Source organism: Pleurodeles waltl, chromosome 2_2 (genome assembly GCF_031143425.1).
Source record: "Pleurodeles waltl isolate 20211129_DDA chromosome 2_2, aPleWal1.hap1.20221129, whole genome shotgun sequence".
NCBI lineage: Eukaryota > Metazoa > Chordata > Amphibia > Caudata > Salamandridae > Pleurodeles > Pleurodeles waltl.
Genome location: NC_090439.1, coordinates 189,135,719 through 189,279,897, shown reverse-complemented (window position 1 = coordinate 189,279,897; position 144,179 = coordinate 189,135,719).

Sequence of the window (144,179 nt, the reverse complement as noted above, 5' to 3'; positions counted from 1 at the left end):
TCCTCTTCAAATCAAAACAAAGAAAAGAAACCATGGTGCTATTTATGTAAAATAAAAGGCCATTGGATAACAGATCTCAGTTGTCCAAAGAAAAGCACCAAGCCTCCTACCACTACAACCCCTACTGCTACACCTAGTGTCCCTACTAATAGCAGTGGTGGTGGGAGCAAACCTACTAATAGCCAATCCAAGGGAGTAGCTGGGCTCACTTTTGGTAACTTAGTTGGGGTTGGTCTTGTTAGGGAGACCACAGAGGCTGTGTTAGTCTCTGAGGGGGCTATTGATTTAGCCACCTTAGTTGCTTGTCCCCTTAACATGGATAAGTACAAGCAACTACCCCTAATAAATGGTGTTGAGGTTCAGGCCTACAGGGACACTGGTGCCAGTGTTACAATGGTAATAGAGAAACTGGTCCACCCTGAACAACACCTACTTGGTCACCAGTACCAAGTAACCGATGCTCACAACAACACACTTAGCCACCACATGGCTGTTGTAAATCTCAACTGGTGGGGGGTTACTGGTCCAAAGCAAGTTGTGGTTGCCTCAGATTTACCTGTAGACTGTCTACTTGGAAATGATTTAGAGACATCAGCTTGGTCAGATGTGGAGTTGGAGGCCCATGCAGCAATGCTGGGCATCCCAGGGCATATTTTTGCTTTAACCAGGGCTTAGGCCAAAAAGCAAAAAGGACAGGGTGACTTGGATCCTGGAACAATGGACCAAGTGCTCCCTAAAGCTAGGGCTAGTAGAAGTAAAGCACTACCTACTATCCCTCCCTCTACAGTGGATTCTACTTCTGAGGAAGAAGAATTTCCACCCTGTGCAGAACCTACACCAGAGGAGCTGGAAGCAGACACTGCTGAGCTTTTTGGTGAAGGGGGGCCTGCCAGGGAGGAGCTGAGTGTGGCACAGCAAACCTGTCCCACACTAGAGGGTCTAAGACAGCAAGCTGTCAAACAAGCTAATGGGGATGTCAGTGACTCTCACAGAGTTTACTGGGAGGACAACCTCTTGTACACTGAAGCAAGGGATCCTAAACCTGGAACTGCCAGGAGATTAGTGATTCCTCAGGAGTACAGAAAGTTCCTCCTAACTCTAGCCCACGACATTCCCTTAGCTGGACATTTAGGGCAAATGAAAACTTGGGACAGGCTTGTTCCCTTGTTTCATTGGCCTAGAATGTCAGAGGACACAAAAGAATTTTGCAAGTCCTGTGAAACCTGTCAAGCCAGTGGCAAAACAGGTGGCACCCCAAAGGCACCCCTTATCCCACTGCCTGTGGTTGGGGTTCCCTTTGAAAGGGTAGGGGTTGACATAGTTGGCCCCCTTGACCCTCCTACTGCTTCAGGCAATAGGTTTATCTTGGTGGTAGTGGACCATGCCACCAGATATCCTGAAGCAATTCCTCTAAGGACCACTACAGCACCTGCAGTGGCAAAGGCCCTCCTGGGAATATTTTCCAGGGTGGGCTTCCCAAAAGAGGTGGTATCAGACAGGGGAAGCAATTTCATGTCTGCTTACTTAAAGGCCATGTGGAAGGAGTGTGGTGTGACATACAAGTTCACTACACCCTATCATCCACAAACAAATGGACTGGTGGAGAGATTTAATTAAACTCTCAAAGGCATGATTATGGGACTCCCTGAAAAACTCCGCAGGAGATGGGATATCCTTTTTCCATGCCTCCTTTTTGCTTACAGGGAGGTACCCCAGAAAGGAGTGGGCTTCAGCCCCTTTGAACTCCTCTTTGGACACCCTGTGAGAGGTCCTCTAACACTTGTTAAGGAGGGTTGGGAACAACCTTTAAAAGCTCCAAAGCAAGACATAGTGGACTTTGTACTTGGCCTCAGATCAAGGATGGCCGAGTGCATGAAAAAGGCCAGTAAAAACCTTCAGGTCAGCCAAGAGCACCAAAAGCAATGGCATGACCAGAAGGCTGTTTTGGTTCAGTACCAACCAGGGCAGAAAGTGTGGGTCTTGGAGCCTGTGGCCCCAAGAGCACTCCAAGATAAATGGAGTGGACCCCACACAATTGTTGAGAAAAAGGGTGAAGTCACCTACTTAGTTGACTTAGGCACTGCCAGGAGTCCCCTTAGGGTGCTCCATGTCAATCGCCTGAAACCCTGCTATGACAGGGCTGATCTCACCCTTCTCATGGCAACAGATGAGGGACAGGAAGAAGAGAGTGACCCTCTCCCTGTTCTCTTCTCTTCCACAGAACAAGATGCTCTGGTGGAAGGGGTTGTACTGGCAGATTGTCTTACTGCTGAGCAGAAAGACCACTTCATAAATCTCCTGGGTCAGTTTTCTGAACTCTTCTCTACTGTGCCAGGCACCACTTCTTGGTGTGAGCACACTATAGATACTGGAGACAGCTTGCCTGTCAAAAGTAAGATCTATAGGCAGCCTGACCATGTCAGAGACTGCATAAAACAAGAAGTGCAGAAAATGTTAGAACTGGGAGGGGTTGAGCACTCTGAAAGTCCATGGGCCTCTCCTGTGGTACTTGTACCAAAACCTCATTCCAAAGATGGAAAGAAGGAAATGCGGTTTTGTGTTGACTACAGAGGTCTCAACCAGGTAACCAAAACTGATGCTCACCCTATACCCAGGGCAGATGAGCTCATAGATACACTGGCATCTGCCAAGTATCTAAGCACTTTTGACTTGACTGCAGGGTATTGGCAGATCAAATTATCAGAAGATGCAAAAGCAAAAACTGCATTTTCAACCATTGGAGGCCATTACCAATTCACAGTAATGCCTTTTGGATTGAAAAATGCACCTGCCACTTTTCAGAGGTTGGTGAACACAGTCCTGCAAGGGCTGGAAGCTTTTAGTGCAGCATATCTGGATGATATAGCAGTCTTTAGCTCCAGTTGGGATGATCACCTGGTCCACCTATGGAAAGTTTTGGAGGCCCTGCAAAAGGCAGGCCTCACTATCAAGGCTTCAAAGTGCCAGATAGGGCAGGGGAAGGTGGTTTATCTGGGACACCATGTTGGTGGGGAACAGATTGCACCACTTCAGGGGAAAATCCAAACTATTATAGATTGGGTTCCCCCTACTACTCAGACTCAGGTGAGAGCCTTCCTAGGCTTCACTGGGTATTACAGGAGGTTCATTAAGAACTATGGCTCCATTACAGCCCCTCTTAATGACCTCACATCCAAGAAAATGCCTAAAAAGGTATTATGGACAGCAAACTGTCAGAAAGCTTTTGAGGAGCTGAAGCAGGCCATGTGCTCTGCACCTGTCCTGAAAAGCCCTTGTTACTCTAAAAAATTCTATGTCCAAACTGATGCATCTGAATTAGGAGTAGGGGCAGTCCTATCACAACTTAATTCTGAGGGCCAGGATCAACCTGTTGCTTTTATTAGTAGGAGGTTGACCCCTAGAGAAAAGCGTTGGTCTGCCATAGAGAGGGAGGCCTTTGCTGTGGTCTGGGCACTGAAGAAGTTGAGGCCATACCTGTTTGGCACTCACTTCATTGTTCAGACAGACCACAAACCTCTACTTTGGCTAAAACAAATGAAAGGTGAAAATCCTAAATTGTTGAGGTGGTCCATATCCCTACAGGGAATGGACTATACAGTGGAACATATACCTGGGAGTAGCCAGTCCAATGCAGATGGACTCTCCAGATATTTCCACTTAGACAATGAAGACCCATCAGGTAATGACTAGTCTTATTGTCCTTCGTTTGGGGGGGGTTGTGTAGGAAAGTACCATCTGGCCTGGCATGTTACCCCCATTTGTCACTGTATATATGTTGTTTTAGTTGTATGTGTCACTGGGACCCTGCCAGCCAGGGCCCCAGTGCTCATAAGTGTGCCTGAATGTGTTACCTGTGTTATGACTTACTGTCTCACTGAGGCTCTGCTATCCAGAACCTCAGTGGTTATGCTCTCTCATTTCTTTCAAATTGTCACTAACAGGCTAGTGACCAATTTTACCAATTTACATTGGCATACTGGAACACCCTTATAATTCCCTAGTATATGGTACTGAGGTACCCAGGGTATTGGGGTTCCAGGAGATCCCTATGGGCGGTAGCATTTCTTTTGCCACCCATAGGGAGCTCTGACAATTCTTACACAGGCCTGCCACTGCAGCCTAAGTGAAATAACGTCCACGTTATTTCACAGCCATTTTACACTGCACTTAAGTAACTTATAAGTCACCTATATGTCTAACCTTTACCTGGTAAAGGTTGGGTGCTAAGTTACTTAGTGTGTGGGCACCCTGGCACTAGCCAAGGTGCCCCCACATTGTTCAGGGCCAATTCCCCGGACTTTGTGAGTGCGGGGACACCATTACACGCGTGCACTACATATAGGTCACTACCTATATGTAGCTTCACAATGGTAACTCCGAATATGGCCATGTAACATGTCTATGATCATAGAATTGCCCCCTCTATGCCATCCTGGCATAGTTGGCACAATCCCATGATCCCACAGGTCTGTAGCTCAGACCTGGGTACTGCCAAACTGCCTTTCCCCTCAGACAGGTTTCTGCCCTCCTGGGGTCCAGCCAGGCTTGGCCCAGGAAGGCAGAACAAAGGACTTCCTCAGAGAGAGGGTGTTACACCCTCTCCCTTTGGAAAATGGTGTGAGGGCTGGGGAGGAGTAGCCTCCCCCAGCCTCTGGAAATGCTTTCATGGGCACAGATGGTGCCCATTTCTGCATAAGCCAGTCTACACCGGTTCAGGGACCCCTCAGCCCTGCTCTGGCGCGAAACTGGACAAAGGAAAGGGGAGTGACCACTCCCCTGACCTGCACCTCCCCTGGGAGGTGCCCAGAGCTCCTCCAGTGTGCTCCAGACCTCTGCCATCTTGGAAAAAGAGGTGCTGCTGGCACACTGGACTGCTCTGAGTGGCCAGGGCCAGCAGGTGACATCAGAGACTCCTTCTGATAGGCTCCTTCAGGTGTTGCTAGCCTATCTTCTCTCCTAAGTAGCCAAACCCTCTTTTCTGGTTATTGAGGGTCTCTGCTTTGGGGATTTCCTTAGATAATGAATGCAAGAGCTCATCCGAGTTCCTCTGCATCTCTCTCTTCACCTTCTGCCAAGGAATCAACTGCTGACCGGGCTGGAAGCCTGTAAAACTGCAACAAAGTAGCGAAGACGACTACTGCAACTCTGTAACGCTGATCCTGCCGCCTTCTCGACTGTTTTCCTGGTGGTGCATGCTGTGGGGGTAGTCTGCCTCCTCTCTGCACTAGAAGCTCAGAAGAAATCTCCCGTGGGTCGACGGAATCGTCCCCCTGCAACCGCAGGCACCAAAGAACTGCATCACCGGTATCCTGGGTCTCCTCTCAGCACGATGAGCGAGGTCCCTTGAATCCAGCAACTTTGTCCAAGTGACTCCCACAGTCCAGTGACTCTTCAGTCCAAGTTTGGTGGAGGTAAGTCCTTGCCTCCCTACGCCAGACTGCATTGCTGGGAACCGTGACTTTTGCAGCTACTCCGGCCTCCGTGCACTTCCGACGGAAATCCTTTGTGCACAGTCCAGCCTCAGTCCACGGCACTCTAACCTGCATTGCACGACCTCCTAAGTTGTCCTCCGGCGGCGTGGGACTCCTTTGTGCAACTTCAGGTGAGCACCATTTCACTCCACTTTGTAGTGCCTGTTCTGGCACTTCTGCGGGTGCTGCCTGCTTCTGAGAGGGCTCTTTGTCTTGATCGACGCCCCCTCTGTCTCCAGATGCAATTGGCGACATCCTGGTCCCTCCTGGGCCACAGCAGCATCCAAAAACCCTAACTGCATGATTTCCAGCTAGCAAGGCTTGTTGGTGGTCTTTCTTCAGGAAAACACTTCTGCACGACTCTCCACAGCGTCATGGATCCGTCCTCTAAAGGGAAAGTTCCTAGCCCTTGTCGTTCCTGCAGAACCTTCAGCTTCTACTGTCCAGTAGCAGCTTCTTTGCATCCACAGCTGGCATTTCCTGGGCATCTGCCCATCTCCGACTTGCTTGTGACTTTTGGACTTGGTCCCCTTGTTCCACAGGTACCCTAGACTGGAAATCCATTGTTGTTGCATTGCTGGTTTGTGTCTTTCCTGCAGAATTCCCCTATCACGACTTCTATGTCCTTTGGGGAACTTTAGTGCACTTTGCACTCACTTTTCAGGGTCTTGGGGTGGGCTAATTTTCTAACCCTCACTGTTTTCTTTCAGTCCCAGCGACACTCTACAAGGTCACATAGGTTTGGGGTCCATTCGTGGTTCGCATTCCACTTTTGGAGTATATGGTTTGTGTTGCCCCTATCCCTATATGTCCCCATTGCATCCTATTGTAACTATACATTGTTTGCACTGTTTTCTAATACTATTACTGCCTATTTTGGTATTGTGTACATATATCTTGTGTATATTTGCTATCCTCATACTGAGGGTACTCACTGAGATACTTTTGGCATATTGTCATAAAAATAAAGTACCTTTATTTTTAGTATATCTGTGTATTGTGTTTTCTTATGATATTGTGCATATGACACTAGTGGTACTGTAGGAGCTTCACTCGTCTCCTAGTTCAGCCTAAGCTGCTCTGCTAAGCTACCATTATCTATCAGCCTAAGCTGCTAGACACCCTATACACTAATAAGGGATACCTGGGCCTGGTGCAAGGTGTAAGTACCCCTTGGTACTCACTACAAGCCAGTCCAGCCTCCTACATTGGTTGTGCAGTGGTGGGATAAGTGCTCTGTAACTACTTACCACTTTTGTCATTGTACTTTTGATAAGAGAAAAATATACAAAACAAGTTCAGTGTATGTACACCTAACCAAAAAGTTTTGCATTTCTTTTCTCACCTCTGTTCTAAAGTGCTGAAAAGTACCTCTAACTTTCTAAAAAGTTCTTTTAAAAGTTTTAAAAGTTTTTTTTCTGTCTTTCTAAAAGTTCTGAAAAACTTTTTCTTCCTTTTTCTATCACTTAAACACTTTCTAAAAATGTCTGGCACAGGCCAAACTGTTGATCTGTCCAAACTTGCTTATGATCACCTTAGCTGGAAAGGAGCAAGGAGTCTCTGCATAGAAAGAGGTTTAAGTGTAGGGAAGAATCCCCCTAGAGAACTGTTGGTGAATATGCTTGTTGAACAGGATAAGGCCAGAGCTGGCACAACTGTTGAAAAGTTAGCTGATGGTTCCCACTCTGATTCTGGGGCACCCCTAGCAAAAGAGGTGGGAGGGAAACTTCCAAGCCTGCCCCCTAGCAAACCACCTAGCATAGCTGGTACAGATGTAGAGTCACACCATACTGATAGTGTTGTCTCACATCACAGTAAGAGTATCCCTTCTCATCATAGTAGAAGTGCTGTTTCTGTTAGCCAAGTTGTTAAGGTGCCATCTGTTAGGGCCAGGTCTCCTTCTGTTTTATCTCAGCATACTTCTGTCTCTAGACATGCCTCGCCCACCCACCCTGATGACAGAATGTTAGAAAGGGAGCTCAATAGATTGAGAGTGGAACAAACCAGACTGAAGCTCAAGAAGCAACAGCAGGATTTGGATAGGCAGTCCCTAGAGGTGGAAAGGGAAAGACAGAAATTGGGTTTAGAAACCCATGGTGGCAGCAGCCGTATTCCCCTAGTCATCCTGCAAAAGAGCATGATTCCAGGAATCTGCATAAGATAGTTCCCCCTTATAAGGAGGGGAATGACATTAACAAGTGGTTTGCTGCACTTGAGAGGGCCTGTGTTGTACAGGATGTCCCTCAAAGGCAGTGGGCTGCTATCCTATGGCTATCATTTAGTGGAAAGGGTAGGGATAGGCTCCTTACTGTAAAAGAAAGTGATGCCAATAATTTTGCAGTTCTTAAGAATGCACTCCTGGATGGTTATGGCTTAACCACTGAACAGTACAGGATGAAGTTCAGAGAGACCAAAAAGGAGTCTTCACAAGACTGGGTTGATTTTGTTGACCATTCAGTGAAGGCCTTGGAGGGGTGGTTACATGGCAGTAAAGTTACTGATTATGAAAGCCTGTATAACTTGATCCTGAGAGAGCATATACTTAATAACTGTGTGTCTGATTTGTTGCACCTGGTACCTGGTGGACTCTGATCTGACCTCTCCCCAAGAATTGGGAAAGAAGGCAGACAAATGGGTCAGAACACGGGTGAACAGAAAAGTTCATACAGGGGGTGACAAAGATGGCAATAAGAAGAAGGATGGTAAGTCTTCTGACAAGGGTGGGGACAAATCTAAAAATTAGTCTTCATCAGGCCCACAAAAACACTCTGGTGGGGGTGGTGGGTCCAAATCCTCTTCAAATCAAAACAAAGAAAAGAAACCATGGTGCTATTTATGTAAAATAAAAGGCCATTGGATAACAGATCTCAGTTGTCCAAAGAAAAGCACCAAGCCTCCTACCACTACAACCCCTACTGCTACACCTAGTGTCCCTACTAATAGCAGTGGTGGTGGGAGCAAACCTACTAATAGCCAATCCAAGGGAGTAGCTGGGCTCACTTTTGGTAACTTAGTTGGGGTTGGTCTTGTTAGGGAGACCACAGAGGCTGTGTTAGTCTCTGAGGGGGCTATTGATTTAGCCACCTTAGTTGCTTGTCCCCTTAACATGGATAAGTACAAGCAACTACCCCTAATAAATGGTGTTGAGGTTCAGGCCTACAGGGACACTGGTGCCAGTGTTACAATGGTAATAGAGAAACTGGTCCACCCTGAACAACACCTACTTGGTCACCAGTACCAAGTAACCGATGCTCACAACAACACACTTAGCCACCACATGGCTGTTGTAAATCTCAACTGGTGGGGGGTTACTGGTCCAAAGCAAGTTGTGGTTGCCTCAGATTTACCTGTAGACTGTCTACTTGGAAATGATTTAGAGACATCAGCTTGGTCAGATGTGGAGTTGGAGGCCCATGCAGCAATGCTGGGCATCCCAGGGCATATTTTTGCTTTAACCAGGGCTTAGGCCAAAAAGCAAAAAGGACAGGGTGACTTGGATCCTGGAACAATGGACCAAGTGCTCCCTAAAGCTAGGGCTAGTAGAAGTAAAGCACTACCTACTATCCCTCCCTCTACAGTGGATTCTACTTCTGAGGAAGAAGAATTTCCACCCTGTGCAGAACCTACACCAGAGGAGCTGGAAGCAGACACTGCTGAGCTTTTTGGTGAAGGGGGGCCTGCCAGGGAGGAGCTGAGTGTGGCACAGCAAACCTGTCCCACACTAGAGGGTCTAAGACAGCAAGCTGTCAAACAAGCTAATGGGGATGTCAGTGACTCTCACAGAGTTTACTGGGAGGACAACCTCTTGTACACTGAAGCAAGGGATCCTAAACCTGGAACTGCCAGGAGATTAGTGATTCCTCAGGAGTACAGAAAGTTCCTCCTAACTCTAGCCCACGACATTCCCTTAGCTGGACATTTAGGGCAAATGAAAACTTGGGACAGGCTTGTTCCCTTGTTTCATTGGCCTAGAATGTCAGAGGACACAAAAGAATTTTGCAAGTCCTGTGAAACCTGTCAAGCCAGTGGCAAAACAGGTGGCACCCCAAAGGCACCCCTTATCCCACTGCCTGTGGTTGGGGTTCCCTTTGAAAGGGTAGGGGTTGACATAGTTGGCCCCCTTGACCCTCCTACTGCTTCAGGCAATAGGTTTATCTTGGTGGTAGTGGACCATGCCACCAGATATCCTGAAGCAATTCCTCTAAGGACCACTACAGCACCTGCAGTGGCAAAGGCCCTCCTGGGAATATTTTCCAGGGTGGGCTTCCCAAAAGAGGTGGTATCAGACAGGGGAAGCAATTTCATGTCTGCTTACTTAAAGGCCATGTGGAAGGAGTGTGGTGTGACATACAAGTTCACTACACCCTATCATCCACAAACAAATGGACTGGTGGAGAGATTTAATTAAACTCTCAAAGGCATGATTATGGGACTCCCTGAAAAACTCCGCAGGAGATGGGATATCCTTTTTCCATGCCTCCTTTTTGCTTACAGGGAGGTACCCCAGAAAGGAGTGGGCTTCAGCCCCTTTGAACTCCTCTTTGGACACCCTGTGAGAGGTCCTCTAACACTTGTTAAGGAGGGTTGGGAACAACCTTTAAAAGCTCCAAAGCAAGACATAGTGGACTTTGTACTTGGCCTCAGATCAAGGATGGCCGAGTGCATGAAAAAGGCCAGTAAAAACCTTCAGGTCAGCCAAGAGCACCAAAAGCAATGGCATGACCAGAAGGCTGTTTTGGTTCAGTACCAACCAGGGCAGAAAGTGTGGGTCTTGGAGCCTGTGGCCCCAAGAGCACTCCAAGATAAATGGAGTGGACCCCACACAATTGTTGAGAAAAAGGGTGAAGTCACCTACTTAGTTGACTTAGGCACTGCCAGGAGTCCCCTTAGGGTGCTCCATGTCAATCGCCTGAAACCCTGCTATGACAGGGCTGATCTCACCCTTCTCATGGCAACAGATGAGGGACAGGAAGAAGAGAGTGACCCTCTCCCTGTTCTCTTCTCTTCCACAGAACAAGATGCTCTGGTGGAAGGGGTTGTACTGGCAGATTGTCTTACTGCTGAGCAGAAAGACCACTTCATAAATCTCCTGGGTCAGTTTTCTGAACTCTTCTCTACTGTGCCAGGCACCACTTCTTGGTGTGAGCACACTATAGATACTGGAGACAGCTTGCCTGTCAAAAGTAAGATCTATAGGCAGCCTGACCATGTCAGAGACTGCATAAAACAAGAAGTGCAGAAAATGTTAGAACTGGGAGGGGTTGAGCACTCTGAAAGTCCATGGGCCTCTCCTGTGGTACTTGTACCAAAACCTCATTCCAAAGATGGAAAGAAGGAAATGCGGTTTTGTGTTGACTACAGAGGTCTCAACCAGGTAACCAAAACTGATGCTCACCCTATACCCAGGGCAGATGAGCTCATAGATACACTGGCATCTGCCAAGTATCTAAGCACTTTTGACTTGACTGCAGGGTATTGGCAGATCAAATTATCAGAAGATGCAAAAGCAAAAACTGCATTTTCAACCATTGGAGGCCATTACCAATTCACAGTAATGCCTTTTGGATTGAAAAATGCACCTGCCACTTTTCAGAGGTTGGTGAACACAGTCCTGCAAGGGCTGGAAGCTTTTAGTGCAGCATATCTGGATGATATAGCAGTCTTTAGCTCCAGTTGGGATGATCACCTGGTCCACCTATGGAAAGTTTTGGAGGCCCTGCAAAAGGCAGGCCTCACTATCAAGGCTTCAAAGTGCCAGATAGGGCAGGGGAAGGTGGTTTATCTGGGACACCTTGTTGGTGGGGAACAGATTGCACCACTTCAGGGGAAAATCCAAACTATTATAGATTGGGTTCCCCCTACTACTCAGACTCAGGTGAGAGCCTTCCTAGGCCTCACTGGGTATTACAGGAGGTTCATTAAGAACTATGGCTCCATTACAGCCCCTCTTAATGACCTCACATCCAAGAAAATGCCTAAAAAGGTATTATGGACAGCAAACTGTCAGAAAGCTTTTGAGGAGCTGAAGCAGGCCATGTGCTCTGCACCTGTCCTGAAAAGCCCTTGTTACTCTAAAAAATTCTATGTCCAAACTGATGCATCTGAATTAGGAGTAGGGGCAGTCCTATCACAACTTAATTCTGAGGGCCAGGATCAACCTGTTGCTTTTATTAGTAGGAGGTTGACCCCTAGAGAAAAGCGTTGGTCTGCCATAGAGAGGGAGGCCTTTGCTGTGGTCTGGGCACTGAAGAAGTTGAGGCCATACCTGTTTGGCACTCACTTCATTGTTCAGACAGACCACAAACCTCTACTTTGGCTAAAACAAATGAAAGGTGAAAATCCTAAATTGTTGAGGTGGTCCATATCCCTACAGGGAATGGACTATACAGTGGAACATATACCTGGGAGTAGCCACTCCAATGCAGATGGACTCTCCAGATATTTCCACTTAGACAATGAAGACCCATCAGGTAATGACTAGTCTTATTGTCCTTCGTTTGGGGGGGGTTGTGTAGGAAAGTACCATCTGGCCTGGCATGTTACCCCCATTTGTCACTGTATATATGTTGTTTTAGTTGTATGTGTCACTGGGACCCTGCCAGCCAGGGCCCCAGTGCTCATAAGTGTGCCTGAATGTGTTACCTGTGTTATGACTTACTGTCTCACTGAGGCTCTGCTATCCAGAACCTCAGTGGTTATGCTCTCTCATTTCTTTCAAATTGTCACTAACAGGCTAGTGACCAATTTTACCAATTTACATTGGCATACTGGAACACCCTTATAATTCCCTAGTATATGGTACTGAGGTACCCAGGGTATTGGGGTTCCAGGAGATCCCTATGGGCGGTAGCATTTCTTTTGCCACCCAAAGGGAGCTCTGACAATTCTTACACAGGCCTGCCACTGCAGCCTAAGTGAAATAACGTCCACGTTATTTCACAGCCATTTTACACTGCACTTAAGTAACTTATAAGTCACCTATATGTCTAACCTTTACCTGGTAAAGGTTGGATGCTAAGTTACTTAGTGTGTGGGCACCCTGGCACTAGCCAAGGTGCCCCCACATTGTTCAGGGCCAATTCCCCGGACTTTGTGAGTGCGGGGACACCATTACACGCGTGCACTACATATAGGTCACTACCTATATGTAGCTTCACAATGGTAACTCCGAATATGGCCATGTAACATGTCTATGATCATAGAATTGCCCCCTCTATGCCATCCTGGCATAGTTGGACAATCCCATGATCCCACAGGTCTGTAGCTCAGACCTGGGTACTGCCAAACTGCCTTTCCCCTCAGACAGGTTTCTGCCCTCCTGGGGTCCAGCCAGGCTTGGCCCAGGAAGGCAGAACAAAGGACTTCCTCAGAGAGAGGGTGTTACACCCTCTCCCTTTGGAAAATGGTGTGAGGGCTGGGGAGGAGTAGCCTCCCCCAGCCTCTGGAAATGCTTTCATGGGCACAGATGGTGCCCATTTCTGCATAAGCCAGTCTACACCGGTTCAGGGACCCCTCAGCCCTGCTCTGGCGCGAAACTGGACAAAGGAAAGGGGAGTGACTACTCCCCTGACCTGCACCTCCCCTGGGAGGTGCCCAGAGCTCCTCCAGTGTGCTCCAGACCTCTGCCATCTTGGAAAAAGAGGTGCTGCTGGCACACTGGACTGCTCTGAGTGGCCAGGGCCAGCAGGTGACATCAGAGACTCCTTCTGATAGGCTCCTTCAGGTGTTGCTAGCCTATCTTCTCTCCTAAGTAGCCAAACCCTCTTTTCTGGTTATTGAGGGTCTCTGCTTTGGGGATTTCCTTAGATAATGAATGCAAGAGCTCATCCGAGTTCCTCTGCATCTCTCTCTTCACCTTCTGCCAAAGAATCAACTGCTGACCGGGCTGGAAGCCTGTAAAACTGCAACAAAGTAGCGAAGACGACTACTGCAACTCTGTAACGCTGATCCTGCCGCCTTCTCGACTGTTTTCCTGGTGGTGCATGCTGTGGGGGTAGTCTGCCTCCTCTCTGCACTAGAAGCTCAGAAGAAATCTCCAGTGGGTCGACGGAATCGTCCCCCTGCAACCGCAGGCACCAAAGAACTGCATCACCGGTATCCTGGGTCTCCTCTCAGCACGATGAGCGAGGTCCCTTGAATCCAGCAACTTTGTCCAAGTGACTCCCACAGTCCAGTGACTCTTCAGTCCAAGTTTGGTGGAGGTAAGTCCTTGCCTCCCTACGCCAGACTGCATTGCTGGGAACCATGACTTTTGCAGCTACTCCGGCCTCCGTGCACTTCCGACGGAAATCCTTTGTGCACAGTCCAGCCTGGGTCCACGGCACTCTAACCTGCATTGCACGACCTCCTAAGTTGTCCTCCGGCGGCGTGGGACTCCTTTGTGCAACTTCAGGTGAGCACCATTTCACTCCACTTTGTAGTGCCTGTTCTGGCACTTCTGCGGGTGCTGCCTGCTTCTGAGAGGGCTCTTTGTCTTGATCCACGCCCCCTCTGTCTCCAGACGCAATTGGCGACATCCTGGTCCCTCCTGGGCCACAGCAGCATCCAAAAACCCTAACTGCATGATTTGCAGCTAGCAAGGCTTGTTGGTGGTCTTTCTTCAGGAAAACACTTCTGCACGACTCTCCACGGCGTCATGGATCCGTCCTCTAAAGGGAAAGTTCCTAGCCCTTGTCGTTCCTGCAGAACCTTCAGCTTCTACTGTCCAGTAGCAGCTTCTTTGCATCCACAGCTGGCATTTCCTGGGCATCTGCCCATCTCCGACTTGCTTGTGACTTTTGGACTTGGTCCCCTTGTTCCACAGGTACCCTCGACTGGAAATCCATTGTTGTTGCATTGCTGGTTTGTGTTTTTCCTGCAGAATTCCCCTATCACGACTTCTATGTCCTTTGGGGAACTTTAGTGCACTTTGCACTCACTTTTCAGGGTCTTGGGGTGGGCTAATTTTCTAACCCTCACTGTTTTCTTTCAGTCCCAGCGACCCTCTACAAGGTCACATAGGTTTGGGGTCCATTCGTGGTTCGCATTCCACTTTTGGAGTATATGGTTTGTGTTGCCCCTATCCCTATATGTCCCCATTGCATCCTATTGTAACTATACATTGTTTGCACTGTTTTCTAATACTATTACTGCATATTTTGGTATTGTGTACATATATCTTGTGTATATTTGCTATCCTCATACTGAGGGTACTCACTGAGATACTTTTGGCATATTGTCATAAAAATAAAGTACCTTTATTTTTAGTATATCTGTGTATTGTGTTTTCTTATGATATTGTGCATATGACACTAGTGGTACTGTAGGTGCTTCACTCGTCTCCTAGTTCAGCCTAAGCTGCTCTGCTAAGCTATCATTATCTATCAGCCTAAGCTGCTAGACACCCTATACACTAATAAGGGATACCTGGGCCTGGTGCAAGGTGTAAGTACCCCTTGGTACTCACTACAAGCCAGTCCAGCCTCCTACATTGGTTGTGCAGTGGTGGGATAAGTGCTCTGTAACTACTTACCACTTTTGTCATTGTACTTTTCATAAGAGAAAAATATACAAAACAAGTTCAGTGTATGTACACCTAACCAAAAAGTTTTGCATTTCTTTTCTCACCTCTGTTCTAAAGTGCTGAAAAGTACCTCTAACTTTCTAAAAAGTTCTTTTAAAAGTTTTAAAAGTTTTTTTTCTGTCTTTCTAAAAGTTCTGAAAAACTTTTTCTTCCTTTTTCTATCACTTAAACACTTTCTAAAAATGTCTGGCACAGGCCAAACTGTTGATCTGTCCAAACTTGCTTATGATCACCTTAGCTGGAAAGGAGCAAGGAGTCTCTGCATAGAAAGAGCTTTAAGTGTAGGGAAGAATCCCCCTAGAGAACTGTTGGTGAATATGCTTGTTGAACAGGATAAGGCCAGAGCTGGCACAACTGTTGAAAAGTTAGCTGATGGTTCCCACTCTGATTCTGGGGCACCCCTAGCAAAAGAGGTGGGAGGGAAACTTCCAAGCCTGCCCCCTAGCAAACCACCTAGCATAGCTGGTACAGATGTAGAGTCACACCATACTGATAGTGTTGTCTCACATCACAGTAAGAGTATCCCTTCTCATCATAGTAGAAGTGCTGTTTCTGTTAGCCAAGTTGTTAAGGTGCCATCTGTTAGGGCCAGGTCTCCTTCTGTTTTATCTCAGCATACTTCTGTCTCTAGACATGCCTTGCCCACCCACCCTGATGACAGAATGTTAGAAAGGGAGCTCAATAGATTGAGAGTGGAACAAACCAGACTGAAACTCAAGAAGCAACAGCAGGATTTGGATAGGCAGTCCCTAGAGGTGGAAAGGGAAAGACAGAAATTGGGTTTAGAAACTCATGGTGGCAGCAGCAGTATTCCCCATAGTCATCCTGCAAAAGAGCATGATTCCAGGAATCTGCATAAGATAGTTCCCCCTTATAAGGAGGGGGATGACATTAACAAGTGGTTTGCTGCACTTGAGAGGGCCTGTGTTGTACAGGATGTCCCTCAAAGGCAGTGGGCTGCTATCCTATGGCTATCATTTAGTGGAAAGGGTAGGGATAGGCTCCTTACTGTAAAAGAAAGTGATGCCAATAATTTTGCAGTTCTTAAGAATGCACTCCTGGATGGTTATGGCTTAACCACTGAACAGTACAGGATGAAGTTCAGAGAGACCAAAAAGGAGTCTTCACAAGACTGGGTTGATTTTGTTGACCATTCAGTTAAGGCCTTGGAGGGGTGGTTACATGGCAGTAAAGTTACTGATTATGAAAGCCTGTATAACTTGATCCTGAGAGAGCATATACTTAATAACTGTGTGTCTGATTTGTTGCACCTGGTACCTGGTGGACTCTGATCTGACCTCTCCCCAAGAATTGGGAAAGAAGGCAGACAAATGGGTCAGAACAAGGGTGAACAGAAAAGTTCATACAGGGGGTGACAAAGATGGCAATAAGAAGAAGGATGGTAAGTCTTCTGACAAGGGTGGGGACAAATCTAAAAATTAGTCTTCATCAGGCCCACAAAAACACTCTGGTGGGGGTGGTGGGTCCAAATCCTCTTCAAATCAAAACAAAGAAAAGAAACCATGGTGCTATTTATGTAAAATAAAAGGCCATTGGATAACAGATCTCAGTTGTCCAAAGAAAAGCACCAAGCCTCCTACCACTACAACCCCTACTGCTACACCTAGTGTCCCTACTAATAGCAGTGGTGGTGGGAGCAAACCTACTAATAGCCAATCCAAGGGAGTAGCTGGGCTCACTTTTGGTAACTTAGTTGGGGTTGGTCCTGTTAGGGAGACCACAGAGGCTGTGTTAGTCTCTGAGGGGGCTATTGATTTAGCCACCTTAGTTGCTTGTCCCCTTAACATGGATAAGTACAAGCAACTACCCCTAATAAATGGTATTGAGGTTCAGGCCTACAGGGACACTGGTGCCAGTGTTACAATGGTAATAGAGAAACTGGTCCACCCTGAACAACACCTACTTGGTCACCAGTACCAAGTAACCGATGCTCACAACAACACACTTAGCCACCACATGGCTGTTGTAAATCTCAACTGGTGGGGGGTTACTGGTCCAAAGAAAGTTGTGGTTGCCTCAGATTTACCTGTAGACTGTCTACTTGGAAATTATTTAGAGACATCAGCTTGGTCAGATGTGGAGCAATGCTGGGCATCCCAGGGCATATTTTTGCTTTAACCAGGGCTCAGGCCAAAAAGCAAAAAGGACAGGGTGACTTGGATCCTGGAACAATGGACCAAGTGCTCCCTAAAGCTAGGGCTAGTAGAAGTAAAGCACTACCTACTATCCCTCCCTCTACAGTGGATTCTACTTCTGAGGAAGAAGAATTTCCACCCTGTGCAGAACCTACACCAGAGGAGCTGGAAGCAGACACTGCTGAGCTTTTTGGTGAAGGGGGGCCTGCCAGGGAGGAGCTGAGTGTGGCACAGCAAACCTGTCCCACACTAGAGGGTCTAAGACAGCAAGCTGTCAAACAAGCTAATGGGGATGTCAGTGACTCTCACAGAGTTTACTGGGAGGACAACCTCTTGTACACTGAAGCAAGGGATCCTAAACCTGGAACTGCCAGGAGATTAGTGATTCCTCAGGAGTACAGAAAGTTCCTCCTAACTCTAGCCCACGACATTCCCTTAGCTGGACATTTAGGGCAAATGAAAACTTGGGACAGGCTTGTTCCCTTGTTTCATTGGCCTAGAATGTCAGAGGACACAAAAGAATTTTGCAAGTCCTGTGAAACCTGTCAAGCCAGTGGCAAAACAGGTGGCACCCCAAAGGCACCCCTTATCCCACTGCCTGTGGTTGGGGTTCCCTTTGAAAGGGTAGGGGTTGACATAGTTGGCCCCCTTGACCCTCCTACTGCTTCAGGCAATAGGTTTATCTTGGTGGTAGTGGACCATGCCACCAGATATCCTGAAGCAATTCCTCTAAGGACCACTACAGCACCTGCAGTGGCAAAGGCCCTCCTGGGAATATTTTCCAGGGTGGGCTTCCCAAAAGAGGTGGTATCAGACAGGGGAAGCAATTTCATGTCTGCTTACTTAAAGGCCATGTGGAAGGAGTGTGGTGTGACATACAAGTTCACTACACCCTATCATCCACAAACAAATGGACTGGTGGAGAGATTTAATTAAACTCTCAAAGGCATGATTATGGGACTCCCTGAAAAACTCCGCAGGAGATGGGATATCCTTTTACCATGCCTCCTTTTTGCTTACAGGGAGGTACCCCAGAAAGGAGTGGGCTTCAGCCCCTTTGAACTCCTCTTTGGACACCCTGTGAGAGGTCCTCTAACACTTGTTAAGGAGGGTTGGGAACAACCTTTAAAAGCACCAAAGCAAGACATAGTGGACTTTGTACTTGGCCTCAGATCAAGGATGGCTGAGTGCATGAAAAAGGCCAGTAAAAACCTTCAGGTCAGCCAAGAGCACCAAAAGCAATGGCATGACCAGAAGGCTGTTTTGGTTGCAGTACCAACCAGGGCAGAAAGTGTGGGTCTTGGAGCCTGTGGCCCCAAGAGCACTCCAAGATAAATGGAGTGGACCCCACACAATTGTTGAGAAAAAGGGTGAAGTCACCTACTTAGTTGACTTAGGCACTGCCAGGAGTCCCCTTAGGGTGCTCCATGTCAATCGCCTGAAACCCTGCTATGACAGGGCTGATCTCACCCTTCTCATGGCAACAGATGAGGGACAGGAAGAAGAGAGTGACCCTCTCCCTGTTCTCTTCTCTTCCACAGAACAAGATGCTCTGGTGGAAGGGGTTGTACTGGCAGATTGTCTTACTGCTGAGCAGAAAGACCACTTCATAAATCTCCTGGGTCAGTTTTCTGAACTCTTCTCTACTGTGCCAGGCACCACTTCTTGGTGTGAGCACACTATAGATACTGGAGACAGCTTGCCTGTCAAAAGTAAGATCTATAGGCAGCCTGACCATGTCAGAGACTGCATAAAACAAGAAGTGCAGAAAATGTTAGAACTGGGAGGGGTTGAGCACTCTGAAAGTCCATGGGCCTCTCCTGTGGTACTTGTACCAAAACCTCATTCCAAAGATGGAAAGAAGGAAATGCGGTTTTGTGTTGACTACAGAGGTCTCAACCAGGTAACCAAAACTGATGCTCACCCTATACCCAGGGCAGATGAGCTCATAGATACACTGGCATCTGCCAAGTATCTAAGCACTTTTGACTTGACTGCAGGGTATTGGCAGATCAAATTATCAGAAGATGCAAAAGCAAAAACTGCATTTTCAACCATTGGAGGCCATTACCAATTCACAGTAATGCCTTTTGGATTGAAAAATGCACCTGCCACTTTTCAGAGGTTGGTGAACACAGTCCTGCAAGGGCTGGAAGCTGTTAGTGCAGCATATCTGGACGATATAGCTGTCTTTAGCTCCAGTTGGGATGATCACCTGGTCCACCTATGGAAAGTTTTGGAGGCCCTGCAAAAGGCAGGCCTCACTATCAAGGCTTCAAAGTGCCAGATAGGGCAGGGGAAGGTGGTTTATCTGGGACACCTTGTTGGTGGGGAACAGATTGCACCACTTCAGGGGAAAATCCAAACTATTATAGATTGGGTTCCCCCTACTACTCAGACTCAGGTGAGAGCCTTCCTATGCCTCACTGGGTATTACAGGAGGTTCATTAAGAACTATGGGCCAGATGTAGCAAACGTTTGCGACTCGCAAACGGGCCGATTCGCAATTTGCGACAGTGCAAAATCGGAAATGGGATGCAAAAAGCCCATTTCCGACTCGCAAAAAGCGATGGGACCCGTTTGCGAGTCGCATCTGTTGCGACCCCATTTTGCGACCCGCAAATTGCAAGTCGCAATTTGCGAGTCGCAAACCTTATGCAATTGCAACTCCCAAATTGCGACTAGTCGCAAAAAGCCCAGTTTGCATGTCCCATTTACCACTAACTCAGAGCAGGTGGTAACCATTACCAAAGTATAAAAGGGGACCCAGAAGGCATCTGGGTTACTCAAGATGGCGGAGATATACCTGATAGCAGTGAGGAGGAGAGTCTACGCAGCCCAGCAGAGGAGGAGGAGGGGCCACAGACAGGAGAAGATATATAGAACCAGGCAGACTCTTTTTCAGCAAACTGAAGAGGAGATCTATGACAAATACCGCCTTAGCAGCGCAGCCATTCTAGAATTAATAGATTTACTGAAACCACAGCTAGAACACAAGACTCTGCGTGGCTGCGCCATCCCTACGCATGTGCAAGTGCTATGCGCACTGCACCTCTTGGCCTCAGGGAGCTATCAGGGGGTCATTGCCGTGGCAGGTGGGGTATCCCAAATTGCAGTGTCAAGGTTCCTCAGGGCATTCCTAGATGCCTTAGTCAGGCACATGTCTCACTTCATATACTTACCAAGGAATGAGGCAGAAATTAACAGCACCAAGCTGGACTTTTACCGCATTGTCCACTTTCCTCATGTCATAGGGTGTGTAGATGGGACACACATTCAAATATGCCCCCCTGCTAATCTGGAACACATTTTCCGCAACAGGAAGTGTACCCACTCACTCAACATACAGGTTGTTTGTGATGCCCATTATGTCATCACGGACATCGTAGCTAAGTTTCCTGGCAGTACCCATGACTCATACATTTTTAGGCATAGTGGGATACATCAACGCCTGGAACGTGGGGAATTTGGAGACGGTTAACTCCTAGGTAGAGCCACAGACACTTGCAGACATACACACAGGTCACTGTGCACGACAATCTGGACTTCCTAACCGAGTACTTTTGTGCCCAACAGGTGACAGTGCATATGCTCTCAGGCCTTGGATCATGACTCCGTTTTTAACACCCAAAACTGAATCAGAGAGGCAATACAACAGTGCGCATAAGAGGACCAGGAACCTGATCGAGCGCACCTTCGGACTGCTGAAGGCAAGATTCAGATGCCTCCACCGCAGTGGAGGCGCCCTCCAATACACCCCCATTACCGCTTTCAAAATTGTGGTCGCATGCGCCATCCTCCACAACATAGCCACCCGACGTGGGCTACCTCTCACCCCTGCAGACCCAGATCCTGATGATGAAGAGCAAGAACAACCACATCGCCATCATGGGGATAGGAGTCTAGCTAATCAAGGCAGACTGAGACGGGACCACATTGCAACGCAATATTTTGGACGGTACGTGTCAACTCCAACCATACTCACCTATTAACCATTTGTTAAGTAGAACAAAAATAACTGTTTTATTAATGTCATGAAGAAACTATATACAAGTTGAAATTGTCCATGGGCAGGAAAATGCCAACCAGTCATGTGGCACATTAACGCCATGTGCCACATGAATCTGTCCTGGCTGTTATCTATGATCTCCTGCCCCTCCTGCCAGCCTGGCTGGTCCCTGCTGCGTCCATGGTGCTGTGCCTACCACTCCTCAGCACCCTACTGTGAGTGGCAGAGACACTGCTCACTGTTGAGCCCTCCTCCCAGGTGTATTTGTTAACTTCCTGGCTGTGATGTCATCATCATGTGCCAGGAAGTGTTTCCAGGGTGTTCTGGTATGCTTTCTGGAGTGTTCTGCTGCATCTGCAAGCAATTTTGAAGGTATTCGCAATTTGCGACACCCACTCGCTAATTGCGAGTTCGTTTTTGCACACTCGCAAACAGCGACCTCGCAAACTGCGGACTCGCACACAGCGTTGCGAGTCCGGCTGCGAGTCGCAAAATCGGATCGCTTTTTTTTCTGGCATTCCAATTTGCGACTCGCATTTTGCGAGTCGCATCAACTCGCAAAATGCGAGTCGCAATTTTTATTTTTGCTACATCTGGCCCCAAGGCTCCATTGCAGCCCCTCTTAATGACCTCACATCCAAGAAAATGCCTAAAAAGGTATTATGGACAGCAAACTGTCAGAAAGCTTTTGAGGAGCTGAAGCAGGCCATATGCTCTGCACCTGTCCTGAAAAGCCCTTGTTACTCTAAAAAATTATATGTCCAAACTGATGCATCTGAATTAGGAGTAGGGGCAGTCCTATCACAACTTAATACTGAGGGCCAGGATCAACCTGTTGCTTTTATTAGTAGTAGGTTGACCCCTAGAGAAAAGCGTTGGTCTGCCATAGAGAGGGAGGCCTTTGCTGTGGTCTGGGCACTGAAGAAGTTGAGGCCATACCTGTTTGGCACTCACTTCATTGTTCAGACAGACCACAAACCTCTACTTTGGCTAAAACAAATGAAAGGTGAAAATCCTAAATTGTTGAGGTGGTCCATATCCCTACAGGGAATGGACTATACCGTGGAACATAGACCTGGGAGTAGCCACTCCAATGCAGATGGACTCTCCAGATATTTCCACTTAGACAATGGAGACCCATGAGGTAATGACTAGTCTTATTGTCCTTCGTTTGGGGGGGGTTGTGTAGGAAAGTACCATCTGGCCTGGCATGTTATCCCCATTTTTCACTGTATATATGTTGTTTTAGTTGTATGTGTCACTGGGACCCTGCCAGCCAGGGCCCCAGTGCTCATAAGTGTGCCTGAATGTGTTACCTGTGTTATGACTTACTGTCTCACTGAGGCTCTGCTATCCAGAACCTCAGTGGTTATGCTCTCTCATTTCTTTCAAATTGTCACTAACAGGCTAGTGAAAATTTTACCAATTTACATTGGCATACTGGAACACCCTTATAATTCCCTAGTATATGGTACTGAGGTACCCAGGGTATTGGGGTTCCAGGAGATCCCTATGGGCGGTAGCATTTCTTTTGCCACCCATAGCGAGCTCTGACAATTCTTACACAGGCCTGCCACTGCAGCCTGAGTGAAATAACGTCCACGTTATTTCACAGCCATTTTACACTGCACTTAAGTAACTTATAAGTCACCTATATGTCTAACCTTTACCTGGTAAAGGTTGGGTGCTAAGTTACTTAGTGTGTGGGCACCCTGGCACTAGCCAAGGTGCCCCCACATTGTTCAGGGCCAATTCCCCGGACTTTGTGAGTGCGGGGACACCATTACACGCGTGCACTACATATAGGTCACTACCTATATGTAGCTTCACAATGGTAACTCCGAATATGGCCATGTAACATGTCTATGATCATGGAATTGCCCCCTCTATGCCATCTTGGCATAGTTGGCACAATCCCATGATCCCACAGGTCTGTAGCTCAGACCTGGGTACTGCCAAACTGCCTTTCCCGGGGTTTCACTGCAGCTGCTGCTGCTGCCAACCCCTCAGACAGGTTTCTGCCCTCCTGGGGTCCAGCCAGGCTTGGCCCAGGAAGGCAGAACAAAGGACTTCCTCTGAGAGAGGGTGTTACACCCTCTCCCTTTGGAAAATGGTGTTAGGGCTGGGGAGGAGTAGCCTCCCCCAGCCTCTGGAAATGCTTTCATGGGCACAGATGGTGCCCATTTCTGCATAAGCCAGTCTACACCGGTTCAGGGACCCCTCAGCCCTGTTCTGGCACGAAACTGGACAAAGGAAAGGGGAGTGACCACTCCCCTGACCTGCACCTCCCCTGGGAGGTGCCCAGAGCTCCTCCAGTGTGCTCCAGACCTCTGCCATCTTGGAAACAGAGGTGCTGCTGGCACACTGGACTGCTCTGAGTGGCCAGGGCCAGCAGGTGACGTCAGAGACTCTTTCTGATAGGCTCCTTCAGGTGTTGCTAGCCTATCTTCTCTCCTAAGTAGCCAAACCCTCTTTTCTGGCTATTTAGGGTCTCTGCTTTGGGGATTTCCTTAGATAACGAATGCAAGAGCTCATCCGAGTTCCTCTGCATCTCTCTCTTCACCTTTTGCCAAGGAATCGACTGCTGACCGCGCTGGAAGCCTGCAAAACTGCAACAAAGTAGTGAAGACGACTACTGCGACTCTGTAACGCTGATCCTGCCGCCTTCTCGACTGTTTTCCTGGTGGTGCATGATGTGGGGGTAGTCTGCCTCCTCTCTGCACTAGAAGCTCCGAAGAAATCTCCAGTGGGTCGACGGAATCGTCCCCCTGCAACCGCAGGCACCAAAGAACTGCATCACCGGTACCCTGGGTCTCCTCTCAGCACAACGAGCGAGGTCCCTTGAATCCAGCAACTCTGTCCAAGTGACTCCCATAGTCCAGTGACTCTTCAGTCCAAGTTTGGTGGAGGTAAGTCCTTGCCTCCCCACGCCAGACTGCATTGCTGGGAACCGCGACTTTTGCAGCTACTCCGGCCTCCGTGCACTTCCGGCAGAAATCCTTTGTGCACAGTCCAGCCTGGGTCCACGACACCCTAACCTGCATTGCACGACCTCCTAAGTTGTCCTCCAGCGGCGTGGGACTCCTTTGTGCAACTTCAGGTGAGCACCATTTCACTCCACTTCGTAGTGCCTGTTCTGGCACTTCTGCGGGTGCTGCCTGCTTCTAAGAGGGCTCCTTGTCTTGCTGGACGCCCCCTCTGTCCCCAGATGCAATTGGCGACATCCTGGTCCCTCCTGGGCCACAGCAGCATCCAAAAACCCTAACTGCATGATTTGCAGCTAGCAAGGCTTGTTGGCGGTCTTTCTTCAGGAAAACACTTCTGCACGACTCTCCTCTGCATCAGGAATCCGTCCTCCAAAGGGGAAGTTCCTAGCCCTTGTCGTTCCTGCAGAACCTTCAGCTTCTACTGTCCAGTAGCAGCTTCTTTGCATCCACAGCTGGCATTTCCTGGGCATCTGTCTATCTCCGACTTGCTTGTGACTTTTGGACTTGGTCCCCTTGTTCCACAGGTACCCTCGACTGGAAATCCATTGTTGTTGCATTGCTGGTTTGTGTCTTTCCTGCAGAATTCCCCTATCACGACTTCTATGTCCTTTGGGGAACTTTAGTGCACTTTGCACTCACTTTTCAGGGTCTTGGGGTGGGCTAATTTTCTAACCCTCACTGTTTTCTTACAGTCCCAGCGACCCTCTACAAGGTCACATAGGTTTGGGGTCCATTGGTGGTTCGCATTCCACTTTTGGAGTACATGGTTTGTGTTGCCCCTACCCTGTGTGTCCCCATTGCATCCTATTGTAACTATACATTGTTTGCACTGTTTTCTAATACTATTACTGCATATTTTGGTATTGTGTACATATATCTTGTGTATATTTGCTATCCTCATACTGAGGGTACTCACTGAGATACTTTTGGCATATTGTCATAAAAATAAAGTACCTTTATTTTTAGTATATCTGTGTATTGTGTTTTCTTATGATATTGTGCATATGACACTAGTGGTACTGTAGGCGCTTCACTCGTCTCCTAGTTCAGCCTAAGCTGCTCTGCTAAGCTACCATTATCTATCAGCCTAAGCTGGTAGACACCCTATACACTAATAAGGGATATCTGGGCCTGGTGCAAGGTGTAAGTACCCCTTGGTACTCACTACAAGCCAGTCCAGCCTCCTACACCCAGTGTTTGTCCCTCAGCCCGACCCTCTTCAACTTCTACATGGCCCACTTGCTAACATCACCGATCCCACAACCTTAACATCTCATACGCCGACGACACACAGTTGATCCTCTTCCTAACCAAGGACTCCGTCAAGACCAACCTCCATGAAGGAATGATGTCCATCACCGAATGCATGAAGAGCAGCTGCCTCAAACTCAATTCTGACAAGACGGAAGTCCTCATCTTCGGTTCCACCCCCTCTGCATGGGATGACTCCTGGTGGCCAGCCGCACCGACTCCCACCGACCACGCACGCAACCTAGGATTCATCTTGGATTCCTCATTAGCCACGACCCAGCCAGTCAATGCCATCTCCTCCTCCTGCTTTAACACCCTCCGCAAGCTTCGAAAGATCTATAAATGGATACCCACCGAAACCAGAAGAATAGTCACCCAAGCCTTCGCAAGCAGCAAGCTGGACTACGGCAAAGTCCTCTACGCAGGAACCATGGCAAAACTGCAGAACAGGCTGCAACACATCCAGAACACCTCTGAATGTCTCATCATGGACATCCCCCGTCACTGCCACATCACAGACCACCTGTGAAACCCGCACTGGCTCCCAGTCAACAAGAGAATCACCTTCAAACTTCTCACCCACGCTCACAAAGCACTGCACAACACCAGACCAGAATACCTCAACAGACGACACTCCTTCTACACCCCGACCCTCATCATTATTATGAACATTATTCCAAACATAATTGGCACTCCACCACTCAAGTACCTACAATGTCTAATATTTATAACACGATTATTTAATTCAGCCATGATCAGCTGTAATGTTACACTGCACTTTGAGCCTGCACACCAGGCTAGCCCTAAATCCATGGAGGGCAAGCACACTTTCCCCTCTCTCCCCGTGGATGCCCATGTACGTGATACATGATGGCCTGAGCACAACTCTTCATACAGCCCCACCATCCTGCCAGGTATAACCTGAGACTTCTCTGGTATAGAATAGCTCTATTGATGCGTCTCCACCATGACCTCAGCACTCAAGGTACTTCAGCAATGGAACTGACCCAGCGCTCGTGCTGCCTCCCGGGCCCAAGCGCTCCTCACCTCCAAAGTCTCAGCAAAGTCTTCACAGCCCGCAATAACGGCGCTCTAAGATAATTGACAATAGCCCCGGGACACTTGCGGGGGCTATTTCTTCCCCCCCACCCTCCTGGGGCCCTGTATCGTTCTGCAGCCGCTGCGCACCCCTATCCTGTGGCGTACAGGTCTCCCTCTCGGGTACAACTCAGAGTTGGGTGCTGGAAGAAGGCTCATAGTGATCTGCCCCTGGGACTACGATGGGTAGATCTGACGCGAAGCAACTGAAATTGAAATTCGGGGCAAAGAGACAGACAGGGACGCCTCCGGAGCATATGGAGGGTGCTTTGCCGCCCCCCCCCCACCCCCCTCGCGGTGAACAATCCGACCTTGGCGAAATGAAGGCGCTCCTGCTCGCCATACAGTCCAGTCTGTCTTCAATAGATGGTGAAATGGACACCATGACCACGAGACTCGATCTGCTTACTGCTGGATTGGAGAAACAGTCAGGGCGGATAACAGAAGCTGAACAGTGAATCTCCACTGTAGAGGACGCTATGCAGAAAAGACATGAACAATGCACACAGATGGATTAAAGTCATAGCGCTTAAAAAAGAAGATTTGGAAGCTAGGTCTAGGCGGAATAACATACGCATGGTGGGCATACCAGAATCAACAAATACTGGCCGAATTGAGCAATTTGTGAAGCGGCTGCTCATCGCATTGTTTGGGGAGGATGCTTTTTCACAACTTCTGGTAGTAGAAAGAACGCACAAGTCTCTGATGGCTAGGCCTCCGCCCGGTGCTCTACCTAGGCCGATTATTGCTCGCCGCCTAAACTATAGGGACAGATATAATGCACTGCGACTGAGCAGAGAAAAACACCCCCTGTAGTTTGAGGGTAATGCACTGTCGATATACCCTGATTTCACTGCAGCGGTCCAGGAGGCTAGAAAACAATATGCAGCAGTAAAGCAGAAACCACAATAGGCTGACATACCGTATGCTATGCTATACCCGGCAAGGCTGAAGATCACTCATGGGGCAAGGTTGTGATTTTCACTGTTTCCCAACAGGTACATAACTATTGAAAGCGGGCCCGTGAGAGACAGACATTGAGAGATCCAGAGGAGGGCCCTCCGGACTCTCCCTCCACTCTATCCGATCAAGACTGAGGCTGCTTCTCATATCGGTGTAAATCTCCCCTGGAGATGGGGCACAAATGCGCTCCTAGTGGCGTACATATATGACTGTGTTTCTATGGCTGGCTCCGGTGTGTGCCCCCCTCGGCGGGCTGGCGGCCGCTAGCACCACTGGCCAAACATATCTATCCGGGCACCCCCCTTGATACCTGGGGGTTTTCGGGACAGCCCTCTAGATGACCTACCACCGGGAAATTGCCATCTAATATTGTGTGAAATGTTGAATTGTTTTTGTTTTGTTGTATGTGTGAGTGGTGTAGGGAGGGACATTCTGGGTGGGATTGGGCAGCTGAGGTCGGTGGGGGGGAGAATGAGGAAGTTTATTGTTTGTTTTGAGCTGCACTGTTATATATCCATTGGATGCCTTGCGTTCTATTGGTCCCCTTTCAGCAGACCGCGCACTCGTCAGATCATGGCAAATTATTGTGGTGATTCCACATGACAGCACCTAGGGTCACGGCTCGGGGATTACCGGGTGGGGACACACTGCGCTGCTGAATGTGGAATGTCAGGGGACTAGGAGATCCTCGCAAACGACGTCACATCCTGGCATATTTGGAATGGCACAGGATACACATTGCACTCCTGCAGGAGACACACTTTACGTCTGGTAGGCGAGTCGTATTTGCGGATCGATGGTCTGCATATAGTCAGCACTCCGCTTACTCTTCATACTCCAGGGGCACAACCATCCTTATTCGCAGGGGTGCCCCATATGTCCCAATAGGACACAGAAATGATACGTTGGGTAGATATACCGTTATCTGGGCCAGGGTGCTATAATATTCTGTAACCATAGTCAATTGCTACGCGCCTAACGCTGACGACCCTTCGTTTTTTTATGCCATATGGAGTTATATTGTGGAAGTGGGCTCAAGATATTTGATAGGAGTTGGAGACTTTAATCTAACACTGGACTATCGCAGGGACAGAGGGACGGAGGCAACGACCCATCGTCATAGAGCAGCAGAGAGACTTGGGGCGGACATGGCGGCGCAGGATGTAGTGGATGGGTGGCGATGTTTACACCCTTGTGATAGAGAGGGCACTTTCTATTCCGCAGTGCATGCAAGTTGGTCTAGACTAGGCTATTGGCTCATATCGAGCCCCATGGTGCCTTGGATTGTGGAGGTCACACATATGGCACGCACGTACTCTGACCACTCCCCAGTTGTACTAGAACTGAAAATCCCCATTGCAATGGCACCTCTCCTGTCGTGGCGCCTATTCCCTAGCACTCTACAATGTCTTCCGTGGCGAGCTACGAACTGAAATAGTATACTTCTTTGACAGAAATAAGGATACTGTGGATAGCGTTGCAACGGTCTGGGAGGCATTTAAGGTCACCTTAAGGCAGAGGTCTTCAAACTTTTTGATGCCGGGACCCCCTCACAAAAGTTTTTTAGGCGTAAGGACCCCCTCCTGACAAAAAATTCTAAAACCTGGTAATCCTAATCGTTGACAATGATAAGCATCCCCAATTCCCACTGCAAATCATTTTTACGATGAGGAAATAATATGAAACAGTGTTTAGCAAACCAAAGATCAGTGAGTGTGGGGGCGTGGTCAAGGGTCTGAGTAAAAACAAAAGTCCTCATTTATGAGGAATTGGCGTGGGGCAGCACCGCAAGTCTTCTTGCTACACTGCCCTATCTCAATATAAAAGGGCAGGAATGCACCATATTTATGAAATACAGTGCATTCCTGTCCTTTTCCCCTGCGCTGGCACACAAATTGCTTCCTAGCGCCAACATAGGCAGGATTGCTTTTGTGCAGTAAGGGGCACCTTCCGGAACAAATACAATCCTGAGAGGTATTTTCCTTTTTCCATGTGTGCAGCAGAATGCAACACACATGGAAAGAGGAAAAAATTAGGAGAAATGAAAATATTTCTCCTCATTATGCCTGCGTAAGGTTTTGGCACTGCTCCAGTTTACGTGATTTTGTAAATCTGGGGCAGCGTCAAAATCCAAGAGTGTTGTGTGGGAGCACCCACTGCAACGCCCATGGAACGCCTCCTTGATGCAAAGTAAGGCAACACAGCGGCTTGCGCTGCTTTGCCTTACTCCATATCTATATGGCCATGCAAAGCTGCGTAGGGTGGCTGTGCGTCGCCTCATAGGTATGACTGAGAGGCTTGTGCGGCCGAGCGTCAATAAAAGTGATGCTCTGGTGTCGCCAGCCTCTCATAAATATGCCCCAAAATATTCTGTACGTTTTTTTTTAGGTCTTTCTTCGTCAGGCAGCTACATATAAAATAACAGGCAGCTTAAAAGAAAAATCTATTTAAAAAGTGGTTACTCATTGGGAAATGCACTGTAGTGCATTATGAAACCTCTATTAGTTAATGCACTGCAGAGGTCTGTGTGTATCCAGACAGCCACAGAATTAAATCTTGGTTGGTGCAGTGGAGAATAGTGACTTGTGTATTTTTAGTGCCACGAGGTAACAGCCTGTGACAGAAAGCACTGTGAAAATGTAAGTCATTATTTTATATTTGCATTACACACAGTATAAGATAGGCCACTGCAAAATGCAGAGAAAGGTTTAAGATAACATAGTGATTCCAAAATGTAGATTTAAGTAATACCACACAATATATAATACATTTTTTAATAGCTGTCCCTTCAACATCTCCTCAGGGGTAGTAAGCACTATGTAAATACAATTGCACTTAAAAGCACACACTTCACAGCCAGTTGTTAACTCTTTGCACTGCCACTCAAAAAGAACAAATCTTTGTCATCACAAAGCTGTGAGTGATTCCATCAATTGAAGCCAGAACCAGCTCCAAAACATCCTTTACGTTTGTATATTTTACCATTTGCATTTGCAGATCAACTAGTAGCTCACATTTTCATTTCATTCAGGAAGCAGGCCCCTGTCACAATGGCTTCTTTAGCTGTATGTGCAGCTGCCTTTCACAGCACAGGAGACTCATCAATTAAAGTTCAACTGAAGCATTTTAATGACCAGCTGGGGAAATGCGTGACCCCCTTTCTAGGACTCCACGGCCCCCCTGGGGGTCGTGACCCACAGATGGAAGACCTCTGCCTTAAGGGGATATTGTCTAGCTAAGAGCATAGGTATTTTGCGGGACCTCCGGCCCCACCCTTTCAGGGTTGGAGGCACAACTCAAGCGACTGGAGGCAGTGCAGGTAGGGGTGCCGTCGGTTGCTGTCACACGATGCCTGTGGGAAACTCTCACTGAGTATCAGAGTACCGCAGCGCGTGAGGTACTGTTTAAAGGCAGGCATGCTAGGGCTCGCTCTTATGGAGAGGGAGAGAGGCCAGGCCGATCCCTTGCTCACACTCTCCGGACAGCTCGTCCAGAGAATACCATACTTGAATTATCTGATGCATCTGGCTGCATGCTTAGGGATACCCCTGAGATGCTTAAAACCATTGCTGATTATTACCAGCAATTATACACCTCTACTAGAGCAGACTCTCTGGACTATGATAGATACTTGGCAGAGGTGGCACTGACCTGGCTTAGTGATGCATGATGAAATCCGAGAGGCTGTGATGCAGATCTAATCGGCTACGGCCCCAGGACCCGATGGCATCCCTGCCGAGTTTTATAAAGCCTATGCTGATGTACTGGTCCCATGGATGGGAAGGGTCTATCAGGAGGCGAGGCAGCAGGGAGCTCTCCCAGCCACTATGAGGGAGGACCTCTTAACTACCATACTGAAACCCAATAAACCTGCGACACACTGTGACTCATAACGTCCATTGTCCCTTATAAACTGCGATGCCAAGATTTTGGCGAAGGTGTCTCCTGATGTCTTTTTTGGTCAAGCCGGATCAATCCGGATTCATACCGGGCAGATCTACCTCACATAATTTGTGTACTTTTTTTGCTATACAGCAGAGTACAAACCCCAAGATCTCAGCTGTAGCGTTTCTTTTAGATGCCGCCAAGCCCTTCGATACCCTTGAATGGGATTACTTGATGGTGATTCTGAGGCGTATGGGCTTCCCCCACATGTTTTTGTCGTGGATCGCCCTTTTATACTCTGGCCTGGTGGCCATTGTGCAGATCAACGGCCACCGATCTATCCCGATTCGTATTGAGAGGGGCTCGAGGCAGGGGTGCCCGGTCTCGCTGCTGCTCTTCGCCCTGGCGATGGAGCCTCTGGCTGCTTTGCTCTGTCAGCATTATGCCCATTATGCAATCCATGCCCCCACCAGGCATATCCTAATCTTGCTATATGCAGATGACGTTACATTATATTTAAGGAACCCAGAAGACAGTTTAAATCCTGTACTACGAGAATTCATCAAATTTGGCCACATGTCTGGGATACGAGTCAAGTGGGAGAAGTCGCAGATTTTTCCCTTGAGGGATGGCACAGCGTGGTGTTGCCCTGACTTCCCCCTTCAGTGGACTGATGTCTCTCTCTGATACCTAGGCATTGAGGTTACTCGCGATAGACGTGAACTGATGCGCTTGAACTACGGAGTATTATTGGATAACATACAGGCGATGGTTCCACGTTGGATCGCTTTGCCCCTCTCCCTCGAGGGACGCATATCACTGATGAAAATGATTGTACTCCCTAAGCTGCTCTCTCTATTTCTCAACATATCGTACCCTCCGGCCCAACCCTTCTTCAAAGAATTAAGAACACAGATGATTCGACTGGCATGGGCTGGCAAACAACCTTGCCTTAGGTGGGAGATTATGACACAGCCTTATGACCGCGGGGACTTTGAAGCCCAGATTTTGAATTATATTACCACTGTGCGCAGGCACAGTTTGCTCATTACTGGTATCATCCCCTCCTCCATATGGCACATCTAGCGATGGAACAGGGATATATGGCGCCAGTGCCCAGCACTGCCTACCTTAGGCCCGACTTGGCGATTACCAGCGCCCGAGACTTGACGGTGGGGTGTACCCAACTAGCCTGGAAAAACCTAGCCAATAGAATAGGTAGCGACCTACTATATTCGCCAAAGATGCCACTCGTGGAACACAAAATGGTCTAGATGATGTGTGAGGTGGCGGGGGTGCGGCTGCTTACTAGGTTAAACGTCCATACATGGGGAGACCTGTATGCGACCTCCCGTTTTCGTGAACGGGGGGCAGACTGCACAGGTGATGTTTTCTCCCCACTGAAGGCTTTTCTGTACCTCCACCTTTGCCGCTCCATTAGGGCCCTATCGCCCTCGTTCCCTGAGGAGCCGCATTGCCTACAACCATTTCATGATCTTCTGCAATCCAGCACACCGAGACACATAGGGGGTCATTACAACCCTGGCGGTCGGTGTTAAAGCGGTGGTAAAACCGCCAACAGGCCGGCGGAAAAATTGGAATCACGACAGTGGCGGAAACCGCCAACAAAGACAGCCATTTTAACACTCCGACCACCAAGGCGGTACAAACAAACACCGCAGCGGTAACCGCCAACAGACAGGCGGAGGACAATGTACCGCCCACAGAATTACAACAGTTCAATCCGCAACCTTTTCCGCGGCGGATTCACCGCGAACAAAAACATGGCGGAAACAGGACTTGGAAGGGAAAACGCTTACCTCTACACACCCCACGAGGAACCAGGACGTCATGGAACCCGAGCTCCAGATTCTTCCAGCCTTTATCTTCCTGCTCCTCTACCAGGAGCATGAACGCCGGCAGCGAAGACCACGGTGAGTACTGCATCTACGACACAGGGGAGGGGGGAGGGAAAAGAGAGTGACACACACATGCAACACGCAACACCCCACCCTCACCCACGACAACACACACACTAATACATCATGATACATTACAGTTACACCCCCAAACCCACCTTGGAAGAATGCAAGGACAAAAGGAAATGAGTCGAGTGATTGTAATATATTCAAATAAATGAATCAAAAATATATACATATATAAAGATATTCACACTATATACAAATATATCCACCAAGAACACAAGTCCAAGGGATTCCACCATCATAGTCCGTGGACCACTGGGCCCAAAAACCATGGGCGAGGCCCGCACTCAATACCCGAACAAGACGGAGAGAACACTGCTGGGCATCAGATTGAAATAAAACAGGCATCTCAGGGGGAGGGCAAGGGGGGGCACCGCAGCCGGATGAGTGCACGACGCCAGATCCACGAGGGGGCTCCATGCCCACTGCTTTATCCTGGGGAGTGCAAAGCCACAGTCTCTCAAGTCTCTCCAGTGGGTGGTTTGCCCACTGCTGCATCCTGGGGAGTGCAAAGCCACAGTCTCTAAAGTGGATAACAGTCTCCACCGGTTCTGGAGGGGGCTTTGTGCCCAGAGTGCTTCATCCTGCCAAGGACTGAGGTAGTGGATGCCTTTCTCCACTGGTTCTGGAGGGGACTTTGTGTCCAGAGTGCTTCATCCTGCCAAGGACTAAGGTAGTGGATGGATCTCTCCACTGGTTCTGGAGGGGGCTTTGTGCCCAGAGTGCTTCATCCTGCCAAGGACTGAGGTAGTTGATGCCTTTCTCCACTGGTTCTGGAGGGGGCTTTGTGCCCAGAGTGCTTCATCCTGCCAAGGACTAAGGTAGTGGATGCCTTTCTCCACTGGTTCTGGAGGGGGCTTGGTGCCCTGAGTGCTTCATCCTGCCAAGGACTGAGGTAGTGGATGGATCTCTCCACTGATTCTGGAGGGGGCTTTGTGCCCAGAGTGCTTCATCCTGCTCGTGGCGGCCTCAGTAGCGTTGGAATCTTTGGCGCTCACTGGCCTGTGGTGCTTGTTGAGGCGGTGTCCTGTTCAGCGGTGCTGGTGGCGGCGGTGTCCTGTTCAGCGGTGCTAGAGGCGGCGGTGTCCTTGGCAGCGGTGCTGGTAGTGGCGGTGTCCTTGGCAGCGGTGCTTGTTGCGGTCTTGTCCGCCGTGCAGGTTTTCACAGATTTGCCGGTTTTACTGTGCCCCTTCCCCACCTTGGATGGTGGCGCAGCTGTCTCCACACTCCCAACTGTACCCCTGGGAGCGGCTTTGGTGGTAGATTTTTTTCCTCTCTCCCGCCGGGCACTGGCCAACTTTTTATGCTTTTGAGGTGGGGGACTGTCCGTGCTGTGGCTCCTTGCCACACTGGCTGACCTGCTGCCTGGCGCACTCCAGAAGCCGGTTACTACTGGCACCACAGTTCCCGCAGATGTGGCTGAGGCGCTGCGTTGGGACCTGGAGAGGCGGGCCCTAGGAGACTGAAGGGGTGGGGGAGGTGAGGGAAAGAGGTCAAGGTTGGACAGGCAAAGTTTTTTGGGCACACTGGGACGGGTAGATGGAGGGCGTTTGGGAGTGGAGGAAGAGGTAGTGGTTGTAGGAGGTGTACATTTGCTGACTTTGGGTGAAGGTGCATGGGCTGGAGGCTGTCGTGAGGTGGATGGCTGTTGGGTGGGTCTGTGGCTGCATTTGTGTACCTTGGGAGGTGGGCTCACAGACACACTGGGAGAGGACACAAGGGATGTGTGAATGGTAGTAGGGGTGGTGAGTGCACATGAGCGGGGTGTGGTGGTGGGTGTGCTGGTGATGGAGGTAGTGGCTGATGATGTAGTGCATACAGGTGTGAGTGGAGATGAGACAGGGAGGGAGGAGGGAGACGAGGAGGAGAGGGACACAGTGGAAGTAGTGCCTGTTGGTATGTCTGCATGTGTATGATGCTTGCGTGAGAGCGTGGTGCTTATGTTTGCCTGAGCTTCCCTTGTGTGTTGATGTGTGTGCATGCTGGTCTGATGGTGTGCTTGGGATAGGCTAAGGTACAGGGGTTTGGGTCTGGGTAAAGGAAGTTGGAGGGGGAGGCTAGAGACAGGGACAATGGCTGCCATCAGTGTTGAGGCCAGAGTCTGAAAAGCTCACTGTTGGGCTGCCTGACCAGAATGAATTCCCTCCAGGTATGCATTGGTTTGTTGCAACTGCCTCTCTACACCCTGGATGGCATTCAAAATGGTAGACTGCCCAACAGTGAGGGACCTGAGGAGGTCAATGGCCTCCTCACTGAGGGCAGCAGGGGTGACAGGGGCAGGGCCTGAGGTGCCTGGGGCGAAGGAGATGCCCACCCTTCTGGGTGAGCGGCCACGGGGCAAAGGCTGAGGGGCTGCTGGGAGGGCGGTGCTGGTAGGGGAGGTGGCGGCTGTACCTGTAGATGCGGGGGGCACAGATGGGCCCGCCACCACAAGGGAGCTCCCATCAGAGGAGGAGTCCGTATCGCTGGTCTCAGCTCCTGTCCCTGCCGTGACGCTCCCCTCACCCTCCGTCCCACTGGTGAATTCAGACTCTGTTGTGTCGCCCTCCAGGGCCATGTGGGATTCAGCTCCCTCCCGCTCCGGTGCCACTGCTCCTCCGCCTGATGATGCTAATGCACACAAGAACAGGGAGACCACAAAAAGGGGGTGGAAGACAGAAGAAAGACATGTTGAGTGCATGGAATACCGCTACCGTTGGCGGACACTACAGACACAGAAGCCCCCTGCACTGCGCCGTGCACTTGGAGTTCCCTAATCAATCACAGGGACATGGGTTACAAGGCTATGCCCGATTGCTGCACACATGGATGTCAAAGGAGCCTGACTAGGTGTAGTTGGCTCTGTACACAGGTGGGGTGGGGTGCCACAGGGCCTACCTTAAGAAGGGACCTTGCCTACTAAACTCGCCCTGGCCTAGGGGAACCCACAGCCCACCTCCCCCACCCAGACACCTACAATGAGCACTGAATCAGCTGAATGAGAGTGTACTCACCCCCTTGTGGCTGCTGTGGTGCCCTCAAGCGCCCATCCAACTCTGGGTACGACACCGCCAGGATCCGGAACATCAGGGGGGTCGTGGTGCGACGGGCACCCCTCCCACATTGGGAGGCCATCCCCAGCTGGGCCTCTGCCGTCTTTTTGCTCCAGCGGCGAATGTCCTCCCATCTTTTCCGGCAGTGGGTGCTCCGTCTGTGGTAGACCCCCAGGGTCCGAACTTCCTTGGCGATGGCACGCCAATTATCCTTCTTCTGTTGGGCGCTGACCTACAGGAAAAGTACAGGGGAAAAGGAGAATATATAACTGTCTGCACCGTCACAGTCATTGGCCCGCATCCCTACCCTTGCCATGACACACATGCACTCACCGTCGTTTCATGCACGCCTCATTCCCCCCCTATCTTTCATCCACACCACTCCAATCAGCCATTGCCCGTACAGCATGCTCACAGTGTACTCACCTGTTTGTCTGGAGGACCGTAAAGTAGCGTGTACTGGGGGAGGAGCCCATCCACTAGTTACTCCAACTCCTCCGTGCTGAAGGCAGGGGCCCTTTCCCCAGACACATGAGCCATTGTCTCTTCCAGATTGAGGTCACAGCAGCACTTGCAGTGTAGGTACTCTCCTGTCGAAGATCAGGTATCAAGTGAGTGAACAGAGAGGAAATGGCGGTCACGTCCGCGGCGGTGCGTGCCGTCACCACTGGCGTACATCGTCATTGGCTCCTGGGACCCATAGGGTCCAATGTTAACCAATGCAGGATTGCGTTGCGGTCTTCGACCACCTACCGCGACGGTGTACAACGCCAGTGCAGTTACCTCATATCCCCTTGTCCCACTTTACAGGTCAGGCAGCTTCCATTTCAGGGGCCCACATGGCATTATTTTGGACTGCGTCACACATATCTATGCCTTGCTTAAACACTAATACAGCCATATGTCAATTTGCAAACATTTTCCCATTAAGTTGTGTTTACGTACCTCAGAGTTGATTGACTCTGCTCGTTGTTCTCCTCCATAGAGCACGTCCGCTGGGGCAGGTGAGGAGATGGCGGCATCCTCCGGTGTACAGACCGCTGGTGGACCTGTCGACAATGGTGGAGCGACATGTGATCATCACCTACAGACTTGATCGTACCACAATCCTGGAACTGTGTGCCCAGTTGGAGCCAGATCTGATGTCAGCTATCCACCATCCCACAGGAATCCCCCCTCAAGTGCAGGTGCTGTCAGTACTCCATTTCCTAGCAATGGGTCTTTTCAAACAACAGTGGCCATAGCATCAGGGATGTCCCAGCCTATGTTTTCCAGAGTGTTTTCCACGTTGTCCAGAGTGTTGTCTGCCCTGCTGAAACACATGTGGAGCTACATCGTTTTCCCTCAGGTGGTGGATTTGCCTACAGTGAAAGGTGACGTCTATGCCCTGGGACAAATCCCCAACATCATAGGTGCCATTGATGGGACACATGTGGCCTTGCTCCCCCCACGCAGGAGTGAACAGGTGTACAGAAACCGGAAGAGTTACCATTCGATGAATGTGCAGATGGTGTGTTTGGCCGACCAGTACATCTCACATGTGAATGCCACATCTCCTGGCTCAGTGCATGATAATTACATTCTGAGGAATAGCAGCATCCCTTATGTGATGGGGCAACTCCAGAGGCAGCGTGTGTGGCTATTAGGTGAGGACATGGACCCTATACAGTGTGAATTGGTGTCTGCGGATGTCCCTAAGAGTTAGTGTGTGTCTAACAGTTGTCCCTCGCCATTTGCAGGTGACTCTGGTTACTCCAACCTGTCATGGCTACTGACCCAAAGTGAGGAATCCCATGACAAGGGCAGAGGAATGCTACAATGAGGCCCATGGGCGAACTAGGAGGATTATAGAGAGGACCTTCGGCCTCCTGAAGGCCAGGTTCCGGTGCCTCCATATGACAGGTGGTTCTCTATTCTACTCACCAAAGAAGGTATGCCAGATCATCGTAGCCTGCTGTACGCTTCACAACTTGGCTTTGCGACAACAGGTGCCTTTTCAGCAGGAGGATGGTGTAGATGGAGGTGTTGTGGCAGCTGTGGAGCCTGTGGACAGTGAAGACGAGGAAGCAGAAGAAGAGGACATAGACAACAGGAACACAGTGATCAACCAATACTTCCAATGAGACATAGGTAAGAAGAGAACACTGCCTGCTACATCTGATTTAATTCTACTACTTCTCATCTGTCTGTCATTTTCACCCAGTGTATGGTAACTGAGTTGTCACTTTCCCTTACGATTTCACAGATGTGGGTTCCACTGTGTGACATCTGCTTTGTTTCTGCATGGACTAGAGCTGTGTGACATAGGTATGTTGACATTACATTGGATATAGCATTTTGCCACTGTTATTGCTAATACACATTTTCGAAAGCACAGACTGACTCCAGATTGTTTTGTGATTTAAGGGTGTTTATTTAAGTGCTAAATAGTGGAAGGGGTTGCAAAATGGTCAGGGGTGATGGTGGAGGAATGTCCATGGCAGAGTCCAGTCTATTAGTTTCACAGGTGCATTGTCCATAGGGGCATAGGAAGTGGAGCTGGGGCAGTTTAAAGATGGACAGGGTGACAAAGTGGGACAGAAGGATGACAATCAGGGTGGTCTTGCTTCTTGGCGGGGGTCTTGGCATTGTTCTCTGTCTTTTTCCTGGATCTCAGGGACCGCTTGCGGGGTGGTTCTCCATCTGCAGGGGGTTGAGTGCTGGTGTCGTGGTCCTGTGGCGGTGCCTCCTGTCCTCTAGCACCGGCAGAGGTGGTGGGCAGTTCATTATCCAGGCTAGTGCCAGGGGCCCCTTGTTGTGCCACAGTGTCCCTCCTGGTGTTGACGTGTTCCTTCAGCACCCCTACAATGGTGCCCAGTGTGGAATTGATGGATTTGAGTTCCTCCCTAAACCCCAAATACTGTTCCTCCTGCAGCCGCTGGGTCTCCTGAAACATGGCCAGTACCGTTGCCATCGTCTCCTGGGAATGGTGGTAGGCTCCCATGATGTTGGAGAGGGCCTCGTGGAGAGTGGGTTCCCTGGGCCTGTCCTCCCCCTGTCGCAAAGCAGCCCTCCCAGTTCCCCTGTGTTCCTGGGCCTCTGTCCCCTGAATCGTGTGCCCACTGCCACTGCCCCCAGGTCCCTGGTGTTGTTGGGGTGGTGGGTTAGCCTGAGTTCCCTGTAGTGGTAGACACACTGCTGATTGACGTGTCCTGGGGACAGAGGGATGGGCCCGCTGGGTGGCTGCTGTGCTGGTGTTTCCAGAGGGGGGGGAAGCTCTGTAGTGGCCTGTGCCAGTGTGAGGGGAACCGACTGTCCTGAGGTCCCAGATGGGCCGGGCTGGTCATCTAGATCCAGTTGGACAGAGCTGCTGTCATCACTGTGGGCCTCTACTGTGGGTGGAGTGGACATGTCTGGACCCTCCTGTCCGGTGACTTTTGGTAGGGGTCCTGCAGGGGTGTAAAGGCATGATTATTGCATCTGTGTGTGCAATGGGTGGGTGACCCTGTACCCCAGTGCTTGCATTCCTGTGTAGGACCTTGTGTGGTAATGGTTTAGGGGGTGTAGGTGTATGGGTATGTGCAGTGGCCATGCTTTGGTGATGGGTGTCCATGCTTTGGTGTTACAAGCAGGGCTTGGGTTTGGGATGTGTGGTTTGTGATATTGTGACATACGTGAGGAGTTGGAGTGATGGGGTTGAGGGTGGGGGTATGTGATAGCATGCAGGTGGGTGAGGGATGAAGTAGTGAAAGATTTGCCTTACCAGAGTCCATTCCTCCAGCTACTCCTGCGAGGCCCTCAGGATACAGTATAGCCAAGACCTGGAGTTCTGGGGGAGGAGGTGGAGGTCTGCCGCCAGTCCTCTGAACCACAAGGTGGTGTCTTGAGACCACGGAACGCACCTTCCCCCGTAGGTCGTTCCACCTCTTCCTGATGTCATCCCGTGTCCTTAGGTGCTGTCCCACTGCGCTGACCCTGTCCACGATTCTTCACCATAGCTCCATCTTCCTAGCTATGGTGGTGTGCTGCACCTGTGATCCGAATAGCTGTGGCTCTACCCGGATGATTTCCTCCACCATGACCCTGAGCTCCTCCTCAGAGAACCTGGGGTGTCTTTGCAGGGCCATGGGGTGGTGTGGGTGATTTCTGGGGTGGTGTGTGTTGTGATGTGTGGGGTGATATTTAGGGGTGTGTTGTGTGAGGTGCGTGGATGTTATGTGAGTGATGGTGTAGGGTGCCTGTGGATGCTATTGTTCTTTCTGGTGGTGTCTCCCGATGGCCTTCTGTCGCAATTGTTGACGTAAGGGTTTGTGAGTGATGTGGGTGTGTGTTTTATATTGTATTCGATGTGTGGGCAGGTCGCTCCCCGCTCCGCCTTCTGCGCTCCATCCCATTTTTTCACCGCTCCTTCAGCCAGTTTCCCGCCGCTGAGTCCTCTGCGGCCCCTCCCCCTCCTTCTCACCGCTCCTTCAGCCAGTTTCCCACCGCTGCATCCCCTGCGGCCCCTCTCCCCTCCTTCTCACCGCTCCTTCAGCCAGTTTCCTGCCGCTGCATCCCCGGCGGCCCCTCCCCCTCCTTCTCACCGCTCCTTCAGCCAGTTTCCCGCCGCTGCATCCCCTGCGGCCACTCTCCCTCCCCCCTCCTTCTCACCGCACCTTCAGCCAGTTTCCCGCCGCTGCGTCCCCTGCGGCCCCGCCCCCCAGCCCTCCCATTGGACAGGCCTTCCCGCCTCCCAGCTGCCACACCCACCCTCCCCTCCTCCTATGCCAGCCGCAGCGCTGGTGCACCGCTGGCGCACCGCTGGCACACCAAAGGCAAGCCCATCTGCGCCCGTCCGCGCCTGGACCACGCCCAGCGCCACCCGTCCGGTCCGCGAGACCCCTGCACCTCCAGATGCCGCTACACGGCCGACCAACTCAACGCCCTCAACCCCAGCGGCATCACAGCATGCTCCCAGCCCTCACTAAGGAACACCCACGGATCCTTTGCATGCCGCACCTGCAGGTTCACTTGCGACAGAACAACGAAACCAACAAAGACCGAAAAGAACCACCTCCACTGCATAATCCTCAACACCTGCTCCGCACTCAAGCACGCCATCTAGCTCTGGGTCCTGCTCGACTCCACCGCCCCAGACGTAGCCTTCCTTACCGAAACCTGGTGGAATGACTCCTCGGCGCCCGACATCGCAATAGCCATCCCGGACGGCTACAAGATCATCCGTAGGGACCGCAAAAACGGAATCGGAGGAGGCATAGCCATCGCCCACAAATCCTCCCTCAAGGTCGACACCCACACTCACGACTCCCTCAAGACCGCCGAACACCTACACTTCCGCATCCACACCGACCCCAACACCACTCTCAGAGGAACGCTCATCTACAGAACCCCCGGACAACAAGCACCATTCAGCGAATCCCTCGCCGACCTCACCAACACCCACGCACTCACCTCAACGGATTACATCCTCCTCGGGGACCTAAATTTCCACCTGGAGAACAACAATGACACCAACTCCACTACCCTGATCGACAACCTTACCAACCACGGCCTCAGACAACTCGTCAACACACCAACCCACATCGCCGGCCACACGATTGATCCCATCTTCTCCTCAAGCGCCCACGTCACCTTCAACCATACCACCGTACTCCACTGGACCGACCACCACTGCATCCACTTCACCTACAAGAAACCTACTGAGCACCACCGCACCCAACAACCACCCCGCCGATGCTGGAGCAAAGTTACGGAAGTCCAGCTTACCAACGCCCTCGCCCAGACCCCACACCCCGACTCCACCGACCCAGACACCGCCGCCAACAACCTCACCCTGTAGATCAACGGCTGCGCCAACACTCTCGCACCACTCAAAAAACCCACCAACAACCAAGCCAGAAGATAAGCCGCCTGGTTCACCGACGAGCTCCTAAATTCCAAACGCGACTGTCAGAAGCTAAAAAAGGAATGGATCCTCAAACGCACACCTGACAGCCTCACATCCCACAAGGACGCCACCCGCAAGCACCACCAACTCATCAGACAAGCCAAACGATCCCACTTCAAGGACCGCCTGGACAACAACGCACACGACAGCAAAGAGCTCTTCAGCATCGTGAAAGAACTCTCCAACCCTAGCGCCCACATCAACGACATCCCTCCATCCCAAGAACTCTGCAACGCACTGTCCACCTTCTTCCACCGGAAGATCACGACATCCACAACAGCTTTGACGCCACTTCCATGCCAGACCCCAACCCGAACACTCCACCTGTGCAAACCACCTGACCTCCTGGACCAACGTGAACGACACAGAGACACGCAAGATCATGAACTCCATGCACTCAGGATCTCCGTCAGACCCCTGCCCTCACCACGTATACAACAAAGCCGTCTCCACCATTGCCCCCCAACTACGGAAGGTCATCAACCTCTCCTTCGAAACAGCGACATTCCCTGAAAAATGGAAACACGACAAAATCCGCGCCATCCTCAAGAAGCCCAAAGCAGACCCCAACGACCTCAAGAACTTCCGACCCATCTCCCTGCTCCCTTTCCCAGCAAAGGTGATTGAAAAAATCGTCAACAACCGCATCCTAGACCCCTCCCAGTCCGGCTTCAGACGAAACCACAGCACAGAAACCGCCCTTCTCGCCGCCACAGACGACATCAGACGCCAAATGGACAATGGCGAAACATCAGCCCTCATCCTCCTGGACCTATCTGCCACCTTCGACACAGTCTGCCACCGCACCCTGAAATCACGCCTCCACAAAACCAGAATTCAAGGTAAAGCCCTCGACTAGATCGTCTCATTCCTCTCCGGCAGAACCCAGAGAGTCCGCCTCCCCCCCTTCCGCTCCAAAACCACCTACATCATCTGCGGCGTCCCCAAAGGCTCAGCCCGACGCTGTTCAACATCTACATAGCCCCCCTCGCTCAAGTGGCCCGACAACACAACCTCAACATCCTCACCTATGCCGACGACACCCAGCTCATCCTCTCACTCACCAAGAACCCCCACACCGCCAAAACCAACCTCCACAAGGGAATTAAACCCATTGCCGATTGGATGAGAAACAACCGTCTGAAACTGAACTTGGACAAAACAGAGGTCTTCATCCTCGGACCCACCCCCTCCGTCTGGGACGACTCCTGGTGGCCCACCACACTAGGAACCCCGCCAACACCTTCCGACCACACTCGCAACCTGGGCTTCATCCTCGACTCCTCCCTCACCTTGTCTAAACAGGTCAACGCAGTTCCCTCCTCCTGCTACAACACACTCCACATGCTCCGCAGAATCTACAAGTGGATCCCGACAGAAACAAGAAGAACAGTGACACAGGCCCTCGTCAGCAGCAGGCTGGACAACGGCAATGCACTCTATACAGGCATCCCAGCAAAAGACCTACTACACCTCCAACGTATCCAAAACGCCTCCGCCCGGCTGATCCTCAACATACCCCGCCACAGCCACATCTCCCACCACCTGAGAAACCTTCACTGGCTCCCCGTGGACAAAAGGATCACTTTCAAGCTTCTTACCCACGCTCACAAAGCGCTCCACGACACCGGAGCAGCCTACCTAAACAACAGACTCAGCTTCTACACCCCCACCCGTCAGCTCCATTCCACTAACCTCGCCCTCACTGTCGTCCCCCGCATCCAAAGAAAGACCTCCGGTGGCAGATCCATCTCATACCTCGCCGCCAAAACCTGGAACACCCTCCCTACCAACCTGCGACAGACTCAAGACCTACTCACCTTCAGAAGACTCCTCAAGACCTGGCTCTTCGACCAGTAACACCAGCTCTCCCCCCCCCCAGCGCCTTGAAACCCTCACGAGTACGTAGCGCGCTTTATAAATTCAATGATTGATTGATTGATTGGGAGTGGTGTGTGAATGTGTATCAGGTGTGTGTATTTCGAATTGTCCAATGTGGTAGTGTTTTGTAAATGTGTGTGTATTTTGAGCGCGGCTGTGTGTGTGTGTGAAAGACCGCCGCGTGGATTTGTGGGTCGTGATAGTGTGGGCATATTCCTGGGCATATTCCTGTTGGCGTGACGGTGGAGGTTTTGTTACCGCCAGTTTATCACTGACCTTTGGTGTGGCGGACTTGTGTGGGTGTCTGGATTTTGGCAGATTCCGAGCTGTGGGTCATAATGACCGTGGCGGACTTCTCTCAAGTCTCTACAGTGGGTGGTTTGCCCACTGATCAATCCTGGGGAATGCAAAGCTACAGTCTCTCAAGTGGATAACATTCTACACTGGTTTCTGGAGGGGGCTTTGTGCCCAGAGTGCTTCATCCTGCCAAGGACTGAGGTAGTGGATGTGTTTCTCCACTGGTTCTGGAGGGGGACTGGTGCCCAGAGTGCTTCATCCTGCCAAGGACTGAGGTAGTGGATGTCTTTCTCCACTGGTTCTGGAGGGGGACTGGTGCCCAGAGTGCTTCATCCTGCCAAGGACTGAGGTAGTGGATGTCTTTCTCCACTGGTTCTGGAGGGGGACTGGTGCCCAGAGTGCTTCATCTTGCCAAAGACTGAGATAGTGGATGTCTTTCTCCACTGGTTCTGGAGGGGGACTGGTGCCCAGAGTGCATCACCACCTTGTGACGGTCCCTGTTGCGTCAGTGCCCCTGCCGCTCATGGGCTAGCAGTGCTTGAGTTGGCGGTCTTTGCCCTGTTCAGCGGTGCTTGCCCTGTTCAGCGGTTCTTGCCCTGTTCAGCTGTGCTTGAGTTGGCGGTTATTGCCCTGTTCAGCGGTGCTTGAGTTGGCGGTTTTTGCCCTGTTCAGCGGTGCTTGCCCTGTTCAGCGGTTCTTGCCCTGTTCAGCGGTGCTTGAGTTGGCGGTCCTTGCCCTGTTCAGCGGTGCTTGAGTTGGCGGTTCTTGCCCTGTTCAGCGGTGCTTGAGTTGGCGGTTCTTGCCCTGTTCAGCGGTCCTTGCCCTGTTCAGCGGTGCTTGAGTTGACGGTCCTTGCCCTGTTCAGCGGTGCTTGAGTTGGCGGTCCTTGCCCTGTTCAGCGGTGCTTGAGTTGGCGGTTCTTGCCCTGTTCAGCGGTGCTTGAGTTGGTGGTCCTTGCCCTGTTCAGCGGTGCTTGAGTTGGCGGTTCTTGCCCTGTTCAGCGGTGCTTGAGTTGGCGGTTCTTGCCCTGTTCAGCGGTCCTTGCCCTGTTCAGCAGTGCTTGAGTTGGCGGTCCTTGCCCTGTTCAGCGGTGCTTGAGTTGGCGGTTCTTGCCCTGTTCAGCGGTCCTTGCCCTGTTCAGCAGTGCTTGAGTTGGCGGTTCTTGCCATGTTCAGCGGTGCTTGCCCTGTTCAGCAGTTCTTGCCCTGTTCAGCGGTGCTTGAGTCCTTCATTGGTCAGCTGGTGCTTGGTCCTTCATTGGTCAGCTGGGCTGTGGCTGGCGGGGCCCTCCTGGGCAGCTGGGTTGTGGCTGGCGGGGCCCTCCTGGGCAGCTGGGCTGTGGCTGGCGGGGTCCTCCTGGGCAGGGGGGATGATGGCGGTCTTCTCTGCCGTGCTGCTCCTCCCAGACTTGCCGGGTTTCTTCTGGCCCTTCCCCACCTTGGGAGGAGTCACAGCTGAGTCCACACTCCCACCGGGACCCCTGGGAGCGGCTTGGGTGGCTGGAGTCTTCCCCCTCTCCCGCCGGGCACTGGCCAACTTCTGGTGCTTCACAGGGGGGGGACTGGCTGTGCTGTGGCTCCGTGCCACACTGGGTGTCCTGGTGGCCAGTGCACTCCACATACCTGTGACAACAGGCACCACTGGTCCTGGAGTTGTTGTGACTGAGGTGCTAGTTTGGGACCTTTGAGTTTGACGGGGGTGGGAAATAGGTTAAGGGTGGACAGGAAAAGTTGTTTGGGACCCTAGGACGGGTAGCTGGAGGGGGTTTGGGAGTGGAGGAAGAGGTGGTGGTTGTAGGAGGTGTACGTTTTGTGGCTTTGGGTGCAGGTGCATGCGCTGGAGGCTGTTGTGAGGTGGATGTATGTTGGGTGGGTGTGTGCCTGTTTATGTGTATCTTCGGAGGGGGCGTCACAGACACACTGGGAGAGGACACAGGGGACGTGTGAATGGTAGTGGGGTGGTGACTGCACGTGAGCGGGGTGTGCTGGTGGGTGTGCTGGTGTGGGACGTAGTGGCTGTAGAGGTAGTGCATGCAGGTGTGAGTGTAGACGAGACTGGGAGGGAGGAGGGAGACGAAGAGGAGGGGGACACAGTGGAGGCAGTGGATGTTGGTGTGTCTGAATGTGTGTGATGCTTGCATGAATGCCTGTGGGATGTGTGGTGCATATGTTTGCCTGAGCTTCCCTTGTGTGGTGAGGTGTGTGCAGGCTGATCTGATGGTGTGCTTGGGATAGGCAGAGGTACAGGGGATTGGGGGTGGGTGGAGGAAGTTGGAGGGGGGAGGCTAGACTCAGGGACAATGGCTGCCATCAGTGCTGAGGCCAGAGTTTGAAAGGATCGGTGAAGGGCCGCCTGACCAGAATGAATGCCCTCCAGGAATGCATTGGTTTGTTGCAACTGCCTTACTACACCCTGGATGGCATTCAAAATGGTAGACTGCCCAACAGTGAGGGACCTGAGGAGGTCAATGGCCTCCTCACTGAGAGCAGCAGGGGTGACTGGGGCAGGGGCTGAGGTGCCTGGGGTGGAGGTGATGCCCACCCTCCTGGGTGAGTGGGCACGGGGCGAAGGTTGAGAGGCTGCTGGGAGGGCGGTGCTGGTTGGGGGGTGGCGGCTGTACCTGTAGAAGTGGGGGGCACAGATGTTGCCGCCACCACAAGGGAGCTCCCATCGGAGGACGAGTCCGTGTCGCTGGTTTCAGCTCCTGTCCCTGCCTTGGTGCTCCCCTCGCCCTCCGTCCCACTGGTGTATTCTGAGTCCGTAGTGTGGCCCTCCATGGCCATGTGGGATGCAGCTCCCTCGTGCTCCGGTGCCACTGCTCCTCCGCCTGATGATGCTATTGCACACAAGAACAGGAAGACCGCAAAAAAGGGGGGGGACAGAAGAAAGACATGTTGAGTGCATGGATTACCGCAACCGTTGGCGGACAAGACAGACACAGAAGCCCCCTGCACTACGTCGCGCTGTTGGGCTCCACAGTGCAATTCCTGGGAAATGGCCTACAAGGCTATGGACGACATCTGCACACAAAGATGACACAGGTGCATGAATAGCTGTACTTGGCACTCTACAGAGGTGGGGTGGGGGGCCACAGGGCCATGCCTTATGGAGGGGCCTAGCCTACGGAACTCGCCCTGGCCTAGGGAAACCCACAGCCCTCCTCCCCCACCCAGACCCCTCCAGAAGTCATTACCAACTGCACCGTCAAAGTGAGTGGCCCCCATCCCTACCCTTGCCATGTGGCACATGCACCCACCGTCTTTCATGCACGCAGAACTCTGCCCCCTTCCTTCTTACAACCAGCCCTCTCCACACAGGCACAGCCCATACAACATGCTCCCTGTGTACTTACCTGTTGGTCTGGAGGACCGTAGAGTAGCGTGTACTGGGGGAGGACCCCATCGACGAGCTTCTCCAACTCCTCCGATGTGAAGGGAGGGGGCCCTTTCCCCAGACGCACGAGCCATTGTCTCTTCCAGACCGAGGTCACAGCAGCACTTGCAGTGTAAGTCCTCTCCTGTCGAAGATCAGGTATCGAGTGATTCAACAGATAGAAAATGGCGGTCACGTCCGTGGCGGTCACGTCCGCGGCGGTGCGTACCATCACCACCGGCGCACATCTTCATTGGCTCCTGGGACCCAGAGGGTCCAATGTTAACCAATGCAGCATTGCGCCGCGGTCTTCGACCGCCTACCGCGACGGTGTACAATGCCAGCGCAGTTACCTCACATCCCATTGTCCCACTTTACAGGTCAGGCAGCCGGCATTTCAGGGGCCCACATGACCTAATTACCAACTGCATCACACATACCTAGGCCTAGTCTCAACACACATACAGGCCATATTTTGTGTATGAATGGTGTTCTGTGTAGACTGTGGGTACACACCTCTGAGTTGTTTGACTCTGTGCTCGCTGTTGTCCTTCATAGGCACCATCCGCTGGGACATGTGAGGAGATGGCGGAATCCTCCGGTGTACCGACTGCTGGTGGACCTGTCGACAATGGAGGAAAGAAATTTGATTATCACCTACAGGTTTGACCGTGCCACAATCCAGGAACTGTGTACACAGTTGGAGCCTGACCTGATGTCAGTAATCCGCCATCCCACAGGAATCACCCCTCAAGTGCAGGTGCCATCAGTGCTCCATTTCCTTGCTAGTGGGTCTTTTCAAACAACTGTGGCCATGGCATCATGGATGTCCCAGCCTATGTTTTCCAACGTATTGTCCAGAGTGTTGTCTGCCCTGCTGAAACACATGCGGAGCTACATCGTTTTCCCTCAGGTGGACGATTTGACTACAGTGAAAGGTGACTTCTATGCCCTTGGACATATCCCCAACATCATAGGTGCAATTGATGGAACCCATGTGGCTTTGGTCCCCCCCCACAGAAGTGAACAGGTGTACAGGAACTGGAAGAGTTATCATTCCATGAATGTACAGATGGTATGTTTGGCAGACCAGTACATCTCCTATGTGAATGCCATGTTCCCTGGCTCAGTGCATGACGCCTACATCATGCGGAATAGCAGCATCCCTTATGTGATGGGTCAACTCCAGAGGCACCCTGTGTGGCTATTAGGTGACTCTGGTTACCCCAACTTGTCATGGCTACTGACCCCAGTGAGGAATCCCAGGACAAGGGCAGAGGAACGCTACAATGAGGCCCATGGTCGAACTAGGAGGGTGATCGAGCGGACCTTCGGCCTCCTGAAGGCCAGGTTCCGGTGCCTCCATATGACAGGTGGATCCCTATTCTACTCACCAAAGAAGGTGTGACAGATCATCGTGGCCTGCTGTATGCTTCATAACTTGGCATTGCGACTACAGGTGCCTTTTCTGCAGGAGGATGGTCCAGATGGCGGTGTTGTGGCAGCTGTGGAGCCTGGGGACAGTGATGAGGAGGAAGCAGAGGAAGAAGACATGCAGAACAGGGACTCAGTCATCCAGCAATATTTCCAGTGAAACACAGGTGAGAATACATTCCTGCCTACTACATGTACTTTTACTCTTCTACCTCTATCCTGTCTGTCGATTTCACCCAGTGTATGGTCACTGAGTTGTCACTCTCCCTTACGGTTTCACAGGTGTGGGTCCCAACGTGTGTCATCTGCTTAGATTCCTCATGGACTAGAGCTGTGTGACATAGGTATGTTGACATTGCTATTTCATGAACATTTTGTCACTGTAATTGCAAATACACAATTTCGAAATCACAGACAGACTCCAGATCTTTTGGTGCTTTTGGTGTGTTTATTTAACTACAAAATATTGGAGGGGGAAGTTAAATGGTGAGGGGTGATGGCGGAGGAGTGTCCATGGCAGAGTCCAGTCTATTAGTCTCACAGGTGCATTGCCCATATGGGCATAGGAAGTGGAGCTGGGGCAGTTTCAATATGGACAGGGTGACAAAGTGGGACAGTGGGATGACAATCAGGGTGGTCTCATTTCTTGGCGGGGGTCTTGGCATCGTGCTCTGTCTTGTTCCTGGATCTCAGGGACCGTTTGCGGGGTAGTTCTCCATCTGCAGATGGTGGGGTGCTGGTGTCATGGTCCTGTGGCGGTGCCTCCTGTCCACTAGCGCCGGCGGAGGTGGTGGGCAGTTCATCGTCCATGCTAGTGTCAGGGGCCGCTTGTAGTGCCACAGTTTTCCTCCTGGTGTTCCGTACTTCCTTCAGCACCCCTACGATGGTGCCCAGGGCGGAGCTGATGGTTCTGAGTTCCTCCCTGAACCCCAAATACTGTTCCTCCTGCATCCGCTGGGTCTCCTGAAACTTGGCCAGTACCGTTGCCATTGTCTCCTGAGAGTGGTGGTATGCTCCCATGATGGAGGAGAGGGCCTCGTGGAGAGTGGGTTCCCTTGGCCTATCGGCCCCCTGTCGCACAGCAGCCCTCCCAGTTCCCCTGTGTTCCTGTGCCTCCATCCCCTGGACCGTGTGCCCACTGCCACTGCCCCCAGGTCCCTGTTGTTGTTGGGGTGGTGGATTACCCTTTGTTCCCTGTAGTGGTGGACACACAGCTGATTGACGTGTCCTGGGGATGGAGGTATGGGCCCGCTGGGTGGGTGCTGTGCTGGTGTTTCCAGAGGGGGGAAGGTCTGTGGTGGCCTGTGCCTGTGTGAGGGGGAACCGACTGCCCCGAGGCCCCCGATGGTCCGGGCTGGTCATCTAGATCCAGGTGGACAGAGGTGTTGTCATCACTGTGGGCCTCTTCTGTGGGTGGAGTGGTGATGTCTGGACCCTCCTGTCTGTTGACGTTGTGTAGTGGTCCTGCAGGGGTGTAAAGGCATTATTATTGCATCTGTGTGTGTCATGGTGTGCAATGGGTGGGTGACCGTCTACCCCAGTGCTGGCATTCCTGTGTGTGAGTTTGTGTGATGGTGGTTTAGGAGGGTGTATGGATATGTGCAGTGGGCATGCTTTAGTGATGGGTGTCCATGCGTTGTTGTTGCATGCAGGGCTTGGTGTTGGGATGTGTGGTTTGTGCTATTGGTACTTTTGTGAGAAGTTGGAGTGAGAGGGGTGGGGGTGAGGGTGGGGGTATGTGATAGCATGCAGGTAGGGTGGGGGATGTAATAGTTAAGATTTGCCTTACCAGAGTCCATTCCTCCACTGACTCCTGCGAGGTCCTCAGGAGGCAGAATCGCCAAGACCTGCTCCTCCCATGTTGTTAGTTGTGGGTGGGGAGGTGGGGGTCCGCCACCAGTCCGCTGCACCGCCTGGTGGTGTCTTGAGACCACGGAACGCACCTTCCCCCGTAGGTCATTCCACCTCTTCCTGATGTCCTCCCGATTTCTTGGGTGTTGTCCCACTGCGTTGACCCTGTTGACTATTCTTCGCCATAGCTCCATCTTCCTTGCAATTGAGGTGTGCTGCACCTGTGATCCAAATAGCTGCGGCTCTACCCGGACGATTTCCTCCACCATGACCCTGAGCTCCTCCTATGAGAACCTGGGGTGTCTTTGCCGTGCCATGGGGTGGTGTAGGTGATGTGTGGGGTAGTGTGTGTGGTGATAAGTGTGGTGATATGTACTGGTGTGTGGTGTTTTGTGCGTGGAAGTAGTGTGGGTGATGGTGTTGTGTGCCTGTGGATGCTAGTTTGTTGATGGTGGTGTCTCTCTCTGGTCTTCTCTCTGTAATTGTGGTCGTAGGGGTTTGTGGGTGATATGGGTGTGTGTTTTATATTGTATTGGGTGTGTGGGAGTGGTGTGTGTATGTATATCAGGTGTGTGTATTTCAAATTGTTCAATGTGGTGGTGTTTTGGAGATGTGTGTGTATTTTGAGTGCGGCGGTGTGTACCGCCAATGGAATACCGCGGTTGAAAGACCGCTGCATGGATTCGTGTGTCGTGATAGTGTGGGCGTATTTCTGTTGGCGTGACGGTGGAGGTTTTGTTTTCGCCAGTTTATCACTGACCTTTGGTGTGGCGGACTTGTGTGGGTGTCTGAATTTTGTCGGATTCCGAGATGTGTGTCATAATAGCTGTGGCGGAATTCCGCAGCCGCAGCGGTGTGTTGGCATTCTTCTGCACGGTGGTAAGCGGCTTTTACCGCCAATGTTGTAATGAAAGCCTCTTCTGTCTCTAGAGAGTGCTGCACTCCAGCTGAAGAGGAAGGTTTTTTTGGAGGGGGAGGCTGTGCTGCTCCTGCAGCTCCCCCTGCACTTTGTATTTCTGTTTGTGGTGACTCTGACATCGTGGGGCCACCACAGAGGAAGAAATGCCCAGATCTGGGCCAGGTCCTGCAGGGCATTATGGGGCATTCTTTATGAGCAGTGGATATTTGATTAGTGGCTCTCCTGGTCAGCTGCAATCATGTTTCCTGTTTGTATCACTTCAGCAGTGCAGCTTTGCACAGCCTTTTCCTTTATTTCATCACGGGGTGCCCAGTCTCTTTTTCTTCGGCCATCCCTGTGTGCTCCTTTTGTTGGGTGCAGCCCAGGAAGCCCACCCCTGGCTGTCCCTGGGCCAGGTCCCATGTGGCTTGCACTCCTGCATGTGGTCACAGGAGCTGGTGCTCGCTCTTTCCCTGACCACTCCTGCAACCAGGGTGTGTCCTTGCATGGTGGCCCTGGGGGAGTGAGGCTGCATCCTCCGTCGTCTTCCTTGGCCATCAGGGCCTAGGGATGGAGTCCTGAGCTCCTTTCTGCAATAACGAGGAAAGTGTGATTGCACTCCACCGCTGAGCCCTTATTCTCGGGCCTAGGAATGAAGTCCTGGGCCCCTTTTATCCTCAAAAGAGTGCTGAGAAAGTGTGACAGTGCTTCAATGCATGTGTGGCCATCAGCGGCCTGGGGGTGGGGTCCCAGGTCACTTAATCATAAACTAGGCCAGGGGTCTCCCCCTTGGGACAGCTGGAAAGGGGGCCTGATTCACACCCTTTCCCGGCTCCATTTTTACTGGGATCCTTTCCCTTGTGGTGACCACCGAGCCTTGGCCCACCCTGGGGGATGAAACCAGCTGGGCAGAGGAGCGTCACATGCTTTGAGATTGCTCTGGGGGTCAAAGATCAAAATACTCTTTATGCTGATATCTTGAACCCTGTTGGGATGATTTGCTTGGTTTTGGTCTTGTTTTTCTCATTGTGGTATGGCGAGCCGTAGCTACCTGGAGCACTTTTTTGGGCCTCCTAGCTCCAAAGGTGATGTTCTTTGCAGGGGGGTGGTTTCCCTGACTCCCCGTGCCAGCCTTTCTCCTTGTTTTTCCTCTGGTACTCCCTCCACTTTGGTGCAGAAACCCAGTCTTTTCCCCAATTAGTCCTCAGGGTTTGGAAGGGGAACAGCTTCCCTGGACCTGGGGATACCCCCAATGGTCCTGGGTTCAAATAGAGTCAGAGTCCTTAGACCAGCTGACCATCAAAGGGTTCTTCCTTCCAATTGTCTATGGTGGCTGCCACAGGTTCCAGTGTCCAGCAGAAAAGCACATACAAGAGAGGTCTATATTGCTATATCTCTGGGGTCTGTAGGCCAAGGGGAAGCAAAGCTGCACTTTAAGGCTGCCCTCTCCATAGGTGTATAATGGGGTGTCAATGCAGATAAAACAGTAAACAACACAGACGATCCCTATGATGTATCCTACCACAGGTCGTTACCTAATCCTGCAGATTCCCATCTATGCCAGGCAGTTATTGGGCTGCACATGACTGGAGTCACCAGCCAAGTGCCCCTTACAATTCCTGTGTCGCAGCTGCCTTGACTTCAAAGGTGGACACTGCAGTAACCACATGCAGTCGATTTACCATGCATTTACCTTGGATGAGTCACAGGTTGTGAGGCTCACCTATAGTAAAAAGGTTATATAACAGGTAGTCCAAAAACAAACAAAAAACAGGGAGGATTTGAGGGACAGAACTCATTTCCTTACAGCCTCACACAATATCAACTACATTAATATCACCGAAATAATCATATTACAATAATAAACATACAAAACGTACTTTTTTACATTAAAAAATAATTTTAAAAAAAACATTAAACAATATATATATATATACAAGTTTGCATAAAAACATTGTCACATCACCAAAATCATTATTCTACATTGCAATAAAATATATAACAAATTCATAACAATATAAGAAAAAAATCAGAAATTACCAACATTTATCCAACAATTTAAATATTAATAATTATATATATATATGTGTGTGTGTATGTTGGAAATGGTCCTCTCTACAGGGTCACCTCGAAACGTTTTGCCTTCCTCCTCCTACTTTTTGATGGATTTTTGCTTGTTAGCGTAGTGCTTGAGTGCTTATGCTCTCTCCGTAAAACATGATTTCATTGGCATATATGTGATTGGCATATTTCATTTACATGTACGTCCCTTGTAGAGTGGTATACCATATACTCAGGGCCTGTAAATGAAATGCAACCAATGGGCCTGCAGCACTTATTGTGCCACCCACTCAGGTGGCACTTTAAAACATGTCCTAGGCCTGCCGCTGCAGCCCGAAGGCAGTGTCCCTCTGCCATGTCGACTTGGCATTTAAAACCATTTGCCAAGCCTTAAACTCCCCTTTTATTAAATATACATCACCCCTAACGTATACCTTTGGTAGCCCGTAGACAGGGTGCTGTGTAATTAAAAGGCAGAGCATGTAATTTTTAGTTTCACATGTTCTAGTAGAGAAAAACTCCCAAATTCATTTTTCACTGCTGTGAGGCCTACCCCTAACATTGGGGTGGGATGGCTTGCACTGAGGTGTGGTGGCTATCACTGAGGTGGGGTGGAGTGTAGTGAGATGAATTGGACTGGAGTGGCGTGGATTGAACTGGAGTGGGTGGAATTAAGTGGGGTGGAATGGACTGGGGTAAATTGGATTGAGTGAAGTAAAATGCACTGGGGTGGATTGGGGTAGAGTGGATTGGGGTGGACTGGATTAGGGTGGGTTGGATTGGAGCAGGTGGGGTAGGGTGGGGTGGATTGGAGTGGGGTGAAGTTGATAGGAGTAGAATAGATGTTTTTGGAGTGGGCTGGATTGGATTGAAGTGGAGTGGACTGGATTTGAGTAGGATGGATTGCGGTGGTTTGGACTGACGTTGGGTGGACTGGACAAGAGTGGGTTGAATTGGATTGGAGTGGGGGTTGGAGTGGGGTGGATTGGATTTGAGTAGGGTGGATTGGATTGAGTGACTAGATTGGATTGGGGCAGATTTAATTGGTGTGTGGTGGATTGGATTGATGTGGGGTGGATTGAATTGCTGTAGGATGAATTGGATTGGGTTGGGTGGGTTGGATTAAAGTAGTTTGCTGAGGGGTGGGTTGGGGTGGATTGGATAGGAGTGGGATGGATTTAGGTGGACTGGACTGGAGTGGGGTGGGTTAAGGTGAATTGGCTCTGGTGATATAGACTGGATTGGGGTGGGGTGGGGTGGGATGGGATGGATTGGAGTGGGGTCTGGTAGAGTTGGGGGTAGTGACTGGAGTGAGGTGGAGTGAATTGGTGAGGAATGTATTTTCTGGAGTGGGGTGGATTAGACTGGAGTGGACTGGATTTGAGTAGGGTGGATTGTGGTGGATTGGACTGAAGTAGGGTAGACTGGATTGTGTTGGATTGGAGTGGGGTGGACTGGAATGGAGTGGGTGGATTAGATTGAGTGACTGGATTGGGGCAGATTTAATTGGTGTGTGGTTGATTGGATTGGTGTGAGGTAGATTGGATTGGTGTAGGATGGATTGAATTGGTGTGGGTAGGGGTGGGTTGGATTAAAGTTTTTTGAAGAGGGGTATGTTGGACAGGAGTGTAGTGGATTAAGGTTGGCTGTAATGGACTGGAAAGGGGGGGGGTTAAGGTGAATTGGATTGGAGTGGGATGGCCTGGAGTGTAGTAGATTGGATTGGAGAGGGGTGGACTGAACTGGGGTGGCATGAATTGGATTGGGGTGGGTTGTGGTAGAGTAAGGTGGATTACAGTAGGATGAAGTGGTGTGGAGTGGAGTGGGTGGATTGCAATAGAGTAGGGTGGATTGAAGTAGAGTAGGGCAGATTAGATTTGAGTGGGGTAGATTGAAGTAGAGTGGGTAGGATTGGATTTGAGTGGGGTGGGGTGGATTGGAGTAAAATGTGGTGGATTAGAGTAGGGTGGGTGTGGTAAATTGGACTGGAGTGGAGTGAATGGGGTGGGGTGAAGTGGATTGGAGTGAGGTGGATTAAAACATGGTGGGGTGGGTGGATTGGAGTGGAATAGGGAAGAGTGAGTTGCATTGAATTGAGGTGTGGTATGGTAGATTGGAGTGAGGTGGAAGGGACTGAGGTGGGGTGATTGGATTGGATTAGGGAGGGCTGGAGTGGGGTGGAGAGGAATGGAGTGGGGTGAAGAGGATTGATGGGGTGGATTGGATGACACTGGGGTGGATTGGATTGGGGTGGGGTGGGTGGATTTTATTGGAGTGGTTTGAATAGGACTGGAGTGGGATGAATTGGATTGATTGGGGTGGAATAGATTGGTATGGAGTTTGGTTGATTTGATTGGTGTAGTGTGGGGTGAATTAGATTGGAGTGGGTAGATTAAGGTGGTGTGAGGTGGATTTGATTGGAGGGAGGTAGATTAAGGTGAATTGGATTGGACTGGGGTGGATTAAGGTGGCTTGGATTGGAGTGGGGTAGACTGGGGTGAGGGAGATAGATTGGAGTGGGTGGATTGATTAGATTGGATTGGGGGTTTGCTTGGAGTGGTGTAGGTTGGGTTGGTTGGATTGGAATGTGGTGGTTTGGAGTAGGATGGGTTGGATTGGAGTGGGGTGGGGTGGGTTTGACAGGGGTGTGGTTGGTTGGACTGGAATGGGTTGGATTGTGGTGAATTGGCTTGGGGTAGATTCTATTGTATTGGAGTGAGGTAGATCAGTTTGGGTGGATTGGATTGGTGTGGGGTGGATTGTGGAAGATTGGAGTGGAGTGAATTAGTAAAGAGTGGGGTTATCTGGATTGCAGTGAGGTGGACTGGATAGGAGTGGGCAGTCTGGAGTAGGGTGGACTGGAAATATACAGATTGTTTTGGATTGGAGTGAAACAGATTGTTTTGGATTGGGGTGTGGCAGGATGTTTTGGATTGGAGCAGGGCATATTGGTTTGGGGACTGAGTAGGGCAGATTGTTTTGCATTGGAGTGGGACAGATTGCTTTGGATTGGAGTACGGCAGAGTGTTTTGGATTGGAGTGGGGCAGACTAAAGTGGGGCAGATTATTATGGATTGGGGCAGATTGTTTTGGACTGTGTTTGGGGCAGATTGTTTTGAATTGGAATGGAGAAGATCATTTTGGTTTGGAGGGGAGACGATTGTTTGGGATTGGTTTGGGCCCGATTGTTTTGGATTGGAGTAGGTAGATTATTTTGGATTGGAGTAGGGTAGATTGGAGTGTGAGTGGGGCTGATGGTTTTGGATTGGGGTGGAACAGATTGTTTTGGATTGGAATGGGACTGATTGTTTTGGATTGGTGTGTGGCTGATTGTTTTGGATGGGTGTGTCGCTGATTGTTTTGGACTGGAGTGGGGTGGAATGTTTTGTATTGGAATGGGGCAGATTGTTTTGGATTGGAGTTTGGCACATTACTTTGGATTGGAATGGGCAGATTGTTTTGGATTGGAGTGAGGCAGATTGGAGTGGTGCAGATTGTTTTGGATTGGAGTGGGGGTGATGGTTTTAGATTGGAGTGGGGCAGCTTGTTTTTGGTTTGTACTAAGAAAGATTGGAGAGGGGCAGATTGTTTTGGGTTGTAGGGGGGCAGATTCTTTTGGATTATAGTGGGGTGACTGGAGTGGAGAATTTTGTTTTGGATAGGAGTGGGGCAGATTGTTTTGGTTCAAAGTGGTCAGATTGCTTTGGAATGGAATACGGTAGATTGGTTTGGATTGGAGTGGGACATATTGGAGTGGGATAGATTGTTTTTATATTGGAATGGGTCAGATTGTTTTGGATTGGAATGGGAATGACTGGAGTGTGGCAGATTGGAGTGGGGTGGATTGGGGTGGGGCAGATTGGGTTAGATCAGGTGAGGTGGAGTGGATTGGAGTGGGGTAAATTGGATTGGAGTGGGGCAGATTGTTTTGAGTTAGAGTGGGGAAGATTGGAGGGGGGCAGATTGTTTGAAATTAGAGTGGGGGTATTGTTTTAAATTAGAGTAGGGTAGATTGTTTTGGATTGGAGTCGGGCAGATTGTTTTGGATTAGAGGGGGCAGATTGTTTTGGAAAGGAGTGGCGGAAATTGGAGTAGGATGGATCATGGTGAGTTGGACTGATTTGGATTGGAGTGGATTGGAGTGGGGTGGATTGAATTGGAGTGGGGCAGAGTGTTTCAGACTGGAGTTGGCAGATTGTTTTGGATTGGAGTGGGGCAGATTGTTTTGGTATCTACTGGGACAGATTGGAGTGGGGCAGATTGTTTTGGATTCTAGTGGGGCAGATTTTTTGGATTGTAGTGGGGCAGATATTTTGGATTGGAGTGGGGCAGATTGCTTTGGATTGGGGTGTGACAGACTGGAGTGGGATGGAGCAGGGTGTGGTGTACTGCATTGGAGTGGGGCAGATTGGAGTGGGACAGATTGGATTGGAGTGGGCCAGATTGTTTAATATTGGAGTGGGCATATTGCTTTAGATTGGAGAGGGACCGGTTGGAGTGGGGCAGGTTGTTTTGAATTGGAGTGGGGCAGATTGTTTTGGATTGGTGTGGGCACATTCTTGTGGATGGTAGTGGGTCAGATTGTTTTGGATTGTTGTATTGAAGTGGGGCATTTTTTTATTTTTGAATTGGAGTGGGGCAAATTGGAATGGAGTGGTTTAGGGGGATTAGAGTGTGGTGAACTTGAGTGGATTGGGGTGAGTGGTTTGGACTGGAGTGTGGCTGATTGGATTGGAGTGGGTTGGATTGTAGCGTACTGCACCATTGTGTGTTAAACTGTAATTTTTAAAATTACACATAAGAAAGGAATACTGTTGGTTTGTAATTTTTGGAAAAAGATAATAGTCATGTTTTGAGAACAGCATCCACGAGCAAAAGTAAAACATGAGAGCAAAGTGAGAGAAGAAGAGTTGGCAAAATCAAAAGCTAAAATTAGAAAATACTATTTTTCAATTTTGTTCTTCCTGCAGGGCACATTTTTGTCAGTCAGGTGCCTTCTTTTTGCAGGTGACTAGAAGTTGAAGAAGCATTGGCAAAGCCAATAACTTTTGCCTATGCAAAATCTATAGACTTTGTGTTTGTTTACATTCCACATAGTAGCACGAACTGCTGTGCAACATGACTTAAACTTTAAAAAAATCTGGCTAGAAAGCATGCTAAATCCAAATAAAATTATTTAAAATAACCCTTAAACACGATTCTCAGACTATGGCGGTCATTACAACCCTGGCCATCTTTAGACCGTCAGGGTCATGGTGGCCGTCTGACCGCCGCCAGAGCATTGGTCCCACGAATTTGGTGGCAGTCTGACTGCCACATTATGACCGTGGCGGTTGCGCCACGGTGGGACCGCCAGCACCGCAAGTTTTCCTCCACAGGAGGGACTAGTGGTGCTGGCAGTCCTAATCCGACCAGGGCAGTGCTGCATGCAGCACCGCCCTGGGGATTATGAACCCCAGCTCGTAAAAGCTGGTGGAGGCAGGATGCAGGGTCCCCCGTGGACAGCCCGCTGTGCTTTTCAGTGTGAAAAGCGCAACGGGTGCTGTTGCACCCTACACACCGCAACATTGATGCCAGCTCAATTATGAGCCGGTGTCAATGTTGTGGGCTGTCCCCCACTGGGCCAGCAGGTGGAAACGCCTTTTCCACCTGCCAAACTCTTAATGGCCCCTTATGTGAGGAGTGCCCGTCTAGAAACTCAATGGTGCCCAGCACTTGGCTGAACATGATAGTTCAGTAACCAGCAAAGGGGGAAAGGGAACGCATGATGACCCTGCAACAAAACAATACAACAAGACAACATGATGGGAGAAAACATGGGCAGAACTCAGTCCCAGAGTATTTAAAAATATACAAAAATGCAGTGAGAAACATCAGCAGCGCAAATCATTCAGTTGCACCAAACTTCCTTCAGCAACTGCTCTGGATCAACATAATCAAGGACGGAAGAGGGGGTGAGACGATTTAAGAGGGGTAGACAGAGCCTACAAAGACATTGTAATTGTAGTTGTATTTGTATTTATATAGTGCTTACTACCCTTGATGAGGCGCCAAAGCGCCTTTTGACAAGTAGCACGCTACTCCAGAACCCAAGAGGAATTAGTGGTATGAGTTAATCTGAGTGGAGGATATGTGAGTTTGTTACTTGGATTGACTAGAGTAATGGAGGGATAGAGGAGGGAATAATCCACAAGTGTTAATTGGTAGTTTATAGTAATAGGGTGAGGCTTGGGATGAGTAAAGGAGAAATAGAGGACGGGGATGAGTAAAGGAGAAATAGAGGACGGAGGAGCCTGTGGAAAGGGGTCAGGGAGATTAAAGGAGCAGAAGAGGTTTTGGATGAGTCAAAGGTTAAATAAATGCGGGAGAATTTAGTAGAGTTGTTTGGGAAATCATAGTAGTAAACAGGGGTGTGGGATGAGCAAGGAGCCGTAGAGGAGGGAAGAGCTTAGGCAGGGTTATTTTGGAGATCAAAGTCGTAGAATGGATTTGGGATGAGTCCGAGTAGGGATGGAGGACAGAATGATAGAAACATATGGTCATGGGGAGACAGTGTAAAGCTTAAAAGAGAGTATATTTGATTTTTTTTTTCTTTTTTTTTTAATTTAATTATTTCTTTTGTAAAATGTATTTATTTATTAAATTTTATTTATTTATTTGTTCTCTAGTCCAGTAGGACTAGAGTAATAAATAAATAGATATGTAAATACATAGTAAGTTAATATATGTGCACGGAATATAATAATGGGTATAATAATATGAGAAGTTGTATAAACACAGACTTTCAAGAGTTGTAATATTTGATGTTAAAGTGTACTTTTCTAACATTCATTCATCTTTCATCAATTTTTCAGTAGTGAAATATTTGCTGTTAAATAGTTAAGATAACATTTGCTCATTGTGATATAAAAAAGAGAGCAGTATCTAATATAACAATTTATCTAGGAGCTATGCAATGGCCTATGAACATGTTAAGCATAGAATAATATACGTATATATATGTAATATACACACACATATACACACACACACACATACACACATAAATATATTTAACCGTGAGTAAATATACATTTGTTAAACAGGCTTTAACCCCTTGGGTGCCACAGATGAGCTGGTTTCGTCCTCTGCCATGGAGCTCGTGTACCGAGGACATAACCAGCTCGTCCTGCATCCTTGGTTCTTCTTCCACCCCCACCCCCCTCCAGTGACATTTGATGACGTCAGCCCGTGATCAGAGGTCGCCCTCATCACACTGGAGCTCAGTTTCCAGTGTGAACGGAAGAGAAATGCTTGCATCTTTTTTTCATGACAATTTCACGAAAGGGGAGAGACCCCTTAGGCAAGGGTCGCTCCCCTGAGGGGCAAATTTATTTTAGGCCATTTCTGCCCCCAACCATGAGGCACCAGGGATTTTTTTGAAAATACATTTTTGCAGATGGGGAACGACCCCTTAGGCAAGGGTCTTAGGCTTGTATGGGCACCCCGGAATTCAGAGATGTGCAAATAACCACTGCTTCTCAACACCTTATCTTGTCCCCACTTTAAAAATACAAAGGTTTCCTTGATACCTATTTTTTACTCTTTATATTTCACCAGATGAATTGCTGTGTACCGGGTATACAATGAAAACCCATTTCAAGGTGCAGCTCATTTATTGGCTCTGGGTACCTAGGGTTCTTGATGAACCTACATGCCCTATATATCCCCACAACCAGAATAGTCCAGCAGACATAACGGTATATTGCTTTAAAAAATCTGCCATAGTTGGAAAAGGTTATAGAAGAAAACATGGAGAGAAATGCCTCTTTTTTTTAACCTCAATTTCAATTTTTTTTTTCTTTTAGCTGTTACATTCTGTAAGAAAACCTCAAAGGATCTACACAAATGACCCCTTGCTAAATTCTGAATTTTATCTACTTTTCAGAAATGTTTAGTTGTCCAGGATCCAGCATTGGTTTCACACTATTTCTGTCACTATCTGGAAGGAGACTGAAAGCACAAAAATAGTGAAAATGGGGTATGTCCCAGTCAAATTCTAAAATTGTGTTAAATAATTTGGTTTTCTGATTCAAGTCTGCCTGTTTCTGAAAGTTGGGAAGATGGTATTTGTAGCACCCCAAACCCTTTGTTCATGCCATTTTCAGGGGAAAAAACACATGCTTTCTTCTGCAGCCCTTTTCCCCATTTTGTTTTTAAAAAAATGAAATTTTAGCTATATTTTGGCTAATTTCTTGGTCTCATCCAGGGGAACCCACAAACTCTGGGTACCTTTAGAATCCCTAGGATGTTGGAAAAAAAGGACGCAAATTTGGCTTAGCTTATGTGAACAAAAGGTTATGAGGGCCTAAGCGCGAACTGCCCAAGTAGCCAAAAAAAGGCTTGGAACAGGAGGGGAAAAGGCCTTGCAGCAAAGGGGTTAATAGTATGTGTATAAGTTATTATTATGAAATAGTAACTATACATATTTCTTAAAGAACTATACATATCTTCAATATACACATAAACAGATTATAAAAAAGAATCAACACAGGCATATGCAATCATAGCTGTTTGGGTATGGTGGTTATGAAGGAAAGAGACAACTCTTGAGTAGTCTTCTGAAGACAAGATAGTTATCCTTATATTTTGGATCTTATATTTTGTGGCAATGAATTCTATAGTTTGGCTGCTTGAACAGAGAAGGATGTACCACCTATTGTCTTTTTCTTGCATGGTGGTGTTTTTAGGCAGGGTGCCAATCTTGAGTGGAGGTTTCTTTGTTGAATGTATTTGGTTATTTTGTTTCTGATGAAAAGTGGTACTGTTCCATGTATAGCTTTGTCGGTGATACAAAGCAGCTTGAAGGTGGATGTACTGGCAACTGGTATTCAGTGTAGTGCTCTCAAGGCAGGGGAGATATGGGCTTGTGGCTTTACCCAGATCGTCAGGTCAAGAGAACTGTGGGTTTTAATTTTGCCAGTTGCCAATTTTTCCATTTTGGAAGCATTCAGGGGCATATTTATATTCTGTTTGCGCCGGAATTGCGTCGTTTTTTTTAACGCAATTCCGACGCAAAACTAACTCCATATTTATACTTTGGCGTTAGACGCGTCCAGCGCCAAAGTCCATGGAGTTTGCGTCATTTTTTAGCGTGGACACCTACTTTGCGTTAATGACATGCAAGATAGGCGTTCCCGTCTAAAAAATTGACTCCGAGGCATGTGCGCCGTATTTACACTCCCGGGCAAAATTCACGCCCGGGAGTGGGCGGGTCAAAAAAAATGACGTACGGCCGCTTTTGCACCGTTTTTTAGCGCCTGAAAAAGGCAGGCGTTAAGGGACCTGTGGGCTGTCACCCTTGCCCACCCCAGGAGGACACCCAAGGCTGGAGGGACCCATCCCAGGGACATTAAGGTAAGTTACGGTAAGTATTATTTTTTATTTTTTTTGTGGCATAGGGGGGCCTGATTTGTGCCCCCCTACATGCCACTATGCCCAATGCCCATGCCCAGGGGACAGAAGTCCCCTGGGCATGGCCATTGGGCAAGGGGGCATGACTCCTGTCTTTGCTAAGACAGGAGTCATTTCTATGGGGGTTGGGAGTCGAAAAAAATGGCGCAAATCGGGTTGAGGTGAAAAATTTGCCTCAGCCTGACTTGCCCCATTTTTTGGCGCCCAAGCTCCATATGCCCCTACGCCGGCGCTGCCTGGTGTACGTCGTTTTTTTCCACGCACACCAGGCAGCGCCGGCGGCTAACGCCAGCTAACGTCATTGATTAAATAGGGCGCCCGCATGGCGCTTCAGAATGGCGTTAGCCGGCGCTCATTATTTTGACGCAAAACTGTGTTAGCGCAGTTTTGCGTCAAAAAGTATAAATATGGCCCTCAGTTTCAGATGGCTCCAAGTCATCCAGTGATCAATGGCTCTGAGGCAACTGAGGATTTGTGAGTTTTCAATGTCTTTGGGGCATTCCAATTTAAGTAGTATTTGTGTGTCATCTGCATAGTTGTAGCATGTGAGTTGAAAATCATTGATCAATTCTGGTAATGACATCATGATGTTGAAAAGCATATGTGAGATGATTGATCCTTGGGGGACCCCTGTTTGTGTGAGGTAGGGTTCGGACGAGAAAGAGGGAGAATAGATAATACTAGTCCTCTTTTGAAGGTAGGATGTAATCCAGTCAAGAGCAGTCCCTTCTCTGCCGGCTTCATGAAGTCTTTGAATTAGGGTGTCATGGTCAACAGTATCAAAGGCAGCTGAGAGGTTCATGAGAAGTAGTGCAGCAACTCCATTGCAGTTGACTGTGTTTTTAAGAACATCCCAAATTGCTATGAGTGCCGATTCAGTTTGCCCAGGAAAGGTCCATTTGTAATTGGTCTGTAGTTGTTGGGGTCATACGGGTCTAGATTTGTTTTCTTTAATAACTGACGTATGTATGCCTTTTTCAGATCTTCAGGAAAAGTTCCCATAGTTAAAGAGTTATTGATGATTCTTCTTACAGGAGTGGCAGCAGAGGTAAATAAAAGAATGTTCTTGAAGATGTGTGGTGGACAAGGGTCAGAAGGTGTAGGAGGCTGGCCTGGTTTGTAGTGGGAACCTAAGGTACTTACACCTTATACAGGTCCAGTTAACCCTTATTACTGAAATGTAGGAGGTGTTCTAGCAGCTTAGGCTGTCTAGGGGTAGTTGTAGCAGAGCAGCCAAGGCTGGACTAGGAGACATGCAAAGCTCCTTCAATACCACTATAGTTACACAGTACTTATGCACAATAAAAGACAATATTCAGTGTTACCAAAAATAAACTTACTTTATTTTATTGACACAAGGCCAAAAATATCTTAGAACCAATACTCCTTCTGGAGGTAAGTATTATACACAATATATACACTAGTAACCAAAATCAGATAAGTAAATAGTCATGGAATAGTGCAAACAGTAGAAAATTCAATAGATTGCAATGGGCCTTGGGGCAACACAACCCTTGTACTAAAATAGTGGAATGCGAATGTCGAATTCACCCCCTAGGCAAGTGTAGTGTGTAGAGGGGCGCTGGGAGTGTGAGAAAACACCAAAGGTAAGTAAAGTACCCCACCCCAGAGCCCAGGAGAGCAGGAGTAAAGTACAGCAAGTTTCCTCAGGACACACTACAAGTTGTGATAAAAGAACCAAGCAAGACTGCAAGCAACAATAGATGGATTCCTGGACCTGAAGACCTGTGGAGAGAGGAGACCAAGTCCAGAAGTCGAAGAAGAGTCCATGAAGAACAGGAGCCCCTGCCAACCTGGAAGAAAGTGCAAAAGTGGATTCTCCAGTTAGAAGAAAAGTACAGAAATGCACCAAAGAAGATAGCTGCGAGTTCCTGCTTGGTGCAAGAGATGTCCCACGTCAAGTTGTTGGATGCAGGCTGTTTGCGTCACTGGATTCTGCCAACAAGCCTTGGTTCAAGCAAGTATACGGTTTGCGTCAAAGAGGACCTGCCCGGACCCAGGAGGGACATGGGGGTCTCAACTCAGACTGAGGAGGCAGAGGGGGCTTTCAGCACTTCAGAGAGCCCTCAGAAGACCAGGCAGCACCCATGGGAGCCCCAGAACATGGGGACAAAGAAGATGCAAAATGGGGTCATCGCAGCACTACGCTGGAGGGTCCCCCGCCGCCGGAAAACAACTCAGGGAGCTGTGCATCATAGGATGGAGTGCTGGGGACCTGGGCTACACTGTACATGAACAACTTTTGGAAGAAGTGTACAGAAGCCCAAGGATATGCAGAAGACGTGGTGCACAGGTGTACTGTTGCAGCACGGGGAGGCAAGCTCTTACCTTCATCAAATTTTGAAAGCTGGGCCTTGGGACAGTCTGGGTCACTTCGGTCCACCACCTCTGTTCCAGGGAGCATGCTCATCATCAGGAGAGGAGTCCCAGAGTACCGCTTGTCGTCACAGAAGGGTGCCTGCTGAAGCAGGGAAGTGACTCTGTCACTCCACAGGAGATACCTTCGGTTCTTTTGGTGCAGGGTGAAGACAGGCAGTCCTCAGCACACCTTGGAAACTGTTGCAAATGCTAGCTGGAGCTGAAGTCATCCTGGATACTTTGTTGCAGTTGCACCAGTTCCTGGAACAGTCTGCAGTTGATCCGACAGTCAGAAACTGAAGCAGACCATGCAGAGGAGTCCTGGAGGTATCTTGCAAACCGAATCTGAGGAAACACCCAGAGGAGAGACCCTAAATAGTCCTGACAGGGGGATTGGCTACCTACCCAGGTATGCACCTATCAGGAGGGGTCTCCGACATCACCTGCTGGCACTGGCCACTCAGAGGTCTCCAGAGGGTCCCCACACCTTGGAATCCAAGATGGCTAACACCAGGGACACACTGGAGGAGCTCTGGGTGCCACCCCAGGGTTGGTGATGAATAGGGGAGTGGTCACCCTCCTTTCCTTTGTCCAGTTTTGTGCCAGAGCAGAGACTGGGGGTCCCTGAACCGGTGTAGACTGGATTATGCAAAGAGGGCACTGTTTGTACCCTTCAAAGCATTTCAAGAGGCTCAGGTAGGATACCTCTCCCATGCCTGTAACACCTATTTCCAATGGGAGAGGGTGTAACACCCCCCTCCTAAAGGAAATGCATTGTTATGCCTTTCTGGGATTGAGCTGCTAAATCCCTAGGAGGGCATAAACCTGTCTGTGAGGTGGCAGCAGCTGGGGCTGCAGTGGAATCCTCAGAGAGCTGGTTTGGCAGTACTGGGGGTCCATGGTGGAGCCCCCAACATGCTTGGGATTGGCCCCTCAATACCAGATTTGGATTGGGGGTCAATTCCATGATCTTAGACACCTCACATGGCCATATTCAGATTTACCATTGTAAAGCTACATATATGTATTGACATATATGAATTGCACTCTCATAATGGTATCCCTGCACTCACGAAGTCCAAGGTACTGGTCCTGGACAATGTGGGGGCACCTTTGCTAGTGCAAGGGTACCCTCACACACAGTAACTGTGTATCTACCCTTCAGTAAATGAAGGTTAGACACATAGGTGACTTCTAAGTTACTTAGTGCAGAGGAAAATGGCTGTGAAATAGTGTGTGCACTATTTCATTCAGGCTGCACTGGCAGTCCTGAAGAAAGGTTTGTATGAGCTCTTTATGGGTGGCAAAAGAAATGCTGCAGCCCATAAGGATCTCCTGGAACCCCAATGCCCTGTGTACCTAGGTACCATATACTAAGGACTTATAAGGGGGGTCCAGTGTGCCCATCAGAATTGGAATCTGGAGTCACTAAACTGTAGTGACAAATTTGGTAAGTAGATGGAGCATAAACACTGGCACTCTGATTAGCAGAACTTCAATGACACAGTCAAGCATAATGACAACACACTAAGGCCACGAACTATGAGCAATGGGGTCCTGGCTAGCAAGATCCCAGTGAGACAAGCAAAACACACTGACAAACTGGCCGAAGTTGGGGGTAACATGCAAAGAAAGATGGTACTTTCCTACAGAAGGGCAGCCGGAAGGCCTGCTTGTTTTGACCAAATCCATACATTTATCTTGTGATATTTGTTTGAATGAGTGTAGAGGCTGGGTTGGTTTACTCTTGGAGGGGATTTTAGGAAATGTGTTGGGGCTGATGGTTTTCTTCTGATTTAAGTAGAAGTCCAATGTATCTGCCTTGGCTGTGTGATGAATTGCCAGTTTGTTTGTCAAATCTTGAGTACTGAGATGACTTCCATCCATGCATTTAGGTTTTCAAAATTAATTGAGAACTTTATAAAATTCTTTAGTTGCAGAGTTAGCATTTTGAATTCAGTCTTAGTAGTGCCTTTTTAGAATTTTTGATTGATGATTTGTATATTTTGATAAAGTTTGCGCATGTGAAGTTTGTCTTCAATGTTGTTTGTTTTGTGCCAGGTCTGTTGCAGCCTTCTGATTTGTTGCTTTATCTTTTTAAGTTCTGTATTTCTCCAAGGTGTTGGTTTTCTTTTGTCCTGTTTAGTTTTGCTGAATGGTACAGGATATTGAAAGCTTCCTGTAGCCACTCCTATAATTTTGGAACAGACTTTATTGTATCTAGATCTGTGTTGGGTGTTAGTTGTGTTTCTAAGTCTTCAAAATTGAGTTTGCTCCATGGTCGATAAATGTATGTAAGTAAGGTGCTGTAGGGTGTGTTGATTTGTGGTGTTTTATGTTGGGAAGTTACCAAATCGTGGTCTGACCATGTGATTGGCATGATGCTTTGAACGGTAACTAGTTCAGGGTCTTCTAAAAATGACATCTAGGATGTGTCCAGCTATATGTTTGGGGTTGTGTACAATCTGATGTAGGTTCAATGTGACTAGGCCAGTGCTGATAGCTTTTGGATGGGGCATACTGGGGTTGTCAAACCAAATGTTTAGGTCCCTAAGAAAGCATAGGTTTGAGGATAAGGTTATAAGGTTTGAGACTGTGGCCCTCATTACGAGGCTGGCAGTCATAAGACCGCCAGTCTCGCTGTGGTGGTCCTACTGCCGCAGAGCCGGTGGTAAGGACTGCCACATTATGAGTTGTGAGGCTTGGCAGACACCAAGCCTCTACAACTCAACCTGGCCAGCCGGTGCGGTCGCACCGCCACAGCCGGCGGTGAGCTCCTTCAACCTGGCGACAGGCCTCAGCCTGCCATCTGGATTACGAGGCTGCAAACCACCAGGCTTTCTGTGGCAGTCACCCCACCAAGAAAACCCTGGCGGTGATGCACCCGGCGACAGGAATCTTCATTCTTGTCCCTGGCACACACATACACACGTCTCCACCCATGCATACATCCCCCCCACTCGTCCACACTCTCACACACACACCCCTTCACGCATGCAAGCATTCACATACACACACATTCAGCAGATGCAAACATGCACTCAGACACCCCATCTCACTCACATTCATTCACACAGACGCCCCCACTCACTCGCAGACATACCTCCCATTGACGCGCACATACACGCACACTAACATATTCAAATACATACACACACGGAGTCACCACTCCCTCTGCATTCATGCACTCACAGTACCCCCTTCCTCATACTCGTACCCACGCATTCACATACAGACACCCCACTCATCCGCAAACATTCACACCCCTACCCTTCCACGCACACATACACTGCACACTTCCCACTCTGCACACACACAAACACACACGCAGGCAGCCTCCACCACCCATTTCGGAAGCCCACTCACCTTCTCCATAAAGGAGGACATCTGGGAGGGGATGGGTCTTGCACCGCCAGCACCCCTACGCCAGCAGGACTCCGCCAAGCAATATTACGGCTCATAATACGTCCGACTGAGTCCTGCTGATGTGGCGGTGCTGGCGATGCACTAACCTCTGCACTGCCAACCCCCAACACGACTGCTGGCGACTTTCCAGCAGTAACATGGTGGACGTCTGCCAGCACTCGTGACATGGCAGTTTGCAGACCGCCAGCACTGGCGTTCTGATGGGGGGGTTTGGCTTCGGTGGTCTGGCAAAAAGACCACCGAAGTTAAATTGAGGGCCTGAGTCTAGAAAAGTGTCTGGGAATGTTGAATTGTTAGGTGGAGGTCTGTAAAGGAGGAGGAAGTTACAGGAGGAAGATGCTGTAGGGTTGCATCCGATGAGGAGGGCCTCACAACCTTGCATTAAAATGTTGTCTGTTTTACTAAGATTTATTGCTAGTTTGAATATAATAGCTAGTCCACCTCCTCTTTTGCCTATATGTTTTTGTGTGATGGTTTGATAGCCTGGAGGAATGGCTTCATGCAACACTGGGGCCATGTCACCTCCCAACCATGATTCTGTTAAGAATAGGAAGCCAGGAGGGGTGTGGCCAGGCCACGAAACAAGATGGCCGCCTAGAGCGCGAGCTCCGAGCCATGGCGATCCGGGGGGGGTGACGGGGCACAGGGACAGCCGGAGAATTCATCGCACCTGGCGCTTCTTATATCTTCAACTGCTGTGCCTCTAACTTGCGCCCTGGGACTCCATAGGAGCGAGTCGGAGGGCCTGAAACTCGTGGCTCCCACCCGGCGGGGAAGGCCTGGCCGGAGGGGTGAAGCCGCGTCACCCCAAAGCCGCGGCCGGCGCACTCACAGCGGTTGCGTGGCAGCCGGGAGAGCAGTGGGAATTGCGACGACCCACGCCTGTTTATTTCACCCTATTTATGGATCTCCGGCCCCCAGTGGGGAGATCCCTTGAAGCATCACGGACCCTCCAAGGGCCGAGGAGGGAGCAGGGATTTTGTTAGAGAGGCGGGACCGTGCCTCTTGAACATAAGACGGAGCAGTCCACCCGGCAGAAGAACACCATGGGCAGCAGAGGTACGACCCTTCCCTTCTGTCGCTGAGGGACAGTGAGCTACCCCATCGATATCCCTCCATTGGGACACCACGTTTAACTCTCCCTCCCCCCACAAAGCAGCCAATACTAATAAAGCAGAGGAGGAGGGGGTAAACAGGAGAGGGGAAGGAGAAGGAGGAGGGGAACAGAGAGGAGCGGAGGGGAGGAGAGGAGAAGAGACAGGGAGGTGGAGAGGGGAGAGACCGGAGGCGAGGGAGAGAGTGAGAAGAAAGCTACAAAAGGGACAAGTGACCCAAGCTAGAAGACTGGGGATGGGCCCCATCATCACCATTTACCCCTCCCCCCTCCTCCCAGGTCACTTCGGCTCAAGCTGGGGCCAACGCCTTTACCACAACACACAGGCACCAGGGAGATATTGGCGACGATGGGCGGAGAGCGCAGTCATACATACCCCCGCCCAGGTTAGGCAGCTGGCAAAAGACTTGGAGGAAAGTACACTCGCCCTTCCCCCCCAATACTCACCGCAATCAACACCAACCACAGGAGAACCAGGCACGACAGATAGTGGACATAGCCTTTCAACACCCTGGGCTACGGCAGGCTCTACATTGATTCCACGGCAGCAGAATTCTTCTTGTCATAACCTCTCCTCCGGCCCGAAGACAATGACAGGCCCTCACAGCCCGCAATAATCGCTAGGTGGATATAAATAAAGGGGGAAAAGGAAAGTAGAGGACAATAAATAAGCAGACACAGAAACAAGAGGGGGAAAATAAAAAATAAAAAATAAAAACTCTAAAATAAAAAAAAGGGGAGAGACAGAATAGAAACGAGAACTGGCTGGCACAGAAAACCCATACCCTTATCGGACCTTGAAGAGGGAAACCCCGGCTCTAAGTGGAAAGCCTCTGCAGACAGTTGAGGCGATGCCCGGTAACAAACCGAATCATAAACCCGCCAGCAAACCTGCATGACAGCTACTATTTTCAGAAGTGATACACCACAAACGCCTAACCCCCACAACGACAAGCCCTCATACATCACCACCTCCAACCGAGCCTACCACAATGTCTGATAAAAATCACTCCACAACAATGGACAGGATACTACAGAAGATCACCACTGTCAGTCGCCGCATAGCGGGGATGGACGCCTCTATAACTTCGCTAACATTAGAGACCAAATCCATGCGATCTGACATTGCAGGCTTTCAATCTATAGTGACGGGACTGGAACAGCGCATGGGATCACTAGAGGCGCAGGCCAATGTGTCTCAAGAACGAGACCAAGATCTATTCTACCTCAGAAGTAAACTAACGGACATGGAGGATAGAAGCCGGCGAGATAACATTCTCCTACTTGGGATCCCGGAAAATGAAGAAGGCACGGATATGCAGGCCTTTCTGAGCTCCACCCTCCCAAAACTGACCTCACTGGACTACGACCTACCGTTAGAATTTCAACGGGCACATAGAATAGGCCCAAAACTCTCCGACAAATCTGCAAGTCCCCAACCAATCATCGCATGCTTGCTACGGCATAACCAAACCCGTCAAATACTTCAAGCGGCGCGCATCCATGGTCCTTTCCGAATAGCTCAGCATGATATCCGAATAACTGCTGATTACTCCAAGGAGACCAATGAACGCAGAAAGGCCTTCCTAGGTCTACGACCCGGCTCCGCCAACTAGAGATGAAATATGGCCTTTTTGACCCTGCAAGAATGTGAGTTACCAAAAACGGAGTATCCAAGGACTTTTACAACCCCGACGAACTGAGACTCTTCCTTGACTCTTTCCAATCTCACCCTATGTACTCCACTGGCACAGACTGCTCGCTGATATCGCAGGAGACAGTGAAGGTGTCAGAAGCTTCCCCTTGGGAAAGGAGAGGACGAATACGTCTCTATCTGACACGGAAGCCAGCCAAAGAGGCAGAGAGATAGAGAGACTAGCCAGATCACATGATGACAGGGTCAGGTTTTACACGCAGTGGCAACCCACACCCAACTATCGGAAAGAGACAAATCCCGCTCCCCTTTAAAACCAACGACTGTATCTTCTTGATGCTGTGTATATGAGGGACAATTGCTTGAAAATCGAAAAACGGCAGCTGCCGACCCCGAGGACGGATGAGTACCTATTCAGATCATATATGTGTATCATTACTATAATTGTTTAAGATTGTTAGTGTTGTTGTTAAAGCCAGGCGATTAAAAAGGCCATGTTTTCCTTGATTCGATATAAGGCCTTACAATGTGAAACTATCAAGTAAATTGTCATTTGTTTTTTAGGGAACAACAGGGTACACACACCAATGCAGGGACTAGATCCTACTGTCTCCTCATAAGCTACATAAGGGCCCAGACCTGGCCTTACAAGACTGTACAAGGGGCATCAAATAACAACTAACTATTATAGAAACTGACACGTTCTCAACGTACTACAAAATATCCTATAGCAGCAGACAACACAGTACAACCCAAACCTATCCAAACACACAACACATACGATTAATGCCAACACTAGAACTAGCTAACCCCCATAGTTATCCCAGGGGCCGAGACTAAATCGAACAAAGATAAATTAACCTAAACCCTGGGTCACATAAACAACACGACCTAAGGTGCACCAATGCCCTCAATAATATAATAAAACAAAATAAAATAAAATAATATAATATAATATAATATCACATAATATAACGAAATATTATGGTGTCCCACACTAAGATATTACAATATAAACTGTCAATTACCCCCCCCGAACGCATGTACCCGCCCCCAGACTAACTATCGCCATTACCCGTAACTTCCACCTAAGACAGGAGGACCATGATGGTAGCACATGCCAAGCCAGTAAACTGGCAATACATGAATACACTCCTTCTCACAGTATTATGATGTAATAATACACGACAAGATATCTACAACGGGGAGAGACACATATTGACCTCGCATAGCCTAGGGCTCAGCAGCACTCATTACCTACTCTATGATAAATAGCTTGACACCTAGTTCAACGGCTCATAATATAATAATGCGATAAGATACTAGGACGTATTATGTTAATTGAATTAACAGGTTATATGTGATGAAGTGATGTCATAGTTGAAAATAAATATTCAGGATGTACTATATATTTACATCTCTATGTACCTTTGCCTGTACTAGAACTATATTGCCCTGTCTGCGCCCTCCCTCCCCCCGCCCTGACCTCCTCCTGCCTGCTTATCCCTTTCTTCCCATCTATTATGTCCTTATTTTATGATACTATCTTATGATCCCATAAAACACTCCCCGTCCCCTACACCATCAAGCATTAAGCATCATGCATTAAGCATCATCCTACATCAACCTCTCTCCCCCTCCTTTCTTGTCAATCCTCCTGCACGATCAGTAACACTTCACAACAGTACCACCCAGGCACGACGACTATCCCCTACTTCTAACTTCTAACAGTACACTCTTTAGCTATATAAACACCACAATTGTCATCAACCGCCGACGAATAGACCCGTCTCTCGAGACACAACCATGAACTCTCTACCCCTCATTGTTATCAACTTATCGACATATCGACAGCTGGCTGCCTGCTGCGCCCCCCTTCACCCCCACGGCAGGGACCGCCCCGACGGCACGTGAGCTCCGAGAGGAATCGGACTCGCCGTTCACAGATCTAACTAAGGAGGTCGGACTCCTAGCTCCCCCATTCCATTCCATCCCTTCCCTCATCATTTCCCTCTCTTGCACGCTTTCTCATTATTTTCTTAATCTTAATTTTAACATATACGTCGATCTTTTCATTCCCCTCCCTCCTTTTCTTATCTCTTTTTCCCTCCCCTCTCTTCTTTCTCCTTGCCTCCTCTTTCTTTCATATTCCCCCCGGCTCTCTCTCTGTTTATTCTGTTTTCTTTCTCTTTACCCCGCCTCCCTTTCTTTTCCTTTTCCAGAGAGGAAAGTCTGGAGCACATTCCTGACAAGACCATGAAGCAGCTGGCGGATGGTCAATGGTCAATGACCAACAGCTGAGGAACATCAACCGCCCTCTTAGAATTTTTCATCTTCTTTCTTCCCCCCTCCTGTTTTCCCCCTCTCTCTCTCTAGTTATTTTTTCTTTCCCTTTTTCTCCCTCCATCACCTCCTAGATCCCTCATCTTGACAAACGCTCTGGACCTTGGACTAAACAACCTGACACCTCCCCTTGTCCTTTTACGCAATTAGTGTTTGAGAAACCATCACATATAAGAAGAATCCATTCTTTAAATGATCTCATCATAACTAACATGCCCCTATAGACATTTTTTCTTTTTTTTGTTGGCGTTATTTACCCACAGGTGCTAGAGCCCCTGCCTCTGCTCCATATCACAACAAATCAGGTCTATGTATTACACTGCCCACTTCCAGGCGGCAACTCACTTCAGATGGGGAACTATGGAACAACTCACCCTCCGGTCCTACCAGTCTAGCTCCAGGACTCCTGGCCTCCCTTATCCACCCCCTTCTTTCCACCTAACAACCCTCCCCCCCAACCTTCTTCCCGTACCTCTCATTCCACAAGACATCCCTATTTCTCCCTTATTCCAAGATCAATTCCCCACCTTATCTTTCTCTACCCTCCACCTGTTCTCTCTTAAAAATGTGTGTACAATCTCTCAATTATCCAATCAGGAATATTTGTCTGTTTGAGTGTATGAGCTTATATACCTATTATGGAACCACCTGTTATAAAAAGAAAACGCTTTGAAAGTTGAAAGCTTATTTCTATATACTATGTATCACCCTATATTCTTAATAAAACAATAAAATAATTTTTTTTTAAAAGAATAGGAAGCCAGGTTTTGGGTCAGTGAGCAGGTCGTAGATGTGGTGCTTGTTTTTTGAGAGTGATCGAGCATTTATGAGTGGGCAGTTTAGAAAATGTGTGTTTGTGGCAGTGTCATTTTGTTTTGGAGAAGGCTGGGCAGTATATTTTGAGCTTGTAGAGGTGTATTGTTAATTGTGATAATTGTATGAGGGTCCCAATAGGTGGCTGAGAGTGATATGGTGAGTGTAGTTGTTTTGTACAGTAGCCTTATTGTGTAATAGACAAGGGGATGCAAAGTTGTTAAGAGTGGCGTGTTGTTCATTTTGTCTGTGTCTGTTTAGTGTGGAAGAAGTATGGGTTAGGGATGGTGGAAGAGCATATGGGTCATAGTGTAAGGCTCTAAATTGTGCAATGGATGAGAGGCGGGTGAATGAATGTTGCTGTGTTGGGGTACTTGTGGTAGATGTTTGTGAAGAGTAAGAATGTAGGAGAAAAGATTGGTCAGGATTTGTATTATTTGTGTAGTCATGAGGTTAGGCTATTACAGGGGGTGTTGATGTGCTTTGGAGAAGAGCGTTAGAGGTGTGTAAGAGGTGATGGATGAGAGTTAGAGGTGTTTGTGTTAGTTTTGATCACTGGATGAGGTAATATGTGTGGTGGAGTGGAGTGTAAGGCTTGTATGGTTGTGTGTAATTGGTGAAGGGGGGAGTATGTGGATGGTGTGATGGAAGACTGGATTTAGGTAGTGTAATGATAAAAGGGGGTCCGGCAGGAGCCATTAGAAGATAGTGCTGTTGGTTTGCATGAACAGGGAGTGTGTGTCTGGATGGCTGAAAGTAATGTATAATGTGGTTTTGTAATGTGTGGGTGATGGCAGAATCTGTTTGTGGGAATGGACAGAGTTGTGTCTAGTGGAAGAATGAAGGTGTCTTAATGTTGTAATTGTGGTGGATATGTGGATATGTGTGATATGTGTGGTTTTGTGCTGGTTGATTGGACTTTGAAATCTGTATGAGGTCTGTTTGTGGTGCTTGAGTTGGATGCCTTTACTGATATTGTGTGTGGATGTTAGAGGATGTGTAGGGAATAAGGTTCTTTCTGATAAATGGAGATTTGGGCAGCATTGGGCAGAAAGGGCCTAAAAATAATATGGTCCCCTAGGGAGCGACCCTTGCCCAAGGGGCCGTTCCCTTTATTAGAAAACACAAAAAAAGAAAAATCCCTGGTGTCTAGTGGACATTTCTGTCCCCCCTCGGGGCAGATCGGCTTAATTATATTAGGCCGATCTGCCCCCAGGGGGGGGGCAGAAATGGCCTAAACACAATTTGGCCCCCAGGGAGCGACCCTTGCCTAAGGGGTCGCTCCCTGCACATAAAAGAAAAAACAAACAAACAAAAAAGATTCCCTGGTATCTAGTGGACATTTCTGCCCCCGGGGGCCAGAAAGGGCCTAAAAATAATATGGCCCCTAGGGAGCGACCCTTGCCCAAGGGGCTGCTCCCTTTATTATAAAACACCCCAAAAAATCCCTGGTGTCTAATGGGCATTTCTGCCCCCCTGGGGGCAAAAATGGCCTAAGCACAATTTCCCCCCTCACGGAGCGACCCTAGCCTAAGGGGTCACTCCCTGCACATAAAATAAAAATAAAAAATCCAAAAGAATTCCCTGGTGTCTAGTGGGCATTTCTGTCCCCCCTGGGGGCAGATCGGCCTATTTATATTAGGCCGCTCTGCCCCCAGGGTGGCAGAAATGACCTACAAATTGTTTGCCCCCCTAGGGAGAAACCCTTGCCCAAGGGGCCGCTCCCCTCATATAAATTAAAAAAAAACAATAAAGTCCCTGGTGTCTAGTGGGAATTTCTGCAGAAAGTCTCTTCCGCCCCCTCCCTTCCAGCGCGACGGGTGGCGACCTCTGATGAGATCAGCACGCGATTGCGTGCTGACGTCATCAGACGTCACTGGGGGGACGATCAGGGGGTGGGGTGAAAGGGGAAGCGTTTCCCCTTTCATCCCGGATGGGGGTGTGGGTAGGGGGCCCACGGGGGGAGCACTAGCACTTCCCCAGTGGACCCAGTGCAGGACGAGGTGTTCCCGTCCCAGGCCCACGAGAACCGTGTGCTGGGACAAGACCACCTCGTCCAAGGCACTGAGGGGGTTAACCAATGACACCCCTAATCCTGACTACCAATCCCAACAGTAACTCTAAAACCATGGACCAATAGGAATCCCATACGTAATACCAATCAAAATAGAAGCCCTGAAACCACAGTCCAATAATAATCCCAAACCTAATAGTAACCAAAATAGAAGCCCGAAAATCACTGTCCTATAGGAACCCTAGCCTTAGTACCAATCAGAATGCAAACCCTAATCCTTAAACCAATAGAAATACCATTCCCAGCAACCAATCACAACAACATCTTCCAAGCTAGCAGAGTCTACTTTCCAGGTTAGGGATGGATTAAAAAGCACTGAAATACTGCTTGTGGCATACTCAGATATTTGACTTTTTCAAGGCAACAACAAGTGGTGCAGGCACTTTCTAAACACAGTTTAAATCACACAAGCAGATTAAGCAGTCTCCTAAACACACTCTTAGCTACTGAGGTGTATATAGTCTTTTTTTTAAAAGGTGGGGCTGGCGATTGGCTTTATACAGTCTTTTGCCACAAACTAGGAGGGAAATTGTAAACAGTCACGGATAAAAAATAACAGTTTAAAAAGACCAAGCTGGCTGAAACACAAGGAGCCTACAGTAAACAGGCATGGGTAGCAGTACAAACACTTTTTAACAAATAACAAGAATTCCCAGAAAGTCTGGGGCTCTTTCCGGTTCCTAGGATTTCTTGATCACCTGGCTGCATTAGGGTGCAGGGAAAGCTGGGCTCACAAAATGGAGGTGGCTGTTTTGGGGTTCCCTCCACAAACGTAAAGGCCCATTGCAGGTGTTAGAGGGGGCTCAAGTTGCCTGGGAGCTAGACAGCCAATCAACAAGCCCCTGTGAAAAGGAGGAGGGAAGTGCTGCTCTATTCAGAATCTCCTTGGATACAGACAGGCTTTATGCAGTATTTTGACACAAACTGTGCCCTTAGAATAGCGCTAGGGGCTATTAAAAATGCCCTAAAGTCCCTTAAGAACTAGTGGCAAAGCACGCTTTATAAGGCCCAAAAATATTTTTGCTTTCAACCGGTTATTATTTTATTTGATATTGGCGAGGGCCTGACAGCTCTTCAAATTAAAATTTCACATAAACGCATGAAAAAAAGAAAACAAGCCCCAGCAAAGCCAAAAGGCTTGCAGCCCACATCAGACCTAATTGTTTCCCCAATACTTGTTGCATGTTTTATGTCTCGAAAAACACACATACAAATAGGTGAGGCACAAGATCACAGAGTTCCACCCGTGTACCACTTTCTTGCATACCCACTCATCTCATCTGCTGCCTCACTCTCTCCCTAACTCCACCTGCCTAAGGCCAGCTATCCCCAACCCACTATAATTGTGACCAATAAGTAAAGAATAATTTGAGGGCGAGACACCTGCTTCATTCCATCTAGCCTCTCCCCTCCATTCTAAATCCCGATTCCACTACTTCCTGTCCCCTTCCGAACTTTAGGCTGACCTTGGAATGCCATCAAGTTTTTTTTACAAAAACCCACCAACAGAACTTTCCTGCTCACTCTGAAAGCATACGTTACCGAGGAAGTGGTTAGTCCATATCGATAAGAATTACAATCATGAACATTAGTTTAAAAAGTTACCTCTGTTGGGAGCTTGTATGTTGTAAAACATAAAAGTCAACTATTTTCCAACACAAACAGGAGGTGTTCCATAGACCAAGTAGTCTCTGCTTTCACACATTAGTAATTTAGAAGAATCATAAAGGAAGAGCACTTACCTCTTAAAGATAATATGAAGATATACGCTATCAGCCACATGGTGGTGTTAAGTCGGAGACTTCAAGTTTTAAATCTTCTTTATTACAAGTTGTAAAAACAATAAGGCTTAACAAGCGATCGTGGTAAAAGCGTGTGTCTCTCGCAGCGTCTCTCTCCTCCTCAACTCCCGATCTCCAACCACCTCGAATTCGAATTCCTCCACGCAATTACCCACGAGCTAATATAATTCAAAATACCTAGCCACGCGCTAATAAAACTCTAGCGCTAAATAACTATATAACATATCAACATAACACATCTCCTTCCTTTAAAAAAAAAAAAAAAAAAACACACAGTAAAAAGAACATAATTATATTATTACACAATATAATCATTCAACCATTTTGGTTTGGAAACAATCCTTTTACCATTACTTGTTGTTTCTTCATTGTTACTATCATTGGAAGTACTGCCCATTTCCATAGGTTTAGCACACTCCTCCACATCACTAGTATTACAATCCAAATCACCTTCCGGAGCTCCTTCTTCCAAAACTTGCTCCGAATTCCTTCTATACATATCTTTCCCAACATTGTCACTCAAACACATCTCTTTTCACAAATTTACATTCATTTTATTATTTTTTTCTAACCCAATCTCATCTAGAGAATCACTTACATTCATTCTATTCGTTGGCTGACCCTTAAACACAGCAATCCTTTTAAGGTTCCATACCTTCCCATCACTCAGAAGGACTGCATTACGCAAAACTTTGCTTACTTGAATAGGTTCTGAATATTGACTCTCACCCTTCCTTACTCTCCACGGTTTCTTCACCTTAACCCAACTTCCTTCACAAATTTCCACCTCTCTTTTTGAACCTCTACTCTTGTCAAAAGTCTGTTCATAAGCCATATGTTTCCTCATAATTTGATCTCTCACACTTCCAAAAGGCACCCTACATTCATCAACCTCCAACAACCACTCTGGGTTGCACTTAGTCCTTGGTACCCTTCCTCTCATTAACTCAAAAGGAGATAAACCCAAGGCTTCATGATAACATGTCCTATAAGACCACAACGTTTTATAAATTTGTACCGACCAATCGTCCCCATTCCTACACGCAATCTGAATAGCATTCTTCATAACCCTATTAAACCTTTCGATCATTCCATTGCCACTAGGATTGTATAAAGATGTAGTTCTATGCTTGATTCCTATCCTTTCAAAATACTCTTTTGTCAAAGTGGACGTAAATTGCACTCCATTGTCACTAATAATCTGTACAGGTAAACCCTCCTCCACAAAGGTATTGTCCATAAATGTTAAAACCTCCAAAGAGTCCACCTTGTCCTCAATTTTCACAACTGGCCACCTTGAAAAAATATCAATCATGGCAATAATATACCTTCCAGGATTCCCAATGGGACCCATGATGTCTATAGCAATAGTGTGCCACGGCTTACTCGGAATAATGGGTTCACACATATTTGGTTTTAAAGTATTTAAAGTCTTATCTGAATTGGCACAAATGACACATTCCCTTACCACCCTTTCAGCTTGAACATCAATTCCAGGCCACCAATACCATCTGTTCACCCTCTGTTTTGTTTTAACTATGCCACAGTGAGTTTCATGACATAATTTTAAAATTGTACTTCTAAGTGTCTTAGGTGGTATAGCTCTATCACCTCTAAAAATAGTTCCATTAACCAATGAAAGTTCACATCTCACCTCCCAAAACTGTTTAAGCATATTTGACATTTTAGACTTGTTGGGCCAACCTTTCATTACACATTCCAACACTGATTGTAAATCCTTATCCTTAGAATATTCCTCCTTGCACACTTCCTCCTTTATATTTATGCCATCGTCATCATGAATTAATGCCACTTGTAACTCTTCTCCTTCACCAATATCACATTCTACGATCTCAGTAGGCATTCTGGACAAGTAATCTGCCAACACATTACTTTTCCCAGGAACATATTCAATTACATAAATAAAATCTTGCAAACGCATAGACATTCTAGCAATCCTCGCTGACGCTTTACACATTCCTTCAGTGGTCAGCAATTTCACTAATGGCTTATGATCTGTACGTAATATACATTCCTTTCCCCACACAAACTGTCTATAATGCTCCAGTGCCCAAATACATGCAAGTGGTCTCCTTCTCTATCACCGAAAACTTTTCTTCATTCGGTGATAACGCACGAGATGCAAAAGCAATTATAACTTCCTTTCCAGAAGTATCGATTTGTGTTAACACACCACCTAAACCTTTATTGCTGGCATCTACAGTTACTACATTCGTACGTTCAGGATCAAAGCTACTCAAAATAGGGGCCTGTGCAATTGCTCTCTTTACATTATTAAACTCCATTTCACAATCTCTTGACCAACCAAACTTTACATGGTTTTTCAGCAATTGTCTGATATTGTATACCATGCTAGAAAATCCCTTCACAAATTTTGCATAGAACTCAACCATTCCTAAAAATTACTTAATATCCTCTTTGCACTTAGAATGCGGTGAATTCATAATGGCATCCACCAGCTTAGGTTTCATGGTTACACCGTCCCCACATAACACATGTCCTAGATAAGTTACAGATTGTACCCCAAACTTACACTTCGAATGTTCCACAGTTAAACCTTTTTTTTCCAAAATACTTAAAACCTCCCTCAAAACTGCGTCATGTTCCTTCCTATCCTTGCCAAATAGTAAAATATCGTCTTGAAAACATCTCACATTAGTATGTCTCCCAAATAACTGATGCATTAACCTCTGGAATATAGCAGCTGCTGAAGCTAAACCGAACGGTAATCTTTTATATTGAAAACATCCCACAGGAGTAATAAAAGCAGTATATTTCTTACTGGTTTTGCTTAATTTGATTTGGTGATATGCAGCAGATAAATCTATGGTGGAAAACCATCTTGCACCTTTGATTAACGTTAACATCTCTGAAATTTTTGGCAGAGGAAATTTATCCACTACAATATTTTTGTTCAGATGGCGCAAATCTATGCATAACCGAATCTTTCCATTCGCACGTTTAGCAACTACTATAGGAGAAATCCATTCTGAAGACTCAATTGGTTCGATGATCTCGGCTTCTACCAATTTATCCAATTCTCTCTCCACTTCACTCCTAACTAAAATGGGAATGTTCCTTACCTTATGTATCTTTGGACTAGCATTTGTTTTAAGAACAATACTATGTTCAAAATCTTCCAAAACACCAATTTTTCCACTAAAAACTTTAGGAAAATTCTTAAACATTTCATTTGCAATGCATTCTCCCTCGTCCACAACCATAACTGGTTCAGGACTATTCGGATCATGAGTGATATGCAAATCACCCTGATCTTTCCAACCTAAAACTGAAGGTCCCTTCTTTGCTACATATAACTTTCCCACAGATTTTCTGTTTTTAAAAACAAATGTAAGTTCTCTGAAACCCAATAACTCTATTTTCTCTCCAGAAAATCCTTCTGGACTAACATCTGCTTTTTGTAAATTACTACCTATTTTTCCTATAAACTTCGATTTCCACACTCCCTCATTAATGATGGTAAAAGGCGAACCTGAGTCAACATAAACTTGAATCTCAACCCCTCCTATGTGCATTAAACATACTGGTTTCTTCTTGTTACCGACAGTCTCTTCCTGTACATTAAATACAAACATTTGATCTTTACTTATACTCTTGCTGTCCTGCTTAATTTTATTTACCCTACTCTCATCCTCACTTGAATTGTCACTCAGTCCATCTACGTACTTCACATTATTATTCTTCTTTTTCTTTTTACACACCCTAGCAAAATGCCCTATAACTCCACACGCCGCACACTTCTGCTTCAATGCAGGACAATATTTGTGTGAAGCTAAATGTGAAGTGCTATCACAACGGTAACACCTTTGACCATTATACTTATTTGCTTGTTGATTCTTCTCACTTTCATTCTTTGTTCTGCCCATTCCTTTATACTTTACTTTGTTTACTGTATCTTCTTTAATATCACAATGCTCTGTTTTAACTGCTTTCGCACTTCGACTAGATAACTCAGCTTTTCTAACAATCGCTAAAATATCATCCAACTCAGTATCTCCATTTATCCACAATCTTTCTTGAATTGCAGGGTCACGGATATGCATTACTACTTGGTCTCTAATTAACTGGTTTTGCAAATGATCGAATTTACAATCATTAGCCAAAACTCTAAGCGCAGCTACATACTCATCCACAGTCTCACCATGCTCTTGTTTCCTTTGAAAAAATTTGTATCTTAAAATCCCTATACACACTTTAGGTGCGAAATAATTATCAAATTCTTTCAATACATTTTCAAATACATTTGTGTCCTCGTTGCTCTTAGTTTTCGTCATAGACTCAAATACTTTTAGTCCTTCTGGTCCCACAGAATGCAAAAAAAAAATTTTTTTCCTCTCCGGACTCATTTTCCCTTCCTCATCGATAGTCTCCAAAAAATTTATAAAGTACGATTTCCATTCTGTCCATTTCATACATGGACTTCCCCCTGCTGGCCAAAATGCTTGTGGGGGTTGAAGCGAAAATTGTTGTGTGGCATTTAAAAATTTTATAATGCAAAATATATGTTTGAATTAATTATTCAAAGAAAATTGCGCTGTACCATATGCAATTGTCCAGATAATGAACTTCCTTCCACTTAGTTTCCAAAACTGTTTGCAAAAGAATTCAATCAGTGAAAATACACATTCCAAATGAATATGTCCTTTTATTCAGAATTCATCTATGAATTGCCTGTAAATTACTGTACTGTTCCTCTGTTTATATATCCAATGACACGCACGCTGTTTCTGTTACGCCTCAAATGTCATTCACGCTCTTCCTCTGTCCTATTTTATGTGAATAACACACAAAATAAACATTCCGATTCCCAGCTGATATGCCTTTCAAAAAAACAAATTTTGCCAGGTCCACTCCTCTAATGTACGTGAATACGTCCGATCACTTCTCTAAATCAGACTCTCGAGGAATGGAACGGAAAGCACAGCTTGAATGTCGCCCATCTCTGTAACGGCAAGTTCCTTCAATACTTTCCGTTTATTTTCTGCAATACGATCCTCAATAAATCACTCGTCTTGTCAAGCCTTACAGTTTTATATCTTTAAATTCCATCGTGGTGTAAGATTTCTTCTTGTTTTCCAAACCGAAGGTAATAACTCTTACCGGCACTTCGCACTCCGTTTCCACCGTAGGTTCCACAATTAAGCTTGTCGCCAGAATTGTTAAGTCGGAGACTTCAAGTTTTAAATCTTCTTTATTACAAGTTGTAAAAACAATAAGGCTTAACAAGCGATCGTGGTAAAAGCGTGTGTCTCTCGCAGCGTCTCTCTCCTCCTCAACTCCCGATCTCCAACCACCTCGAATTCGAATTCCTCCACGCAATTACCCACGAGCTAATACAATTCAAAATACCTAGCCACGCGCTAATAAAACTCTAGCGCTAAATAACTATATAACATATCAACATAACAGGTGGGCATACATTGACTTGAGAGCCTGATAAAGTCTTGACAGCTAGCAAGGTAGGTCTTTATCGGCATGTGATTACGTAATAATTGGTTCTGTGATCATTAACGTGCAGACACTCTGCAACCTCGCCTACTTGTACTTTAACTTTTAGTCGAAAATAGACTCTACAAGCATTACAGGGAATATGAAGAAAAAAATATTCTAGAAATGACATTGGATTCTTACTTTCTCGTTTCCTGATAAGTTCTTACTTTTATACAGTACCTGCTACAGCAGTTTGACTGTGATACATTGCTGAAAATAAAAGCTATTCTGTCACACAATTTAATGGTGCTTGGAAGGATGAAAATCCGTCAGCCCATTGGGATTTGAACCGTGAAAATTGCAGCTTTCACTGAGATGTCTCTTTTATACCTTCCTTTATACCCTCGTCTTTTTAAGTGTATTCATTTATCTGAATCCGTTTTGGTTATTTAGAGGAAAAGGAGACCACTGATGGAGCAGATATGTTAATTAAGACATTTATTAATGACCTATATGTGTGTATACTAATGAGAATAATGCATAGAGAAATTAATGGTAGAAAATAATGTGCGTTTGAAAATGTGCCCTCGGGTATGATCACCATGTGTATAAAAATACCATAAAATATGCGAAATAATGAAAACATATGAGAAAAATGTACTAATATGTCATAATGACATGTATAACCTATGTTTTGTATTAATTCAATAGTCAAGTTAGCCGTACCAGAGGCCTAGTTTCACTGGGCCTTGCTCGCTCTGAACATGGAGAATTCAAACGCCTTGCAAAGGACTGGTAACTGGAAACAGAGACCTTGAACCCCTCAGAGTTCAAGTCGCTTAGCTAGAACATTCTGCAATGTACCGACGGACAGGAGATGGTGAAGACAATTTGAAACAATTATGTGTAGTGTAGGCTAAATGTACTTTCTCAGGACTTGAACAATGGAAGCACTGACGAGAGAACAATGTGCAACAATTTTGATACCTGAAGAGCCGGATGATGTCCTCATTGCAAGAAGAACCAATCAGAGTTTTGTGAAATATAAGAATACGATTTGGTAAATAAAAACTATGGGTTAGAGTCGTATCTTCTGACTGATTAACCAATTAGCAATTAGTGGGATGGACTGGGAGACCCTACTAAAAAGTAATGACAAGGGGTGAGGAATCAGAACTGCGGGAAGAAAATTGATGACGTCAGGAGACCATGCCCGAGGTGCTGATATTGGGCTCATACTCTGTGAGCCTGATCTGTAGCTGACTATTTGATGACCTGAAGACAAAGACTGACTTGTTGCTGATCCATCTTGGATAGGTAGCTATGAAAATGTCACTGACAATTTTGTGCCTTTTCTTCTAGGTACCAACTGCGCTGTTTTATAGGGATTCTCACTTAGGTAGAATTTTTCTAAATTGATGTTTTATCTAAATTGTTTTGACGGTGACAAATGACTGAGGAACTTAATTGCTGAATTACATTATTAATGCTGATATCCATAGCTAATGATGTTGTTTTGCCGCATATGTTTTCGTCAAGAAATAATGTCTTATAACTGATGAATTAATAAAGAATTGATTTGAATAAAGATTGAATTAACAGATGATTAGAATTGTAAACAATAGGGAATAAAACTTGTTAACCCTTTTTTACTGAGTAGTGGTTATTCTTGAGTATTAAGGTTTAAAGTTGTTTTTTCATAGAATGTATCTTGTTTATTGATGTTAGCTACCATTACAGTGGCCACTACATGGCTAGGATACTCCATGCAATTCAAAAGGTTCATCAACCTATGCCCGTCCCCTTGTAAGTTTACTTACTAAGGACCGGGCGTGCTAGCAGTTTTTGGTAGCAGCTTGATGGTTAGTTTACTTGGAGAACTAGCTATGTGGTGATTACTGGTTATGGTACTAGTCTAAGTTAGGGTTAGTTGTTCGTATTTTTATGAGGTTTGAATTTTGTATTTCTGAAATGGCAATTGTAGCAAGGATGATGTCCCCTTAAGCCCAGAAATGACTTTCCCAGATCCTGGATCCTGCTGGTAAAGTTGGGTATATTCTCTGTGTTTTTGAGATAGTGTGAAAGTGGTAGGTTGCGCTTGCACAGGCTTAAGCAAATCGCAGGTGAATTGTAGTGTATGTGAGGTAAGTAGGAAGTCTGCGTACTCCAGTTGAGGGTAGTAGGAGTGTGCGTGCTCCTTGGTATGAGAGTAGGGAAGTCATCAAACTTCATATGTGTGTGGCGCTTTGTGCTAAAAAATTATCCACGTGGTTGTTGGTGATGTACGGACCCTGCGTGGTCTAAGTAGTATATTGACAAGTGTAGGAGACACTTGGTTATATGCTGTAATCTGTCTGGTTTAAGTAGGTTGATCGAGCATGGTCAACAAATCGGTGTGTGAGAATCGAGTAAAAGAAATTACGACTGAGATTTGGCGAGTCATATGTGCACCAGGACAGACCCATTGATCAGTTGAGAGCAAAAATGTATGGGTCGAATTTCGCTTGCGAATGCAGGAGACTGAGAAAGAGGAATAGCTATATGAGCGAAAGGGCCATTAGTGAAAATCTGTAAGGTCTCTGAAACTATTGTGTCCCTTCTTGTAGTAAACCAGCAGGTTTGTTTTAGTTATTATTTGTTTAAGGTGCTCGCAATAAGTTGCATTAGTTGCATGAGTCGAAGTAGGAGGACGAGCCGCAAGACTTTGTCAGCCACTGTGTGTGAGTGTGACGTCAGAGTGTTCCACACTGGGATAGGTTGGTTAGTGAGAAAGGTCTCGAGTGGATTGGCAGCCATCTGTAAGAGGCAATTGGTTGAGCAAGAGGGTGAAGGGAATCTTGGGAGTAAAAGTCATTTCATTATAGAATCAAAGTATACAAAGCAGGCAAAATGATGTTTTTCAAGGCATTTAAGAGTGTGATGAAGGGTGATACTTACATTAAAGCGTCAGTGGGGGAGCCGACCCCACCGGAAAATACTCCGGCTTACATTTTGATAGAGGAGTGAGGTGTAGTACTGTGTTTGTGGTTGAAGCAATGGTGTAAGTTAACTAAAAAACAAGGGTCTTTAGCATTTCCGGAGCATAGAACGTTTAATTTGAGAATTTTGGATCAATTGCGAACGTCATTGTATGACATGAAGCCGTTACCAAGACCAGCACAGTTTGAAGCTTTAACGGTTTGGGAGCTAGTGGCCAGACAGCAACAAGAGTTGAAGTTCAAAAGGAGGATGAAGAAAGTAGAGAAATCTTTAGCTGAAGCTAGATGGGATTGGGAACAAAAGAAATGGAGAGCAGTGACATTACAGGATGTCAAATTGTTTCCTGCAATTACGGAGGGAGATGAGGCAGAGAAGGAAGATAGTGCTAAAGAGGATGAGAGTGCAGGAAGAAAGAAAAAGAGAAAGTCTTCTGCTGATGATGAAGATTCCAATGTTGAGGATCTCATTACGCAGCTGTTAAGAGATCGACCGCAGGCACTAGTGCCACTGCCACTACAGCTCCTTCGGCACAAGCCCAGGGAGCTGAGGGAGCTGTACAGGCAGAAGGTGGACAAATACCATGGGTAGTACAGATTACACCTAATGCAGGAACTGCTACTGTAGTTCAAGCGCAGACACATCCACCTTCGGTGCAGAGAATTTATCCAGATGTGCCAGTTCTTGAGACTGTCTTGAGCATAATGGTACAGAGGGAGCAAGTGCTTCTGAAGCCAATGCTGGTTCAGACGGATCTGACACCAATGTTATTGCCTTCAGCACAGGCCGAAGTTTACACCACTGACAGGAACGCAGTCAGATATTACACCAGTCATGAATCAGGCAATGGGGGTAACATTCCTGCAAGGTGCAAGTGTTAGGGCAGCTCAAGATACAATATCGCTACCAGTTACTATTGGTCCAGAGGTACCCTTATTGGCGCAGAAGAAATCAGACGCAGGAGAACAGAATGAAATGTCACAGAATCTCGTGAGGAGGGGAGTGAGTGATCCTGGGCAGATGATGTCATCTGCAGGACAGACTTTCAATGTATCTAGACCTTTAATGGATCTTAGTCTACTTGTAGCGCTTCCAGATGCAGTGAATGGCCTGAATGCGAGTCAGAGTTTGAAACTTTTGACCCCGCAAACTTCAGGTGCAGTGGTGCAACAGCTACCAGTGCCAAATGCGAGAAATATTTCATTGCAGGGATTGTCAGCTCAGCAGTTTAGTGAGTGGTAAGATAGTTTAAATACACCTCAAAATGCATCCAAAGGCGATGAGCAGATAAATCGTGTGAGGTTGAATATAGAAGCAACCAAATTAGTTGAGGGAACAATGTGTGTGAACAAATTGGAATCTTGCACCGAAGAAGAGCTGAGGTACTTATGCCCAAAGATTACAAGATAAGTGAGTAATATACATCAGAAATTGGCAGAGCTAGCAGAGAAGCATGATATTGAGATTGAGAAAACAAAGCATTTGAAATGCAGTTACAGATTGGATTTTGAGGCCAAGGATTTTGAACACATGAGAGCAGCAGGAATGAAGGCACATTTGAGAGAATTGCTGCAGAGTGCCCAGATTTGGCAAACATTAGAGAAGTGGGAAAGTAGATGGACAGAGAAAAAAGATAAACGAAAATGGGATTCACAAGAAGGGTCTGAAGGTGTCGACAAGGAAGAATCAGTTAAGATGCTTCCAATGAGAGAAATTCCAGGAGGGCAGTTTGTTCATGTTCTGTGGCACAGGAGTGATATATTGTCATTTACAAATGATTATCCAAAATTGAGAGAGAAGCCGGTTGAGTGGTATCAACAGACAGGGAGATTTGTGAAGCTTTCCAAATATTTGTTGGAAGACTTGAACACGCTATTGGAGATAGTGGTACCAGCTGACTTGTGGGTTGAGTGTAAGAGAACAGTAGATTGGCCAACAAGTGAACCAGAAAGGGATAAAGTAATAGGTGCACCTTCACCTGAGGTAATGAAAAATTATTATAAGGTGATTGAGTTTCTGAAGATTTCTCCCCAAAACATTGATTGGCAGCAGATTGATGGAACGGTCCAAGAGTCTAAAGAGTCAATACATACCTACTATGAAAGATTGTTGAAAGCATTTAAGGAGTACAGTGGCAAGGAAACAATTAAGCCGAAGGACATGTTGTATTTTGTGTTCAGGTTCGTCGAAGGTTTGAGACCAGAAGTAGGGCAGATGATTAAGAATCATTTGATTTGCTGGCAGGCTAAACCGATTGATGAGGTGTTACAGTATATAAAATACTGTGGCGATGAGATTGAATTGAAGCAGAAAAAGTTGAAAGAAAAAGCAATGGTGATGCAAATAAAAGCAGCCCAAATAGTAGTGCAAGGGGCTATAGTACTGTTGTGTAGTCATTTTAGCTATAGCTCCATGCATGTTATTTTAACACACTAGGCCGCTGTCCACTTTAACCTAGATATATTTTTTAGGCTTTGCATTGTTATTTTTACAATAACCATTTCTACGGTCTTGTTGTGTTTTCATTTATCTAACTGTTTTTGCCTAGCCCAGCACTGTGTTCTTAAACAAGACATTCTTGACCACTCTGTGCTTCATTCAAGGCTACAGTTTGGTACATTGCCGGTGAACGTGGTAGAAGTTTAGTCTCCAACATTTGTAGAAAATACACATCCTTACGTAGGGACATTTTCTCAGAATATCAGCTGCGTTGTTATAAAAACACTTTCTAGTCCCATCACCCGTTAGAGGGAGATTCCATCCAGGGAACCACGACTGTATGCCGATTGCTAAATGCTTTGCTACAGATGCTAACGCAGACTACTGGCCTTTGCTCAGGTATGAGGGTTGATGTCTTCCCGGGGGAACCTGAAAGGCAGAATTCGAGCTTAACATGCTGTGCTCAGATTATGACTTAGATAGGAAATAATCCATCGATCATAGTGACAATATGATAGTGTTGTTTTTATGCTTCACTCTTGTCGTCACCATTTTAATACTGTCATGTTGTGTCGTCCTTATGATTGCATCTCACGATTTGCTATCTAAGATGCAGTCAATTTATTAAACCCATTATTAAAACATATACTGCCCCTGTTTGTCGTTTATATATGAGAATGAATTGTGAATGAGAGAATCGAATGTGACCTGAGTGACCACGACTTCCCTGAGAAGCCTAATATGTCATGCGCTCGGCTGCCCAATCATCACTATCCCCTGGTAGAGATGAGGCACTGCTATTTGGCCGGAGCAAAACCCGGATTTAGAGCGACAGGTGTCACCCGCAGTGGGTTAGACTCAGTCTCCCAACCCGTGGACGATCCTGCTGCCCAAAATCCAGTAGTCTCATTAGAATAATGAGAGCCTACGCGACAGTACCACCTATGCCGCCGCAGCAGAGAGCTGTTACATTTCAGCCTCAAGTGAGAGGTAGAGGGTGTGGAATTTACATGATGCGTGGTCTGGACTTAGGGACTGTGGTTGTCCAGAATGACATGCAGGGAATGAAAAAGATGTTACCGTGTCATTTGTGCGGAAACGTGGGACACTGGAAGCGGGAGTGTCCGTTGATGGCACAGGATGGTGTTGTTCAGCAAGGTGACATCAGTACATTTCAAACTCTGAAAGTCCCAAGAATGAAAGGATTAATTCCTACTGTTCAGAATCGAGGACGTTATTTCTTACCGGTGCAGCAAATGCAGGTGCCACACACACAATTTACCCAATTACAACCAGTACAGCAGCAGGTCTCTATGGTACCTAGACAGCAAATGGCGACACCTCAAGCCCCGATGGAGCAGCAACAGGTGACGCTTACTCAGCAGGTCACAGGTCAAAGACAAGACAATAGTAATAACACAATGCATCAGTTTCCATTTTACAGTGAGGATGAAATAAACGAAGAATGGATGAGTGACAGTTCAGATGAAGGAGCTTGTATGCTTGCCAATTCCCTAGAAGTAGATCAGAGAGGACCTTTTGTGAAGGGGAAAATGATGGGCTACAAGGTCTCATTCTTAGTGGATACAGGAGGTACGCGCTCATCAGTAAGAAGCATAGACGTCCTGAATCTTCCTCTTTCAGGCAGGACAGTTCAAGTTGTGGGTGTGGAGAATAGACAGTTGACCAACCCAATCACAGAGCCAGTGCAGGTTGAAAGGTTTGCATAGATTTGTGGTGTGCGATTCTGTAGGAACGTGCCCTCTTCCTTGGCATGTTACCCCCATTTTTCACATGTATGTCAGTATGTTTTTGCCTGTCTCACTGGGATCCTGCTGATCAGGACCCCAGTGCTCATAGTTTGTGGCCTAATGTGTACGCCTGTGTAGTGCCTAACTGTGTCACTGAGGCTCTGCTAACCAGAACCTCAGTGCTTATGCTCTCTCTGCTTTTAAATTTGTCACTGTAGGCCAGTGACTTCATTTACCAATTTCAATTGGCATACTGGACCCCCCATTATAAGTCCCTAGTATATGGTACCCAGGGCATTGGGGTTCCAGGAGATCCATATGGGCTGCAGCATTTTATTTGCCACCCATAGGGAGCTCAGACAAACGCTTACACAGGACTGCCACTGCAGCCTGCTTGAAATAGTGCACACACTATTTCACAGCCATTTTCAGAGCACTTAAGTAACTTATAAGTCACCTATATGTCTAACCTTCACTTGTTGAAGGTTTGGTGCAAAGTTACTAAGTGTGAGGGCACCCTTGCACTAGCAAAGGTGCCCCCACATAGTTCAGGGCCATTTCCCTGGACTTTGTGAGTGCGGGGACGCCATTACATGCGTGCACTACATATAGGTCAATACCTATATGTAGCTTCACAATGGTAACCCCGAATATGGCCATGTAACATGTCTAAGATCATGGAATTTTCCCCCATTCCAAATCTGGGATTGGGGAGCCAAATTCCATGCATCCTGGGGGCTCCACCATGGACCCCCAGTACTGCCAAACCAACTCTCTGAGGCTTGCACTGCAGCTACAGCTGCTGCCACCTCACAGACAGGGTTCTGCCCTCCTGGGGTCTGGGCAGCCCAGTCCCAGGAAGGCAGAACAAAGCATTTCCTCTGAGAGCAGGGTGTTACACCCTCTCCCTTTGGAAATAGGTGTTACAGGCTGGGGAGGGGTAGCCTCCCCCAGCCTCTGGAAATGCTTTGAAGGGCACAGATGGTGCTCGCCTTGCATAAACCAGTATACACTGGTTCAGGGACCCTTTCTCCCCTGCTCTGTTGGGAAACTGGACAAAGGAAAAGGGAGTGACCACTCCCCTGTCCGTCACCACCCAAGGAGTGGTGCCCAGAGCTCCTCCAGTGTGTCCCAAACTTCAGCCATCTTACTTTGCAAGGTGTGGGGGCACTCAGGAGGGCTCTGAGTAGCCAGTGCCAGCAGGTGACGTCAGAGACCCCTCCTGATAGGTCCATACCTGATAAGGTAGCCAATCCCCGTCTCAGGGCTATTTAGGGTCTCTCCTGTGGGTTCTCTTCAAATTCTACTTGCAAGTTTCCTTCAGGAATCCTCTGCAACAACTTCAGCATCCTCTGACCTTGGATCAAATGCAGCCTACTCCAAGAAACGCTGTAACTGCAACAAAGTGTCTACAAGAGACACTTTTCTTCAGCAACCTCAGCTCCAAGTCAGCAACTGAAACAGTTTCAACAGTTTGCAAGCTCTGGGTACTCCCTGTCTTCATCCTGCACCAGAAGAACCAAAGAAATCCCCCGTGGAGTGATGGGATCACTCCCCTGCTTCAAGCAGGCACATTTCAAGGCGACGACCCGTACCCTGGGACTCCTCTCACAGTGACGAGCGTGCTCCTAAGGACACAGAGGGTGGACATAATCAACATAGACTGTCCTGAGGTCCTGCTGATGTAATTTGGAGGAGGTAATACCTTGCCTTCCCTGAGAACAACAGTACCCCTATGTTTTGTGTCTTCTTCACCTCCTGAGGCCTCTGTGCACTCTTTACAAAATTCCTTCATGCACAGCCTGGCTCAGGTCCCCAGCACTCCACCCTGTGACGCTTAACTTGCTGAGTTTTTCTCCAGCGGCGTGGGACCTTCTTTTGTTGTGCTGCATCAACCGTATTTTGCACCTCCTTTGAACCCTGAGCCTGCAGCTTCTGGGGGTGCTGGCTGGCATCCTGAGGGCTCTCAACAGTGTTGTGAGCCCTCTCTTCCTCCTCACACAGAGTTGAGGCCCCCAGGTCCCTCCTGGGTCCATCCAGCACCATTTTGATGGAAAATGCACTTTTGCCGTAGCCAAGGCTTGTTGGCACCTTCCAACACGAAATCTCATCTGCAACAATCTTCACGCCGTGGGGCATCTTTTTCATCATGCAGGAACCTGCTGGCATCTTCCTAGGGTGCACCCTCTTCTGGGTTGGCAGGGGCACCTGTCCTTCCTGGAACTTCTTTTGACTTCTAGACTTGGCCCTCTTCCTTTGCAAGTCTTCAGGTCCAATAATCCAGCAGTTGTTCTTTGCAGACTTGGTTGGCTGCTGCAAAATCCCAAAAATGAGGTGTAGTGTGTCCTAAGGAAACTTGCTGTACTTTACTCCTGCTTTTCTGGGCTCTGGGGTGGGGTAATTTACTTACCTTTACTGTATTCTTACTCTCCCAGTGATTCTGCACACACAACACTTGTCTAGGGGGGAAATTTTTAGTATATGGTCTGTGTTGCCCCTAGACCTATTTTCTCCCATTGCATTCTATAGGAATTCCTACTGTTTGCATTGTTCTATGACTATTTACTTGTCTAATTTTGTGTCTAGTGTATACATTATGTATAATACTTACCTCCAGAAGGAGTATTGTCTCTAAGATATTTTTGGTACTGTGTCACCCAAATAAATACCTTTATTTTTGGTAACATTGAGAATTGTCTTTACTTGTACATAAGTACTGTGTAACTATAAGTGGTATTGCATGAGCTTTGCATGTCTCCTAGTTCAGCCTAAGCTGCTCTGCTATAGCTACCTCTATCAGCCTAAGCTGCTAGAACACTACTACATTCACTAACAAGGGATAACTGAACCTGGTGTAAGGTGTAAGTACCCAACATACCCACTACAAGCCAGACTCCTACAGATTCAAGTCCCGTATCCCTACTGGGAAGAGACTTATTGTGCAAGACAAAATGCTCCATTAATTGTTCAGACACTGGGATAGAAGTCCAGACTAATAGTGATGATGAGGAAGAACAGGTGACTGAAATGATGGTTAACAATGCCTATGGAGAATACCCGTTGATTGAATTTTTCCCAATGTTTACTGTGAAAGAATTGCATGCAGACTTGCTGGGAACAATGAAGGAAGAGGTCTGGGATTTGACAGGGAAAGAAGTAGGTCTGATTCAGGGAGTGGAGCCGATTAAAATCACTCTGAAGCCCAATGTAGTGTTCCCGCAGCTACCACAGCATAACATGCCTCAAGATGTTTTAATGAAGGCGGCGCAAATAAGTAGATACTTTTTAAAACAAGGAGTTTTGAAAGAAGTGCTGAGCAGCCCATGTAATTCACTGATAATGGGTTTGGAAAAGCCAAGTGGGAAAGTGTGTTGTGCAAGACTTGCGAAAAGTGAATGACATGGATCCAGCATTGATACTGTTTCAGATTCCTTGTGATGCAAAGTGGTTCACAGTAGTAGATCTGTCACAAACTTTCTTTTCTGTGTCTCTTCATGAGGATAGTCAGTTTCTTTTTTTAGTTTCAAATTCCTAGACAGAGTCTACAGCTGGTGCAGGCTTTCACAAGTGTATACAGAGTCACCATCTCTGTTTAATCAGATTTTGAAAAAAAACTTGGAATCATTGGAATTGCCATACCAATCGACCCTAGTGCAATACATTGATGATTTGTTGATCGCATCCAGAACAAGGAACGAGTGTAAACATGACTCGATTGCCCTGTTGGATCATTTGGGAGAATCTGGACATAAGGTCTCACCTGTGAAACTGCAGTATTGCCAAAAGTCAGAGAAATACTTGGGACACCAGATTGAGAAAGGTTTGAGGAGAATCTCCAGGGAGAGGATTACTATGATTCTGCAGAGAAGTCCCCTAACTTCACAGAGAGATGTTAGAATGTTTCTGTGAATGGTGGTGTACTGTAGACAGTGGATTCCAAATTTTGCTGAAATTGCTAAACCTTTGCCGCAATTGACACATAAGGAAGTTACAGATCCCATTACCCTAGATGAAGATCAGATGAAAGCATTCACTGGATTGAGAGAGAGTTTGTGCATAGCTCCAGCGTTGGGAATGCCTGATTACACAAAGCCTTTCACATTGTTTTGTCATGAACGTGATGCTTGTTCTTTGTCTGTTTTGACACAGGTCCATGGAAGTGCTTATCGCCCAGTATGTGGTCCAAAAGTAGGGTGTGATTATGAGGGAAAAAAAGAGGCGCTCAAGGCTAATATAGGGCACAATCTAAACAAAAGGTGCCTTCACAAGGGACAACACCCAATCCCTAACAGTGTTTACAAAGTAAAGTGAGTGGCTAGCGTACTCGCTGCACAGACGGGGTTTGGATACCATGTTCCCGTTTATAGCAAATTCGACAGAAATAGATATTTGTGTGCTCCGATTTGCATAGTTACGAAGATTACGGTCTACATTTATGGCTGTTGATGATGCTCATTTTGGGATTTCTTTGTACTTGATTTCTAAGCGAGCCACTCAAGGACCTTGATGTCTAAGCTACGGATGCTACAGGAAGATTGGCATAATATATGATAGTCAACGATTGTTAGGTTTATTAATTCTTGATTCAGCCCTGAAGAAGTCGGTGGGGTCATTTCCCCAAGATGAAATACGTGTTGGCTTTTTATTCAAGAATTGGCTGGGATTTGTGTTTGAAAATTGGCTGAATCTTCAAGGAATCGATCGATTGGACTTCGTGTTCCAAGATTGGCAGATTGCGCAAGAGTATATCAAACTGAATATAAAAAAAAAAAATCTTTATTAAATTATAAGGACTGGACTATGCATTAAGAACTGATCTCTGATTGTTCGTTTGGATTGCAATCTATTTCATTTGAGTATTTATTTACTCATGATTTGGATGTTTTGACTTGGTTAAACGAAGAAAAAAAATTGTGTGCCTCATGCAGGTTTGTATTGTGCTTATCGCCCAGTAGCCTCTTTTTCAGCTACCTTGGACCCGGTTGCAGCAGCTTCACCAGGTTGTCTGTGCGCAGTAGCCGCAGTTGGTCAAAGTCTTTCCCAATGTGTGGGGGTAGTCACGGGATACCCTTTGACGTTAATGGTACCACACTCTGTTGAGATTTTACTGACAAGGACGGAAACCCAACATTTGACGGGTGCAAGACTGACAAGGTATGAGGCGAGCATATTTGGTGCTCCAAATGTAACATTGAAAAGATGTACAGTGTTGAATCCAGCGACTTTGCTTCCAAGTGACACAGGTGAAATTTAAAAAGAGGAAAATATTGAGCATGATTGTCTTGAGGTAACTGAGCTGTGTACAAAACCGAGGCCTGACATTAGAGACACGCGTTTAGAAGAAAATGACCAAATTGTCTTTGTTGATGGTTCATGTCTCAGAGATGGAACGGGCACTCTGAGAGCAGGATATGCCGTGTGCACAATTACAGGCACATTAGAAGCTTCATTGCTTCCAGGTGTACACTCTGCACAAATAGCAGAATTAGTAGCTCTTACTAGAGTCTGCAATGTCTCTGCAAGACTAAGAGTTACAATTTATACTGATAGTCGATATGGATTTCGAATTGTTCATGATTTTGGTCAGTTGTGGTCTCAGCGAGGTTTTATGACCTCTACTGGAACTCCAGTGAGAAATTGCAAACAAATAAAAGAGTTGTTGTACGCAATACAGTTACCTGAAGAAATTGCTGTGGTAAAATGCAGTGCACACCAAAAGACACAGGATTCCATTTAATTGGCAAATGGATATGCGGATCAAGTCGCAAATGTTTTTTGCATTGAATAGTATATTGTTTACAGACAAGTGCGAATTGATGCCTGAAGAAGAAAATAACTGTGCAAGTTTTGCTTTGAAAGTAATTGATACACTAGAAGAATTGAAAACATTGAAGGAAAATGCAGACAAGGAAGAGAAAAAGCTTTGGGTGAAGTTCAAGTGTGTTCAAAGACCTGATGAGATTTGGATTTCTGAGGAGGGTCAGATGATGCTGCCAAACAATTTGTTGACTCAGATGGCCCGTTACTACCATGGCCAAGCACATATTGGAAGAGATGCCATGGTTAGGCTGTGTAAAGTTGATTGGTTTAATCCAAAGTTCAGACAAGCAGCAGAGGCAGTATGTCTTTGATGTCTAAGCTGTCAGCAACTAAATGAGGGGAAAGGGACAGTGGTGAACCTGAGCCACATTGGAAGAGCAGGAGGGCCATTCAGCAGAATGCAGATGGATTTCATTGTGATCCCTCCATGTGGTGGATTGAAGTATGTGTTGGTGATTGTGTGTGCCTTTAGTCATTGGATTGAAGCATATCTCACCTGAAGGAATGATAGTCTCACAGTAGCAAAGCTGTTGCTTAGAGAGTTAATACCACGGTTTGGATTTTCAATCTCTTTAGAATCAGATAGGGGAACAAACTTCAATAACAAAGTGATTAAACTCTTATGTGCAGCATTAAATATTGAGCAAAAGTTGCATTGCAGTTACCGTCCAGAAGCATTAGGACTTGTAGAGCAAATGAATGATACAGTGAAATCAAGAATTGCCAAAATGTGTGCAGCGACAAATCTGAAATGGCCAGACGCATTACCTTTGATATTAATGTCAATGCAAAATATTCCTGACAGGAAGACAGGACTGTCACCCCATGAGATTCTCATGGGCAGAGCAATGAGGTTGCCAGCAATTCCAGCTAATGCTCTTGTCAATATTACAGATGGTATGGTGTTGGACTACTGCAAGGGTCTGGCTGATGTGGTTTGATCTTTCTCTCAGCAGGTGTAGGCTGTCACCCTGCCACCCATCCATGACCCAGGTCACAATCTGAGAGCTGGAGATTGGGTCGTCATCAAAAAGCATGTTCGAAAGGCTTGCTTAGAGCCGAGTTGGAAGGGTCTATACCAGGTGGTGCTGACAAGTACAACAGCTGTGAAGTGTGCAGGTTTGCCGAATTGGATACATGCAAGTCATACAAAGAGAGTGGTGAGTCCGCAAGAACATGAGGAAGTGTTATTGAGAGCACCAACAGCAGCAAAACAGGTAGTTGTACCTGAGCCAGAACCGGAACAAACCAAACCTGAAATTGGCCCAGAGCTGCTGGAAGACGGGACAATTACCCCAGTGAGAGATGAAAGTGCAGAAATACAGGAGGGTGAGCGAGAGCCTAACTCAACAGATACAGCAGGAGAACCGAGCATGGGAAGAGTTCTCCCAGAACCAGACGGTACTGAAACACAAACAGAGCAAGTGCCAGACCAAGAGGGGGAGAGGGTTAAGACGGATCAAAGTCAAAGTGGTCTGACTCCTCCTGAACCCGTTGCAGGTCCATCAAGAGAAAACACCATAGAAAGAGGAAAAGAGAAGAGTCAAATTTTGAAGAGAATATTGACAGAAGGAACAAGAAGAGGAGACAATTGGCCTGAATCGCAATTTGGAAAGAAGAAAGAATTGGTCATAAATGAACCAATAGAGGAAGAAGTGGATGCTACGAGAAAAGACAAATTAAGTGAAGGAGAATTAGGTGGAGAACGAAGGGTGAAAAGAAAGAGAGTAGCAAGTCGAAGATACGCAAGTCCTGAGTGGGTATATGCAGCAACAAGTGAATGGCAAAACGAGTTCATGTCCTTTTGCTTTGACAGAGAAGTTCTGAATCAATACCTTGATGTAACCCGAAGGGAATCAATAGACTGAGTTGTTGAGCTAATCTGAAGAAACAATCTAAAAAAGAAACTGCTAAAAAAATAAAACCGGAAAAGACATTGATATCCTGATATGACATTTGAAAACCTGGATGTGACAAGCTGCTAACCGATTTTGACAAAGGAGAAAAAGGTTCCTGCATGTGAAACTGAACTGTGAGAAAGAAACATTTTGATTTATTCAATTTTGATTTTTCCTGTTGCACTTTAACTAAGAGTTATTTTTGCTTTCTGATTCTTTACTGATCATGGCTGAATTAAATAATCGTGTTATAAATATTAGACATTGTAGGTACTTGAGTGTTGGAGTGGCAATTATGTGTGGAATAATGTTCATAATAATGATTGTGGGTATGCCTGTTCATGAAATGAATGAGGCTACTATTGCTTCTGATCCTGAAACTACTACATGAACAGCTTTAGAGAAGTTTAAGTTAGATGAAAAATATTTGCATGATTATACTAATGTACAAGGAGAGCTTTCTTCTAATGTGTTCTATCGGTTGTTGAGTGAGTATGTGGAGACGATGGATGCAAGGAATTGTCTTGTGTGTATGCAAATTCCTTCCTCTGTGGAAGAAGGGGTTACGTACCATAGCTTGCCTTTAACCCATGGCATAACTTGTAGTTTGCTACTAAGCAGATTCTATAACCAAGAGTATATTCAGTATTTCTATTCTAACTATGATCTTGTATTTTCCTTTGTTCCTGTTATTAGATATTTGAGTAAGGTAGCTGAAGAGCATGATATAGTATTAGTTAGGGGATTCTTCGAACCAAAGCTAACATTTAGAACTGCTTATGCACATTGAAACAATCTAACCTGCTTATTAACCCCATTAGAAAAGAGCTTTATAGGGCATACTGATGACAGAAGGAAGGCATTGAAGGAGAGGCTAGAGAAGGGGTTGGAGAAAAGGACTTATAAGAATGATTATGCTTACACTGCTATTAAAATGCAAGGGAAACTAGCTTTAGATGCATTACATGTAGGGAAGCTTTGTATATATAGACCGAAATCACGCACTGACACCTTATTTGTGGGAACGAGTGAATGTAGGCATGTGTTTTTGTTTCAGAGTAAATTGATTTTTATGCTGAATGGCCAGGACCCTGTGATTCCTGGAATCTACTATATTTGTGGACTTAATGCTTATTAACATCTTCCTAGAGGATGGTATGGGACATGTTATTTGGGGATAGTTTTCAGATAGATGATTTAAAGAAAATTCCGAAAGTGACTGAATTACATCATGAGCGACAGAGGAGGGAAACCTCTTCTGCAATTGTGGGAGATATTTTTGGGTCAGTAATTCCTTCTTTAGGAGTTATTCTGAATGCAATTAAGATACGAAAGTTGTCTACTATTGTGGATAACTTGCTAACAAACTTTACAGGGGCCATACTCCTGTTAAATACTGGATTGGCAGCAGATAGAGCAATGGCGCTTCAAAATAGGCTTGTTTTAGATATAATTTTGGCGAAAGACAGCAGAGTCTGTAAAATGATTAATGCTAGGCATTGTTGTTCCTACATTCCAGAAAATTATAAGGAGATAAGAGACTTACTTACTAACTTAACTAATTCAAGCAAGGATTTGAAGGAACCAGGGGTTTGGGAAAAAGTTGGAAATGGATTTGCCTCCGTGGGATATTGATTTATTCAAATTTGGAATGGGGTATTATGGAAAATTGTCCGGGGAATATTAATTGTGATTGTTTCTATATTAGGATTATGGGGTACATGCAAATTATGGCAAAAGATAAAATTAAGGAAATCTAAGAATGATCAGAGGAGGGAAGAACCACCTAGGAGACAAATTTATAGGGAAAATTCAATGAAAAGGCAAAATACATCTGAGACAGAATTGTAAAGTGTTGACAAGAAAGGTGTGATGACATATTTAGTCATCAGAGGAGGGACTGATGGAGCAGATATGTTAATTAGGAAATTTATTAATGACTTATATGTGTGTATACTAATGAGAAAAATGCATAGAGAAATTAATAGTAGAAAATAATGTGCATTTGAAAATGTGCCCTTGGGGTATGATTACCATGTGTACTAAAATACCATAAAATATGCGAAATAATGAAAACATATGAGAAAAATGTACTAATAAGTCATAACGAGATGTATAACCTATGTTTTGTATTAATTCAATAGTCTTAAGTTAGCCGCACCAGAGGCCTAGTTTCACTGGGCCTTGCTCGCTCTGAACATGGAGAATTCGAATGCCTTGCAAAGGACTAGTAACTGGAAACAGAGACCTTGAACCACTCAGAGTTTAAGTCGCTTAGCTAGAAAGTTCTGCAATGCACCAACAGACAGGAGATGGTGAAAACAATTTAAAACAATTTTGTGTTGTGTAGGCTAAATGTACTTTCCCAGGACTTGAACAATAGAAGCACTGACTAGAGGACCATGTGCAACAATTTTGATACCTGAAGAGCTGGATGATATCCTCATCGCAAGAAGAGCCAATCAGCATTTTGAGAAATATAAGAATACGATTTGGTAAATAAAAACTATAGGTTAGAGTCACATCTTCCAACCGATTGACCAATGAGGAATCAGTGGGATGGACTGGTAGACCCTAATAAAAAGTAATGACAAGGGGTGAGGAATCAGAACTGCAGGAAGAAAATTGATGATGTCAGGAGACGCTGTCCGAGGTGCTGATATTGGGCTCATCCTCTGTGAGCCTGATCTGTAGCTGACTATTCGACGACCTGAATATGAAGGCTGACTTGTTACTGATCCGTCTTGAATAGGTAGCTCTGAAAATGTCACTGACAATTTTGTGCCTTTTCTTTTAGGGACCAACTGCGCTGTTTTATAGGGATTCTCACTTAGGTAGAATTTTTCTAAATTGATGTTTTCTCTCAATTGTCTTCGCATGAAGACCCACATGCTAATGCTAATCTTGGTTAGGTAGGTTGTTAGTGGTGACGTTGACAGTGACAAATGACTTACAAACTTAATTGCTGAATTACATTATTAATGCTGATATTCATAGCTTATGGTGTTGTTTTGCCGCATATGTTTTCGTCAAGAAATAATGTCTTGTAACTGATGAATTAATAAAGAATTGATTTGAATAAAGATTAAATTAACAGATGATTAGAATTGTAAGCAATAGGGAATAAAACGTGTTAACCCTTTTTTCCTGAGTAGTGGTTATTTTTGCGTATTCAGGTTTAAAGTTGTTTTTTCATAGAATGTATCTTGATTATTGATGTTAGCTACCATTACGGTGGTCACTACATGGCTAGGATACTCCATGCGATTCAAAAGGTTCATCGTTATACGCGTCCCCTTGTAAGTTTACTTACTAAGGACTGGGCGCACTAGCACCTCCTTCGTCTCATCTATAACCTCTGCTGCAAATCATGGTTGCAGCACCATCCACGCGTTGCAAAGAAAGTACTCCTTAAGCAGACTATTGCCTTTGACACCAATAAACTGGCCCTATCAGTCAGCCAAGGGCTGCAGGGTATAGTCTGAGAAAAAAACAGTGTCCATGGGGGCGTGACGTCCGACCACTCCTTCTCTTTTAGATGATACATTGGCCTACGGCTGATCGAAACAAGCAATAATTAAAACCCACTGAAAGGTACTTGTACGTATTGCTTAAAGTGAAGTAAACTTGTGCAGCATCGTAGCTGGCACATAACATGACGTGGATTTGTAAAGCGAACATCGCCTCAAGATATTTCTTGGTGTTCTAAAACAAATGTTTATTTTCACACAATGTCACTCATTTAATCACCTCCAAAAGGAAGAAGGACGCAGTACTGGAATCTATGATAAAAGTGTGAAACACAAATGCCTTTTGGCAGAGTACTGATTCATTGAGCTGGTGCTCTGTTTACTTTCCACTGAAGCTCTAATATGAGTAAATGAAAGGTTACTGGAAATTGGAACAATTAACTGTGAAGATTAAGGTAAAAAACTACAAAACACAGGACACTGCCACGAAAATATCCAGTATCACTACAAGGAGATTCTCACTGAAATCACCCTAACTTGCACCTTCATGCAGACAGAGGAGAGAGAGGAAAAGGCTTTACAAAATCTCACTGTTGGTACTACATCCTGTGATCGTGGGCAAATCTCAAACTCATACAACTTTGCAATTTTGTTTGCCCTGGAAGGCACATTTTTGCTAGTCACACTCCTTCTGTTTGCAGAGCACTAGTATTAAAAAAATGTCACACCAGGAGCAGCGGATGGGCACTAATTAAGTTAAATCAATCAATGCTTGGTCTCTGCTCCAATTAGAGGAGCAGAAATGACTCTAGGCTTTCAGTGATGAAATATCATGCTGTAAAGAAGAGTGACAAGAAAGTCAACAAATGGTAAACAACAGACGGAAGCTAAGCTCTTTTCTAACTATAATAGGGGCTTACTAGCGATACGCATGTGCTAGTACATGCTATCGCAGGATCAACCCTAAAAATAGGGTTCTCAGACCTAATCCTCAGTTCACTACTGGACCTGCAGAAGGATTCTCATAGGACTGCCAGCTGTTGTGACCTGCTGTGCATTCAACCATACTGCTGCTGTACCTGGAAGGACTGTTTTGCTGCCGGGGGCATGCCTTGAACCCTCAGTGGCATCCCTACATCTTCACCTGTACCCAGGACTTCAGAAGTCACTCCAAGGACTAGTTTAGCTGGCTTCCTGTTCAGAGTCACAGGGATACAACAGGCTTGCGCTACCTTGCACCCACGCTTGGACCCAACCTGAGTGAGTCTGGACCCTCCAAGAGTACTCCATCCAGTCCTGGACCCTTGGTTGTGGTGCTAAATGTGCCTCGGTGGCCAATTTCTAAAACAGAGGACTTGCTATTTTGAACCTTAAACCTAAAAAAATATAATTCTAGTTTCAATAATTGGATTTTAATGGTTTGGCATTTTTATTATGTTGTGTTTCAATGTATTGCTGTTTGTGTGCTGCTTAAATACTTAACACACTGCCTCTAAGTTTAGCGTGACAGCTTTTTATGTAAAGCTACTCAGAGTTAAGCACAGGTTAAATGAGTGACATTTTATGGTTCACCTTGCAAGGGATTGCTGTTGTTCGTGACCAATGCTCACATCCCAGTCAACCAGGCACACCAAGAGCCAGCCACATAGACGCAACTTTTGATGTTGATGCAACCTGAACATGGAAGGAAACCAGCAGTGTGAACGGGCCCAGGAGATGTTGAAGTGTTATAAAGATACAATATTTAGTGAACTTCAACTTCCACAATGCATCTGTGCAGGAGAAACATCTATGAATCTAACTTATGAAGGACCATCTTGAAAAAGACAAATGTCTAAATGCGTTGGTGGTTGAAGGGAGATGACGGTGGAAAACCTGTGCTAAAATTAAATTAATTCAGTCCTCCTAGGAGTGTTGTGATTTTGTTTAAGCTATAATATGAAGGTATCGGTCAGCCTTGAACACTCGCACCAGCAGTAAGAGGAGCATGCCATTTTGTACTGCCTTGTTTGTGAACATATGTGTATATATATCTATATATCCACATAAATATTGCACGCTGAATTCCGGGCACTTCACAGCGGTGAGCTAACGGCAAGGGAGTGACCCTTGATAAAAACATCACAAATACCGCCGTCCCGTGAATCTGAGAAATCCGAGGAAACTCAGAAAGACAAAAACGACTAGCCGTAAATCTGAGTATGCCCAACAAGTGATTTAATGCTTTCTCTGGCAACACAAATAATGCAAAAAACCTGACGCGTTTCGGAGCGAAAAACTCCTTGATCACAGGTTACCACAGTAGTGTCATCACCACTACATTAAATAGCCACTTGCACTGTCTAATTCTGTACTAAACATAAATGAATGACTTAAAGAACAATACAACATCCTTGAAAAGTGTTGGCCATCTTGAAACATTATACAAATGTTCTATTTTACACACAGAAGATCTACTATGTCGGCATCTTCAAAGTATTACATTAATCTAATAAAACTTTTAATAATGCAAAATGAGAGTTCATAAGGACAAAAAGACATATTTTTTAACATGACAAAAACAACAATTTATTCTACTATCTTAAGCAAATAAACTTAAACAGAACTGTCGAGTTTACATATATCATTACTATACCATCAAAAATATTATCATCAAATATCACTTACATTTTTTACCTTGATTTTCATCTTGCTTTAAACCAAATCATAACTATGACTTGTTTATGTTATTTGTACCAACCCAAGTAGAATATAATAGGTATTTTGCTTTTCATATTATTGTCCAGGTGCCGACACATCAGCCTATAAAAACATAAAATAAAAGATATATATCTGTTATTATTTATCACATCCCACAGTGCTTACACAAACTACATAACACAACTGTGCTAATTATAAACATGTATGTACCACACCGTAGGTTAATACCTTCAGTACTGTTTATTGAGGACTGGAAGATACTGTACAAAAATCCTGTTCCTTGTATTATTTGTTTACGTATATTATCCCAGATGTACTGAGAGTTCCTCATCCAAGTTAAGGCCCCCAGGGTAAATAGTTGCATACTTTATAATACATTTAGATTCTAATCTTCTAAGCGCCTATTCTCTGTTACCACCTCTTATGCGAATTGGGATGCTATCTATAACACAAAATTTTAGAAGATTCACATTTTTCTAATGGAATGGTACAAAGTGTCTTGCAACAGGATAAGTCTTATCTTCCTTGGAGATAGCCCTCATGTGTTCCAAAACAAGTTTCTTGGCCTTGTGAATTGTGCTGCCTATGTAATATTTTTAACATGGACAACTTAAGGCATACACACAAAAATCTGTGTTAAATGTCAATGTTTTTTTAATGATAAATGGTGATATTTGTGGAGACAATTGGATTTGCTGACAGTTATTACTACTCTTGCAAGCTTTGCACATTCCGCAAACATAAAAGCCATGTATTGATGACTGTCTTGTTATGCCTGTAGACCGAAGTAAACTTCTACATAAATTATCCTTCAGGGACCTACATCTCCTAGAAGTTATTTGAGGTTTCTTAGCTATAGCACCCACTAGATGTTCATCCATTCTTAAAATCTCCCAGTATTTAGTTAACTTCCCATGTTTTGTTATGAAAATTTGTAATGAATCTTACTAATTCATGATCTTCAGTTTTCTCTTTTGATTGGGGCACTAATAGTTTGTCTCGATTTATGGGTAACACTTTTCTGCATGCATTCTCTATATGTTTACAGGAATATCCTCACTCCAAAAATCTCTCAGTCATGATCTCTACTTCCTGATGGAAATCTTTCTCATCACTGTAATTTTTCTTAGCTCGCAGTAATTCCCCATAGGGAATACTGCGAATTAAACTACTAGGATGACAACTATTTGCATGAAGCTAGCTATTTCCTGCTGTTGACTTGCGATAAAGTATGCTAACCAATCCTGCCTCTTTTACCTGCAACTTGAGATCTAAAAACTCTATTTCCGAACAATGGACATGTGCTGTAAATTTAAGATTAAATTGATTTAAGTTGAAAAAAGCGTTAAAGCGCTTGTTGGGCATACTCAGAGATACGGCTAGTCGTTTTTGTCTTTCTGAGTTTCCTCGGATTTCTGAGATTCCCGGGACGGCGGTATTTGTGGTAGATATATATATATATATATATATATATATATATATATATATATGATTATAGTTAGGACCATGTTTCCATAGGAAAAGCGTTCTTTGACTTGCCTATATTTTTGTTTGGTGTTTTTTTACAAATCTTCATGAAATTTTCCAGAACAAGTGTGCTGGTGATTCTTGTTGCACATGGGAAGTTACAGGGTGATCTGTCAAGCAGGTGCTGAGAAAAAGGGGTGGTAAAAAAATGTGAGTTTCCCATGTTAATTCCGATAAACTTTTTAGACAGGCCTGCAGCCCGAACCTCTGGACAGAATTACACCAAATTTGGCAGAAAGGTAGCTCTCGGTCCATGGATGAGTCTTTGCTTTATTTGATGTAAATCCGTTCAGTAGTTTCGAGACATTAAGAGAAATTTAAATTTGTATATCTAGGGTTGCATCGAATTCGCGAATATCTACAATCTCATGCAGAGATCTGATTAGCTGCCAACACTTCAACAAGGAAGTGTTGGTAGCCATTTTGAGACGTTGCTCCAGCCGAGCCTCAAAAATAAATGTTAAAAAAAAATGAAAAGGTGACAGGGTACTTTTACCATACCCTTTACCCTACCCCACTAGCCTTGGTGCAAGGGTCTCCCAAGAGCCCCCCCAAGGGATGATAGCCCTCGGCCTGCACTACTAATTACCCCAGATATTGCAGCACTCATGACAGCCTTTGTAGCGTCAATAAAAATATCAATGAAACATTAGAAGTCAAAATATTAAAGAAAAAACTGTGCATGGTGAGGGCGTAAGTTATAGTTACCTTAGGCCGCAAGTTATAGTTACTTTAAATAACTCTATTACTGCTGAACTTCTCTGGTTTTGTGCAAGTAAATTCAGAACCTAAATATAATGGCCCTGTAACCTTTGTTTTTTTAAAGTATATATATATAATACAAATATTTGAAAAAATATAGTGGCCCTGTAACCTTTGTTTTTTTAAAGTAGATATATAATACAAATATTTGAAAAAACAAAAGGGGTCAACCAGCCCCAGGGACAACTCCTGTTACAGGACTGTTTGATGTGGCTTGGCTGCAGCTCTGAAGCTACAGCCAAGCCACAGCAAACACTCCAATGTTTGTGTTTGATATATATATAATATTGTCCCTGGGGCTGGTTGAGCCCTTTTGTTTTTTGAAATATTTGTCCCGATGGGTGGCCGTGCCTGAGGCAGCGGTGGGGCGCACGGCCCGCCCATAAATCAGTGTAGCCCCGGGGAGGTTTTGGTCCCTGGGGCTGTGGGCAAGGCCATTAGCCCTCCCCACTTACTTAAAAAATCTTTGCCCCGGGTTCTCGTAGTCCCAGGGGGGCGAGGGGCCGTGAAACTCCCCGCTCATATTTGTATATTTGCCACAGGGAGGTGGTGGTCCCAGGGGCTGTGGGGGAGGCCTTATGGCCTCTCCCACCTTAAAAAGCATTTTGCCCCATGGGGTGGTGGTCCCAGGGGGTGGGGGCCACTCAGCCCCCCCACACTCATTAGCTCATTTGCCCCAGGGAGACGGTGGTACCTCGAGCTTGTTAAAGCCCAAGGAGGGGGGCCCGTGAGTCCCCTCTTACAAATCTCAGGAAAATCTGCTGATACATCCACCGAGTTTTCCGATTTTGTTTTAAAAAAAATGCTTTTTAGCCATGGTGAGGTCCTCAGGGACCCGAGCACCAGAGCTAAGGAGTTAGGGTGACTCTATCCTGGCCCCTTTTCTTTTCTTTTTTTCCTTTTTTTTTCAGGGACTCGACTGAAGCAGAGTCCCAAGATGGCTGCCAATACTTCCTTGTTAAAGTGTTGGCAGCCAATCAGATATCAGCATGGGGACAGTTGGATCCATGGAGCATCCGCATCCCTATATGTCTATATTTTTTGTCCTTAAATTACTCTAAAACTACTGAATGGATTCGCATCAAACCACAAGAGGCGTAATCTGTTGAACAGAATCTAGCTTCTTTTTTTTTTTAATCTTTGTTTATTGGTATTTTATGCAAATATGGCATGAGTCTAAAATCGTTAATTTTCAGTGCAGGAGAGGCATACAAAAGTATACAGAATAACTGGTGCGCTGTCAGTAACATTTTTAGAGCATAACCTTTCAGTTTATGTCGCTTGTACTCAACATATTCAGTGCACGATTTTTAACTGCGTAGTCTTGCAGTCCCTTTCCTGACATGACTGGATGATATTCGTGACCTTTGTTGCCGGTACCTTTTAGACTGTGAACATTTTAACTAAACATTAATAACAGTGCGCTGCAAAGACATTTCAGTACCGTGTCATGGCTGGGGCATTTGGGGTCATCCGACCTGATTAAGTTGGAGGGTCAGTGTCCCCGCTGCAGTCTCTCTTCAGCCCCGGTTAGGCAGCAAGACACCACCCGGACCTCGTCGTGTCTCCGCTCCCCTTCGTGGGACTCCAAAGTCTATTGTCATCACCCATCCCTGGGACCCCATCCGTCTCTCGTCTTTGCGCCTCCCAGGCCTCCAATGCCTCCGCCCACAGTTGGGCAAAGGGACGAGCTCGTATCCCCTATGCCTCCTCCCTGCGTAGCTACAATAATTCAGCCTGCGCCCAAGCTGACACGTCTCTTTTCCAGTTTGCTAGGGCCGGGCCGGCGGGGGACTTCCATGTCATAGCAATCCGACGCCTGAGCAACACTAAAGACAGGTCCAGGAACCTGCTGCCCACCCTTTTGGAGGCAGGTCTAGTATGTAAACCCAGTAGGCATAAGGAGGGGTCCATGTTCAATTGCGTATCAAAGGTGCCCCCTAATGACTCAAGCGCTCCCTGCCAGTACCTGTGTGTCTCAGGGCATTCCCACAACATGTGGTCCAGGTCCGGGTCTAGGGCTTTGCACCTGGGGCACTCCCTGAGTTCGCCTCCATAAATCACCCTGAGTCTGTGAGGGGTAAGGTATGTTCTATGTACATAATTGTATTGGACTAAGCGGAGACGTGTATTGTGTAATACCCCACAGGGAAGTGCCATCACTTTATGCCACTCTGTGTCTATCAATTTCTTGCTTAGTCTCACCTCCCATTTCACTCTTAATGTTTGCAGAGATTCCAACATAACCTTGGTTAGGGCCCTAGAGAGCCTAGCAATCAAGTGGGTGTCACTCCCTATTGTCAGTAAAAGGTAAAGTATTCCATGCGTTTCTGGTCCTGCATTCACTATGGGCCATAGTCTATGTATAGCATGTGTTAATGTCTGGTATAAAAGAAATTGCCCCCCCCCAGTCTCTGCTCTCCTCCATCATAGACGCGAATAGGCGCAATACTCCTTTGCAGAAACAGTCTCCTAAGGTCAATACCCCTGCCTGCGTCCATGCCCTCATCTGGGTATTCAATACGGTGCAGCCCCGTGTCCCCAAGGGTATCCCCATCAATTGAATTTCAGGGGAGTAGACCACAGTTGCACCCATGCATCTTAAACATCTCCTCCCGCAGGAAAAGGCCTCCGTCAGCATGACATTCCATGCTGGGAGACGAGTCCGAGAGGTAAGCAGCCGGACCAAGAGCAAGTCGCCTCCGACGTCCCCTTGTGATGCAAACAGGTTGAAATGGTTCTCTCCTGCAAGCCACCTGGCTACCCACTGAAGCTGACAGGACAAGTAATAAAGTTCAAAGTCAGGTATGCCCAGACTACCCCTGTCAGTAGGGCATTGAAGGGTGGAAAGAGAAGTTCACTGCCGACCCCCGTCCCAAAGGAGTTCCCTGAGGAGCGTGTTCAGTTCCCTGCACCAACCCACCGGGATGGTCACTGGGAGGTTAATGAAGAAATATAGGAGACGGAGCAGCATAATCATTTTAGATGGTGACACACAAGCCATCATAGATAGCCTAAGTGAGCACCAAAAAGCCACGCACGATCTCAGAGAATGGAGTGTTCTGCCTAAGTTACCATCCCGTAGGTCTCCCAAGTTGTGGAACACCTGTATACCCATGTACTTGAATGTGAGGGGGGACCAAGTGACATCCCCAGGGAATGAAGAGGGGCAGTCCATACCTGCAGTTAGTGGAAATAGACGTCCAACACCATTCGAACCCTTGCCACTGGGAGGCAATACAGCAGCTCCTCCTAACGCACCCATTTATCTCCCAATCCCATGCGTACCATTACTGCCTTAGGTAGTCCCATTGTAAGGAGTCGAATGCCTTCTCGAGATCCACTGAGAGGAGCACAGCTTTGGGTGTCGTTCGTCGGGTGGCAGATGTAACAGTTAAAATAATCGCCTAAGATTCAGGGAGGTGCTACACGCAGGAATAAAACCATTCTGATCCTCGTGTACGAGGTGGGGAACATGTTGGAGCAGCCTGTTAGTTAGATGCTTAAATCTTGAAGTCACAGTTCACCATGGAGAAGGGCCTGAAGTCGGTCACCAAGGCGTCGTGTGATTTGGCCTTGGGTAAGGGGACCACCAGTGCCTCCTTCAGTGTCTCAAGAAGCATGCCCTTTTCAAATGCTTCAGTATAGAGCTCAACTAATGGGGGGGCAAGGATATCTACATATGTCTTATAGAACTCCATAGGGAGTCCATCCGTGCCCGAGGTCTTGCCAGCCTCGAGCTGCAAAATGGCAATTTTGATCTCATCTATGGTTATTGGTTCCCCCAGGTGGTCCCTGTCCTCAACCGCCAAGGTTCTTAGTGGAACTGCCTGTAGGCGCTGTCCCAACGAGTGTGGTAGATTTTCCTTGGGAGGCTGATGGAGGAACATGTATTATGTTTTGAATGCCTTATTTATTTTGGATGGCGTGTCAACATGACCCCCGTCTGTCCCGCGGACACTAGCGATCGGTACACCCTCTCCACTGGGCCACACCAACCAGGCCAGCATTTTACCAGATCTACCCTCCTCAACATGCAGAGACGCTAGATGTTTCTGATAATTGTGGCAGCACAGCCTCTCTAGTGTGTGATTGTGTGTTTTTTTTTTATCAACGAATCATTGCCACGCCAGCTGCTCCCCACACTGCTTGTTATCCCTTTCATGAATCTCCTTTTCTAAGCAAATTAATTCCAGTTCAAGGGTTTATCTAATCCCCACCAACTGCCCCATATAGTGGCCTCGTGTGTGACCTTTAGGGTTTCCCACTCTATATGGCGCGATGCAGTGGATCCCCCATTAATGCTAGGCTGTTCCAGGAGGTGGGACCTAAGAGTTTCTCTGTATGCTGGGTCCTCCAGTGCCATCGGCTGAAGCCTCCACTTTGGGATAGGACCCCTAACTCCGGAGCAGCACCAAGTAATAAGTAATGGGCTGTGGTCCGATATGGTACAGCCCAAATACTCGGAGTGAGTAATCTCTGGAGTCAGAGTCCCCGTGCATAATACCTGGTCTATTCTAGTATGCAGTTGATGGAGGCCGGAGTAGTACGAATAATCTTTGTCCCACGGATGCTTTACCTGCCAGACTTCCTCAAGACCCCAGTGTGTCACCCACTCATTCAGTCCTTTTGTTGACCTATGTGCCGTCGCCCCAGGCAAGGGAGGAAGAGAGCGATCCATCACTGCATCCAGTACACAAATAAAGTCTTCTCCAATCAGTAACTGGCCTCCCAAGTGTCTAGCCAGTCGTCCAGAAAGAGTTTGTAGGAAGGGGATCTGCTCTTGGTTGGGTGCGTACACACAACTCAGCACTACACACCGCCCATGTAACCTACCCTCTACTACAACATATCGGCCTTCCTGGTCTACGTCTGTGGATATAGCTTCAAATGAGACCCCAGCCCTCACCCATATCAGTGTGCCCCATGTGAATGCCGAGTATGTGGTAGCAAATATCTGCCCTCTCCACCTACGTCGCAGTCGATCCACCTCTTAGGAAGTAATGTGCATTTCTTGGAGTAATGCTATGTGCACCCCTCTCCTTTTCAAGTATGCTAGGATCTTGTGGCGCTTGACGACTTTCCCTGGATGTTCTAGGTCAGTAGTTTATAGTCCACCATTGGGTAGAGTCATACTCTGGGAAGGACACCCACCCCTCCCGTTGCCACTAACAGCTTCAGTTCTGTAATGTGGAATAGTCTGCGTGCAACAAAAACATGCAACTTCAGACCCCAACCCCCAATCCCCAGGGCAACATTGCAACCAACGGTTGCCCAGCATGTATTAAGGAAACTCAATAAGAACATTAGATCATGTAGTGGTCTTGCTAGACGTATAGTATCTTTCGAGGAACTGGGGGATCCGTGGCCGTCTTGGCCACAAAGTTAAACAAGAGCAATCATCGGGTTGTAGGTGACACCAGGATAGCATCAGCCTAAGTCGTCGGCTGTCTGGGGGGGTCACCTTCGGGGCCTCATCTGATTGGTGCGAGTCTGACTCTGTGGAGCGGGTATGATCGTCCGAGTCCCCTCTACAGTGGTCCCCCTCAGGTTCCACACCCCGCAGCTATGCCACTGCTTCCAGTGCCGCTCTTCTGTCCAATGTGTTTTGTGCTGGGGTTGGACCAGTGGTCGGTCGGATCCTGGATTGTTGCCTCTTTGCTCTCCTATGTCCCTGCTGTGTCGCTAGCCCATTTTTAGTTTGGGGGTCTTCTCCCCCTTGTAGGATTCCAGCCATTCCCATGCTTCCTCAGGGGTTTTGAAAGAAGACAGTATGCCCTTCCCTGATCACTCTTAGCTTGGCTGGAAAGAGGAGCGAATACTGAATGCCCTCATCATGGAGTGCTCTCTTTATATCTGTATAAGAGGCCCGCTTGGCCTGTACCTCTGCCGTGAAGTCTGGGAAGAGAGTTACTGTTCCATTGTTGGAATGATCCAACTTATCTAGCCCGCTGCAACAGTGCATCCCGGTCCTTGTAATGTAACCGTCGAGCCACCACCACCATGGGGGTCGGCCTGGAGCCAGAGGCCTCGCTGGCACCCGATGTGCCCTTTCTAACGCAAAGAAGGGGGTGAGTTGCTCCAGGGCAACCTTTGACCTCAGCCACTCCTCCAGGTAGGACACCATGTCAGTGCCCTCAACGCCCTCAGGGAGACCAATAATTCATACGTTATTCCTTCTGCTCCGGCCTTCAGTGTCCTCGGCTCGTCGTTCCAGTCTTTGAATACGGTTGGTCAGCTGTAAGACGGTAGCTTTAATCTTTTGGAGTGCTGGGGCCAGTTCCGTGAGCATGGTCTCGGTGCATTGAACCCTGTCCGCAAGTTTCTGGTGGTCCAATCTTAACAGGCCCAGTTTTACAGACACACAGCTAATCTCTTGTTGAAGCGTAGTTTTGGATTCCTCTATGGCTCCCTGGATCCTATCCAACATTGCCTGCAAGAAGTGCAGAACTGGGCGCGCCATGTCTGCTTGGGCCATATGGCCCCTGCCGCACTGCCCTTGTGACTTAGCTCTATTCCAGCCTCTGGTCAACATTCGGCTGGGCAAGCAGCAGATTCAAGGGGGGTCCAGCGGGGGCCTCCGCGATGCTGCTCAAAATCTTCTATCCATTCTTCGCCGCGGGGCTGGCCAGTGGAGGATGTACCGTCTCCAGTAGAACTGTTTCCTAATGTGGCAGTGACTCTCACTGATGTGTCTGCAAAAGTCCCAGGGGTGCAGGTGCGTCCGATCACTGCCAAAACAGATAGCCCTGTCTAGAGCCCCACGAGGGAGGTGGAAGGTCCAGGCTGAGGGCACACCGCACCCACGACACTTCCGGGCACCCAATGCGCTCCCCCTCAGTGTGTCCAGGTGTTCAGCCATTCAAGGGTGTCCCCTTCTTTGCTGTGCTTTACATCAGGAGTGTAGGACAGCCCAGACTGGCCTCTCCTTCCATAAGTGTAGCCCCTCCGGGCCTGTCGTGAGTTCATCGTTTAGCCGGTTGGGGGGTCAGTTTCACCTCTCCACTGTGGCACTGCAGGGCCCCAGGTCTCCAGTGCCACCCTGTTGCCAAGCCACCTCCTCCTCACCGTGCCCCCAAGTCCTTAGAGACGCTCAGGGTCAGCACAGTCCAACCGCCCCACCGGGCTCATGCTGGCCTCAGGCGCCGTCCTGTGCGCCGTCGCTGCCTTTCACCCCCAGCTCACTTCTGTGAATCGTCAATGTGGGCTCCCGGGCTGCCGACCATGCCCCGCAGCTTGATCATGGATGCCCAGCTCCTTGCTGTCTCCTCCATGCCACGTGGGCGCCTCCAGATCTGCCGAGCCGCAAACGCTCCTCACGGCGCGGCCGCCTCACCGAGTGCTTTCCATCCGCAGAAACTGCCACTGCCGCCATGGCCCTCTGATCCACGGGGGGGCCATTTCACTGCCTCAGTGCGTCAGTGTGGAGCTAGAGGCCCACTGCGCCGTCCTGTTGCCTGGTCTCAGCTGCCTGGGCCCCTACTATCCTTCTCTCACAACAGGAGGTGCCTCCAGGCCTCAGCGTCGCTCCAGGCCCTCGCGGCCCAGCTGGTCCTTCCAGCACACGTGCACACAGGTCCCAAATGGGACAAGATTGGTAGGATACTTGCCGGGCCTGTGTGGAGTGGAGCTTTCACGCGTCCGCCATTATCGCTGATCAGGCCATGCCCCCCAACAGAATCTAGCTTCATGCCACGTTTGGTGTAATTCCCTTCAGTGGTTCAGGCTGTAGGCATGTCTAAAGGTCCTACGGAAAAAATGACTGGGGCAAATGCATTTTGCCACCCTCCATTTTTCTCGGCCCCCACTTAACAGGTCACCTCAAAACTTTCAAGACAAAAGCTGAACTAAGCAAAGTATATGTTTAGAAAAAGTAATGAAAATGTATCAAACGGCACCAAAGTTATAGGCAAAAGGAAAAATGCTCTTCCTATGGAAATTAGATCCTAACTATAACTACCTAGTATTATATACATATTACCTAGTGGCGATCGCCACTAGCTAGTTATAGTTAGGCCCTAGTTTCTACCAAAAAAGCATTTTTTGTTTTGCTAACAACTTTGGTGCCTTTTGATGAATCTTCACGAAGTTTAAAAAAAAATGGTGGTCACTTCAGCTGCTGTCTAGAAAGTTTAGGGGTGATCAGTCAAGCTGGGGCTAAGAAAAAGGGGGGTGCCAAAATGCGTTTTCCTCATTCATTTTTCAATAGGGATTTTGAACAGCAATAGCACCCAAACCACTGGACGGAATTACACCAAATTTGGCAGAAAGGTAGCTCTTGGTGCAGAAAGAGGCCTCTTTGTTATTTGGTGTAAATCCATTTAGTAGTTTTGGAGAAATTAAAGAAAATTAAAATGTGTATACAGAGGAATGCAAAGGCTTCACAAACCTTCCTGATCTGAGCGCCGAGTCTCAGTAAAAACAGTAAAAACAAAACCTAAAAGGGGCCAGGGAAGAGTCATGCTGACCCCCTTAGCTCTGAAGCTGGGGTCTCAGAGGGACCCACCAGAGTTAAAAAGCATTTTGTTTCACTGTGATTTGTGGCGAATCTGGTGAAAATGAAAAATAAGAAAACAAGCTCCCGTGCTTGCTAATTCAGAAGCCCCCAGGTGGTCCAAGTCGAGGACATTCTCATTTTTAAGTGAGTGGGCCTTCCAGCCCTCCCAATGCCTCGGGGACCGCTACCTCCCTAGGAGAAAAAAAATATGTGTGCAGGGCGCCACCTGGCCCCCTGCTGCCCCAGTGACTGCCACCTCCCTGGGGCTTTAAACCAAAATGATGTGGGGGCGCGCAGCTCCCCGCAGCCCTGGGGACCGCAATCTCCCTGAGGCGTAATTCAAATTTCATGCAGGGGATGTAGGGCCCCCCCCATCTCCCTGGGGCACAGGAAATAATGTCACTGTTTCTTGCACAAGGGTACTCCAGAGCAATACTTACAGTAGCCGAAGGAAAAGCCAGGATGAATAATCAACATGAGTTACTGTTACTGTCTGGACAGAGACAAAAGCAGCATAAGGATGATTACAGACTTTTCATCTGAGGCGAAGTGGCTACATGGCATACTCAGGAAACATTGGGGAATTCTGTTGACAGCTCATACTATTGGTACGGATTTAGCACTGGCTCTATAGGTAAAGTACAGAAAGGGATCTGTTAGTACATAGTCATTACTTATATTCCTGTAGTGGGAAACCCTCAGGTAACTAGCTTTTTTCCGTGCATGCATTGTAAGGTATGCAAGTATAGCATGAAAGTGAAGGAGTTTGAGATCCCAGGTAGCGGTAGAGGGAAATCCATTACTAAACTGTTTAACTGTCATTCGGATTATGTAGTATATTTCCTTGTTTGTCCTTGTAATCTGAAATACATTAGGAGTACTATTAGACCGATCAAGAATAGAGTGTTAGAACAGATGCAAGCTTTTGCAAGAGGTGACCCACTTACCATGTGGCCCGACACTTTCAGATGACACATGCTAGTAACAGAAACATTTTGCTTTATTTTTGTCTTGATCAAATTCCCAAAGATAAACGTGGTAGAGACTGTGTATTAAAAAGCAGACTCTTAGAATCATGTTGCATTATCAATTTGCAAACCAAGACCCCAAAAGGGTTTAAAATTGATGAGGAGATGTAGACCCTTATTGGATAAAGTGGAGCAAGGGACGCCAATGGTTGAACACTATTGTGATTTTTTTTAGGGGTTTGATATTTTTTTCTTTACCTTTTTTTTGTTTATTGATTTTTGCCCTTTCAGGGCTTCATTGTTTGGCTTCCTACAAGTGGTTGCCACTAGATATGTGCTACCTACATTTGCTATAGGGCTGCTGTTATTTTGAGTATAAGAGTACAAGATAGCCCTTCAGGGCGGGATTGCCATTTTACATCTTCTAATTTGATATTAAGCACTTTCCAATATGATATTTTTCTATCTGATATGAATTTGGGATGAACGATGTAGAGCTATGATTGTATATTAAACATGTTTGGTTATGGGTACACCAAAATGGCTGCTGCATTAGCAGGAAGGATTACATATCTGAAATGCTAGTGCATCCTCTCTTTCTAGGAACAGGAAGTGATAGCATTTTGTTTATTTAATGACCGTGACATGGTCACTTCTTTGACATTGAAAAAGGTTTTTGCCGAAGCGCGTTTGTCAAAGTTATTTTCTTTGTGTGGGTCAATAAAGTATTCAGTGAATCCTCCAGAGTGCATGTTCTCTGTTTGTGGTAAGTGAAGACATCGCCCTCATGTTTGTAGCACCCGCTGGGATAGTGGAATGGTGGCTAAGTGGCATGCAGGAGGGGGGCACTCATCCCTCCAGAGAATCGCTTCCCCTTCCACCCGACCCCCCATCTAATGACGTCAGGGTGCGATTGAGCGCTGACATCATCAGAGGGTGCTGGTCACGCTAGAAGCCATTTGCTTCCAGCGCGACTTTGGAGAAAGAAGTAAGTTTCTTCTCCGGCTGGGAGGATTGCAATGAAAGAAGCATCAGGGAGAAGGAAATGGTTTTCCTTTCCCTTGGTGTCTCTTTCAGCATTCCTGCTGACAATCGCAATGCGATCAGGCAGCCGGAATGCCCGCTAGACACCAGGGATTTCTTGTTTTTGTCGATTTCATGATGGGGGAGCGGCCGCGTAGGCAAGGGTCACTCCCCGTAGGGGGGCATATTATTTATCACCATTTCTGCCCCCTTGAGGGCAGATCGGCTTGTTATTTTTAGGCTGAAGAAGGATCATAAGTTTATCCTTCTAAAAAATATGCCAGAAACTCTTAGAACCGGCAGGAGCTCCCTGGGTTGGACTGGTACTATGACCCATATTTAAGAAAAAGCAGTGCATCAGGTATGATGCACCACTTTTTCCGCGCCCCCCCATCGGCACCTAATGACACCAGGGTTGTGCAGTGTTTATGATACGGTGCACCATGGTGGTTGTAGTACAATAGCTTCAAACTTTGTGTTGTTATTGTGCCACTTTGCTACACTAGCATAAAAAATGTTGATGCTGGTGTAGCAAAGTGCAAGGAGGCCCTTAGGTTTCTATATGTGGGTCTTTTGAATGCCTGCCCTTGAGCAAGCATTAAAACTGATGTCAAAAACAGTGCCATGAAATCTGTTAAATTTCACTGCACTATTTTTGTCGGCCTCCTAGCGCCGGAACGCCCTCCTTGCATACATTATGCCTGGCACGGGCATAATGTGGCGCAAAGGGTTGCAAAGTGGCACAATGTACGCATTGTGCCATTTTTTAAATATGATGTGGCAGAAAAGTCATTTTAGCGCCACTTGAGAGTAAAAGAAAAATTATGCTATGGCTACACTAAGGTGGCGCTACGGGCTCTTTTTGTATTAGGAGGAGTAAACAATAACTTAGGCAGGTTTAATAATTGGCTCACTGAGGTCGTTGATGAGTTATAACCTCCCATTTTCAATTCTCAGAAGAACTGAGCTTGATCTGCACCATTGGCACAAGAACATTTTAGATGTTGAAAATTAGAGGAGGCCTGGAAGACCATGTTTGCTTAAACAGCTAAAGCCTTCTGTAAAATAGCCTTAAAAATACCATAAAGGTATCATTGAAGCAAAGAGGTTGTTCTTAGTTTAAAAGATTGAAGTGGCAAAGAATGATCCCATGTAATCTTTCAAATCTCAAAAGATTTTCTGCAGCCTAAAGGCTGTTCTCCCACTCTTGATTCATTGCAGAAACTCTGTGATAGGCTGGTAGACATTTTTTAGCATATCACAACTACCTTTTCTGGTTTCACTCCTTCTGTTAAACCAATGGCAATGCTTGATGGGATTCTACTGAACTGCCCTTTAGCAGCATCTATCACAGAGTTTAGTATCATCACATCAGAGCAGTCTAAACAGGCTACTATGCAATGTAGATCTGGATCACCTTTAGACACCTGCCCCAGCAAATTTTAAAGAAGGGTATTGAGATTACCAATCCAATTCTGAATGCCTTACTTAACCAATCACTCCTCTTGGCTCTTGTGCCCGATAATTGAAAGTCAGCCTTGGTTAAGCCTTTGCTTCACAAAGCCAGTGCTGACTCAAACTTTACTACCAGCACCAGTAAAAATATTAGAAAAACTGGTTAATGCCCAACTGGTTAATTTCTTAGAATCACATGACTTTTGTTTACTTCTTTGAAGCTGACATCGGACCTATTCACTCCATTGAGTCTGCACTCCTCGAAGTAACCGAATCCTTTAAGCTGCTGTTAGATAGTGGCAATAATGCTGTATTGACACTTTTAGAGGTAACGGCGCCCTTTGACATGATTCGTCATGATATTCTCCTTCAACGTCTGGCAGTGATAGGGATTTGTTAATGTGCTTTGGCCTGGCTTCAATCTTTTTTAGAAAATCAAAAGCAAGTTATCATGTTGAGGTCTTTTAGATGAAAGGAGAAATTGCCTAAATATAGTGTATACCAGGGCTCGTCATTTAGCCCAACATTATTCAGTGTGTATTCGCACCCCCCTCTTATTACTTTTATCAAATCATTTGGTTTCTCCACCATGTCTTACGTGGATGATACACAACTGATTCTTACCACTGACAAAGAATCCCACCATCTCTGAATGAAATTTTAAAAAGTGGCTTTTGGACGCTCTTACATGGAACCATGAAATTTTCCTAAAGTGCAACGCCCATAAAACTGAAATTTTACCTTTTGGGAAGAACATCCAGTTCTCTATTTTGGATTGGTGGCCAGAGAATCATGACAGTCTCCCTACCTAGTAAGTTGGTGAAGAACTTGGGAGTCAAGTTTGATAATGATTTATCTTTTTACCACCATGTAAATACCGGAGCAGGGGTGCATTTTTCTTTTATTAAGGGCCTGATTATGAGTTTTATCGGTCCTAGAGCCTCCAAACTTGTGGTAGTGGTCAGACCGCCGCTCTCCTGGCAGTCTGACCGCCAGATTATGATCCTGGTGGTTGGACCGCCAGGAGACTGCCGCCACTGCCAAGATCATGGATCCAGACTGGTTGGCAGCGGTCAAATTCGTGGTCAGGCATGCTGATCATGACTTCACTTTCCGTCAGCCATTCCATGGTGGTGGCACCACCATGGAAAGGCTGGTGGAAAGCCAGTGCTGAGTGCCACAGGGGGGGGTCCTGCACTGCCCACTACCATGTCGTGGGTAGTGCAGGGGCCCCCCTGCCAGGACCCTTGGGTGATGGTGTGCAATGGCATTGGCCTCGGCTCCCCAAGGGAGTTGAGGCCAATGGCACCACACTATTTCCACCGGAATGACCGGCCAAAATGTCATAATATGATGTATCAGCCAGTCAGCCCAGTGGAAACATCGTAATACGATGGGGGTGGGACGGACTGCTTGACGGCAGCCTCCTCCCCGTGGCTTTGGCAGTCTGACAGTCGGACCACCAAAGTTGTAATCAGGCCCTAAGTCTCTAGAAATGTTTGTTGACTTTCTACCTTTTTCAGCAAGAAAATTCATTGTACGTTTCCTGATCATCTCAAGGCTTGATTATTGCAATAGTTTCCTCTTGGGTCTGTCTCATCATCTGATCCAGAAGATATAAGTGGTACAAATTGCTGCAGCAAGACTGGTACTTCAACTCCCTTGTCAAAGTTCCCTTACTGAGGGCTTGTAGGAGCTCCATTGGTTACCAGTTGATTGAAGGATTCTTTTTTTAAGTTTTAACTATTATGTACATGGTCTATTATCAAACTGGTCCTAAATTCCTCTCTGATCGTCTTGTTCCCTACATGTCACCGAGAACATTGAGATCTGCCTGGAATAATTTTCTATCTATCCTGACATCAGATTACAAATTAGAGGGGGAGAGCAAATCTATATCTTTTCTCGAGACAAAGGCATGGAACAATTGTCTGCTCACTCTAAAGAAAGCTGCCAACCTCGATACTTTCAAAAAGCTTCTGAAAAAATGGTTGTTCTTTTAATCTTCAGTGTTGGTCTTCTGGAGGGACAGGTTTCCTTTCTTTGCGTCAGTGTTGTTAGCACTGAGATGCCTCTTAAGGTGTTTGTTGTGCTTTACAAATGCCGAGTTCATGCATCCATTCATCCATTCATGCATTCAATCATTAATTCCTTCATTCATTCATAATGGGGGGACATTTACTATTCAAACTCCAATCTATACCAATTTGGGGAAGGTGTTGGACACTAAAGGGTGACATTTACTATTCCTCCTCCAATCTAATCCACTTTGGGGGAGGTGCTGGACAATAAAGGGGTGACAATTACTATTCCTGCTCAAATAGAAACCAATCTGGGGAAGGTGTTGGATGCTACAGGAGTGACAATAAATATTCAAACTCCAAAGAAACCAATTTGGGGAAGTTGTTGGACACTAAAGAGGTGACATTTACTTGTCCTATTCCAATCTATATCAATTTGGGATAGATATTGGACTCTAAAGGGGTGACATTTATTATGCGCACTCCAATCTAAATCAAATTAGGGTAGGTGTTGCCATTTACCAGTCCCAGACCAATCTAAACCATTTCAGTGAAGGTACTCCACACAAAAGTGGTGACATTTACTATTCTGACTCCGATCTAAACAAATTTAGGGAAAGTGTTGGGCACTAGAGGGGTGACAATCTGGGGAAGGTGTTGGACACTAAAAGGGTGACATTTACTGTATCCACTACTATCTAAAATATTTTATGCAAGGTTCTGAACACAAAAGCATGAATATACACAATTAATTGTAATATTACATATATCTGTTTATGAAAATAAATGTACAGATATGTACAGATATTTTACATTATTAAATTTGTTTCTGAGATATTTTCAATTTCACCAAAAATACTATATTTTAAATAGTTATTTTAATATTTACAATAACATATTTTTGCATTTGATATAATTTATGTATGTATTCATAAAAATTATGTTATTACTTAGAACAAAAAAGTGTAATAAAATAAATGTATTACTTGTACAATATTCCATACCATTAAAATAACCAAAATATATTTTAAATAAAATATATTCACTTTTTTTAATCTACTCACCCTTATTCACTAAATACCCAACATCTCATTACTTAAAAAAAAGATACAACATCCTGTTACTTAAAAAAATATATACAACACTTTTACACATTAATGCAACTGAAAATACAAATTTTGAAAAATTATTAATTAATAGATTATTTTATTAAACACACAAAGAGCATTATTAAACATATAAAGTCAAACACACTACAATAAAATACATACAAAATAACACTTGGAAATTATATTATAGACAACAATATCTTTAGAACAATATTACAAACAACACTTAAAATAATATTCTTACCTTTGATGTTCCTAACGACAATATTTTTGACACCCCAATATTATTGACACCATATTTTTATATCACAATTTTTTTTATTTAAAATTTTGTACAAACACCAAGTATGCCCAGATGCAGGTCCCATCCTCACTGTTCCACTGGACCAAAGTTGCACCATACTGACGAGTCAAAATCAGGGAGAAGCAGGTCTTGCATGCTTGTGTTCCAGTTCATGGAGGACCTGGCCTAGCAGGTAGGGCTGGACTATTCCTAATGGAGTAGAGTCAAGACTGATTTGCATATGTCTGGGTCCAAACTGAGGCTTCAGCCATGCCCTGCAGTCTGCGACTGGGCACTAATATTTTTTTACACAGCTTGTCTTTACTGGCTGATTTGTACAAAGTGAAACCAGTCAGGGAAACTAGATAAATTGTGGCTTCCCCACTTAAACTATGTGATCTTAGGCAAATATTTTATTTCATCAAAGCTTTTTTTTCCTCATTATCGAATATGAAAGCACTTTCAAACATGTGAGTTCAAAAAACCAGTTGTGCAAAAACCTATTGTGTTTTATTTTATAGACTATATTGCTGCCTAGTCTGGCAAATGGAAGTGAAGCCTTGGGGGCAGGAACTCAAATATCCTGGACACGACCATCACAAGAATATATATGGAAACCTCCCAACTCCCAAGCTACACATCACCCTTGCAAATTAGGCTGGAGTTTTCTTTAGTCAAATAGTCAGTCGCCAGGTATGCTACATTTGCCATTATTTGCTATAGACTCAAGCCTGCTGAAAAGAACACCATAAACTACAACGCATGGCCAGATGTAATAGATCCCACACAGCGGCCAGAGATTCCCCTAATTGATCAATTGATCAACTGACTTATTTGGACTAGCAGAACTGTGGTCTGCAGCCCCTACCTACAAAATCTTCAAAAGATTATTTAGCAAAACGTCAAAACTACTATCATCCTTACACAACAGGGCAACCCTAGAAAAACATGCACATGCCTGTATGGTATTAAACAGCTTACATCCCTGAAGCCACAGCAATACTTGGGAGAGGCCTTTAGCAATAGGGTAAAAGGTCAATTCTTGAAATCCCAGCAAGGGGTCCTTCTCTCACATTCCCATGTCATCCCCTAGTCGAGGGCAGAAGGGGAGGCAACCTGCAGGTTGTGCGGTCACCTAAGGGAGGACTCAATTCACACCATGTGCCTATGCAAGTCCACTCTAAGCCTTTGTCACTGCTGGCTGCAGCCGTCTTAGAATCAGGAAACGGTGCTCTCCTGCAGACAAGCAATTTTAGCCTGCCTAATGTCAGGTGATCCACAGTTCATATCCTGCACAGTGAAGCATCTCCAGGGGGTCACAAGGGCCTTAATAAGGCACCCGACTGGACTGAACAAAATCACCCATAGTAAGCCTCATCCCATTTAAGAATGAGGGACATATACCCCCCAAGACCCAACCAGTGACATCACTTAAACAATCTCTCAGGCACTCCGGGGCAGACTAGAACTCCACACATGAAATCCCACCCCAACAAGCAAAGAGGGAGAGACCACTGCCTCAAGACCAAATTAGCCACTTCAGCTAACAATCTAGTGTCTCTCTTCGGTAGCTCAGTCACACTTTAACTGCACTTCCATGCACCACCACCCCTCTCATGGCCTGAAAAGAGTACAAGGGAAGGCCACAAACCTAAGCCAAGTAAACTGCAAAAGCCGAAGAACAAGTATCCCAGGCAAGCTAACCTGTACACTGCACTGCTATAAGACAATCACTTTAACTTGCTGCTTTAAAACTGTCCCCTGCGCAAGTTCTCTTTTTGCACAAGCACATTTTGCCTGGACTAGATCTCAGTTCCCAGCTGGGGCATGCTCACAAGTTACAACTTCACTGATAATGCCCCTAAAAGGCGTTGATTTAAAATGCGAATGTATTCCAGGCAACCTGACTTTCTATGCTTGCACTGACAAATGATAACCCATCTCACATGTTGTTTTAAAGCGTTTATTGCTTTTAAGGCTGAGTCTGCTCTTGAAAGGTTTCTGCAATTGGCACAGCAGACTTTTCACTACTTTACCTGCCTGAGGTCATATTCGAAGGGAGAGTATACCAGGACACTAGGGCCCATATTTATACTTTTTGACTCAAACCAGCGCCGGCGCTGGTTTGCGTAAAATGATTTACCGCCGGCTAACGCCATTCCTACGCTCCAGGCGGGCCCCTTATTTAAGGATTGACGTTAGCCGGTGCTGCGGGCTGGTCAGCGTAAAAAAAAATGACTCAAACCAGGCAGCGCCGGCGTAGGGAAAAATGGGGGTTGTGAGACAAAAAATGGTGCAAGTCAGGTTTGAGTAAAAAATCATGGCTCAAACCGGATTTGCACCATAATTTGACGCACAACCCCCATTGAAATGACTCCTGTCTTAGCAAAGACAGGAGTCATGCCCCCCTGCCCAATGGCCATGGCCAGGGGACTTTCTGTCAAGTTAGGGCCCCCTATGCCACTTTAAAAAAAAAAAAAATTATACTTTCCTCAACTTACCTGTACTTACTTGGGATGGGTCCCCCCATCCATGGGTGTCGTCCGTGGGTGGGCGAGGGTGGCAGTGGGTGTCCCTGGGGGCAGGGAAGGGCACCTCTGGACTGCTTCTGTCATCAGAGACCATGGAAGTGAGTCCACAGGTCCCTGAACGCCTGCCCTCACCCAGGCGTTAAAAAACTGCACACATCAGGCTGTGTGCCGTCTTTAAGGCACACAGGCCTTAAAGTTATTGTTTGGACTGGAACGCCTACCTTGCATGTCATTAACACAAAGCGGTTTCCTGCATCCAAAAAATGACGCACACAGAGGATTTTTGACGTCCGCGGGGGTCAGATGTCATAGTATAAATATGGGGCAAGGTTGGCGCTGAATGTGCGTCAAAATTGTTGACGCACATTCGGCGCAAACAGAGTATATAAAAGCCCCTAGATGTGGCCTATTCCATTTCAACCTCCGCACTCTGCTGTGAACGGTCCCCATCGCCAGCTGGAAAGCTTTTTTTATTTATGATCTTCATAAGCGTTTTTTATTGCACATTCTTTTTAATTGAATTTATTACCCTAGTATGAGGTACATTGTAATTAATTTAATTAATCGAACAATACAGATTCCATTATATTCTAATATTGTTACATTATAATAATCTGTGCCAGGGACAAGGGTTACATGACAATTGTCTTGCCTCTTAGTTCACTAATGGTTCACATTTAAAAACTCACTTTTAATAAGTACTTCTCAGTGCGGTGATATAATGTGATGTATTAATGCCAAAGCTCCCTCATGTTAAATAAATACATGTTTTTGAATTCTGAAGAGACTTTATCAAATTTTATGTGATATTGCATGATCTACATAGGAAACATTTTCAGGGCTTGGCTCTAACATGGTCTCTAAGATCCGAGCCTGAGCCTTGGTTCAGATGTGACTCGGCTTTCCCTCTAAATTGTTGGCTTGCCCATCTTTAATTCTTATGCGTTTTTTTTTCAAAGCAAGTGAATAGTAGTAGACCATATGATAAAACAAGAACAAATGAGCAGGTGCCAGATCTTCTTTTGGGAAGGAATATGAGATGCCCTGGACAAAATGCTACACAAACAGTAACTGACAACACAATTTTCTGCTTGGTTGGGTCAATCTCAGTATGAAGCTACAATATGCTAACACAGTTCAGTAAAGGTGCATTTCCACAACATGAAGTTAAATTGTGGAAGTACACTTAAAATGTATGTAAATGTGTAGGAATACTAAGATTTTAGTGGTCCTTAAGTGGGCATATTAACTTTTTAGCAAATCAATAATGAAATGTAACAATATTGGCGTTTTTTAGTACATATGCATGTGTTATGGGACAGATGGGGGTAAATCTACTTTCTCAAGTCCTGAAGATTTCACCTCCATATCACACCATTCAGCTATATTAGTCTAATTAATTTCATGGAAGCACACCAAGGCTACAACTCCCAGAATGCTTTAAGTCCCCACACAGAGACCCAGGAACGAAAACTGAATCCATAATGACATGAAATTAGTTGGTCACTGTAGTGCCAAGTAAGTAGTAATGATGGGACCCTTTTGGTTCCTGAAGGACTCTATAGAATTGTGACATGAGTGTTCGGGTGTGGTGACTGGATTTCAGTTTTAAGATGCTGAGTTTTCGCTTGCACGTAGAAGAATAAAGAAGTGTAAGGCCAAGTTCTGTGTTTGCTGTGTTCATTGAAGAGTACCCAGTCTCTGGAGGACGGTACAACTGGCAACAAAATAGTGGATACAGAACCAAAACAAAAACAACAGTGCTCTCCTAGAGAGTTTACCGTGGTCCAGCAAACTGCTGTGTGCCAAACGCACCTCAGTCAAATTGAAGATTGACATTTGCCATATGTGGAGTGAAAGCGCCACTCAAGCCAGTGGCAAGCTTTAGAAAAAGGCAAAAGCCTTACAGAAAAATGTTTGAAATAATGGCCGGAAACCTGCTGGTAATTCTGTAAAAGATGTACCATGCCACAATGCAACAGAGACCTATAAGATAAACAGAACAATAATGCTGAAGGCAGCAATCACCAGGTGCAGAGAAGCACTGGAGGCAGCAATAGTAGAATCTGAAGAAACAAAAAAAAAGGCAGTTACGGAAAACATAATAAGTGGTGAAGGGCAGGATGCAAAAGAACGCTGTGAGTGGAAGAAGATAAATATGGAGTAACCTTAGACATGATAATAACAAAAAGCATGATTACACTTACCAGAGCTTTGGTAAAGAGAACCATCTGACCTCAACACCAGATTCCACATCCCAAGTGAAAGGATAGGGGATGTGCTTACAGAGCGCTCAATTCATTAAAAGACACAGCACCAAAGGTGGAGTGTGGGGCTCAGCACAACTCTAGAAGTCTTCAGGAAGTTAAATATCGCCAATGGCTGCAAAGAAAGAGCTCACAAGATTTCAAACTGCCCACGATGACTCTGATGCCAGCACGTTGCAGGGCCTCACAGGTGGTTTGAATGAAACAGGTCTTAACGGACAACTAGCAGTGCTGGAGAGAACTCCCCTATACCAGTCAGTAAGTTCCACACATGGTTATAATGATGCATCCTTCTTAAAAGAACCACTTCCATTCGATACTGCCAAAAAAGCAAAATATTTGTGAGAGATGGATAGCCTTGATAAAGACATTTGATGATTTCATTGATGCACTGGAAGAAACAGATGACAAAAAGATTATTAATAATCAAATATTTTAAGAATCTTGCAGGTGAAAGAGTGAAAGAAGTAATAAAGAAAATATCACATGCTGATGAGGTCACCTACTGTGAGATCAAAGTGCTGAATGTTAGATTCAGTCCAATGTAGAATATTGATTATAAAATATATATTTTCAGTCAAGAAAAACAAAGAGCTGGTGAAACAATTGACAAATTGAAAAAGGTGTTAACACCACTGACCATGGCGGTAACCGTCAACAGCCAGGCGGAAGACAAAGTACCTTCTACCATATCATGACCCAGCACACTGCCACGATCTCCGGGGCAGTACCAACGCCATCAAAAGTCTGGCGGAAACTGAACACAGAAAACCAAAGACTCACCATAGGAGACACTGGGAAGAACAATGCCACCATGGAACTGGAACTGCAAGTCTTCCTGATGCTTATCTACGCCATGTTCCACCTGGAACACCAATGCCGACGAAGATGACGACAGTGAGAAATGCACATCGCCCGGTGCACACCATCTACACCACCACAAGACATCCCCCCTGATGACACGATGCCTGCACACACATCTCCATTTATCCTTCACTCATGCATCGTGCCCAAGGTGTCCTCACCTGTTGAGGCCCATACAGCAGTCCGTACTGGGGTAGGACCCCATCCACCAATCGCTCCAACTCCTCCGCAGTGAAGTGGGGCCTTTCCCCAGTCACACAGGCCATGGTAGGTTCCAGACACAGGTCACAGCAGCACACGTAGTGTAGGTGTTCTCCTGGTGAAGGTCAGGAAACAAGTGAGGAATCTGATGGAAAATGGCAGTCACGTCCGCTGCGGCGTACACCGTCACCACTGGCGCTGATCCCCATTGGCCATTGTACACCATAGAGCCCCATATTATCCAATGAGGAATTTCACTGCAGTGCACGACCACCTTCCACCACGATGCCCAATGTCGGCAGATTTACCTCACTTACACCTGCCCCTGGATACAGGACAGGCGGTCGCCATTTCATGGTGGTGGACATCGATCATATCAACCTTAACTGTGTCACAGCCTAGATTAGCATTTACCTCACCATTCCCTCTGTTCCATCACATAAATGCACTATGTCCACTGAGGTTGTGGTTCCATTGTTCAAACTGTGACAGCCTACTCACTCTTGTGTCCTTTAGATACCTACCGCTGAGGATGAATCGGAGGAGGAGACAAACCCCTGTGTACAGACCCCTTGTGGTCTTGGCTACACAGGGGGACAGGCACATTATACTCACCTCTAGACTGGACCGGGCCACAATCACAGAGCTGTGTGCTCAATTGGAGCCGGACCTGATATATGCTATCCATCATCTGACTGGGATCACCCTCTTGTGCAAGAGCTTTCAGTGCTGCATTTCCTGGCAACTGGTTCTGTTGAAGTGACAGTGTGCTTGGCAGCAGGAATATCACAGCCAATGTTTTCAATTGTGCTGGCAGGAGTTTTATCTTCCCTGGTGAAACACATGTGCAGCTACATAGCTTTCCCCCAAGTGGAAGATCTGGCCACTGTGAAGGCCGGATTCTATGCAATGGGACGTATCCCCAATATTGTTGGAGCGATTGTTGGGACACACATTGCGTTAGTCCCCCCCTGCCTGAATGAACAGGTGTTCAGGAATTGAAAGAGTTTCAACTCACTGAATGTGCAAATGGTGTGCCTGGTGGACCAGTACATCTTCCACATCATTGCTAAGTATCCTGGGTGGGTGCATGATCCCTTTGTCCTGAGGAATAGCAGCATCCCAAATGTGATGGCCCAACTACAGAGGTACAGGGTGTGGCTAATAGGTAAGCCATGATCTCCACCCACTGCATGCTAGTGTATGCCTTCAGGTGTCATCCCCATAACATTGTGTGAGGCTAAATGTTGTCCCTCAATACTTTCAGGTGACTCTGGCTACCTAAAACTATCGTGGCTGCTGACCCCTGTGAGGAATGCCAGGACAGGGGCTGAGGAACGTTATAATGAGGCACATGGGTGATCCAGAAGGATCATGAAGAGGACTTTCAGCCTCCTGAAGGCCAGGTTCAGGTGCCTCCATCTGACAGGAGAATCCCTGTGCTACTCGCCCGGGAAGGTCTGCCAGATAGTAGTTGCATGCTACATGTTGCACAACCTGGCCCTCAGACGGCATGTACCTTTTCTGCAAGAGGAGGAGACTGGAGATGCCCCTGTGGCAGCAGTGGACCCTGAGGACAATGAGGATGAGGAAGCAGAGGAGAACGATGAGGACAAATGAAAATCAGTTATACGTCAATACTTCCAATGACACACAGGTGAGACAGAGGAAGTGACCATTCCTCTGACTATTGATGTTTTCTGTGTGGCTGTAGAATGATGGCATTAACTTCCATTGCATTTCAACTTACTGTCACCTATGGCCTGTCATTTTACAGATGTTGGTGGGATAACAATTGTGTACTGATGTGATGACTGCAGACAGCTACAGGTCATTATTATATACTCTCACAGTGTTCAGATCATTCGCACTAGATGTGACTGGTTCCATAAATGCACATTTTCAACACATAAAATACTAGTAGTCAAGTTGTGTTCAAGGGTGCTATGAAATTGAGGGAAAAGTGCAATGGAATGGGGTGATGATGGAGGAAAGTCCAGGGTATTGTTCCAGTCTGTTGGTATCACATATCCAGTGTCCCAGGGGCCTTACGAAGGGGAGCAAAGACAGTTCAAAGTGGACAAGGTGACAGTGTGGGACACAAGGGGGACAATCAGGAGAATCTATTTTCCTGGCGGTGGTCTTGGCAAGTGTCTCTGGCTTCTGTCTGGGTCATGGGGAACGTTTGCGGGGTAGTTCACCTTCTGCAGGGGAGGGGTGCTAGTGACTTGTGGGTCCTGTGGCGGGGCCTCCTGCCCACTAGCTGCAGCGGACGTGGAGGGCTGGTCAATGGACTGGCTAGTGGTAGGGGCCCGCTGGTGTGCTGTTGCTTCCCTCATGATGTTGGCCATGTCTGCCAGCACCCCTGCTATGGAGATCAAGGTAGTGTAGATGGCCTGCAAGTCCTCCATGATCCCCTGATACTGTTCATCCTGCAGCCGCCTTTTCTGTACGTTGTCAAGGATCTGGCCCATCGTGTCCTGGGAATGTTAGTAGGCTCCCAGGATCTTGGTGAGTGCGTCCTGGAGAGTCGGTTCCCTGGGCCTGTCCTCTCCTTGGCACACAGCAGTCCTCCCAATGTCCCTGTTGCCCTGTGCCTCTGTCCCCTGAACGGTGTGCCCACTGCCACTGACCCCAGGTCCCTGATTGTCTTGGGGGCAAGGTGTGGACTGGGGTCCCTGTGCAGGTGGGCACATTGCTGATTGACGTGTCCTGGGGACAGAGGTGTGGGTATGCTGGGTGGGTGCTGTGGTGTTGGATACTGATGGGGAGGCTCTGTGGTGGACTGTGAGTGGGCTGGATGACCGACTGTCCAGTGGTCCCTGATGGGCCAGGTTGTTGGTCCAAATCCTGAAGTCCGGAGTTACTGTCATCACTGGGGGCATCTTCCGTTGGGGTACTGGATAGTTGTGGCACCTCCTCTCTGCTGGAATTGGCTGGGGCACCTGTGGGGATGTAAGTGATGTATTATGCTTCATGTCTGTGACATATTGTTCATCCCTGGCTTCCCCTCTGTCGTTGCTGTTGCCCTGCTACCTTTGTTTGTGTATGGTGATTTTTTGTGGGATTGTTAGTTTCCCTATGCTGTGCACGCATTAGTGATTGGTGTCCATGCAGGGCTGGGAGGGCTGTCCATGCATTGGTATGGGATGCAGGATTTGGCATTGGGGTTAGTCATATGTGTAGGTGCAGTATGTGGGATATGGAGTGGAGTGATGGGAGTGATGGTGAGGGTGTGTGATGGCATACAGGTATGGGGGGGTGATAAGTAGTAAATCTTCACTCCTCTGGCTACTCCAGCAAGTCCCTCAGGATGCAGTAATGCCAAGACTTGCTGGTCCCATGCTGTGAGCTGTGGGGGAGGAGGTGGGGGTCAACAACCAGTCCTCTGTATGGTGAGCTGGTGCCTTCCTGCCAAGGAACGTACCTTCCCCGTAGGTCATTCCACCTCTTCCTGATGTCGTCCCTTGTTCTTGGACACTGTCCCACAGCGTTCACCCTATCCACGATTCTCCGCCATAGCTCCATCTTCCTGGCAATGGATAGTTGCTGTACCTGTGCTCCAAACAGCTGTGGCTCTACCCTGACTATTTCCTCCACCATGACCCTTACCCTTAAGTCCTCAGCAGTGAAACAGAGGTGCCTTAGTGGGGACATAGGTGTTGTGTGGTGTGTGTTGGTGTGAGTGTGTTAAGTAATGTGGTGGGCTGTGTGATGTGGGGTGCATGAAGGATATTTGGGTGTATGTGGTGTGTGTGTCTAGTTGTCTCTGTGCTGTTTGTGTCACTCTCCTGGCAGTAATTGTTGTTTGTAAAGAGTTGTGGGTAATGTGGGTGTGTATTTTATGGTGCTCTGGGTGGGTGTGTGGGTGTGGTGTGTGTATGAGTGTCAGGTGTGTGTTTTTAGTATTTGCCAAAGTAGTGTTGTTTTGTATATGGGTGCCCATTCAGAGCCCAACGGTATGTACTGCCAATGGTTTACCACCACTGAATGTCCGCCGTGGTGATTCGTGGGCCATGATATGGTGGGAGGTGTTTTGTTGGTGTAACGGTATGGGTGTTGGTACCGCCACTTTAGCACTGACCTCTGGGCTGGCGGATTTGTGTATCTGGCTGTATTCTGTCAGATTGGTGTGTTTGTGTCATAATATGGGGAACAGATATTCGCCACTGCGGCAGTATGTTGGCGGCTGTCATCGTGGCAGTAAGCGGGATTTACCACCAATGTCATGATGTGGGTCTATGTCTGGGAGAAATAAAATGAACTGTCTTCATTTACCTGTCTCACTCTGTCAAGTTAGAGAGTCAAGGTTCATTAGTAGCAACTCTGAAACATAAAAAGACAAAGGTACATGCACCCATTCATGTACTTCAAGGTACTGCGTCATGTGCCTGTTTACTCAGTTTCAGCTACAATGGGACTGATATTGGTGAACTATAACATGAATGCTCATCACAAAATAGTTAATCAATTCCCTTCATTGTTTCATGGATTAGGAAAACTGAAAACCATCAAAGTGCAACTTCATTACAATGAGGATGTTTAGTGAGTTGCTCAAAGACATAGACAAATTGCATTTCATTTACAAGAAGCTGTTCAGAAAGAGCTTGAGACCTTACTAAAGCATGATATCTTTAAGTGATCTACTAGTCCAACTCTGGGTTTTGCCCATTGTCATAGTATCTAAAAAGGACAGTGAAGGAGTTGTATGCATTTGCATTGACATGTGTCATGCTAACAAGGCAATTGAAAGAGAACAGCATCCTGGTCCACACTTTGCTGACATGATCACAGAGTTAAATGGTGCCAAAGTCTTCTCTTGTCTTGATCTGAACAAAGGATATTATCAGTTGGAAATTAAAGAAGATTGCAAGTACATAACTATCTATTCTACTCATGTTCGTTTGTTCCGATATAAAAGATTACATTTTGGTGTGCCATCAGTTGCAGAACTGTTGCAAGAGGTCATTTGATGTATAATACAAACTGTCACAAATGCTTTCAATGATAGTGATGACATATTGGTTTTTGGGGCCACTCGAAAGGAACATGATAAAGCTCTTACACACGTTTCTTGACTACTTGTTTAAGCAGGTTTAACCTTGAGTGCAGAAAAGTGTGAGTTCCACGAAACAAAACTCTAATTCTTTGGCCATATCTTTTCTGATGGCGGTATGAAAACAGCTCCAGCTAATGTACAAGCCTTCTATGTTTCTAATTCCCCACAAGATGTTACCATGTTATGTTCATTCCTTGGCATGGCCACTGTACCAGGTAGATAGTGCTGGTATGCTCGCTGAGGTCTTCTTCCCACCTCAGGTTCAGAAACCACAAATGCGTTGGTTCGACGCCTTTACTCTTCTCACCAGTAAAGGTCGACTCGATCTTTGGACTTGGCAAAGAGTGTAGTAGTCAGAATCATTCAATCACAAATCAATGTCATTATATCATAAACAATTCTAAACACAGTGGCCAACATGACTCTAAATCAGACTCCAAACTGAATAAGTTTCAAAGCTTTATTACAATTAAAAAATCAAGGTTCACATATGGTGCGCAAAACTAAGTAAAAAACATACATGAAAACCATTGGCTGACCAAAACGTCTAAAAAGATTTAACTTACTAAACATCAATACTGTTAACCACTCCAAAAGAATAACATAGATCAGCAGAACTACAATATGCACATTAATTTTGGATTTCTAAGAAGATGATGATGACATCAGTAAATCATCAAAATACAGTTTTAACAATCAGTTTTAGGGCTGGGCCATCCTTATCTCTAACACGAATTAGGACTTGCATATGTAGGAGCAGGCTAACATATGCGGGCAAAAACAAAGGAAAGACAAAATTAATTTGGAAAAATCATCTAACTAAGATAGCTCACTATAAAACATATGCTGGTGCAAGTACTTAAGCTGAAAAAGAGACAAGAAACCACATTTAGTTATACCTCTCTTCATGACACAGCAGACAGCAATACTTTGTCAGCAAGAGCGGTCACTTTCTCCTGACATCAGTTGACAGCAGCACCAGGACAGTGCAGAACATGGGCTGCATGTTGGACAAGTCAGCAGTTCATAATTAGTTGGACATATTAATACTGAACATCATAAACAAATGGGCAATAAAGACTTAGAGGAAACTGATCAGAAGCTTTGAAAAGGACAGAAGGTAACTGTAACAGACTTCAAGTATGAGAAGACTCACACAAACTAACTAGAACGTCCCTTAGTTTCCAAAGTTCCTATCTAATTAGAATAACCAGGGTCCTCTTGATTGGTCCTTCAGGTGGGTTTATCCTACACTTCAGATTCAGACCCACATTACAAGCTTTGCAGTCTTTTGGCAAGACCACCGCATTTGCAGGTGCCAAAAGACCGCCAGTGTTGGTGGTATCCCACCCGCTGTATTAAGAGTGCACAATGAAGACCGGCAAAATACAGCCACAAATGCGACATCCTAGAGTGGGCTAGAAGTGGTCCCACCACCAGCACCGCCCGCCGAACACAATCCGCCCTCCAGGATTATGACCCACAAATCAGCACAGCGGTCATTGCATGGTGGAAAGGCCACCACAGTTGTGGGTGCCAAAGGTTCACCAGTGTTGGCGGTATCCCACGGTATCCCATGGTGGGAACCCCTGCGGTCAAAAACACACCTCCACCAGAACACAGCACCACATTGGAAAAATCGAATACCCCACACCTGACAAACATACACGCCAACACACACCACTAAAAAACGCCCCCCACACAGCCCACAACCCTTCACAACGCAACCAAAACAACACGCACTGCCAGCCAGGAGCACACAAACTAAAGACACTGCACTTGTACACCATACACACTATCATACACAACACTCAGCACGCACCACACAACTGCACCATTGACACAATACACACATTGTTACAGCACATAATGACCACAACCAGCACACACACCCAACCCCCCTCCACCCCACCAAGCACCCTACACTGCAACCTAGCACACTACGCCTCCCCAACTCACAACACAACCACCATGTCCAGTCGAAAACACCCACGATGATTGGAGAGTCATGCAATCATCAGGGTAGAGCCACAACTGCTTCGAGCACAGGTCCAGCAAACATCCATAGCTAGGCAAATGGAGTTATGCAGAGAATTGTCAACAGGGTCAATTCAGTGGCAAACCATTCACATACAAGTGAGGACATCTGTAAGAGGTGGAACAACCTACAGGAGAAGATGCAATCCATGGCATCCAGGTACCAAATTGCCCTGATGAAGACTGGGGATGGGCCCCCACCTCCTCCCCCAGAGTTCACATCGTGGGGGGAGAAGGTCTTGGACGTCCTGCATCCTGAGGGCCTGACTGGAATACCTGGAGGACTGGACTCTGGTAAGTAACTAACATTCCCCTAGCACTAATTTGTCCAGTCTAGCATGTTACTCCACTACCCTATCACTACCCAGGTCACCCTATATTCCATTACACCTCCCACACAATCACCTAAATCCCCTCCCTTGCATGCCACACCACCACCCAGCCACAATGCCCAGACAGACCCTGCCCAGTGCATGGCTAGCACTGCCAATACCATCACTACAACTCCCACAATGCATCAGCGCATCCACATGAAAAGCTGATATGTCCACATCACAGTGCAACAACTGCTTATACAACTATCGCACCTGCAACACCAACAGAATGCTACGACTGAGGACCTATACATGGCAATGATAGAAATGCAATCCTCATTCATCAACCCTCAATGGAACATGGTACCCATTTCACTGTCCATTACCCACAAAGAATGTCTGCAGTGCTGCATCAGTCATTGTCATAACTGGGAATCAAGTCAAGCCACTTTATGCATCAGACAAAGAGATCAACATTCACTCCTCCACCATGTGATACTCTCCCACTTTACTCACAGGTACCCCTGCCACTGCCAGCATGGAGAGGATGCCAGAGACAGATAGCCCTCCCCAGGATAAAGGCCTGAGTGAGGACAACGTCTCAGGATGTCTGGACATTGACGACTTACCTGGCCCATCTGGGAAACCTGGTCAGTCCACCACTCCCAGCCTCACCCTACCCACATCCAACCCCCCGAACCTGTGGCATTAACATCACAGCCAAACCATCATCCCCAAACCTGTGTCCCAAGTACTGGTCAATCAGTAGTGTGCCCCACAGTACAGGGACCTGAGTCGACCCCTCACACCCAAGACAATAAAGGTCCTAGGGTAACTGGGAGTGGGCACACCATGCCAGGGGCACAAGCACAGGGGGGCAGGGGCCCTGGGAGGCCCCCTGTGGGCCAGGTGATGGGGCCCCCAAGGGACTCGACTGGCCAAGAAAGCATCTCCCAAGTCCTGGGAGCATACCAGCAATCCCAGGGCAAGATGGGACAAATGCTCACTATTCTGGAGGAAAACCAAAGGCTGCAGATGGAATACCACCAGGAGGCCATGCAGCAGTGGCAGGCACACAATGCCGCCATGGCCTCTATTGCAGGAGTGCTCAAGGAGCTCACCACCATCCTGCGGGCTTCCTCCACCTACCAGCAGGCCCCTTCCATTAGCCATATACCAACTGAGCCATCAACATCAGCCTCAGCTAATGGAATGGAGGCCCAGCCAGAGGAACCACAGGCCACTGGCACCCCACCCTCTGTAGCTGTGGACCTCCCCCGCCCCCACAAATGTGGTCATCCATCCAGACATCTTGCAGGAGCAGATGCCAAGACTAAACCCATTACCAGGAAGTGACTCCCTCCCGAACATTCTCCCTTGTGTGCCACTGAGACACCCTGTTGGCTGTTCAATTTCATGTCTCCATTTTCACATGGCCCTTGGATACTGGACATATACTACCTACAGCTAGGCCACCTACTCTGAAGATTACTCCAACCATGACCCCCCTCATCAAATGTTCAACACATTGTGCACAATAAACAGCATAGAACATAGGAATTGTCTTTGTGCCTTTATCGTAAAACATACTAATGTAAATCCCACCACAATGTAATGTGTGTTTATTTCTCTTCAACAAAAGTCTGTTACTTTAACAGCAGAGGGAGGCTTTCCCTGCAGGTGACACAGTATATCAGACATGTTCCAAAATCCAGGTGCAAGGGAGTCACTAGTCCAGCCACACACCAGAGTAGATCCACAAATCCAACCTGCAAATAGACCAAGACAGGGACTCACATCAGGATAGTAGGCATGGTGAGAGTCACAGCACATGGGCAGTACATTGTTGCCGTGCCCAGTGTGGATTGTCAACAACACAGGGGAAACAGAAGACAATGTCACATCCACAGTCCCAGGAATCACATGACTATTAAGCAGTAGCTCACAGCTGACATGGGGTAAAAACAACATTTACTACTGTTAGGAAAGGCCAGTGTCCATGAATGCCATCGCCAAACAGTTAGGATAGGGAGTGATACACACTACACAATCCATAGTTGGGAAAACATCTACACAGGAGATTGCAGGACAAATGACACACCACAAGCCTGAACATAGGAAATGTCAACCTAGCAACCTGCATTGCCCACACATGTCAGAGAGATGACATCAGTAACACAGCTCCTGATTGGCAATCTGTCCTACCACAAGTCATACTGAGGGACTAAAAATCTCCACTGATGTATCTGACCCGGAGGAGCACTGTCGGAAGGCAATTTGGCAATAAGAAGTTGACAATACCCACACAACATACCTCTATGTTACTGGAAGTAATGATTGATCAGCTTAGTCCTACAATCAGCTGCACCTTCCTCATCAGCCTCATCACTTTCCATGTCACCATCATCAGCCACTGGTCCCGCTGCCTACTCCTCATCAGCCAATATTGGAATCTGATGTCTCAGGGCCAGATTGAGTAGCATGCAGCAGGCAACTATGATCTGGGATGCCTTTAGTGGAGTGTAGAGGAGGGCACCTCCAGAGACGTGGAGGTACCGAAATCTCTGAATCTGGCCTTCAGGATGCCAAATGTTCTTACAATACCATGCCTCATTGGGCTGTGTGCCTCATTGAAACAGTATTTCCAATCTGTGGTAGGGTACTTCACTGGTGCCAGCAGCCAGGGAAGGTTAGGATAGCCAGAGTCACCTGTGTGCACAAAGGTAGGAGCTGTCACAATACCGGTAGAGGCACAGGGCAGAAAAGGGTTACAGTTGTCATTACAGTGACACACTGTGAGAGGAGGCCTTATTTTGAACAGTTAGCCCCCACTTTTTGCCTGATGTTGATGTGTTCTAGAAGTTGGTAGTGCTCAGGGCCCCTGCTAACCAGGTTCCCTGGGCCAGAGTTCTTTCCCCAAATCTGTTGTGATGCTTGGCACAATTGGATACACTCTTAAATACCCCTATAAGTCCTTAGTAAATGGGTACCCCAGTACCCAGGGCGAGAGATATTAAGAGTAGACGCCTGGGGGCAGCAGCACTGATTGCGCCACCCCCAAGGGCCCTGCACCCAGATGCACCCAACATTTCCATTGCAGGCTGAGTGTACTGGAGCAACCCTAAAAGAACAAACTCAACAAGGCACACTCTATGTGTGCCTTGTCCACCCTACACTGCATATATTATGGGTAAGTCACCCCTCTGGCAGGCCTTCCAGCCCTAAGGCAGGGTGCACCATATTATGTGTGAGTGCATAGCTGTATGACCAACATGCCCCCACTGTGTCCTTGGCAAACCAAAGACATAGTAAGTGAACAGAGCAGCCATTTTAAATGCATGTACTGGACACTGGTCAAACACGAGTTTTCCAGCTATATGATGGCTACTCTGCACCCTGGGTTGTTTGGTATCAAACAACTCAGAATATTAAATCCAAACTGGCACAGTGCTGGATTTAACCCTAAATGTACCCAGGGGCCCATTAGAGGTGCCCCCTGCAAAAGCAAACTCTAACTGGCATAGTTGCTGACTGGTTCCATCCAGCCTGCCACTCCAGATGGCCAATATACAAACCGGGGGGAGAGCCATGGCTCTCTGGTTTGTAAGACAATGCCCTTCCTGGGTGGAAGAGCTAACACCCCTCCCTCAGGAATGTGCAACACCCTGGCAGAGAGCTTCAAATGGCTACTGCCCCTGAAACTCGAGACCCCAGGCCTGCTGCTAGCAGAAGAGGGCTTCACCCTTTGCAAATCCCCACTGATGGCGGGAGGAAAGGTGGGAAACCAGACAAAGGGTAGGAGGAGTGGCCTCACTGAATATGCACCACCCCACAAGGGTTTGCATGCAAAGTGGACCCTCTTTTTCAGTTTTCTCCATCTTGGAATGGAGGAAAACAACCAATGAGGTTTAGGGAAGTGTCCCTTCCCACTGGAAGTGGTCACTGTAGTGGGTGTAGCCACCCAAGGGTGGGTGTCCCATTGGACCCCACAAGGTTCCCCCTAAAATGCTCACTGAATTCAGTATTTAAGTATTTAATGTTATTTTAGGTGTATATCCTTGTCTCATCATTCTAATGAGACTTCTGGATTTGGGCGGCAGAATCACTTGCACTGTGGGGAACTGAGTCTAACCCACTACAGGTGACACCTGTCGGCCTAATCCAGGTTTTGTTCCATGCTAACTAACAGTTCCTCATCTCTACCCAAGAGCAGGGATGATTGGGCAGCCGAGCGCATGACACAACTGACTCTTCAAGGAAATTGTAGTCACTCAGATCACATCCGTTTCTCTCATTTACATTAGTCTCACATTTACAAGACAATCAGAGGCAGTATATGTTTCAATAAGGTTTTAATGAAGCAACTGCATCTTAGAAAATAAAGCATGTATTGCAATAGCTAGGATGATAAAGCATGACAGGATTTAAATTGTGACAAGGAGAGTGAAGCATAAAGATAACGCTACCATATTGTCACTAGAACCGTTGAAAGAATTCCCACCAAGGCTTTGTTAGAGCACAGCATGTTAAGCTTTATTTCTGCCCTTCAGGTTCTCTTGGGAAGACATCAGCTCTCATACCTGAGCAAGAGGTGCCCCGGAAACAGTTGAACATTTTATGTTTTTTTGCCCAACATATTTTTTTCCACAGTCAATATGGATTCGAAAAACCTGTAGGGAAATGGGGCTGGAAAATTGCAGTATAGCAATAAGGGTTTTAAAAAAGCCATAGATCAAATTAATTAATTTTAGCAGTCAGCAAGTTTTTAGTGGCAGCATGGCATATACGTGATCACCATTTCAATCAAGGACCCACGAAGCGTGCCCAGGCAGGATTTTAGATGAATACTCTGATATCACATGTATGTATTTATTTATGTGTTTTTTTTATAAAATTATTAAATCATTGTACAAGAGGTCTGTAGTATACATAAGCAGCTGTAGCAAAGCGTTCAGCAGTCAGAATACAGTCATAGTCATCTGGCCGGAATCTCCCTCTAACGAATTTCAAGAGTCAGAGTCATTTTGGAAATTGGCAATCGAACCTGGGATAATTGAAGACAGGAAATCTTCCACTTCAGCAGGTGGTAAAGTACAAAGTTCATCGCCAAGCAAAACCGAGGAGCATTCGTGTTCCAAAGGCTGAGCTCCAGCCAAGGCAGCAGCATGATGTGGTGTGCCCAACAATAAGTTTAGAGCTGCATCTTCCACGAAGGGCAAATCATAAGCAGCTTCCCGTAGCAAACGCACCCTGAACGCGCATGTCTGGTAATGAGCCCTCAGCGAGAACATCAACAGATCAGCGTCCAATGAAAGCAAGTGCTGCGTAGAAAGGCAAACTTTCAGTGCATGTTTGAACGAGCACCAGAAGCACCGAAACACGGGCTGCACACAATGCAAAACCGATCTGAATGACAGAGATCAGTCACACTCCATCCAGGAGTGATGCTCCAAAGTACTGCATTATGCTTTCACGACACAGCTACGCTGGTGGGAGCGCTTTCAGTCCTCCTTGTTGCGGAGGGACAGCCATTGCGCAGAAAAAGTAGCAATAGCAAGATGCCACCTATTATAGCCAAAGTTATCGGAAATCCCCCGAAAATACTGGAGAATATTGAGTGGATGGCTGATGATATTAAGCTGAATAGAGAGGAGAAGGTGTGAACGAAACCAGAACCAACAGCCTTAAAGATATTTGTGATTCCAGTAGTACAGGACGCATTAAATATACGTCCCACAAGCTCACCAAAGTGTCTCGGAAAGTTGGTACTTAAAAGGGACTGTAGCTCTGCTTATGACCTTGCCACCTGAAGCGCATAGGTCTCGCGTGCAGATGTGAGTGCCACATGTTTTTGGAACAATAAAGCCTTGAGTCTGCTCAGCTTGTCAAAATTCACATTTGAAGTAGCAATTGGGGCCTAATCTCAGCTATTTCCTTCTGTCGTGTAGGAGAAAAAAGTATGTTCCCACAGCATGTAACAATCTTAGAGAACGAAACAACATAAACTATTCCGGCTTGCATCCCACAACAGTTTTTGCTATTGAGGAGGACATAGCTGCCATTGGAGAGCACCTGGAACGCAGGTCTAATTAAGGGGACTGGAACTCCCTTCAGATAACAAGCCAAGTTTGCTGCAGAACCATTACAAGCCCCGTGCAAGGACAGCTGTTTACAAACCATCGAATGGCTGACAGAAGTGTTGCATTCATTACCGCTAAGAAAGACCTCTTTCATGCCACTAAGACATTTGTACGAGAAAGGTAGCTCCCACACCTCATGGATGTAACTATCTCCTAGCCTTTCATATCTGCCTACTGGAATGTGTTTTAAGCAGGACATAAATTGAAGTGTTGAAATAGGCAGATTAATGACCCTGTGTATTAATCACTCAGCAAATGGTATTTCAGCCATAGCAAAAGGCAACTTTTCGGTTTTTTCAATATTTAACATGAAATAAGTTGCTTCCTTCTTAGCTATTAGTTGTTGTCGCGTTAAATTAAATGTAGGAAATAGGGCCATCATTACAACCTCAGTGGTCTTCTCTGACGACCGCTGAGGCAGCGGGTGCCAGAATACCGCCAGTGCTGGTGGTATTTCTGGCTCCCTATTTCGACTTTTCTACTGGGCCAGCTGAAAAGTCACATCAACATTTCTGCCGGCTCATACTAGAGCCGGCGGCAATGCTGATGTGCAGCGGGTGCAGTAGCAATGGGGCTATGCCTGAAGGCGCCTGCACTGCCCATGGCAAGTGGATGGGCAGTGCAGGGGCACCCAAGTCCCCCTTACCGCCAGCCTTTCCATGGCGGTGTTTACCGCCGTGGCCAGGCTGGTGGTCGGGGGCTCATAATCCCCAGAGCGGCGGTGCTTGTGAAACATGGCGGTATAGTGGAGGGGCCGGCGGTATGGCCATGGCTACTGCACCACGGTCATAATAGCTGGCGGAAAACTGCCAGCCTGTTGGCGGTGTTACCACCAGCTTACCGCCGGCCACCAGGGTCGTAATGAGGCCCTATGTCCCTTGCGTTAATGTATTGCCAGGGAACGCAACCTGCCTTCACTGTTTGTAGTGTCCAACCTCCACTGTCACCCAACAGAAATACGCCCATACCATTACGACCCACAAATCCACGCGGCGGTCTTTCAAACGCGGTATTCCATTGGCGGTACACACCGCTGCGGTCAAAATACACACACACATAGAAAACTCAGCCACATTGGTCAGTTTGAAATACACACACCTGATACACATACTAACACCACTCCCACACAACCAACACAATATAAAACACACACCCACATCACCCACAAGCCCCTACGACCCGAAATTATTGACGAAGGCTAGAGAGAGAGCACAGAATAGACAATCACACAACACAGAGGCACACAACACCATCACCCACACAGAATCCACGCACCAAACACCACACACCACCACACGCACCACACTCATCACCACAAACGCCACCTCACACCTCAACCACACCACCCCATGGCACCCCAAAGACACCCCAGGTTCAGTGAAGCCGAACTCAGGGTCATGGTGGAGGAAATAGTCCGT